This window comes from Amphiura filiformis, chromosome 13, assembly GCF_039555335.1.
Source record: "Amphiura filiformis chromosome 13, Afil_fr2py, whole genome shotgun sequence".
NCBI classification, from domain to species: Eukaryota; Metazoa; Echinodermata; class Ophiuroidea; order Amphilepidida; family Amphiuridae; genus Amphiura; species Amphiura filiformis.
In genome coordinates, this window is record NC_092640.1 from 53498753 (window position 1) to 53642931 (window position 144179).

The window sequence follows — 144179 nt, forward strand, 5'->3', positions numbered from 1 at the left end:
TCTAATGGGCTGTCCATTAATTATGAGCTGGGGGTAAATTTCCAAATGGTGTGCCAAAAATTGTTTGTGCCTCCCCCCACCTTGAAATCTTTGCCCTCCCCCCCATGTACATACTAAATATTTTGGTTCTCAATTTGCAAACCTTATTGGATTGGAAAGCAACATTTGCACAGTATTTTTGTGGGACCTGAGAGCTCACCAGACACCAAATACTTCTGATATCAAATAATTTTGATTTTTTGATACACATTTTATGACAAATTATTAAACTGGTATTTTTGAAATTTAACAGTCCTCGATAAATCTAATGATATGTATTTTTCTTAAAGTGTATGTAGCTGGGAGGTAAACCCAACCATCATTTGAAAATTTTGACCTTTCGTATTGAGGATATTAACTTTTTTTCCCAAATTGGGTAAAGATTCTTGTCATGTGGGGTACAAAGTGGACTGTTAAACTGCTGCTTCTGAAAGCCAATACAACACAATACTAAATACCCCGAGGCTAAATACATTGTTAAGCAGACAATCTGTAGTAAGGTAAATTGCCAGGTAAAAATAAACAAGATAAAGATTGGAATTCCCCGTTTATTTTTGCCCACTATAACAAACAATTTTTTCATAAAAATTATGAAATCAGACCATATAAACATATTAAAGATCTATGTTAGGGGCTAGCTGTGCAATAATTATTTGTTAAGGGGTTCAAAAATGGCTTGCTCCCCTCATGTTTTGCCAAAAAAACCTTGCCTCCCCCTTCTTTGCTGCCAAAATTTGCTTGCCCCCGCTCATGGCCTGTCAAACAATTTTCCCCCTCATTTTATTTGAACATGAATTTTTGGGAACCTAAATTGCAAACCTTTAATAAAATAGTCTAGATGTACAGGGTGGTCCAAAAACAACTTTACCCAATTTCAAAGTTTTATATCAAAGTCTGTTTCAAATTGTTGTTGCAAAATCTTAACGACCTTCTTTCTAAGAGTATTCGGCAAAAAATGAATGAAAAAGAATTTAAATTAGAAAATGTGGCGGCAGTTTTAAGTCAAAGGGTCAAAATCGAGTTTGTCCATGCATAAGCCTATGGCTGTTGTGTCACAGTACATTATACATCGAGTGGTTGCCCCTCCCCCCCCCCCCCCCACACACACAGACGTGATGGTATGCAGGCACGTTGCAATTTTTTACGGGGCGTAAAATATGTAGCAATTTACGTGGCTTGTTAATTAGCATGTTAGCGTGGTCATAATTGAGCTGGTTTCCCAGACATTTTTAGTTCATTTTTTTCAGCCTGTTTTTTGGGCCTTTTAACCCTATTCTATTACCACCACAAAAGTGATATATTTGAGTGGTGTGGAGGTATCATATCGTTATGAATTCGGCAGACAGCCGAATCCAGATTCGGCTTTTGGTAAATTCATTTTACACATGCATAACATTTGAATTAAAGAACACAGGATCAATGATGTACATAATAGAGGGCAGCATATCAATTTTTTAACGGAGATCAGATGATAACAGCATAATAAGTAATCAAAAGAGGGCGACATACAGGTTAGTTAACGGTGCATCGCAGTGCGGTCAACGGCGATAACCGTTAAAAAATCGATATGCTGCCCTCTATAGGTAAAGCATAGATCCCTTGTTCTCGAATTCAAAAATAATGCATGCGTAAAATGACGGCCGTCTGCCGAATTCATAACGATATTAACTACTGCGTTGCAGTGTTATCGGTTGGGTAAAAACCAATAAGTGGCATACCATTGGCAAGCTTGGACTTTAAGCTTTTAGAAAAACAAGTTTAATAATTATTATGTAGATTTTATGCAAATTAGCTCATGAATAATTAATGAGCTCATAGCCAAATATGATGAAAAAATTATTTTGATTTACATTTTTGAAGTGTATGAGTACATCAATGTGGCATTTTCATGTGGTTTTAAATACATTGCCGTGTTTCTACATAAAATAAACAGAAATCCGAGTTACTTTGGACTATATTAAAAAATTTTATGGACTTTTTTGGCCTATTTTTAGGGCACAATTTGGCCTAAAAATGGTTAAAATATGCAAGTTTCCAACATTTTAAACTATTTTATGTGTAAATGGTAGTTATATTAGGAAAAAAGGTTTTTTGTTGATAGAGAAGTGATAAATTATCAAGCCTGTTCAAAAGATAAGACCTTATTTGTGTAAATAATTTTTTTACATGCACATTAAGCCATTTCGTGCCATATGGCACGAAATTGATGTGGGGTAATAGAATAGGGTTAAGGCTGAATTCACATGCTTTTTCAGGCAGTTTTCAAAAAAGACATTCTCATGCCTGACTTTAAATACATATCATTAGATTTATAAAGTTAACTTCGAGGACTTAAATGTCAAAAATATCAATTTTAATAATTATATTTTAATAATTTGCCATAAAATCTGTATAAATAATTTCAAAAATTCAAAATTCCTTTGGCCTTCATGGACCAGATTGATTTATGGTTTAATCTGTTCGAATTCATGTGGTGAATTATGGTTCATAGGAAATACTTTAAGGGTTAGTGTTAGAAGGTCCTATTTGCAATAGTTGCCTTAGGCCTAAAAAAAAATTTGTTTGGTTGGCGTAACCCGACCGACCCTAGCTTTGGGGGGGGGGGGGGTTGCAACAACAACAAAAATTGGAAAGAAAAAAAGTTCCAAGGCCTTTATCAAATGCAATTTACAGCTTTAAAAGTAAAAAAAAAATCCGAACTACCAACCCTAATTTTTTTTTAATGTTATGCCAATCAAACAATTTTCTTTTTAAGGCATAATTTCTGCATTCTACAATATTGTACATATGACACATGACAGCTTTTGCAGATAGGGCCTTCTTGCACGAAGTCTTGTAAGGTGATGGTTGAAGTTATATTGGGTGGTATATGTTTGCATATACAGTAAACAAAAGAATTAAGGTACCAGGGGTCCATTTCACTAAACTTACGAAGCTTCGTAAGTCTCAAAATCGTTTGTAACTTACGATGAGTTGCTAAACGTACAAACGGTACCCTTCGTAGGTAATAGGGATTTACTACAGGGACCCTTCAGAAAGTCACGTCTAGTATTGGGTATTCATAACTTTACAAACAGTTACTTAAGTTACAAAGGGTTAAAAGTTTAGTGAAATGGACCCCAGTTATGTTCACCCCTGCAATATATCCTAAAGAAAAATATGTCCAAATTAAAACAAGCAGCCTATATCTGTACTCTTTAGCTCTGATATAAGACCTAATTTGTTGAAATTGGTTGAGAATTATAAAGAAATTGTGATCTAAAACCCAAGGAAGAAACAAAATCAAAAGTTGTACTTTTGTGTGCGAATCAATGAAAGCACAACATTAGTTTTAACATGCTAATCAATGGAAAACATAGACTTCTCCGTAGTCCACTTGCCAATTGTGCACTATCTGGCTATTACATTTAAGCTTAAAACTCTGATTTAATTAATGAGTGCACAATTGATAGATTTTCACAACCGATCTTTTCAGTCACCGTCGCCTCTGTTTGTTAGCTTCCCAAGTGGACTACTGACTTTGTTTTGAGAGTTAGGCCAATTTCTGGCCTAACTAAAATTGGGTCATGATGTAATGCATCTTTAAAAATGAATCTGGCTTGTGATTGGTCGCCCAGATCTCGTTATTGTTTAAATCCTCCCGACGCGTACGGGTACCATTATAACTATACATGGTACACAACTATCTAGGGAATGCGGCGCTTTTGTGCTGGTGGATGAACGATGCATCTAGCTAGCATTGTATTGTACCACCATGCTTAGTCTTGTGGTTAGATTTTATTGATAAACAAGTATGATTGACAGTGTGTGAGTCCCGGGTAAAGTTCTGCTTAAAAGTGAAAGTCCATAGTCGGTTTTTCGGATAATAAACTGGCAGATTCTAAAATTAGAATTGTTCAGTATTGAAGTGTCATTATAATTATGCCATTATGATATGTTGCATTCAATAATATAAGCCTAGGTCGGGCCTATACTTTACTTTTACTCTCACCAATATAATTATATAGCCTAAACTTTTTCATAACCATTTTATACTAGTATTTTGATGTACTAAATATCAGTATAATTTCGAGTACAACTGAATGCGTTCATCATGATTAATAACATTTTTATTTATCAAAAATCGACTATGACATAGTCTATGGAAAACATGGCGCTAGTTCCATGGCTAGTTCTGTTGTTCAAGAACGCTTTGTGTACAAATCAATAGGGCATGCAACAGAGCAAACTGCAACTTTTGAATTTGCATCTTCCTTGGGTTTTTGGATCGTTGTGTCTTTATTTCGTGAACAATTTCAACAAATGAGGTATTAAAATCGAGCGCAAAGATGCTGCTGGTTTCAATCATGACATATCTTTGTTTAGGATATACATTTGTACAGCGGGTGAACATAACTGGTACCTTAATTCTTTTTTTTTGAGTAGATCGCCCTGCACTACAAGCAGATTGCACTAAATACATGTGTATGTCAGCAAACATAGATTGAATACAATAGAGGCCGTCAGCGTAACGTCATATGCCGCCATCTTGTGGGTACACGCTGCGATGATCGTTCGATCTCCATGCGTGAACAGCAAAATCACTGCGTCGATGCGTGAAAACAGCTGCGTGGCTAGCTGCGCCCTGCGCACAGTGTCTGGCGCATGAACACACATATCATTTGTACCCACAAGATGGCGAAAGGCTGACAGCCTCTATACTGCTCTTTTCAAAGATAGTAATCTTACAGGTGCGAGTGATCAGCCTTTCTTTGACATCTATGATTTAATGCATAGGTACCGCGTGAACGTTGTAGTACAGGGCGATATAGTCAAAATTGTATTCCTCTATTGCTATGGTAGTTAATCCGATTAATTACGTCACTTCTACGGCGAATTGCTTTCTACCTGGGTTGTTCTCACAATGCTATCATGCATTTATCGTTTTTCTCTCTCCCGTTCTTTTTTTGCAATAGGTTGTAGAAGACCGCAGCATTGTTGGACTGTATCTCTTCAGTAGTGCATGACATATGGACAGGATCAAGTTACTTTCTAGTTAGCCATCATTCCAGTACATTTACTCAGAGCTGTCAACCTTTTGGAATTGCTTGGCGTGAGAAACTGTCAAAAGTGGCATGCCGGGACAAAATTAAGATATTTTCCCGAATACAGTTGTTCCGTTTTGACACATGATTAGGCCAAAAAATAAAGGTTTGTCTCAAAGCTCACGAGGGGTTTGAAAACAAATGTGACCGTACACCACGAATGAGCCCTAAATGTCCTCAATTGTATTCTGGTGCTACAGTGTAAAATGAGGCACAAGGTAGCACCAAATTGAAATATTTATGAATACGATCTTCATGCCCATTTTACACTGTAACTCAGAATACAATTGAGGACATTTACGGCTCATCCGTGGTGTACGGTCACAAATGTGAAATGCAATTTTTTTTTTATTCCCGACTTGGTATTTTAGGAAAAAAAATGATTTTTGCAGAATTTTTGAAATTTGAAAAAAAAAAATTGAAATAAAAAATTTCTGCAAAAAAATCTGCATTTCTTTTTTTTTTCAAATCAAGCAATTTTACAAATGCGGTGCGAGCTTGCTTGAGACAGGGCGCTCACGAATCTCAAAATTGGGACGGTAGTAGGGACAACAATTTTTACTACCTCAGTGATAAATAAAACTGGTCACAATGAATTGATTTACAAAATATTATAATTTTCAAGTTTCAAATGTGTCTGATACAAAAAGCTTAGTAAATAAACATACAAATGACATAAAAATATTAAAAGCATGTAATAAAAGTGAACAGATTTACAAGCAGGCTTATAAGTTAACTTAGTTTCTTTTAGTGTATGAGATGGTTGGGGTTGGACATGACATTGGTCTGCAGCCCCTAAAATGGCATACAATAAGTTAATATTTATTAAATGAGACCTAGCTGTGTCTCTATCACCTCATTTAACTATTCTGTGGTGCCTCAACCTCCCTCGGACATTGGAGTGAAAGATAACTGTTGTGGTGAATGGAAAAGTTAACAGAATTTGAAACAGCAGCCTCATATATCATCTTTCATTTAGAATATTGTCCAGTTTGATATTCTCTCAATTTCTGCTCAAGAAAATGTAAATCGATTATCTCAAACTGAAAAGAATGAAAAAAAAACATGCAATTTCCCTATAAACTCCAATGCAAAGCCCCTTGCTGTAAACCAAACGAGTAGTACGCTGTGGATTGGGCCAAAGAAAAAAAAAAGATGGTCCTTAAAAGGTTTTTTTCTTCTCCAAATGTGACCAGCATGTCAACATTCATGCAATCTTGATTTCTCATTTGGATCTACAACTTGCAAAGGACCGGAGGCACGATCCGACACTTCAATTCTTGTCAACAACAGTTTTTGTACGAACTTCTTTCTCAAATACACAGGTCAGATTTTAAGAAACAGAAAATAACTTTTTTTTTTGAGGATCTTCATGTTGGACAATTTTTTGCGATGGACTATAATACGCTTACGGGACCTTTGGACGCCCAACCGATCGATTTGAACGCACCATTGGCCTGGAGAGGAGGCATCTCTGTAGATGATAAATCAATATGACCTTCATCAAGTGAGGATCAGCCAAGCATGAAAAGTTTCTTGTTTAGCGTAACTAGCATATTATCTTATAAGTATTTTTATTGTATTTCTATAATCATAATACAAGCCTGCCTCAAGTGTAATGAGGTAGAGGATGATTTCTTTGATATTCTTCTTGATTTGATTAATATTATACCTATTTTTTTCTTTCAATACCTTTACATCATATGCCTTAAGGCCTAGTATAACTTGTATTAGTGAAAATATAGTCTAAAACAAAATGAGATTTCCCTCCACCTTTTCTTTTTCAAAGATAGTTTTCAAGCTGGAAATAATGTCACAGATATTTTTGTTGCCATGTTTAAAGATAAGAAATACTTGTGTGATGGTTGGTGAAGGCTCTGATATCAACTATTATGGCATGGGAAATATATCAATTGTGTGAAGAATACTTTGTGTGAACAAGTTAAATTTAATATAAGCCTACTATATGATTCTGATTTGTAATGCTTGTTGGGGAGTAAACAAAATATTCTGTTGGCGTGGCCTGAACTTAAGGTCTGTAGTGCAACTCTGTCTATTTATCCAGCGTTTAGAGAATGTGTACTCAACCGTTGCTGTCAAAAGACCTTTGATTCTGAATACTTGTCTGAGTGTGTAATGACATTGTACCATATATGCCTTCTGCGGATGCGATGGCATAGCATAATTCTCCACTGACGCATACAGAACATCATTAACAAACTTTAGTACTTCTCGGACCTAAAGATTATAAGAGATTATACACTTGGATGATGTTGTATTCATACTTGCATCTACCAGCATCTACTGCGACGTCGCCCGAAGCTAGCCTTTCGAATATGCCTCTCGTGTGGCGTGTGTAAATAAACAAATTAGTATGAAGCATGCACACAAGGTTAACATCGTCACACGTCTGCGCATGTTCGTAGGTGCTAGGCCAAGTATAAACTTTCATTTAACATTCTAACCAAGCACATGCACCTCAAGTCTAACCTTCTACCTCTCTTCCGGCAAACATAGTCCAAGGGTCCCTTAAACGTACTATAATTCAAGATTTTTGATGAAAATAGTGAAATAATTTCCTGGAAAAAATGTTTTTGGGTTGGTCGATCGGTCAAGGACAAGCAAACAATCATTCTTTTTTTGGCCTTATGGGATATCAGTGGTCAGTGCAGTAATTATGTGCTGGGAGGTAGAATCTGGGGAGGCAGTTTTTCCATGAGTAATTTGGCACTATTCAAAAAGTGTCTGGCTTAGAAAAATGGTTTGAACATGTGGTACCGGTACATAATGCACCAACTTGTTTTTCATATGTGACACAATCTGCTCCATGGGGGCCAAAGGAGGCATTTTTGAAAATTGAGTTACTATAATTATTACCTTTATAATACAAACATTAGGCTATCATACTGAAAACACCCAAGGTCCGTATGCACAAAACAAGTTGGACCAGGTCTAACTTTAGACCTGGTCAAACTTTAGAGATTAGTTCTGTGGAGAAGGAACTTTTTTGTATTTACATAATCTTATTCTAGATCCTGTTAAGGGCAAATATAGCTGCAGTTAAATTTTTGGACTTTACTCTTATGAAGGAGGAAAAGAAAAGATTAAAGGGATCCCTCCCTATGTCTAACCTCCATAGCCACACCAGGTCTAAAGTTAGGCCTGGTCTAACTTGTTTTGTGCATATGGGCCCAAAGGTCTAGCATACAATTTGGTTCTTGGTTTTGTGATTTTTATTTCCTTATGTATTTTATGATTTTTTTACTTCATATTTTTGCCTTTATCTCAATTTTAAATTTGCCACCTTTGGCTCCCATGGACCAGATCGTGTCACATACACCATTGACAAATTTTACCGTCCCTAAGGGCACATAATTATTGTACAGGTCCTTAAAATATACAAGTAATCAAAATATTCGATTCATTCCTATAATACTTCATTTACCAAATTGACTATCCATGTGACTAAAATGGAAGACCTGGTCCTTCTTTTAATTCTTTGGTGATGACACATCATTTTGCAAATTGATTCTTGATATTACTTGGTGCACAGACTCTCTACTACTGCATTAGGCCCCGGTGCTTAATCTCGCCGATTACCTCTGCGTTGTCTCGGAGCATTTCGACGGCTCTCCTGCGGCTTGCAGTTTCAAGCCGCAGCACGCCGATGAATTAATATAGTGTGGCCATATCCCTGGTTGTGAATTCGCGAGCCGTTATGGACATCGAGTTCGCAACATCTTGCCATCTTCTTGCTCTGCGGTTTGCCATTCATTACTCAAAACCTTTATATTAATGTTTATTGTAGTACTTACTTGAGTTTACTCACCGTGAGCAATTTGCGGATCAGTTGATATAATCCGGCAAAGAATCAACACACTCAAGGACACTAGTTTGTAAGGGTATTGTTGTCAAGTGTTATAAGCCGGTTGCGAGAAATGAAGGAGTTGGGCCGATCAAGCCGATGAACGGGTGACTGAACATGGCTTTTCATCGGGCAGACACGCATTTTGTTAGTGCATATCACAACAGTATTTTATTTCTCAGCATAGGCGCATCGGCGTGGGTCTGCGGCTTGGGTTCCGGGCACGCCACAGAGTTAATCGGCGAGATTAAGCACTCAGGCCTTATGATCAGTTTGTTATAGGTGAGAATTATTTGGTGTTTGTTACAGCTTATTGAGTCCAGCCTATCACGAGCTGATCAAAGTATACTGTCCTTAACTTCAAGCTCCAAGTTCAAAGATCATTTTGCAAATTGATTCTTGATATACTGCCCCACCTGATGCATAGACTCTCTACTACTACCATCCAACCAACTCATCTCTACTACAACTTTCTCATCAACAATTTTCACAAACAAAGTGCATTTGAATAATGGTTCTGAACCATCTTTAGATTCAATGGACTTCTTTTGCAAGCCTTCACCTGACTCTTGGTTGTCCGTAGCAGCTGCAGGCATATCCTTTGGATATTGTTCTGATTGGTTTTCCTCACAAGAGGTATCACCTTTGGCTTCAACTGAAGTACTTGGTAAGCAGCTGCCTATTTCAGGGTGTTCTTTGGTAGCGGAAGATAAAGGAAAATCATTTTGATTTTGTTCCAATCTGTTTATTCCAGAATTATCATCACTTTTAGTTTCAAATGGTGTAGTTTGTAAGTCTTCTCCAGTCATATGGTGGTCTTTGGTAATGGAAGATGAAGAAATGTCTTTTGGAGTTTGTTCTGATTTGATAAGCACTTCGGAATCACCAGGTTTAGATTGAGGCAAGTCTTTCACATCTTGTCCTGGTCTCATTTCTTGTGACATACTTTGCACTTTTGAAACACCATCCAAAACTGCTCTCTCTGACACAGCAGAAGTTGGTTCACTTCTGACATTCAAGTCAACCTCGCCTTCTGACATAGTAGATGATGTGGTGACCTGGCCCTTCAGTTGCGAGGTACTTTGTGCTGGGGAACCACTATCAGAAACTGCTCCTGCGGGCACAGCAGAACTTGGTGCATTTCTCACATTTGATTTGACCTTCCCTTCTGCCATAGTGGATGTTGTTGCTGTAGCTACCTGTTCCTTGTGCCGCTGCCTCCTCTTTCGTCTCTGATTGGCCCAAGTGTTTGTAACGGCTGTACACTCCAGCTTTATTGATTTCCTGGAGCTTGGCTGAACTGCAAATGATATCTGTGGAAATAAATGTAAAATGCAGATGACTAGTATCAATGACAGATATAAAATAGAATTGAAGAAAAAGACTTATTCGCCAGCGAAGTGTTACGTGTAATCCAATTATTTATCACCATGTCAACTAGATCACGCTTTTGAGTTCTACAGCACAATCGAAATGATCGCAACACAATGTCTATGCCCGGGAGTCTATGGCATGTACTATCAATTCCAACAAGAATTTGTCTTTAAAAAAGACAAGTTCACGGATCAGGTGTATAGTACATGTACTTTGAGCTACTTTGGTCTAACATATAATATTCATATCTAACCTACTCTGCACTTATTCGACAATAAATACCCGGTAAGTGATATGAGGCTTAATAATGATACCTGCGTCTTGACTCTGGAAAACGATATTTTTTAAAAACCTCATTTTGCATTTAGTTTTTTAAGCCCCCTCGGGAGCCACCTACAGGATCTCATTTTGCATTCAAGTTTTTATTGTGTTGCAAAGTAGCAAAACTTTCTTTATATGGCGCAATTTGTGCCTAAAAAAGGCTATCCCCTCTTACAACCTATCGACAGGTCTGATTTCTATAATGAGGTGTCACCGGGTTTGCAAGAGATAATAATACCAAATCTAAACACCATGAAATTCACCACATCACGACTAAGCTCACATTGGGCGCCCCATTCCTTTTTAAAGGAATTTTGATTAAGCTACCTATACAGGAAACAAATTTGGCTATATAAGTATACAAAGAAAATTGCAAGATGCCTTCATCACTAAAGTAAACACTGATTACACAGCCATTTGATCTTGCTAGCTTTTGTCACTGTCATTGTCCTGTTTTTATGAACTGAACACCAATATTATACAGGTTTATACACATGGGTTATCAGAGTCAATAAACATTCAATTAACTATAGATAATGGACTTAGTTTTGTGCAATGTAGTAATTTTCTGAAGTAAATCGCCTACTGCATAGTTTTCTATACAGATGATGTTTATTTTGTGATCAGGCCTGGCCATCACATGGTAACCAATCAGTTATGTGTATTGTCACCACGTGATGGCTATAAGCCAATTACAAACATGTTTATAAAAAAGGCTAAAAAATTCCTACATTTAACAGACTCTTCCTCGCCAAGGGCTAAATAGTAAGTTGTTAGTGGGGCAAGATTAGATAAAGGCATACAAATTTAGGTATGAGATATTAGGAATTATTTCCTAGTCTCTTTAACTACAAGGTTGGTGGGCTATATAGCTATTCAAGACACGGGGTATGTAAGGGATAAACTGTGCATATGAGATGTGGGTGCAAGTGGCATCATTTCACTGCCGTGAAAAAAGTGTGTGATCCAGTTACCAGGGAGTTACGTAACCACTTCGCTGACGAATTGTCTACATGTAGTTTGTCCTTGGTAAACAAAAAATGAATGGCCGGGTTAACAATAGATGGGTCAGAATTGGGGAATAATCAACAACTAACGGTACAGTTGATGCATCCATAGTGAAAAGATATTCAATAACTTGTTATAGAGGGCAGTGCGAATAAGATTCCCAGTTCGGTTATCATGCCATAAACATTTCATACCCTATAACTATTTCCCTGTAAATTATGTAACAACACTTTTTTTATATCATTAATGGCAAAGAAGAGAATGTCCCATGAGAACTACCTGCCGATTTGCCAAAAAGAAGTTTTCATTATCAATTGGACCAATCGGCAACATTATTAGAATAATTTCACCATGCAAAAAAATTGGGGTGAATTATTTGCAAAGCTCCATTCTGATTGGTGATTAACAGTGTTGGAATTAGTATGTATCGCATCGCATTTTGCGACTCATTTCTGTAGTATTGCTATTCAATTTGTATACTGTATCGCTAAAAATGCTACACAAAAATCGGCATGTCATGATGTAATTTTCTAGGTTCAAATTGCATGATAATGCACATCATTTTCGAAGCAACTGAACCCCTAAAATGCCGAATTATGGCCTAATTTACTTCAATATTTAATATAATGCACAGTAATACTGCTTTGTGAAGTGAAATTTTAACAAGAAACAAGGCCGTGAGATCGGGAAATCCCGGCGGTGGCCATGTTTATTTTGCCTGACAATAGAGGGCAGTATGTTATTATCATTGGCCAGCGGGGGCAGGCGGAAAATACCAGGCAATTTGATTGAAAAAATTGTTAAAAATTAAAAAAAAAAAAAAACAAAAACAAAAAAGAAAACAAACAAAGATTAGAAAGAGAAAAGAAAAGAAAAGAAAAAGAAAAAAAAGAAAAAAAAGAAAGAAAAAGAAAAAGAAAAAAGGAAAAGAAAAGAAAAAAAAAAGAAGAGAAGAGAAGAGAAAAGAAAAAGAAAAAAAAAAAGAAAAAGGAAGGGAAGGGAAGGGAAGAGAAGAGAAGAAGGAAAATATTGAATTTGCTTGACAATTATGAATAGTTGGGATCCACAAGAATTCTTTAGGACCCCCCCATTTTTGCATTTTTTACCTAGCGGTAACCCCTGATTTTGCTTTCTAAAAATGCTACACAAAATTGTGGAAATGCTACACAAAAAAATTTTGCATAGCATTTTTTGCTACACAAAAAATTTACACTAATTCCAACACTGGTGATTAAAGTGAAGATATCATGCAATTGAGCAATCAGAGGCAATGTTAGATCGGCAGGTAGTGCGCAGGGGGTTAAAATGGCCTCCAATTGGCAAAAATTTGATTTTACAGTTTGCTCATATCCGACCTGTTTTCACCGTTTTTATTTAAGCAGATATGTAGCACTTTATAGCCACCCCTGCCATTTCATTTCAACCCATCTTACCTGAAGGTCCTTCATCATCTGCTTGACAGCACCTGCCACTGCCTGTACTTTCTCTGTGTGACCTCTAGTGGTGTTAGATGAGGTGCTGCCTGATGTCGCTGCTTTCTCTACAAAGCAATCTGGTACAGGGATGACCAGTGGAGGGCGCTGTTTGAATTTTCTTCTCTTACTCGGAGGCTGTAATGTTAAATTAAAATAGTTGGTTTTACTATGGCATACAATGTCAAACATATTGTTATTATTTCTGCAGACAAATGAATCCACATTCCTCTTTTGGTTAATTCATGTTTAATTGTTACGCACAGATTATTTTTGAATTGGCAAACAAGGGGTCAAGGCTTAAGTTATAGTGGACAGCATATCAATTTTTTAATGGTGATCATCGTCTGTCAACCATACTGCGCTGCACCATTAGCTAACCCTATATGCCACCCTCTTTTGCATACTTACCACACTGGTCACCATTAAAAAAATTTATGTGCTGCCCTCTATTATTGAAAATGTTGTTGTTCGTTAATTCAAAGATAATTCATACATGTACATAACATGAATTTATCAAAGAAAATACGGATTCGGACATATGCCAAATTCATAACGATATGTGAACTCAACAAAATGAAAATATTCTATGGTCAAATGTGCTGTAAAATAACTTTGGAAAAGTTATTTTAGAGACAAATCAGGATCCTTTTAGGATTTTGATGTAAGGAGAGGAGGCACCAATCCGCAAGAGAAATTGATGGTGATGAGGGGGTATTTCAACTTGGGCACTTTTATGACCAGCCTCTAGAGGACAGCCAAATCATCTGATGACCAAACATACTAAGTGTCACCACTGAAGATGGAAGGCAGCAAAAAAGATTGACAAACTTGTCTAGACAAAACAGCGTGGTCAGTTTTTTAATATTTCTAAGAAAATCGTTAAAAAGCTAATCACTGGAATTAGTTTAATAATTTTGTAACTGTCACAAGAAAGTGGTTCATTTTGCCACTGGGTGTTTTTTTGTTAAAATGTAAAGTCTAATTCATAATGGTTATTGAAACTTCATCAATTGAGGGTGTAAAAGTCAAATTTGCGAAGTCAACTAAAATTTTCTACTTTTCTAATTTTCTATTTTCTAATTGGAGGTCGCAATGGGCTATTCAAGTTGAAATCATCACCCCCCCCCCTCCCGGAAAATATGACCATATATCACAAGGGTGTAGATTTCAAATGAAGCCACCCATTCTGGTAACCCCATTTGAAATCTACACTCCCTGTGTGAAATATTTAAGATTTTCTCTTAGTAAATGGGGTCTTTTTTAGTCTACAACTTACAGGCACTGTGATATCATCATGAAATGTCCAAGCAATTCCCCAGCGCATTGTTCTTCCTTGACAAAATTCTGTTGTTGTGAAGTTCCTGATCTGAAAACAAAAAGAGCATTACATAAACTAGACTTTAGAACAGCAAATTTTTGTGAATTTGTTGTAAAGTTTCTAATCTAATCACAAGTTTGAGGTTTTTTTTACATAGACCTATTGTGTGTAAGAAAACATTTTTTTGCAAATTTTTATGTAAAAGAATTTCAAAAACGAATGTCACAAACATACCTACACTTGCTATCAGGAAGTGCTGGCACTTGCTGACATGTGTGCCACTGTTTATTGTGTAAAATATATGTATGGGGCCAGGTCAGGATCACACTATTTGTATTTCTGAGGGCCTTTGACATAGCAATTGATTACATGAGGTATAGGTAACTGATCCTTGGACCCATCATCTCCAAATAAGGTCATACTTACAAAGTGTGTGTCGTGTGCAAACCTTTTATATGCATTATATTTCCAACTTGTTCAGTTTGTACAAGCATTCTGGTGTTAGCATGGCAAACCTAGTTTTGGTAGCAAGAGCAAAGGGCAGATTCACGTAAGTGAGCGTAAACTTACTTTGTGTGTCCTTAGTTCCTCTTTGAGTGGTCCTAGGCTTGATTTCTTGCCCAACATTGATGTGTACCACCTGTTGTAAAGATAAAAGAAGATGTACAATCAATAGTAAGACCAACTGATGCGGTACAATATTTCACAGCATTTCTTTAAGTAAGAGTGTAAAATTTCCTATAAAGTGATAGAAAAAACTCTGTTCTATCCCCCCCCCCCCCACACACACACATACCTTAATTCAAGTAAAGTCGACCAGTCAAGTGTTTTCAACTAATTTTATGCAAACCTCTGAAATTGCAATTTTTTTTTTTTTTGCTTCACTTGCAATTCTTTTCAGTCAAATCCACTTTTACAACTTTACTTTACACCCTGGATTTCTTGTAAGACCTGCAAAATCAGCCTATTTGAGAAACAATTCAGCCAATCAGACCCATGGGTTTGCTTATTTTTTAAATTGTTATTTATGTCAAACATAGCTAGGCATTAACAGTTGAAATCTGAGCTATAACAGTGACAAAACTTCGGGCCAGGCACAAGTGACCTGGTGAAGAGGGTTGCCGTAGATAGCTGGTTGGGGCATTTTTATAGGACAGACAAGTGTACACGTAGCTAACAATCGGGCTTATTACCCTGATTGGAACCGACTATAACAAGATTGAACAGATTCATCGGATCAGTAGAGTTAACTCAGCAGATAAGGTTCTTAGTATCTGATCCAGAATGTTCCCTTACTTGTGTACTTTTCAACAACACATGTTGTCTTTATCAACTTTCTTGATCCCTGAGTCAGGAACTCAAATCCTTTGAAGGAAAACAGACTAGCAACTCCAAGATCAATGCTGGAACTAATTCTAGCGTTGGTTGCCATTATAGCAGTCACTACCCATCAAGTGTTGATAAAGACAACAGGGGTTGTTGAAACGTACACAAGTGAACATTCTGGATTAGATACTAAGAACCTTATCTATTGGGGACTGTAAGGTCTTTTATCATGGGTCATCTGCCCCACCTTTTCAAGATGAGCCACAAGGAGAGCAGATTTTTAATTTTTTTGTTGGTCCTGTGCAGATTTGAACCCGGTACATCTCGCACCAAAGCCAAAGATCTTAACCAGTGTGTCACGCTGCTCCTGTTGATCTCAATGCCCCTGAAACATCACATAATGAAGTCCAGACACACACCTGTAAGTGAAAATTCATGTTAAATACACCTTGTATCATGAATCACACTTACACAACTTGTTCCCTGAGTTGACGACTTTCAGCGATCATCCTCTTGACAAAATCCACCTCGCCTCCTTCTTCGTAAATCATCTCAACCTCGCTGGCGGTGCTGACTGACTTTGGTTCCGGCCGACTCATAGAGCGCGATGACATGATCCCCTGCGCTTCCAGCATGTTGCCAAAGAATGGCGGGTTGCACATGGTAAAGTGGTACAAAGATTGTGGCACAGCTTTGAAAATCCCTTGTATGAGAGTGTCTTTGGGAGGTGCAAGAACTGAAAAAAAAAAAATGAAAATTATCATGAAACTTGTTAATGTCCTCTCATATCGAAACCTTTGGTGAACTAAGATTTTCCGAGCTTTTCACGCATGAACCTACTGTGGGAAACCCTGCCAAAAATCGGGTACTTTTTTACATCTCTTGCCACCATTATTTAATTGGATGAGATATAACTTGGATCCTTCATATAAATATAATAAATACTGAGGTAATTCGATTTTTTTTAAAATAAAAATCCTCTGAACTTGTTTACCATCGCGTGGGATGGGTTAAACTCTGTATTTTTGGTCAAAAATCGCCTTGATTTCTGCGTAAAATGCGATTTTTGCTGCAAACGAGCTGAAAACTGCGCTATTCTTTTCATTAACAGCGCCATCTGCAAAATCTGACGTCTTGTATCTCCTGTAGGGAATTCCCAGATAATATTAGAAATCTAGTGATGTAAAATTCATTCTGATTGGATAATATTTCGAGTCGCGTACGTGTAGCCAATGTAAAATGGTGAATCTCAAAATCCAATGAAATCTAGCGTTAGTTGGAAGACCAAAGAATTCACCCACAGCCACATCCGGGTATGTCTGTGCTAGTTGTTAACAAAGTCTGAAGATCTCGTCGCACTGTGTGTACAAAGTCAATACTGGCTACTTGTAAACAATGAGCGCTACGGAAGAGGCTATTGTACAAGTAGCGTGGGCAAGCTGTCTTGAAAACCTGTTGGCGTAAGCGTAAATTCTCTCAGTATTTGTGGCCAGATTGTAAGTAAGTTTTTAATATTTTCTATATTTTTTATTTATAATATTGTTAAACAACCTCTATAGAATAAAACTGTGTATTTATTTTTCAGTGAAACCCAATATAAAGTGCTTAAAATAACGGTAAATGTAATGCATGTGAAAATAATGAAATGGCAAAAACCACACGATACAGCTGGTTGCACTGCATCTTATCACTGGTTCATTCTAAATAGAAATCGGGGGTGAAGACTCTCACTCATGCACTCAGTCATGTCAGTTCTGTGATTATGATATACGTTTAGTCTGTACTTTAAGCTTAACCATTTAAACATGGTGTTTATATCATGTTTATACCAGTTGCGCCTTGCTTTGTTTAGATATTCATCATCATCACTCATATGTCATTCACCATGTTCACTGATGAAATTGTACATGAATGAAAATGTAGTAGTTCCAGCTCGACTCATCACAAATTTGTCAGTCTGAAATCATCAAAATTTAATAATGGACACTGTGTTTCAAAAAAGCTAAATAATGAAATTTGTACGCTTTAAATTTTGTCTGGGCTGCAAGCAACAACGTTGAGTATAATTACCGTATTTTACAAATGTTTTCAATTTTTACTTGTTTTTACAGAGATGAAGTTAAGACACAAGGAAACCGTAAACTATCGTCAGCTTAACAGTGGGCCGAAGTTACAAGTTTCGGGTCGCAAAGCAGGGTCAGAACGCTGGCCATCATCCAAATTATGGCGGTGTCACATTGTCGATGAAAGAGAAGATGAGGTCAAAGTAACTTGGGAGGGATGGCCAACATCATATGATCAGTGGATTCCTAAAGTAGACGCTGTTGATGTCTCCGATGCCACAGAGTCAACTGATGCATATGGGCATCTTAAATATCAAATCTATGTTCAGGTGAGTGAGAACATTATCTTGTAGGCCTAATTAAATTTGAAATTTTGTTTACTACTTTTGAAAAAAAAGAAAACTTGTTTAATACTGTACTGTTGTTGATAGGTACTGGTTGTGCTCTCTGGCCCTTACTCCAATTTAAATGTAAAATTCAGAAAGTGGTTCAATCAACTTTCCAATGGGAATAAATTCTTGCTCAATGTTCACTTTAGATAAAATGGTATACGGTATTGTACAAGTTAAACCCGATTAGAAAAGCATGCCAATTTTAAACAAATTGAATTGGCTTTCATTATTTTTATTTTAAATTCCAAGTTCTATTTTAAATTAAACAGTTATATTGCAGGCAATTGTTCTTCAAATTGGCACCATTTTCATTCAATATTTGAAATGATAAATCACATGTAGGCCTAAATTGATATTCATTTATGTTTTCAATTATTTTATTTTACAGATTCAAGAACATTTGAATATAGCTCGTTTCAGTGATTCTGAAGTGACGATAAGAATCCCCGTCCAAAAGGAAACCTACGAACGATTCATAAATGATTGTGGACTGAAGGAGAATACTGGAATTTGCAGGGTTGATGAAAGTGATCGCTTTGAACAAGTGCTGGGGAGAAATGGTGGCGGAGAATCTCAAATGAGGCAGGAGACTATGCTGAGGTCAATTTTGGGACTTTGACATTTTCTTTACAAGAACGTCGCCCTTTGGGAACATACAGAGTGGTAAACAACAAGTTGGAGAAGACTCTCATTCATCGCGGATATAACTTTGTGATAAAATTTGTAAAAGACTATGGTAACAGGTGTGATCTTGGTTTAATTTTGTAATGATTCAGTCAAGGACTCTACTTTCATTCACAATGGCAAGTATATCATCATATTTATTTGTGATTTTATCACTTTTTCTTGCCCTTTCCTTACTATTCTCAACTGTATTCAGTAAACCTACTACTACCGATGAGTGGCTGTTACCCTTAAATAAATATATGCTGCACCAGCTTGTCACTTCATCATGTCCCAATGAAAACATCAAGTTACTTGACAAATCTGTTAGTGATAGTGTCATCACAAAGATTCTTTCAGACAATCATATTTTAGAGAGTGATGTGAATGTTGACTCATTGTCAGCACAGGTTCTTAAATGTGTCCGAACCATGTTAGGTAAATTGAAGACAGCCACTAAACGCGGAGGCTATTATTCTAACAAAATGATCAACAGTTGGAAAGATTCAATATGTAACTTGAAATTAGGTGGTGGTAAGCGTAAACTTGAGGAAGAATTGAGTAGGGAAAAAAAGAGACGTAAAATATGTGAAGAAGAGATTACTGAACAGAAAAAAAAGATCAAAACTATTGAAAAGGAAAGAAGTCAAATGGTCAAAAAGCTTGTAAAAAAGACTAAGAAATCATCTCGAAAACAAGGATCAAAAGAAAATTTCTCCAAACGGTACATGAAGAAAATGAAAAAACACTTACTTGAGACCGCTACTGCAACTGTTGAATTACTTCGATCTCTTGGTATGAAAGTCACTACCTTAAGTGTATGTGACAAGTTTGGAAATACTGTTGACTTGAAATATGGAACTGAAATTAGGAAAGAATCTCGCAAACTTCCTGTGGATAAAGCCCTTTATCTTAAAGATACATTATGTATATCTGACCGTAATTACAGACGTCTTGCCAAAAACCTCAAACAGTTGCCAAGCTTAAAGAAACTAAAACTGCGTGCCAAAGAAATTGATGCCATGTTCCCTGTTCATGAATACACAGATATGATTGGAGCTTGGGAACCGCTGAATAAAAAAATTAGTTATGTCGTCAAACAGATGGCCAAAAAATATGCTGATGAGCCACTTCCAAACCAAATTGGCATCAAAATTAGTGGTGACGGAACACGCATTGGGAAGCGAATCCATTGTGTAAACATTACTTTTCGTGTCATATACGGTAAACACCTCGGTGATGAACATATTCTGGCCATGGTTAGAAAACCTGAAAAATACAAATTCCTTGAGCAAATTTTCAAACCCATTGTGAAAGATTTACCTGATTTTGTTTCTGTAGGTAATAAATCTGTTCAATTAGCATTTTATCTAGGTGCAGATATGAAATTTCTCAATGAAATGACAGGAATTGAAAGTGCGTGCAGCAGCAAGTATAGCTGTGTATGGTGCAAGTGTCCAAGCAATGAAAGGTATATTCATACCCGCAAGTGGTCTATGATCGATCCAAACTTTGGTGCTCGCAGTGTGGAGGAAATTTGCAAATTCTGTAAGCTACCAAAAGCCCGAAATATGAGCTGTGTTGCACCACCAATTCTTGGTTTCATTCCCGTTCATTGTATCATTCCGGACCCATTACATCTTTTTTTGAGGATATCTGATCAGTTAGTGTTACAATTAATTCAAATTTTAAGACACAAAGATAATATTGGAAAGATTTCAAAAACTGTGGACATTTCCAAATGTCAAAATATCGCTGCATTTGAGGAATTTGTACGGGATTTATCTATACCATGGTCATTTTATACATCGAAAGAGTCGGGTCAAATCCAGTTCCGTGATTTCACTGGACCAGAACACATCAAAGTTCAAAAATACATAAAACTAGATGATTTGATACCATGGCATCTAAAGCAAGAAGGCATCAAATGGCTTTGGGCAGAGTTCGGCAAAATAATGACCTTGATTAAAACAGAGGATGTGAATGCAAAGGAAATAGAGAGTCGTGCTCGTGAATGGGTTTCGAAGTATGCTCAGACCTTTCATGCCAAAGATGTGACACCGTATATGCACGTTTTTATGAATCATGTCAGTGAAGCTGTAGAACTTCATGGTCCTATTAATAACTTCAGTCAACAAGCAATGGAAAAATTAAATGACACAATAACTTCGCTCTTTTTCCGTTCTTCAAATCACAAAAATACAGAAGCTTTTGTGCAAGTTATGCAAAAGCAAAATAGAATTTCGTATCTGCATGAAACTTGTAAGGACGATTTGGCATACCAAGTACATTGTAAGAGATGTGGGCAGTTAGGTCATAACAGACGCACATGCCATTTGAAGTATTATCCGCTTAATCAAGTTGTCCACGAAGATAGTGAAGAAGTTAATTGAAATCGCTTGTTGGCTGAAGTTAAGTTTACAGATACATTTATTTTCATTTCACTGTTAGAACATGTATTTAAAGTTTGGAATGCAATTGCTAAAAGTTATTGCGTCACAAATTAATATTTTGTAAATTTTGATACGGTACATGCCAGTTGGTGCCACAAAGTTCAAGATTAATTTCTTGTTCCATTGAAACTGTTTTAAAAAGTGTTTACCACTGTGTACTACAGTATTCTGTATTCCGTCTCAAGTTGCAAAAAATTATTGTATCACAAATTGCTATTTTGTAAATTTTTATACGGTGCATGCCAGTTGGTGCCACAATGTTAAAGATTGATCTTGTTTCAATCAAACTGTTTACCACTATGTACATGTGTGTAATGTATTCTACCTCAAGTTTGGCAGCACATGATGTAACTTGAACTTAAGCTTACGTAGCTAATGTGAAGGCCTAAAAGTTGCACGCTGCTTTCAGTGTTACAGAATTATATGCCATAGATGTGAAAAGGGTTGCAAAACCTAAATGCTGCCTCATTTGAAAAGATGTTTTCTGATGTCACTACGTAAATCGAGGTGGGATATTGCAATCTGAGGTGCTCTTGGACTTTCTTAATGTGCAACTGGTTCACAAAACAATGTGTAACCTACTTTTTAGTTCAAGTGTGTGTAGTAAGTAACAAAGTATAGTTTTATAGTTAGAATTTTTTGTCAAGTGTTTTATTTTGCTAACATAATTTGTGTGCTATATTTTGTGTATTTATCAGGGAATGGTATTGATAACAATAAAAAGAAAACGGCAGAACAATTAACATATCTGTCAAATACTGGTACTTTAAATGTACAACTAAAATAGGTGTGCTTCTAATGCTCAATGTAATAATTGAAAAACAACATTGTGATGTTGGGCATTTTTAACACTTGATGTGCAACTTTAACTTATTCATATCCCCATCTGGTTAAAGTCAAGTGTGTGTGTTAATAATAATTGATATTGATAATCAATATATTGTTGATAAGTGTTTATTTTTGCCAATATAATTTGTGCTAACTCTTGTGTATTTATTTTATCACATGAATGATGCGATAGTATTTTACAATGAAAGACAGAAATGATGTCTGTCTGCAATAATTATTATTGTTCCTACCATTCACAGTTTGAAATATACATCTTTGTGATATGGACAGTCTTGAAACTTCACTTGCAACTGATTCACATAAACATTGCCAAAGTACAATTTGTAACTAAAGTGTTTTATATTAAAGCCATTTTAATTATATAGTTTTAAAATAAAACACTTGATTATAACTTTAAAACTCAAGTGTGTGTGTCATAATAATTGATACTTCAGAAATCAATATATTATTGACAAGTGTTTATTTTTGCCAATATAATATGTGCTAACTTTGTATTTATTTTATCACATGAATGATGTGATATGATATGATATGATATGATTTTATTAACCTGCACAACATCGCGGCCAAACGGCCGAATTGCATTATACAAGAGACAATAAACAAATATTATGAAAGAAATCAAATACACATAATTATAAAGCAAAAAAAAAAAAAACAACTTGGCATGGAAAAACAGCAGAGAGATGCAAAAGGGCACAATGGGAAGCCACCAGCACACAAGCTACTACTGCTTATTCAACAGATTAATGTAGTAGGGAATGGGGCTTTCAGCAAATCTGCTTGTGCGTGCACGCAATTTGGAGATATGGGTTGCATTTCTCAGCTGTCTTCCATGGACTTCACTTCTACTAGGAGGGAGCAACATGTTGGTACGCTCTGATTTAGCAAGCGATTGCACAAGCTGAAGCGAGTGTTGTTCCTTCCTGGCAGAGAGAGAGTCTAGCTTACATACACTAACTGCATTATCATACGAAATATAATTGACACCCAAAATGATTCTACACGCCCTTTTTTGGACTCGCTCAAGTGTATTTGATTGTTTCACAGTGAGCGATGAATGCCAAATGGCATCAGAGTATTCCAACAGGGGACGTATGTAACCAACGTAAACTGTGGACAGCTCCGAAACGTTGAAACCAAAACGTTTCAGAGAACGGAGCATGAAGAGGCGTTTGTTAGCACACTTGCACATGTGATCCACCTGGGCATCCCATTTAAGATCTTGCTGTATGAAGATGCCCAGGACTTTGGCAGATGAAACAAAAGAAAGCAATGAATGGCCTATCTTCAGAATGGGATGAGAAGGTGGGTTTCTCATGAAACATATTTGAATGGCTTGACATTTGTCAGGGTTGAGTTTCAGGTGGTTACTTACAGACCAGTCCAGGAAGTCATCAAGATCAGACTGAAGGTTGCCTTTCTCACTACACGCACGGTTCTCAACGAATGTGAGATCGTCGACATATTTCCAGTAGTGAGAACTGCAACCTTCAGCAGCGTCGTTGATGACAGCCTGGAAAATGATGGGACCAAGTTTGGTACCCTGCGGGACACCAGCACACAAGGGGGCATACTCAGATAAGGTTTGGTTATATCTCACACACTGAGTGCGATTATTGAGGAAACTGCAAACCCAAGGAACGATAGCCCCCCGGACCCCCAAAGCAATCAACTTGTGATCAAATGTGATAGTACATGTATTTTACTGCAATAAATGAAAATTAAAAGACAGAAATGATGTCTGTCTGCAATAGTTCCTACCATTCACAATTTGAAATATACATCTTTGTGATATTGGACAGTCTTGAAACTTCACTTGCAACTGATTCACAAAACATTGCCAAAGTACAATTTGTAACTCAAGTGTTTTATATTAAAACCATTTCAATTCTATAGTTTTAAAATAAAACACTTGATTATAACTGTAAAACTCGTGTGTGTGTTGTAACATAATGATATTTTTAATATTTATATTTTAATATTGTAGTTTAGCAACAATGTTGTTGATAAGTGTTTTATTTTTTGCTAAGTTATGCATATTTTGTCATGTGATGGGTATTTTACTACAATAAATAACAAGTTAACTAAATTTATGAATGGCTAACCTTATTCTTTCTGTGTGTATATTTATATTCAAATTAAAATCCGAACCCTAATAGTAAAAATAACCACATTATAATGCAGTGAAAGAACTCATTAAAACCCCTGCATAGCCAGTGCACATACCCTATTAGCAATAATGGACTGGTCCATTAGTCACACACACATTCAGAGTCTTTGCACACACAACTTCGTTGACTTTGTTTGCTGTGTTCATTGCAGCGTGACTTGTGCATTCTAGGCTATTTCAATGGGGCCCTTTTCACCAAAAAGGTTTCCATATGGTAGACATAGTCGAGTGGGCACAGTGAAACAGATCATATTAAAGTTGTGGGTTGAACACCAGTGGTACCATCATATTACATACAAACTTTATTAGATACACCATGTATCCAACCTGATCAAAAGGGCACTTTGCATAGAAATAACCTTAAATATTGAAGCCATATTCAACAACTCCTCCTCTACCTTTGTACAGGAGCCAACCGTTGTTAATCTGTGATAAATCCACACTTTTACTGTAGCGTATATGTGAACGCGAGCGAGACTACGCGTTATGCGAGAGCGCGTAAAATTTGTCATGCCTGGAACCTTTGTGCTTATGCAAGCTTATAAATTGAATTCAGTATTTTCAGATAGCGGCTAAATTTTGCCGTTTTATTCTGTAGTTTTATTGATGATATTAACAGAGAAATCATCGAAGTTTTTGTAAGGCTTAGTGACAATGATTAACTGACATTTCCTCGTGAAATAATCGTGAATTATACGATCTTTAGCTTCTTTTCTTTAGCTTCTTCTTCTTAGCCCTTGCGAAGTAAACTACACTGACGACGCGGAAGCATCGTTGTTATTCGGTGATGAACAACGGTGAAACATGATTGAATCCCTAAATGTACAATCTAATATTTATGAAATTGGTTATTTTTTGTAACTTTTTTTTTTGCTCTATTTGTACCGTTTATACATATCCCAACTTACACCTGAATGGATTCAGCCAAATTTGTTGTGTTTGTAGGTCAAAAGAGCAATTTCCGAAATGTCATAATTCAGATATTAAGTTCCACATAGCAGTCCATGTTTGAATGGCCAAAATAGCCAGTGATGTTTTTTTTTTTTTTTCATTTCACCTCATTATTTCGGCTAAAATACCGGTATTCATTTATACAATTTGGTGGAAAGAAACAATGGAGGTACATACAACATCCTTAAAGCCAAAATGTATGATTTCCGTCAAATTTGAATTTTATTACTCTTTACCCAAAATGCTGATTTTGTACAGACCATTCACCAACAGATTAAGTCCAGCATCATCTGTTCATGGGGGTAAATCATTCCATGAAGCACACACAGACACAAAAATGTTACACACTAGTGTGGGGTGAAAAACGTTTTTTTTCTCGGATCGACTTGGAACTCTCAGAGAATTTTACTGGGGTACATACTACTATTATGCTGAAATATCAGTAAGATCGTAGCATGTTTTACCCAGGCAGTAGATTTTCACAAAATACCCACATTTTTGATATTTCTTACTGTATAACTCTATATAGAGAAATCAGTAGAAACAATCTGGGAAAAGTAGGCATTCAGATGCCATCCTAACCAATATTAAACACTTTGGGTAGTTAGTTTAGACCCTCTAGAACATCACCAAATAGCAAGCAGTCTCCAATTGGTTACCATTATTTTTGCTTAAGACACCTATGTAAGTTAAATATTAATGCTATTTGAGGTGTTATATTAAGGGGTAGGGGTAGCATTATGGAGCATTTCCCCAGTTCTACTCAGTCAAATTTCCCAAATGTGGTATTGTTGCATAGATATGAACTGCAGCATTGCCAAAAATAAATGCTATATGATTTTCAGCTATCCATGTCTGGTCAAAAGGTCACACAGCCTTGAAAATTACTACAAATCGGGTGTCACATGACCCTTTAACCCCTGGTCAAGTCAGAGTTGCTCTAAAATCATATAGTGTTATACAGTAAGAAATAACAAATAAGTAGGGATTTTGTGAAAATCTACTGCCTGGGCGAAACATGCTCCGATCTTACTGATATTTTAGCACAATAGTAGTATGTACTCTAGTAAAATTCTCCGAGAGTTCCAAGTCGATCCGAGGAAAAAAGTGTTTTTCGTCACACCCTATTACACACCCATTGTGCACCTGTTACCACATATTTTTTGAAAGCAGTCTTGACATAGTTTGTGCGTGTACTCTAGAGTACCAGTGCAGAACCAATCAAGTGTACTGTACGTATGCTTCCAATGTGTGTACTCTAGAGTGCCCACAGAGGTAAATGCTCTGGGCAGCATGCAGTGTACCTCTGGAAACAATGTACCACTGGAGGAATCTGGTAGTTGTACCTTTTATTGCTTAGTAATTTAGTACTCATACTTTTATAACCATTTTCCATTGATATCTAATAAATAGATGGAAAGTTTTATCTTCAATTTAGAAGAACAGTGTGATGTCCACCATTAATGTTTTTGGCAGTCCTCAGTTTCCTCACTGTCACATACAGACAACATGCAATGTACTAAGGGTTCCAGAATTTAAATATTCAAGTGTTTTGTACACAGAATATTCCTAAGGCTGTGGAAAAGTAACTGTTTGGTCCAAGTCTGAGCTACTGTCGATCAGGGAGCCCTAACCAAACAATTACGTTTTCCGCAGCCAATACTTTGACTATAGAATTATCCATCACACATTACCTTTGATGTGGTTTTCTAGGTTATTTTTCTTCACATTATCACATGCATACTGCAATGCCAAATCATCTATTTCACTAGCAGCAAACTGCCATCCATTCATCTGACAACCCAGGAGGGGATAGATGCATGATGCACCACAACCTGTATAAGATAAAATAACAAAATGTATCATTATCACATGCATACTGTAATGCCAAATCATCTATTTCACTAGCAGCAAACTGCCATCCATTCATCTGACATCCCAGGAGGGGATAGATGCATGATGCACCACAACCTGTATAAGATAAAATATTACAAATGTATCATTATTAAGTAAATCCAATTCCAGTTTGTTCGGCTTATATGTATAATAGGGAAAAATGAGACTCATAACATCAGTGTATTGACATAGAATGACATGCATGCAGTTGGGTGCAGCACTTATACTAGTTGCACGTTACATAATACATCACTGGCACACACTTATGTGAATTTACGCGAGCGTGAGTTGGGACTTTACTGACACACAAAGCGACAAAAACCAAATAATTTTCGCCTATACAGGGATGCTGGCATGCATGAATGCAGTAGCCCTTGCAGAGAGAATTTTTTAACCTGTGTTTTTATTTAACAGTCCTAGCACTCCGTGTCAAACTAGCTTAGTTCGTTTGGATTGCGATCCAAGACGACCACAATCGCAAGCGCTGAATCACGGGAGCGGTAAACGCTGCACGATACTGGCGTCGCATAGAATGGATGGATGGCCCCCAGCTATAGCCGCCAGCGAGGTGTAGGAATGTGGCTAGTCGGATTCATCTACATGTATAGTGCCTCCAATATATTGGTTAATTACATGATATAATAATCTGGATTACCAATCGAAATAGAGCTTTTAGATCTCTTACAGCCTGTTTCTACTGAGCAAACGGTTGCGGGTGAATGCGAGTGAATTCGGGGTGATGCGAGGGAATACGCGGTAACGGCCCCAGCAGAAACAGTACAGGTGAAGGTGAATGCGCGGTGATGCGAGTGAATGCACGGTGATGCGAGTGAATCCGTCAACCACCTTTTGAGGTAACAGCCCCAGCAGAAACAGTACAGGTGAAGGTGAATGCGCGGTGATGCGAGTGAATCCGTCAACCACCTTTTGAGGTGGTTAATAGCGGGGAATACAAGGTAACGTTTGCAGTGGAAACAGATCGGGTGACGATTTGCGAGTGATACCGGAAGTCTCATAAGCGAAAGGTCATACCAAATCGAACACTTCTTAGAGGCTGTTAGTTTGGCTGTTAGTACAGGCATGGCATGTTTCCCTTTTGACCAACCTACAGTGGGAATTTCAATTGAATGAACACAGCTACAAACAGCTGTATGCGATCTGACCGTGATCATATCTGTGCGTATTTCAAAATACAACACAATCGCATGACCTTGCAAAATACTGACCAATCACAAGCGAGTTGACAACATAGTCAGATTCACTTCCGCATCATGTACACGTGAGCGTTCATCACACAGTGTACGCAGACGATCGCCACGCTGTTGTGCAGCTGTGTTCATTCAATTGAAATTCCCACTGTAGACAAACTACCAGATAAACAAACCTACCTATATATCGATGCCACAGATATCTGCATTGTGGGCACTCTGTTGGAGTAGATCCTCAATCCAGTGAATATAATTGAGTCCCACTGTAGATAAACTAACAGATAAACAAACCTACCTATACCTATATCAATGCCACAGATATCTGCATTGTGGCCACTCTGTTGGAGTAGATCCTCAATCCAGTGAATATAATTGAGTCCAACCTAGATAAACAAACAAATACTCAAACCTACCTATATCGATGCCATATATATCTGCATCCTCAATCCAGTGAATATAATTGAGTCCAACCTAGATAAACAAACAAATAAACAAACCTACCTATATCGATGCCATAAATATCTGCATTGTGGCCACTCTGTTGGAGTAGATCCTCAATCCAGTGAATATAATTGAGTCTCAGCGGTATCGTAGGGATGAGTCTATCCAACGGTAGCTCTATACTCAGTCCAAAGTCTTCCTTTAGAAGTGTGCAGGTGAGTGCCCTATATCAAATCAAATCAAAATTAAAATCAAATCAGATTAGTAGATCAGGTGTTTAGATCAATTGATTTGAAGCAAAGCATGGTACTGATTTAGACCCAGTCCACACTAGTATATTTTCGTCATTGTGTCGTAATTACACGATTATGATAAATGAATGATCAGCACCTCATCATAATCGTGTCATAAAAAATTCTGGATATACACACGCCACAGCAATTACGAAGTCCATTGAGTAAATATAAATATGACGATGGACACAGGCAATATTAATCAGCAATTATGACATGATCATCCTACAAACCGGCCCAATGATGGAAATTTTCATCATTCGCAAATGATGACACAACATTGAGCTGACACATGGTACTAATTTTTAATACGATTATGACATGATCGTAATCGACGGACTCGTGTGGACCGGGTCTAAGCAAGAACAATATGAGGAGGACATCTAATTTGTTATAAAAATTTTTGATGGCTAGTTAGAGATGGCACCATAAACTACAGACTATCCACCAAGTGGCATCGTGCAGCATTATACAAATACAACATGTTTTGAGGGGAAGTAGCCAAAACTACTGGTCCAGAGGTGTTGGATGATTTGACTACTTCCCAACTGAACAGTTTTGAATACTTCCCTGAAATGGAACATGTTGTATTTGTTTTACTATACCTCATAAATATTTTCAATATCACGGTAAAAACGTAAACAGTCCAGGGGTAGCGCTTGGTTGCTTTTTGGGGTCCCGGACCCACCAAAATAGAGTTCGGACCCTGCAGACCCCCAGTTTTTCAATCTAGTGCTATTGCAGACATACTATTTATCATAGACATACCACCTAGACCTATGACTGCCCATCCCTTACCACAGCGGGAGGTGAAGCCCGTATCCAAGGTGATATTGACAGATTGACGGGGTTACTAGGCGCGGAGAAATATCACATACATTCTGACGCGCTCCTTTACGTGGTTCCCGCGCCGTTATCGCCCGCGTCAAATGCAACATGTTCCGTAGACGCGAACATATATGCTTGCTTGCGTCCGGGTATGCGTCCTTGTCAAAGTCGTTGCTAAGCAGTGTCGGCTTCACTACGCGAACCAAAGTCATTGGTCTAGGTACTTGTTTGTCTGGGCTATTTATGCTGCATTTGTGCAAGAGTTTAGCTTCAATGCTTCACAATATTTTTAGGTTCACCTGTCGACGTAGCAAAAACATTCCAGATGAGTGTGAAATAGTATAGTGTTGAAGTTAAACTCTTCAGTCAATTCCCAGCTTACCTCAATGATTCTGGGTCGTGGAAATCCAGTGAAGCATTGCCGGCAAGATTGATGCTCAGATGTCGGGCAAACTCAGGGTACTTCTCTGCTAGTTTGGTAAATTCTGGTTTGTTGTCTTTGTATCGATTCCTGGGATGCATAAACTGATTGAGAGCCATGGTCCAGCTACACGCCACGTCATCTGTCAATCAACACCTCTAAAACCAAACCACATTGGAGAAAAAAAGACATTAAAGAGGCGTTGTCCGATTTTTTATATTCTATTATCTATCTTACATTGAGGCCTACCATTTTGTATCGACTTGTTTAATAGTTTTGAGTCGCATAATGGGCCGAAGGACATCTGACTAAGGCTACTGACAATAGCCCCGATTATAGTCCAGTCATAGTGGGTTTTGACTCGCCACTAATTGCAACAGAATTTTTGTCACTGCTATGAATGTCAGAGATGTCCCCTGAACAGCATACAAAAAGTATACTAAAATATACTTGGTGGAAATGTAGTTTTTGGCGGAAAAGGTCATACAGGGTTAAATTTTAAAATTGCTCCAATCATTTTAAAAATTATACCAAATTATTCCTCTAGTCATAAGGATTCAGAAAAAATATAGTTTGCCGTTTCTGTGATGTACAGTTTTTGAGTTATAACCGAAAAGGTCAAAGTTCAAATGTCGGGTTCAACAGAGGTAAAAAAACTAAAAATTGTCTGATTTTAACCAAAATGGTCTCAAATTGTTCGACTTGCAAACATAATTCATTTAAAGAATATTTGCACTCTTTAGGTTGTTTAATTACATGCGTAACATCGAAAACTAGGTCGGTGTCAATAGAGTTCAATGGTCAATGACCTCTTTTACCCTGCTACCTTGGTAACGAAACATCCAAGATATGGCAAACTATTCTTATTTTGGAGTGTTTTTAAAGGATGAACACGTTGAGACCATTTTAAGGAGATCAGAGCATTTTTTCTAAGTTGACCCACGTGGAGCCCAAAATTTGACCTTTGACCTTTTTGCTTATAACTTGAGACTGGCATTACAGATATGACAAACTATAGGCCTACTTTTTTTGAATCCTTAAGACTAGAGGAATGCTTTGCAGATATGACAAACTATAGGCCTACTTTTTTTGAATCCTTAAGACTAGAGGAATGCTTTGATATAGTTTTTATAAAGATTAAAGCAATTTTGAAATTTGACCCCTGTATGACCTTTTCCCGCCAAAAACTACCTTTCCACCAAGTATATTTTAGTATATTTTTGGTATGATGGTCAGGGGACATCTCTAAAATGTATAAAAGTGGAAAAAAATTTGTTGCAATTAGTGGTGAGTAACACCACTAATTTGTTTTATAGATTGACTGGACTATTAGGCCGGTGACTGACCTCACTGTTAGACTACCTCCACGATTGGCCATAGATACACTGCGCTATATAATTCCGCACATATAAATCAGAATTATTGTCAGTTTTTGACTCAAGACGCAAGCTTCTTTCTCAAGACGCAAGCTAACGACTATCATATCTGTTCAAAATATATATTCAAGTGCAAGGAACCATATCTGGTTTCTTTTAGGCCAAGGAAAGTCAATTTTGAGTTTCCCGTCACCCGCCCTCACTTCATTTTCTGACCCTCACTTGAATTCATTATTGTGATTTTCCAAAAAATACCAATGAAAACTGGTTTACCGTAATTATGAATATCCCTTTATTTTCAAAATCAAAATCAAAACATACATTTTGCTGTCAACCTTGCAGACTCTTTGTAATATACTTTTGAATCTCATTTGGGCTAAACATCCATCTTCAACATGTTAGGATAGGATAGGATAGGATAGGATAGGAAGCTTTATTTCACCACGGAGGCCCAAATCAACAGAGTTGTTCTTCCTTGGGGCCGTGGACATAACACAACATACAAAATATATTAAACAAAGTACAAATAAATTATGATTAACATTGATCATAAACTTGATAGATTTACACAAAAGTTTTAAAAATATACACTTTTAGCATTATTTTTGAAAATATGCAAGATGCTAGATTTTTGAATAGTTTCATCTAAATTGTTCCAGATGATTGCACCTCTATATGTTAAACTACGCTTCTTATGTTCTTACGCTTCTTAATCTAATGTTCAAGTGAGTGAGCGGCAAATAACAACACATTTTAAATGCATGTTGGTCATATAATGAAAGGCAGACAAATAATGAATAATGAAAAAGTCACCTCACTTGTTTTCAGAAATTATGTGACGGAAACTCAAAATTGACTGTTAGGGGCCTTACAATGTATAATGAAATCATTTACGGAGATATTCATCATTTTCTATAACCGGTAGCAAAGTCAGATTTTCGTCTCATATCAAACTCGTGCATAGTACATTCACGTGAATCGATCCCGGGTATTGATTTTAGTATCTCTGCTGACAAAGTAATTATTAGCCAGGCGATGTCGGTGACTATAAATCAGTGGCACGAAAGTTCTGAATCGACAAACAAAAGTCAGTAGTCATGGACATGGTACTCAATGGTAGTATTAGTTGATCATGTTGACTATCCTGTACTTTTATTTTTTCTACGTAAAAATGTGTATTGTTTTGACTGACTAACAAATATGTTAACTAAGGTTTGTCTTTTATGTCTATTATTTATACATGGACTATAATGGTTTGTACAAATATCGGCTGCAATGGTGCCGAATTCTGCAGATTTTCGATGACATATCGTGAATTTTTGTTTCTTATTTCCTTCAAAATTTGTACATTTGATTGCAATCGAAAATGACACAAAGAAGTATATCGATCAGAACTATGGAATAACATAATAAAATCAACGTTAAATTTGATTAATACAAAATAGGAAAGACCTACACTTACCGCTAAAAACACATGTAATTCGCGATTTGTTGACGTTTTGATAATTTCCGGTGAACTGACTTCTGGGAAAATGTTATGCGCAAAGTTATTTTGCGCAGTTATGTGCAGATGCATTGTGGGTAATATTTCAACGTGTTGGAAGTCTAGAAATGTCAGATATTTTCCTCGTCATACGGAAGTGATTTTATGAACAAGGCTTTATTTATTCTTCAAATGTAATTTACGATTGGTATTTTTGATTTTTCCTCGGTAAGTATTCCAAAGCTCAATACCCAGACTTGTTTACAAGCGGTATTAATCGAGGTTTATTTTGTCGCCCGTGTAAAAAATGGAATGCAAAACTACTCGCCCACTTCAAAGTAGACGCCATATTGGGCGACTACGGAGACGTCGGGTGATTTTTCATGTACTTTACTACTTTTGACAATTTCCTAACACAATGAAAGCAGAATTTATTTACCGTTTCTTTCGATGTGTTGCAGTGAATTAATTAAAACGCTTGAATTCGAATAGTTGTTCTGTTGACAATAAAGAACAGAATAAGTACGATGCCGGGTAGCCAAAGTTTTTCCATTTTCATGTTTTACCGGCCGGCTGTGTCATGTGTGTTAAGTTGACTTAGACAGTTGTGCATGATGTTAAAATGAAATGCAGCCACCTGATTGATAATGCATGAATGGCAAAGTTGTTCTTTTACCAAACAAGTCTACCTAAACTCAAACCAGTCCAGCTAGAGCCAAAATATTAAGTTATTTGTGCAAATCGGCGCTTACGGCGCAAACACGGCTTAGGCTCCTTTTAGTACAAGCTCAACATGCTCAACTTATACGATGACGATGTCCTCATGCACAAACTGATACTATACTAAAATGCAGAAAACCTTAGACGAGCGCGTATTGTAAGGATACATCGCGTATATACTGCGTTGAATGCACTTGTCTCTGATTGGCTGCTAAGGCGATATATTGTTGCTGAGTGGAAATTTATGAATGAACTGTGCGCCGTACGCGTTGTTAGCGCCGAATTTGCAACATCACGGTAGTCGCGCTCGTAAAAGGTTTGCTGCATTTTAGTATATCTGTCCATCGTATAAGACTGTTACCGTACGGCAATGTGGTGAAGGAATATTACACACTCAAGAATATATCTAGGCTCCATCATTTTTTTATTATGATCCCTCCCAGTCTCCCGAAACATCAAAAATTCAAAACATCAAAAGCGTTGGCCGTTGCACTTATACTTACTTAAGACTGTCCTTTTTCACATAACGCAGACAAAGTACAAATGTAGGGCCAACTTGCCTAAATGGTCAAATTTTGGCAAGAAAAGCTCTGTGTAATCCTATGCAAGTCCCATATGATGATCACATCGTTATCGGTGATCGAGGTTTTTTTTTCCTGAAGTTTGGTTGGTACCCACCAGCAGCGTCATGCATGTGACGTGACACAGCTAAAATAATCGACCGGGAATCGGGGATCGTTAAAACGTCAACAAATTTCAAAACACAGAAAGCAGTAAACTTAATGGCGAGCGGTCCGAATTTTGAGCCACAAGTTTACGTGGTGAACTAGGCTCCTTTAGAGAATCACACAGTCATTGCTAGGACGGTATACATAGACTCGCTTGCCAGTCCTATATACGCCGTACCTATGTATATATTGAGGACTGGCTTACGCCATTTTGGATGTCAATGGGAAATACACACTTAACGATTTGCGCCGGTTAGAAACTTGAAAAAAAATCTTTAAAATTTCATCAATGTATATAAAAGTGGTACCAACCGTATTGTGCTTGCTAATTTAAGACTCGGTTGAAACAAAATTAAGGATCGAAAGCATTTTAGTGTCCAAAAGGCAAAATTATCGTCAAAGTTCTGCGAAATCGGCGCCCTTGCGAAGGGTTCAGAATTGAATCGGGAACGAAAATATCCGATCTTTGCGATCAAAAACACAAAATTACAACTTTAAACATACTATTGGCAAAAGACATTATTACCAAACAATATAGAATAGAAAATTTGACATCATTTTCTCAAAATATTGAAAAAATTTGCTCACTAGACATCGAAAAAGTACGCAATCCAATTCCCGTTCAAACGCGTGGGAAACTGAAAGTGCATAATCGTGACTAGGTATACATGTATACCGCCGTTCTTCGGAACGGCGGTATACTAGAGCATGGCAATAATTCTTCAGCGAATCGTGTTGTCGGTTTTCACTCATTGTTCACAATGTGACATGCACAACAAATACAGCCCCCGAAATGGTCTACTTTTAGCAAGCCTTAACTCCGAAACAGTTTAGTCAAGTTAAAATGCGATCCCCAACCCTTTGCTTACCTTTGGGCCGAATTTGCTGTAATCTCCGCTAGCTCCGTGTTGAAAAATGTCCGGTACTTGCCCGGTACAAACATAGAAATGGCCACACCGCTTCAGTCCTGGCAATGAATATTTCTTGCGTAAATCCAATGGTTCCAACGTGGGCATCACGATGATAGTCTCCTACACAACCAGATTGTGTCGACCTGACGATCGTCGATCCTAATCGCTAAAGTGAGGACAGCGTGAGCTCTTACCTGCGTAAGAGTCTGTTCGACAAAGGCGATTGTGAATAAGGATGATTGACAGCGCCGTATATTGGGCGGAGCCATTATGCCCATATTAGGTGCATATATTACGGCCAGCGTTCGAAATAGTGGTTATCCGGTTGTCCAAATTAAAGGTCCGTAACCCGATCGACAGCATCATCCCCGATTTTTTCATTGTTGATGAGGTTTTGGTATCACATAATAGATACTATTTTTCTCATTACTATCCTGAAATTTGACGCTCCAAGTCGATGTATTTCGAGAAATCATGAATCACAGCGGTTTTTACAGGTATACCAGTTTGTAAACAATGGTAAATACTTTGGATTTCTGGGAGGGAATTATGAACGAAATATCAGTCACCGCAACAGCTACTTTGGTTTCGCGTCATACACATGCTGTGAAAAAAGCGAACCACACTAACTGCTGAGGAGCAAGGGTAGCGCTAGGTCCAAAAGCTCAGGGGTCCCTTGGGACCCCGAGCTAACAGAAAATGCAAAATGGGGGTCCCTAAAGAAATATCGGGGTCCCAACTATTGTCTAGCCAATTCAATCTATTTGTGTGATAACATACTATTTTTTTTTTTTTTTTGGGAGCAGGGGTTTATTAAATATTATTATATTTTTTTGTTTCTTCTTTCATTCTTTTTCTTTCTTTACTTTCTTTTCTTTTTCTTTCTTTTCTTTTCTTTCTTTTTTTTTCTTTTTTTTTTTCTTTCTTTTCTTTTTTCTTTCTTTCTTTTTTCTCTTTCTTTCTTTCTTTTTTTTTTTCTTTTTTCTTTCTTTCTTTTTTTTTTCTTTTCTTTTTTTTTTTTTAATTTTCTTTTTTATTTCAATCAAATTAGTATAATGACCTAATATTTCCCGCCCGCCACTGCCTGCCCAATAATACTTTTTTAATACTGCCCTCTATTGTCGGTATTTGCCAGTAAACAATGGCAGCCATAGCCAGAGATCTCGCCAGATTTTCGATATCACAGCTGTTTTGCTGTCAAAATTTTCACTCCCAAAGCAGTATTGCTGTGCATAATATTAATTATTGAAGTAAATTAGGCCATAATTTGGTATTTCAGGTGTTCAGTTGCTTCGAAAATGATGTGCATAATGCAAGTTGAGGAAACTTTTGAGCCTAGTTTTATGAAACCTGGATATAGAAAACAACATGTGGAATTTTTTATTGCGTCTGACGGGACGCAATAACTCACTGCTTTTGCAATATTCATGCGTGAGATTCGGGTTTTGGTGGGTCCGGGACGCAAAAACGCAGCCTAGCGCGACCCTTGCTGAGGAGACGGTGCACCGTATATAGTTATGAGAACGGCAATAGCTATCGTGGTGTTCTAAATAGCTCAATTGACTAACGCGTTCGTTTTTTACCCGAGAGGTACCCGGTTCAAAACCCGGTATCGGAAGGTTTTATTCCTCTCCATTTTACCCAAACTTTTTTTGTATTCATTTGAAATGTACATATTGCAAGGGAAATATATTTTGTTTCCTTTTTTTTTTTTTTTTTTTATATTTAATCTTGCAAAAAAACCATTTCTCCGTTTAATACTGGCCGGGCATTGTATTCAGCATGTCAAAATTCGTCATTGTTTTTGTTTTTTTTTTTTTTTTTTTTGTTTTTTTATTTGTTCGGGTTGTGACAACCCTGGATAACCCAAGAAAGCCTCTATTGAAGCTTATTTCCATTGGGGTCCATTTGAACACCGGGACGGGTTGGGAACAGTCAGGGGTTAACACCCTACTCTTTTCGAAACTGGCTGCGAGATACCTGTACAGGTATGGCTCTCTGCACACGGGACCGACGGCTTAACGTCCCCTCCGAAGGACGAAGTACTTTCATGATTCATTTACCCAATTCTAAATGAACCATGGGGGAGAGCGGAAGTCTAAACTTAATCTACAGATGTTGCCAATTAATTTCAGACTTTTTTTTTTTTTTTTTTTCCAAGTCAATATCCCAGCAAATCGCCACCGCCGAATCGAACCGGGACCTCATGCACTAAAGGCAAGTACCCTAACCATTGCGCCACGCTCTCCCATTGCCTGCCCAGAATGCAATTCACGATACCAAGGTATTGGATTGCAAATTTGGCTATTTATTCACATTTACGCTGAAAATGCTCTCGTTTTTCACAAAGCAGCATAAAGGAGGCGATATTTGATATTATTATGTAATTTTAAAGACCATCCATATCCAAAACCAATAGGGTTACCCCCCTTTAACCAAAACAAGCGTCGGACAACCTAAATGAGGCCACCGGTTGTTCGGTTGACAACCAAAAATCTACACACAATTTCTCTATTTTAATATGTACATAATTTTTACACAGGCGACAAAAGATGGTGGCTATGATGATGATGATCAATTTCTCATTTATATTGTTGTTTTATGCAAGCAATCACAGCCCCGAAAACTTGTAGGCCCTACTTTCGTATGCATTGCGACATGATGGGGAAACCCCAGCTGATGATTCCATGACCTTCATGAAGTTGCCACACAAATTTATCGCATACCTAGTGTCAGTAGTGTGTATGCATCAGGCTTCCCGTTAGTGTGCGTCATTGCGTCCAGACGCGTATTTTACAAATTTGGACGCAAGTTCACATGGCTAATCAAGTATTTTGCGTCCATGTCACATGCATGTGGACGCAGACAAAACTTCAAAATTTTATCATTAATTGGTGATAAAAATAAGAAATTTTTATTCTTTTATATTTTTAAGATAATAAAAGCCCCAAAATTTTGACCCACCTGCTGAGAATTGAAGTAAATTCTGCAATATTTGTAAATGCAACGTCAGGAAATCGTGCACTTTTTGCATGCTTTCCAAACGATCCCTGTTTGATGGCTGGGGAAGTCCCGATTGATTTGTTTACATGCAAGCACGTGCCGCTAACGTGCTGTTAATGTTTATTTAATTATTTATCACAACCTGACAATATTCAATTTTTAAGTTTATTTTCTCATAAATAATCTAGGTTTCCTTTATTAGTATTATTGTTACGATGAATAAAAGCAATTTTAAAGACAAAATCCAAATGATAACCCTTTTTCGTATTATTTGTGGAAGCGTGTTTTAGTTTTTGTAGCATCAACAACGCGTTAATTTTAAAAAGAAATGCGGAAGTGAAAGTACGAACAAAAATTGCTCAAGATTGACAGACTTTGCTCATGTTTTTGACCACGTTTCGGACCAAAACTGACACAGAAATGAGAAAAATTATCATAGCGAATGGAGATGGAATATCACAGCGAAAATGCACCTTTATTTTTTTGTAACAATCAACATTTGATGAGGTGTAGACCCGGGGTACGTGTGTATCGTCATAATCGTGAATTTCAGATGGACGCACAAAAATCTGTCTGGACGCAAGTTTTTGCAACCTCGTCAGCAAACTTGCGTCATTACGGACGCACATTTTTAAAACCTTAACAGGAACCCTGGTATGCATACATGCACCTTGTCGTATTCTGGTCTCGGATAGATTAACTGCGTCATTGGGATGAGGCTAACCAGAACACGTGGAGTGAAAATTTCCTTCAGCAGTCGCATTCACAAAAATGACAGAATACAAAGTTTCAAGTTCTTTTGTAAATAGCGATATGTGGAAGTCATGGAACTCTGTAATTTTAACGATGTACTGTCCTGGCACATGGCGTGCACGTGCAGTTGATGTTGTATTATTATCACAAGCTGAAAATATTATTTATTTTTACATTTCAAGTAATTTTTATCAAAAATAATATTAATGTACGATTAATTATATTAATTTTACGATGAAAAAAACCAATTTTTAAAAATAAAATCAAACCATTCAAGTGTTTCATTGCTTTTGCATCCGCTATAATTAGCACATTTTTAGCATTTACTATACGTTAATTTTGCAAAAACAAAAACATGACGAGTGATGATTTCACAAGGAGATCGAACGAAATGTCTGACTTTGTAGCGTAATTTGTTTGAAAAATCACGGACAACTGAAATATTTGGCGGACAACCAAAAACTGTTACCTGGTTGTCCGGTGGACAACCACTTTTTTTTTTCTTAATTACGGCGGACAGGTTTCGCTGTCCACTGACCCTGACTGTTCGTCACGTAGACAGGCCGTGACCTGGGTACATGTGGTCGCATGTCACAAATAGGTCACCCATCATTTTACATCATGTTACACAAAAGATGACCAATTCATGACATATGACCATGTACAAAGCAGGGGATGCGACTGCGAGCCGCCATTTTGACATGTGGTATCTACTCTTCAGAAAAATTACTTTTGTTGACGTTTTATATCAAACAATTTTCGATAACGGATTTCTACTAGGATTTCAATTTTTTATTAATGAAGGTACATGTAGTTTTGAGGAATAACACGGGATGTTTTGAGTTTTATTACAACTGGTGGTGTAGGAAGGTGAGTGAATTCGTGAATGAGGCCGGGAATGAGGTTTTGTTGTTTCAACGATCCGATAGTAGGATACGAAACGTAGGCTAAAAATGTCTAACTACGTCATTCATTCGCCATGTTGACGTGAAAACATTAGCTGCTGCGAGGTCAGTGTCATTGAATTCGTTACCTAAATTCCTTTCAGGATATTCTGATTTCACTTATAAATTTATAATGTGTACGAATGTGCTCCATACAAACTCAAAAGTATGAATGCAAGGTGTTACTGCTGACAATAGAAACATTGTTGCAAAGTCATTAAAAACAGGTATGTGCTACAGACGTTCTTTCCCCGAAACGTGATACAGGCCAGTAACGCAGTCTGAGTCATTGCTAGGCAAGGCCAAGCAGGTCAAGGCTCGGTCATGCAGGACGCGATCGTGTTATTCTATGAAAATACGCTGGCGCAGAAGGTACATCCTCTCATGATCGAGAAATTGCTATTTTGGCTATAAAAGCTATAATCAAATTAAGTAATTCTTGGCCAAACTGGAACATGCGCGCCGTTGCGTCCATGTAGTGTACTAAGCGTGTATGGCATGCAGTGTAAGGCGCGTGTATACAAGTAGGCCTACTTTCTTCTGTACCACGCTATATTCGGCGATTCATGTGTATTTATCGCGGAGCCGGAGCCACTAGCGTTCACAGTGTTCCAGTTTGGCCAAGAATTACTTAATTTGATTATAGCTCTCGGTCAAATTCAAGTCACCTTGTCCTTGGACCAAGCGTTGCAATTCATGAATTAGAAAACTGTGTAGGCCTACTGAATTTCACGAACATAAATTATCTGATTGTATTCAAATAACTGAATAAGGTAGATTCCAAATAGGCAGATCGTAATTAAAACAGCACCGCTTAAGGGCGCTCATTAATTTAAAATGACTTCAATCTTCATCAAAATAAGGGGGGCATGCAAATCAATCGATCTCCCATGCTCCTGACCTGATTGGCAAAAAGTGGTGACTTGTCAATGTCATTGTTTTGGTTGCAATAAACCCTTTCACAATTCCAGATCATGGTGCATCATGGGTAATAATTGCCGATAAAATTGGAGATAAACACGATGTCGATGAGGCTACTGTACATGAATGCATGGGTTGAACTTTGACGTTTCCATGAAAATGTTTTGTACTGGAATTTCGTCGAATTTTGGTCTTCATTTCTTTATACAATATTTGTATTTCACAGGAAATATATTTCACAGGAAATATTAACATAATATGTAGGAATGAATAAAAAATATAAATACAAAAATATGTTTTTGAAGGAAGTGCAAATATCGGCAAATATTACCCATGATGCATCATGAATCATGATTCTGGAATTGCAAAAGGGCTTATTTTAAAATAAATAAATACATTTTTTTAAATAGATTTGGGCCAGATAATTCTAAGCAATGGTAACTGTTGTGTGTGCCATTCTCAGGCATGTGATTTTTTCGCGGCAATCCACGGATTTGAGACCAAAATCCGACCCCCCTGAGATCAATGTAAATCCGTTGAGACATTTGGGGGGGGGGGGCCCCCCTCTAAGCTCCTGAATATTGGCAAAGAGCATCTCTCTCTTTTTTAACGAACTTTTTGTTTCGGCCGTGTGCGCCGTGGTTGCCAAGTCGTCGTAAGGCAAATACCTGCTGAAAAAAACATGCAAAAATTCGCCCAATGTGTTTTATCACAAATAATTATTGACTGTAAAGCTTAAGCTTTCATACAATCGCAGGTTACACTCAATCATTATGATCACACGTGTCGTTTCCTCCAGCTTCCTCGCCCGCAAGCGAAATCACAACGGAGTTGCCAGATCTTCTGCCGCACAAGCGCAGCAAATGCGCTGCAGGCTGCACACAACAAAGTTCATCGGGGCATGTTTCCTTGCTGACGAAAGCGCCCAACACGTGTCTCCTTAGCGGGGTTGGCAAATATGTTTTTCGATCGTTCTGCAACAGGTAGAGATCCTGTGACATCCTGCAATTTGTTTATCGGAGATTTATTTTACGTATTTTTGCGTGACTTTTTTTTCTTCCGTGTTTTTTCAGCATTAAAAAAAATGCTGGAAAATAAAAACGCTGACATTTTCATGCCTGAATGTATTCTAATAACGAACCTGGAACGAATGGAAATTGAAGCTGTATTATCATTCTAATAACAGGTAAAAGTTTGACTGTATCACTGCACCTCCCAGGTGTTTGTTTCTGTTTATTTACATACTCATATTTCACTGAATGAATCATGAAATAAATAAATATAAATAAATGAATGAATCATGAAATAAAGAAAGAAAGAAGAAATAATGGTGGATGGATGGATGAACGAATAAATATATGAAATAAATAAATCATGGCCTCGGTGCCCCTAAAATGTTAAATAGCCTAGGCCAAGTTGGCCTGCCCTAAAAATAACGAAATTTGCTTTGGCCTTGGTGCCCTGGCATGATGGCCTCGGTGCCCCCTAAAATGTTAAATAGCCAAGGCCAAGTTGGCCTGCCCTAAAAATAACGAAATTCGAGGCTTGCTGTGTGGGGACATGATATCTTGTGGATCCAAGGGAAGAATTGCTTTAACGGACCATCTAGAAACCCTCTGTAATAAGCAGTGTTGTAGTCAAGACCTCTATGTCCGAGACCGAGACCAAGACCTGCCCGTCCGAGATCGAGACCGAGACCAAACCTTCCGAGACCAAGACCACCCCTTCCGAGACCGAGACCTCTAAGTTCCGAGACCAAGACCGAGACCCGAGACCTTGGTTTAATCCCCTGGGATACTCAAGTTTGGTTTGGGTAGGGGTGTGCCGCTGAGAATTTAAAAGGGAACCCATCATTGTACCAACTGTTCAAGAAATTTGGACCTGCAGTTAAAGGCCCATTCAGTGATTTGCTCATCCGGACGATCGTAAAAATCATCAAAATTCAGATTTTGGTACCTTTGTAATTGGCATAGATGTGCTAACATAGCCTGCTAGTGGTTCGGTCGAAAGCCGTGTATTTTAGACAAAATAAAGCATTTGCATGATTCTGGACTTTTGATACTGACAGTACAAAAAGTCCGACTCGAGATCGAAAGAAGCTCACTCTCCACGCACCAACACGCGTTGCGTATTGTTTCTACTACTTATTACATCAGTAGCTACTATTTTAAACAAAATACACAATTTTAACTGTTTTTCATATTTGAATTGACCGTTAGTTTGCCTCGGTGACCTTTAATTGCTTATTTTGTTTTCTACTACAAAAATTAAGCGTCTGTTTTAAATCAATTTAGACTCTACTTCCCCGTGTTAGAAACACTGGACTAGGAAGTTTTTCAGTCGATTGGTGGCGCACTGTATGAAAATCTCGATTTTCTCGAGTCGATCTGAGTTGAAGTAGAAAACCTTTCTAAAACTTCTGTTTTTGACTAATTTGTCGATGTATTCAGGGAAAAGTGGTTTAATGAAATTCTGTAGACTTATTTCTTTATTTCTAAGCAACTCTGACAAATTTCCATTTTTTTAAATGTTCCTGTGAAATCACTGAAAGGGCCTTTAACACTTTTGTCTTAATTTTTGCAATTTTTTCTCCAAATTTTGGGAAAATTTCAAAAATGTTGGCGATAATGGAGGCAAAATTAGGCTAGTGTGTGAAGGGCTGGAAACAACAGTGCTTGCGAAGCGTGCAAAATTAAGCAATTTTACCATATTTGGGCCAAAAACACACTTGTTTTTCGTGCTGAAAAGAAGATGCACACTGCACAGGGCAACTATTTGTTCATCTATTTTGCTTTTGTGGAGAATGTTCCCCTTGCAAAAGTTAAGTGGGATCCTCACTTCCACCACCTGCCCACCTATGTTTAATCATGAACTGAAATTGGAAGCTCACATCCGAACAAGCTCACTTACTTATGATTCATTTATAACTTTTATAACCTTATAAAATGATTTCTGTATCTTTATTCTTAACAATTTCTTCAACATTCATTGAAATTTAGGGTAAGGAATAAATAATGAACAAAAACAGAAAATCATATCTTTTTCTTCAGGTCTCGACAGGTCTCGAAAAAAAAAAACGTTCGAGACCGAGACTTTTGAGGTCCGAGACCGAGACTTTTGAGTTCCGAGACCGAGACCTTGACATCCGAGACCCAGACACTACAAAAAAGGTCTCGAGATGGTCTCGAGACCGAGACCTGGTCTCGAGACCTACAACACTGGTAATAAGTAATAAGTGAGGTTAAGCATTTGATTGTCACTCACATTGTACTAAAAAGTGGTATTTTTTCATTCAAATTAAACATTTTGTCTTCATTTATGTGTCTTTTTTTCCTGTAAAATTGCTCTCCTGAGAGGGCCTCAATGGGGTTTTTACAGTGTAGAAGCCCTCTGGCTTTGGGGGCTCCGCCCCTCAATCCCGCCGGGGCTTCGCCCCTGGACCCCCGGCAGTGAGGGGCTAGAGCTTTACTCGCTACGCTTGTTCCGCTTCGCAAGTTTCCTCCATTCTGGGAATTCCCTAATCACATGCCTGCATTCTGCATGTGGGCGAAGCTCATTACTATGCAAATTTCAAAGTGCACATGCCCAGACTGCCGATCGAAAATTATGGAAATCTTTTCCTTTAGACCACCCTCGCTATATAGGGACAAAATTATTACTTTTACATCAAGGTTTACTTTTGCATCAAGGTTAATCAGTTGCCAAACACTTTGAAGTCAAGGTTTAATTAGTGTTTTGGAAGGAGGGCAGGACTTCGATAAATGAAGAAAATTATGGGGTAAAAAACAAGGTTAAAACAACTTTTTGAGAGAGAACTAGTGAAAACGGCTTTTTTGCTAGGAAGGTTTTGTCTCAAAAAAAACAATTTAAGAATTATCGGAAAAGCAAGAAACATACCTTCATAAAATCAGCATCACTTCGGTCACATAAAAAGATGATCAGATCAGTGGAAAGAGCTGTGGCAAAGAATTTGTGAAATGAAGTAATTTTGTAAATAAAAATACATCACGTTTCTCAAGAAATTTGCCATCTTGAATCAATGCAGAATTGCGTCACAACGCGCTTAGAAGTGTTTGATATGGTCAATTCCAAGCAACCTCGCCCAAAATTGTGATTTTGGTCTCATATTGTAGCTAAAAAGTTATATTTTCTGAAAACGTACTTTTTTAGGAGGAAATGGTGTTAATTGTTAGAAAAACATTCTAATTTGCATAAATTTGCATATTCTTTACTGGTAAAAGCAGCAAAACTAAAAACACAGCAACTGCTCTGTACTGTAAAATTTTGGAAACAAATTATAATATATGCATGTGAATATAAAAAAAAAAATGTATACACAATTTTGGGTTAAAACTTTCTGAACCCCGTGCATCATTCCGCAACACCATAATTAAGGATTCATGGATTGCAAGGATTTTTCTTTAAATTTACGATAAAATAAAACCGGTTCATGATTATTTCTTGATAGATGGTGATAGTTGTTATGTTACATCCTATGGCTAACACCCAGTGCTAAATTTCACTTCCAAGAAATTTAGACTAGCAGAATGTTGACTTAATTTTAGTTTCAAAATGTGACCATGCAACACAAGTTATCGGATTAAAGCGCACATGCCACTTGACGCGCACGCACAGAGGCGCGTAGGCCAAGTTGCGTGCCAGATACCAGTGGACGCAATATACCGGAAAAAATTTTTTAAGAAAAGAAAAGCAGATGAGGTTACGGGTAGGCCAACAGGGCTGGGTTATGGTTTAAGGTACGGGATGGGATTAAGGCATTACGCAGACTACAAGAACAAAAATTAAATAAATAACATGGAAACGGGAAATCACAAGCTAAGCACAAAAAATTTTTTTAATCGGAACAAAATAATAGAAAAAGAAAAAATGAAGCAGAAAGGGAAATGTAAGAAATAATGGGAACGTGGTAAAATAAATAAATAAATAAATAACATGGAAACGGGAAATACAAACATTGAAAACGAATTATGCAGAAGAAAAAAGAAAGAAAGAAGCTTTGAAAAAATTAAGAAGGGACATGACATATTTAGATAAATAAAACCTTTTTTTCAATGAACCTACCTGTTCAGAAATTCATCCTGATTTATTGAACGCTCCCATTTACTCGGGGGCCAGTGTGAAGCAAAAGCTTGCACAGGTTTTGTAATTTGTGGCTACGAGTACAGATTTTTCAAAACAAAAGACATCAAACAAATTTGATTTTTTGCACTCAAAAATATGACACGTTTTTGGGGGACAACCAAAATGTTTTGAGGACAAGCCGGATTTATGCTTTAGTTATCCTCGGGACAACGGCCGATAACATCTATATTTTCGGACAGTGGACAGACACTGCTGGTCATGATCATGTGACATGTATGGACTTGGTCACTGATGCTTTTTCGACCTGTGTTACCCTATGGTATATTATTTAAAATGTAAATCATGTTTGTAAAAAGGTACATTTATGTAAAGGTAAGTTGGCTGTAGAGACACTGGGCACAGCATATATGAAGGGTGGTGCCGGCCAGCTCCTCTCCCATCGCCGCCTAAACTTCAAGACTGATGACATTTCAACAGAGCATTTTATTTTCATATTATTGGGTCATGTGTAGGGTTGTCTACGTTTATACGTTTCAACCGCCATCGAGTATGCTAGAAATGATTTCCAGCAAAATTCGAGGGGGTGACCTGCCAAGATTTTCAGCAAATTGGTTGATTTGGCATGAAATGACTCAAATGGAAGTTGTGGTCCTGTCAAAGTTTTTTGTAAAATCTATGGACTATTGAATCATTCGTTAATTTGTTGTTCTTTCTGTTTCTGTTACTTCACAGGCTGGGATTGAGAGCTAGTATGTCCTGAACAGAGAGAAAGAGAGCTTTCTATTGCAGCTTGATGACTTCATCATTTCTCATGGAATATTCTCCTTGAACAACCAGAACTTGAAACAGAACAAGATACGTTGATATCTTGCAATACGTGCCAAATTAATACTACAAAGTGGATGGTGTTCCGTTAAAAGGAGCATCAGAACTTCCACCACTTCTATTTTGATATCTTCCTGCAGAGGGGATTGTTATACAACTGCATCATGGTACTGTCACAGAGGCAAAGAGATGAATTGTAAGTACAAAATATTACCCCAGTAGAACAGAATGATTTTGGCCCCTGCCAGTGGTGTAGCTACATGTAGGGGTTGTGGGTGCACCCAGGGCAAAGATACAAAATGGGGGCGCTCCAAACGAAAATGCCCCCCTTGCTACGCCACTGGCCCTGTTCTACAATTGCGTGCCAAGCGCTGAAAAAAAATTAATTTACATATTTTATAGCTCAGGGGTGTTGAAATTGCAGGGGCCAGGGCCTAGATTTTGTGCCAGTTGGCGAGAATCAATAACCATCCGAGTCGCTTCACTTTTTCTGCATGAAAGAAATTGATTCTCGCAACAAATGTTACGAGAATCGATTCAGTGATTCTCAACGAATCTGCAGGGGTTGAGTTAGCAAACCAAATCATTTGGGGGGAGTTAAACCCCCTAACAATCTACAGCTGACTGACCATCTACAGTTGAAACTTCGCAGCGAAGAACAAATTTTTGTCTTTGTAGAGTTGTTGGATGCTATTTCAGGCATGCATGCATGCTGGTATCAAAATAGACGGAAAAATAATGAGCAATTTTTACAAGAAAGTAGCACCTGAACTTGAAGGAAACCGTTTTGAGGCTTGTGGCTCAAAATAAATGGCAAATGGGTACTTAGTCCTGGAATCCTGAAATTAGCCCCCGAATATTCTTTTTTCTTTTTAATATAAATATGATAAAGTAGCCCTGGAAATTCAATTATGATTTGGTCCTGCATGCATGTATGTATGTACATGTAGGCCCTACCTGTGCACATAACAACGGAATCTAAACAAAGTGCTGGGCCAGGCAATTTGAAGTAAACACAACAAATGCTTCTTTGAGCTGCCACCAGATTAGATCATCAATGTAGCACTTGATGACCTCAACATGTTTATAAAACTACCATACTTGAAAAGAAACAACAGGGTTTCAAATCCGACGCGAACCGGCTCGCGTGAAGGTTCTCGCCGGGTTGCAACTGGGCGAACCAAAATTGGTTCGCGCACAAGCTTGAAGTCTAAGATCACATTTTGTGTTATTTTTACCTTTTTTACTACAACGGAAATGTGATTTAATAATCTCATTAATCCATGAATATAATTCTGAAATGTTGGGGGAAAAAGGCAAAGTTTTCATCATTTTAGCTGTCGATTACTTTATATTGCACGATCACGTGCAGAGCGTGAAAGTTTACGCCCTGGCCTGTGTTTACAACCCACCATCCCATAATAATAGATATGACCTCGCTAGTAATAAAAGCGTCTATGTCATTGGTCTTCATCTCGCGTATTTCCACCAATCACGGCAACTCTTTCTTACCAAAGAGTCGGGTCATATGAATAATTAATCATGACATGAATAATTAATTGTTAAATGGCATCATCAATTTAAAGCTTATTATATAATTATTACACGCATGTGCTCACCTTAATAACATCATTAGTGCATTAAAAAAATATATAATTCTGAAATGTTTGGGGGAAAAGGCAAAGATTTCATCATTTTAGCTGTCAATTTATTGTACAATCACGAACAGAAAGCACAGTGAGCATGAAATCCATGACCCATGTAATTTTAGTGTTTACAAACGATCACCCCCGTAATAATAGCCGTGACCTCGCTAGTAATGAAAGTCTCCGTCATTGGTTTGTATCATTTTCACCTTGCCTATTTCCACCAATCACGGCATCTCTTTCTTACGAAAGTGTCTGGTAAACATGAATAATTAATCGTAACATGAATAATTAATCGGCAAATGACGTTGTCATTTTATTACACACGTGCTCACCCTTTACCCGATGTACAAAATAATACGTGGAATAAATTTAATTGAATTTGCATTTCATTTGAAAAGATATGGTTTAAAATTGCGAATCATATAACAGTACATACAAAAGCTATTTTAAGCAATTTTCAGCGAACATTTAAGGAAATTTGTAATAAATTTAGGTATGAATAAATCAAGTGAAATTAGGGGTATTGCGGTATATGGTATATTTTCATGTTTTGACATCTCTTCATCGCGTAGCTAGCAGTAGGAGATTGGGTCATCCGCGGCCTCAAATTCTCCAAAAATAGAACTCATACGGGTGTAAAACCTTTTAAACTGCACTATATTTAATACATGAATGTTATGTTGAGCTTGCTGTGTACAGTGTAGTCAGTATTTCGGTAAACTAAAATTACTTTCAGGATTCAAAGTTGAAACAACTTGGTTTTGTTATTAATAATGTTATAGTAAGTTGCATACAAATTCCCACCTATTTATAGGGTATTATGATTTTACAAGTTTTTTTTTCTCAATATTTTGCGGGAATCGAAAGCCTGGTTCTGATGAGAACCAAAGGTTCTCGCAAAAGCCATTTGCGAGAACCTAAACTGGTTCCCGCAATTGATTGCGAATTTGAACCCCTGAACAAGCTTGAGGTCTGACAAGCCTGACCTCAATTTACTAAATGGGATTATGTAACAATACTGTGCCAATGTTTTGACTGTTTTCCTGAAGCTAGTGAAGTTTGTACACAGAGTGACCTGAGAGTGTGTGTGCCTGCAGTGTAGTTATATTGATTGGGGAAGAACACTTATGTATGACATCAATGGGTTGTGCACTCCCAGGCTTTGTTCTGGAACAATAGAATTTGTATTGTGGAATGCCAATCATGTTATGATCTAGGAAAAATTATTGGGTCAAGGATTTGAAGGAAGGCAAGATGTAAAATAATTTGATATTTACTACTAATCAGCTGAAAACAAAAACAATGTGTGATATTACTTGCACACACAACTTTAGTTTATTTGGTTTTATGGGGAAACCTGTTAACTTTAAATTTGTAAGGCAACACTGTATGAGATTTTGACCCAATTGTGTCATGATACATAAAGCGTGTATTGAAAATATTCCTACAACAGTAAAATGTGGCATGTACACTATGACAGCCATGTATAGCTAAAATAATATTTTCTCGATCAATAGGCACGCAATGACAATTGGGTCGGCGTGCAACGCCTACCAACGCTTTTGGGTAGGGCTGCATTTCCTGTGCCTCTGTGCGTGCACGATCGATCGCGCTTATCGTGTCATTCCACTAAACTTGCGACGTTATGCAGTGCACTGCACGCAGTAGGGGAGATTGGGGTTAGTTGGAACGCGGGGTAAGTTGAAACATTGTATTTTTTTCTGACACAAAAAATTAATTTGGTAAAATACTGACACCTAGTAATAGGTATTAGTAAGGGTCATCCACCAAATTAGCAACAGCACTGATGCCCCACCAGTATTGGCTTGGGAAAGGAATATCTGTTTTTTGACTTACTGACTAATTTTTATAACAAAAAGAAAAAATGCGTTATCTCCATGTTGTTTGAAGATTCAGGGGATTATTTTTGAGTATCATAAGCACTAGTAGTAAATCCCAGAATAATGTTAAATAAAAGTTTCATTGTATTTCTTATTTTGTGTAATGAACTTTGAAATGTAAAAAATAGGCATCGGGGTTAGTTGAAACTTTTGAGGTGGGGTTAGTTGAAACATGAAAATTGCATAGAAAAATATGGTTAAAAATTTGACTTTTTAAAAATTTGTAACATGTAATTGTAAACCATTTCTTCAATATTGCTTTTTTATGGTTAAAAAGCAATAATACAAGCAAAAAGAGCACACAGAAAGTACATTTTATAATATTTTAGGCTTCTCATATTTTGGTCCATGGTGACACTCGTCACCTTGTGTCCAAAGTATTGACCCGCACTCCCACATATTTATTTATTCATTTTTTCACACTGATTGTATGTTAAAGGGTGCCTTCAAGGGAAGTATAACCCTAACAACACAATAATAATTATTTTGCAATTTTTACAAGCCGTGTTTCAACTAACCCCACCCTATGTTTCAACTTATCCCAGGGGTGGGGTTAGTTGAAACACTTTTTTTCAAATTTTCAAATTGGATTATATGAATAATCATAAGCAGGTCCAATAAAGTTTAAGGCTGTATTTGTAGCATGTATGTATGTGTTTATACTGATATGGTTAGTGTTTCTTGAAAGTAATCGGTTTGCGTTAAAAAGACGATTTTGTGAAAAATGTTTCAACTAACCCCAATCTCCCCTACATTCATACTCTCATGATCGAGAAACTATTATTTTAGCTATAGTGCGTGTCATCACATAATTTATGTAACAATGTAGTCGTGATCATAGTGCAAACCAGAACTAAAATTTTGATACCGGTACTGATTTTAGGGTCAATACTGGTCCAAGCTCAGCGGATTGGAGAAGAGTCTTTGTTGCACTGAGTGCTTGCCATGTGCACATAAACACAGTTTACTATCTCGTGCAGTCATGCTGGAATTAGTGTTTAAAGAAAGACATCTTTTATGAAACTGACTGTATCATATGTGCTGGGATATCTTTGTTGTTACCCAGTGTCTGACCCTTCCTCTGTGGTTACAGAAGACAAATTGTGATGAATCACCCAATGTACAAATTTAATACCTGCCACAGTATGACCAGGCACTCATCATAATTGAAATACATTTTGTACATGTCTGTGCATTTTTTTTTAAATGACCACCATTCTATGAACAGGCACTCCCCATAATTAATTAAAAAGGTGCATTTTTCAAAAATAATAAGGAAAGCACTTCCTTTCCTAAATTAATTTGATCTACTTAATCGTATTTAGTTATTTACTAGATTTTGCAGTTTAAATGAAAATTAGGTATTCCCTGGTATTTCCATATGTATATTTTATGGGTTTTGAATAATTATTAAATGTCTGTCATAATTTATTGTAAACACACATGGTTGAAGTCGTGCTCGAAATATTTTGACTTCAGTGCTACACTACATTGAACTGACATCTGATTCTGTGAAAAGTAGTCAGCTGGTAGCTTTTGAAAGCTACCAAAATTTTCATAAAAAGCTATTTTATGAAATTTTGGGAAATACATTTTTGGTTAGGGTTCCACTACCGACCGACCCAAGGACACAATACTTTTGAGGTCTATCAACGTCTCGGGGCGAAAAAACAAAGTTGTTTGAGATGTTACAAAAATCTACTAATTTTCACGTCCGCATGCAAAAATAAATGCAATTTCACAGTGAGATCGACTTCTGCTCTGCATCGTCGGAAAGTGGACTACTGCTGCCATTATCTCACAAGAATATAAAATGTGGAATTTGATTCGAAACTACATCAAACTCATTTTGCTTGATCACATCATTTTAAATGTAAACACTCCAAAAATGGAAGTTGCAACCAGTGTTGTGCCTGATGATGATGAATGGCACTTCTATTGATCACAGGGAAACAAATAATATAAAATCTTTTATGTCGTAAGCCGTGTTCGACGGGCTTAGGGGTAAGTTCGTGTTAAGCTAACACGAAGCTACCTCTGAGGTAGCCGTGTTAGCGACCGCCTGAACAAGTATCGTGTTAACTACCTCGAAGCTTAACACGGAAGATTTACCACAGAGAAATCTCTGTGGTAGCGCACAAGATTCTGGGGTAAGCTTGACCTTATGGATACAAACACTTACAATTTCGCAGTATTTTAAACTTCTTTAGCATAAATTCACAATAATTTATCTCCGTTTCTCACCGAGAATGAACATGATGAAAGAAGCACCAAACAAACGAAAAAAGAAAAAAAACCCTAACAAAACAAAACATTAAACTGGTCAAAAGAAGAAACGGAAGAGCTGATATTAGTGTCTTGAAAGATAATGAAATTGAGTGGAGAAGAAAATAACAGCTAAAAAACATGTGTAGGACATAATTGCCCTGAAACTAAGAGACATCGGCTTCCACAGTGTACTTGCAGTATAGCAAACGGCCCTAAAACTTCCAGGAAATTCCTATATTTACCACGAAGTAAAGACCGAGCGGTGCAGCTAACACGGAGTGCTTAGAGTTAAAGACCACGAGGAAGGACCGTGTGGACAAGTATCCGTGTTAAGTCATGACCTTGCACTACCCCCGTATACGGTAACACGGAGGTAAGCTCCCGTGTGATCATGCCTTTTCTAGTGTATGGAAGCAGTAGTGTCAAGTTGTCTATTCAGCAGCATGCATAATAAATACCTTGTTCATTCATTCATTGATCATTCCTACATGTGCAAGGAAATAGGTTAGGCTTTGACATAAAGAAGATATATTACCCTTCCCAGAATCCATTGCAACATAATATATCACCTTATTTCATCAAATGACACCACCATAACTTTGTACAGATTCCTTTTTGTTTTCATTTTGAGAATAGACTGGTTTAAGGGGGTACTACACCCCTGGCCAATTTTGTGCTTATTTTTGCATTTTTCTCAAAAATGATAGCGCATTGGTGACAAGTACCGTAAGATATGTATATTATAGGGGCAAGGACTACAACTACTGTACTGAAAATTCAGCAAATCAAGGCAAGTAGTTATTGATTTATTGATCAAATATTGGTTTTCCCTCATTTTTGACTGTAACTCCACAACTGTTGTCTGTGCTGAAATAAAAATTTCCAGTACAGTAGTTGTAGTCCTTGCCCCTATAATATACATATCTTACTTGTCCCCAATGCGCTATAATTAGGGGGGTCACATCATTATTTTATCTACAATATAAATGTTTGGCATTAAGTTTTTCAGAAGCATCTTGCAAAAAGATGAAGATAGCAATTTAAATGGTTCAAATTGGATAAAGCGTTTTCGAGTTACGCCAATTTAAAATTTCCGAAAAATCGCTGTTTTTCAGCATGATTTGGATAAAAACGCATGTTTTCGACAATATGGCATGTTTGAAGACTAAAAAAATCAAAATTATATGCTTCCTATGTCTGATTTTCACTTTAAGTTGCTGTATAACTGAGTCTTTCAACATAGATGTCAAGAGGTACATCATTTGCTTCAGTTTTTGAAAAAGATTACTCCAAATATGGACTAAAACACCAAAATCAAGGATCGTCGCACTCTCATTTTAACCCCTTGCAGAATAAAATTGCAGGTTTACGACAATTTCAGATTAAAAATATGAATTGTGAATGGCTGCATTTACACTAAGCCAACTCTAACCCTTGGGTTGAAACACAAAAACAACAACAAAAGCTTCATGTGCATCAAAATATTGTGAGAAATTGCCTCCAAAGTGGGAAAAATCTAGAAAATCAAGGAAATTGCCGCTCAATGTAAAAAAGTGCTACAGAATGAAACAGCAAGTTACGGACACCCTCGGAATAAAAATATCAACTTTGTACATCCATATTCAAGGTAAAACAACTCTAGGACTTCAAGTTGGACCACTGCAGTAGATAAAAACAACAAGTTGGTCATAATATGTTGATAACTACACTCCAGAAATGGAAAAATATGAAAACTTCACAAGTAAGGTCAACAATTTCTATATGGGAAAATACACAGGAAAATGGCCAAAAAACAAATGTTTCAATATATTGCCATTTTTGAACCCAACATCCTAGAAATTTCTTGTTTACGCTAAAAGAAAGATATTTTTGTGGAGATTCAGGAAAAAGGAGTCTCAATTTGATTGCACATGTGGCACACAGTAGGGTAACTCATCATCTACAGTCATCATATCAAAATTTCACCCTTGGACGGCGTTTCCTATGGGAAAATACACACGTTTCGGGCAAAAAAAACATCAAATTTTCAAATTTATTGTAGAAAAAACAAGTTGTGCTAAAATAAAGATACATTTCTCATGGTTCAGAAAAGTAACTTTAAAATTCACTACATCGTTGGCACCGGGTCGAAAAACTCACTTTCTAAAGGCAATTTCTTAATTTCTTCTGCGGATCCAGACACTGGTCTTTGCTGATAAATAATCGGGTGCTTTCACAGAGCCGCCGTGTAAAATTCAAAAGGTCAATAGACCTAAAAATATTTTTTTGTAACTACACATATACTAAATAAATATTTCAAAATGTTTAGGTCTGTATGAAGAAAACAATTTGATATTTTTTATGCTCAAAACATGCCATTGTTCATTTATGGGTCGTATGCAGACACCTAATGAGCAAATGTGTGACCCCCCTACTATAATTTTTGAGAAAAATGCAAAAATAGGCACATAATTGGCCAGGGGTATAGTACCCCCTTAACATTTGTCCATAGTTAAGAACAATTTTGCAACATCCGGATGTGCTCTGTTCATTGAGGTTCATTTCTTAACTGTCGCTCCATGTCGCACTAGATAGCAAATCGGTACAGGAAATTAAAATTAGAGAAGTGCATTATGGGAAGGGTAGGATATCTTCTCTGGCTTTGACAGTTGCAGGGAATTATTTTCCACATGAGTGATTCACATGCAGGTGCACCACCAAGCTTCATTGGAAACAAAAACATATCTAGAGCAGAGAATTCATGCTTTGCACATCATTCAAATTTTATAGCTTGCGGCTCTCTTAATATCTTGAATGTAGAACATTATTCTCATCGTTTCCTAAAATTAGAATAATCCATTCCCTGAAAAAAAGAAGCAACTATAATTAAAGACAGAGATAAAAAGAATTTATCGCGTCTGATGTCACTGTCAATTACGATCCTTGATTGGTTTACACAGGTTAATCAGCGCGTAAAAGGAAGACCAATCTATCTGGTGCTGATCGGAGAAAAGGAATAGCAGCAAATGGCGAAAAATTATGTACTTTTACAAGGCAAAAAGCCGCTTTTCTAGGCATTGAGGACATGGTGCCTTCGGTTACGAAAGTTTCTATAAAGAGTGACCTAACTTTTGAGATGGTTTGCATGTCGAAAGGTGCAAAATTAACAATAAGGTGCCCGGTTATAAATCCGCGTTTAGCAAGTCATCATCACGACACTTGTAAACAAACCATGCTCGAGTTTGATTGACAGATGATGTCAGACACGATAAATTCCCTTTATCTTTGTCTTTCATTATAATCTGTTTATTGACTTGGCATCTGGAGGGACAGAAAATGTAGCCCAGCGAATCTGTGTCATGAAGAAGAGCAGGATGTCTGAAAAGTACCCAACTAATTTGAAGAGAAAAACTATTTGTTTTTAAATGTAGATCTTTTATTTACCGGTACTTCATTTTATTTATTTTTTTATTTTTCAATTTATTTGATTAAAAAAAATATGTTTTTATTTTTAAGTTGTCTATGTACTGCGAAAGACAAAAGAACAAAATTCTAGATAATTTGATTAATTTAAGCCAAAGAAATATTAAGAGAACTCTGTTTGAGAAACCACTCAACTAATTGATTTAGAGAAGACTGCTGCGGGACTCGGTTTCCCATGACTCATGGGGGATAACTATTTGGCTAGTTAGCATTTGGCTAGTTAAATTCAAAATCAATAGAGGGCGTCCTATTTTGGCTAGTTAAATGTTGGTCACCCAGGCTAGTTAAAATTTTGTCGCTTAGGCTAGTTAAAATTTTGTCGCTTAGGCTAGTTAAAATTTTGTCGCTTAGGCTAGTTAAAATGTTGTCGCTTAGGCTAGTTAAAATTTTGTCCCCAGGCTAGTTAAAATTTTGTCCCCAGGCTAGTTAAAATTTTGTCCCTTAGGCTAGTTAAAATTTTGTCCCCAGGCTAGTTAAAATTTTGTCCCCTAGGCTAGTTAAAATTTTGTCCCTTAGGCTAGTTAAATGTTGGTCGCCCAGGCTAGTTAAACTTTTGTCCTTAGGCTAGTTAAATGTTGGTCAGCTAAGCTAGTTAAATTTTGGTCTCTCAAGCTAGTTAAATGTTGGCTCCTTGGGCTAGTTAATTGGTGGCCCTCATTTTTTCTTTCTGGTTCCCTTACTTTCCTAATATCAATGAAACAATAAAACAAATGCAACAGTAATACAAACGTACACCTTTGACATGATTTGAGCATTAGGGGGGCCTATAATAATGTAAAGAAGATTAGAACTTATAGTTTATATTATGTCTTTGTTTTAATTATAAATGTACCAAATACTGTGAATATTTAATGTGACATTTATATAAATAGAGTTTAGGAGAAGTGACCTTCCTCTGTCCGAGTGGTTTACCTCACAGGGTCATGGGGCGTCTGGGCCTCCTTGTTTTGGTGGCTGACCACATGATAGTTATCCCCACATGATTGATGGGGAATACCCCTTGATTTGAGATGATGGGGACACAATTTTAACTAGCCTAAGGGGAAAATTGTAACTAGCCTAGGGGACAAAATTTTAACTAGCCTAAGGGAAAAATTTTAACTAGCCTAGGGGACAAAATTTTAACTAGCCTAAGGGAAATTTTTTAACTAGCCTAGGGGACAAAATTTTAACTAGCCTAAGGGAAAATTTTTAACTAGCCTAGGGGACAAAATTTTAACTAGCCTAAGGGAAAAAATTTAACTAGCCTAAGCGAAAATTTTAACTAGCCTAGGGGACAAAATTTTAACTAGCCTAAGGGAAAATTTTAACTAGCCTAGGGGACAAAATTTTAACTAGCCTAAGGGAAAAATTTTAACTAGCCTAGGGGACAAAATTTTAACTAGCCTAAGGGACAAAATTTTAACTAGCCTGGGCGACCAACATTTAACTACAAGATATTTTTACAAGATACAAGATATTTTATTTTCCCATAATTCACATGAAATCACACAAGTATATATTTCAAAAAACAAAGGCAATATCAAACAAACGAATTATGGAGGGCAGTGTCCGAAATAAGGAAAATATGGAGGTTGTCCCGAGGACAACTTTAAGTATAAATTCTGCTTGTCCTCAAAACATTTTGGTTGTCCCCAAAATGTGCCATATTTAAGAGGTAATATATAGTGGTTGTCCAGAGGATAAGTACATATCTCAATTTGGTTGTCCCCAGTGATTTTTGGACAAGAGGACAAGAGGATAAGTGTTTATTTCGAACACTGATGGAGGGGATGACCAGAAGGCCAGTAAGGCCAGAGGAAGTCACCCCCCTTAACAAAGAAATGTTACCATCAAAAGAAGTAAAAACAAAACAAAGCATAACAAACAAACGAGAAACACAATGCTCAAGAATTAATCATATTTTGAGATCAAGTCACGCTTATATATCTTACGGAAATGTTTCAATGAATTTGCCGTTTTTATTGAATTTGGCAAAGAATTCCATAATATTGGACCAGCAGTACGAATGGCATGGTCAGTAAATGTTTTGTTGTTCTTCATTAAATTGAATTTATCTGCGTTTCTCGTTTGGTAATTATGAATATTGGAACGTAGTGTAAAGAAGCCATCAAATACGCCCGGTAATTCATTATTACTGTACTTGTACATAAATACCCCCAATTCAAGTTTGTAGGTGTCTGCAAGAGTTAAAATATTGTATTTGGCAAATAAGGGAGCAGTGTGGCTTCTATAATGACTATTTGCTATTGTCCTCACAGCCCATTTCTGTAATTTCATAATTTTATCCAAGTATGTTTTACACGTATCACCCCAAATCAATATTCCGTAATTTAAATAAGGTAAAACAAGAGTACAATATAGAGAATACAGGATACGATCAGGTACATAAAATTTAAGTTTGTTCATAACTCCAATATTTCATGAGATGGTTTTTTGCTATACAGTTTATATGGTATTTCCACGTCAAACATTCATCAATAATCACACCCAGGAATTTTGTATTAGTAACCTGCTCCAGAACTGACTCATCTAAAATGATCTCAGGAGATACATCACACACAGTTGAGTTTATTTTTGATGTCATATGTGGTGTACCCAAAACCATGTAATTTGTTTTACTTGCATTTACCGATAGTTTGTTCGACTTGAACCAATTACTAATTTCTTTCAATTCATTATTAATTAATTGATATTTACTTTCAATATCTTTATGTGAGTACAGAATAGTAGTGTCATCTGCGAATAATATAAAGTCTAATACATCTGATGTGTTGATAATATCGTTTACATAGAGAATGAATAATAAGGGACCCAGTATAGAACCTTGAGGTACACCACAAATAATATCTTTAAGTTCTGATTCACAAGAGTTGTAATGTACATATTGTTTTCTGTTGCTTAAATAATTAGTGAACCACTGAAGTATGCGATACCACGAAAACCATAGTGTTCCAATTTATGAATTAATATGATATTGCCGCTAGTGTCAAAGGCTTTGGAAAGGTCTAAGAAAATTCCAATTGTGGTTTAGGTTCTTTCAACGGCATAGTTAACTTTGTCAACTAGTTGAGTTATGGCCATGTATGTAGAATGGTTGTTTCGAAAACCAAACTGCTTATCATTTAGTATTTTATTACTATCTATATACGCAATACATCTGTTAAACACTAGTCTTTCAAGTATCTTCAAAAACAAGGTAGTACCGAAATTGGGCGATAATTAGAAAATACTTCAGAATCTTCTTTTTTATAGATTGGTATTACCTTTGCTATTTTTACTTTTTGTGGCACAACACCGGTTGAAATGGAGAGATTAAAGATTGAGGCAAGCGGCTGAACAATTTCCTTTGCAACTCTTTTTATAATAAAATTTCCAATATTATCATGACCAGCACTTTTATTTTGATTAAATTTATCAATAATTTTAATGATTTCCATTTCAACAACTGGCTTCATATACATACTGCTAGATGCTGGATTTTTTAGGTAATCAAAATAATCTTTACCTGATTTGTGAATTTGTGATGCTAGATTAGGACCTACATGTACAAAGAAATCGTTAAAAGGTTGGAAATATCATGGGGATTGGTAATAGTATTGCCGTTGTCACTTCTAAATTTCTTTTGAGCTTGTCTTGTTTTACCACGGCCAATGATATTATTGATTGTTTTCCATGTTTGTTTCATATTATTTTTGGAACGCTCAAACTTGGTAAAATAATATTTCCTCTTAGATTTGCGTATCAAAGCATGAAGTTTATTTCTATATATTTTAAATTTGTGAAGGCGTTCAGCACTTGGGTTTTGCAAATGCTGTTTATATAAAGTATTTTTAATGTTTATACTCTTTAGTAACCCTTTGGTTATCCACGGCGATTTCGGATCCCTTTTCCTTTTATTTGAACATTTCTTTAATGGAATACATTCATCATATATTTTATTAAATATACTGATAAACTTATTGTAGTCATCATCTGCATTTATATTATCTAGGTATTCTTCCCATTTGACATCAGCTAATCTTTTCTTTAACATGTAAATATTTTCGTTACTATGAACCCTTTTATGTGTCACCGTTGGACTTGGAATGTCAGTTACATCTAAATTTGTTGACAAGATTGTTGGAAAGTGGTCACTCACATCTGTAACTATGATAGCAGACTGAATTACAGCTTCGTTATTCGTTAATATATTATCAATTAGTGTAGCGGTAGTTTCAGTAATTCTAGTCGGTTTGTATATAGTTGGCATTAATGAATAGGAATAAATTAGGTCTAAATAATCATGGTATGCTTTATGTTCCTCAACTTTTAATAGATCTATATTAAAATCGCCTAAAACATAGGTAAGCTTTTTTTCAGCATTAATAGTCTTTAAAATAGGATCTATTCCTGTTATGAAATCATTAATAGATGTATGGGCTCTGTATACAGTACCAACAATGATATTTCGTTTATTTACATTTTCAATTTCTATAAAGCATGACTCAAAGTTTGGGGTTGATTTACTTAAGTCTTTGCGTACCTGGTATTTAAGTTTGTCCGAAATATACATGCCTACTCCCCCTTTCTGTCTTCCAACTCTGTGGACACATTCAAAGTTAAACTTCAAAGTTAAACTAGCCAAAATAGGACGCCCTCTGTTGATTTTGAATTTAACTAGCCAAATGCTAACTAGCCAAATAACAAATCCAGACTCATGGGGGCGAAGGAGTTCCCCAATTGTACAAAATATCCTCAAAATATTGGTCAATGGCTAATATGAAAATGAATCTGAAAACCCTCAAAATTAAGGGCTGCTTCATTATACCAGTTTGTGGAAAATAATAACAAAGTTTATGAATCAGTGACTGATCAAAGAAGCCCGATCCCTAAATATTGATACGGTAGCTGGCAAGGGGATTTTAAGAGTAAGGGGGCTATACATTATTGCAGCCATCTAGTACTAAATGAGCACTACTATTACCAGACAAAACATGAAATCTTCAACATCAAACTACTGTGTACCCAACACTTGGCACTAGGCTTGTCATTCAAATTCAGTCTGAAAACTACAATGTTGTCATACATTTTCAGTCAGATTTACCAGGTCAAATCACCAAAAAATTTTTAAAGGATTAGTTCCTATACATTATATGGGAAATTGGGAATGGAAAGTACTGAAAATCGCGAGTGTCAGTGTCGCCCAATGTTTTTCTTTTCATTAGTTTCCATGGTAAGTTGGTAACTACATGTAATGAGCCTTTTTTACCAATTTAAAAGTCACCCACTTAGGCTACCAAATTGTAGGTTTAGTTAGTAACTCTGATCTACAAACACACATCTCTCCCAATAGAGAGAACACTCATTAGGCCTAGTTATTACATGTCGTAAACTCCGTATTCATACCATATGTATTAAAATTATTATGACTAATAATAGCAAATATTGCCACTGGGTGATTAGCATTATTAGAAGAAACTATTGATTGGGTACTGTATAAACTCTGAATGAACCATCAATTTCTCACTAATATTACGGCATGGCAGACACATGCATGCATGTAATGACAAATCTGGCACTTGGAACTGTACATGGCGAGGACTGCGTATGGTCAAGCGGAGGTCGAATCTAGAGCAAATATTATGATTTCATATTAAATTTGGATTGATTTTCCGTCATATCTAATTGTCAGAAGATTGTGAAATATGGTTATTAAAATGTAAATTAAATTTCTTATTATGGATTTTTAAAGCAGCGTGTTACGTGTCATAATTTTGTATGATTTCTGAATCTGAGACAGTATATTTCTTCCTGGGAAATCAAAATACAGATCTTTTTTGTTCATGGTGGTTTTTTTTTTTTTTTTTTTTTTTTTGTGGTTTTTTTGTTTTGTTTTTGTTTTTGTTTGTTTTTTGTGTGGTTTTTTTGTCTAAATAATAATTTGTTCTGTACTTGGTTTAGCATGATGCATCTCCTTGACATGCCTCGCAGCCTCACATAGTCTTGCACACAATGATATAGAATTTTCAAAACATGCATTGTAATTCTAAAATAAATCATGGCATTCAAACCAAGTCCCAATTCCATTAGAAGAATCAATGCGAGAATTGATTCTCAGTTTCTTGCCCAGCTTCAATGAAGCCTCATTAAAGGCCCTTTCAGTGATTTCACAGGAACATTAAAAAAAAAAATGGAAATTTGTCAGAGTTGCTTAGAAATAAAGAATAAGTCTACAGAATTTCATTAAACCACTTTTCCCCTGAATACATCGACAAATTAGTCAAAAAACAGAAGTTTTAGAAAGGTTTTCTACTTCAACTCAGATCGACTCGAGAAAATCGAGACTCGAGAAACAATACGCAACGCGTGTTGGTACGTGGAGAGTGAGCTTCTTTCGATCTCGAGTCGGACTTTTTGTACTGTCAGTATCAAAAGTCCAGAATCATGCAAATGCTTTATTTTGTCTAAAATACACGGCTTTCGAACGAACCACTAGCAGGCTATGTTAGCACATCTATGCCAATTACAAAGGTACCAAAATCTGAATTTTGATGATTTTTACGATCGTCCGGATGAGCAAATCACTGAATGGGCCTTTAAATTTGTTTTGATTTCCTTTAGTGTTCACATTATGATTTACAAATTTTATAGTGTCTGACATCATTTGATTTTAACTTGAGTTTGAAATAATGTTCATCTTTTTGTTCTTTGTTTTTACAGGAATAAAGCTATAGCAGATTACCTGCGATCAAATGGCTATGAAAATGCACTTGCAGAATTTCACAAGGAAGCAGATCTGGTACGTATAAAAAGAATTGGTTGAATTCTTCCCCAAGATCCTTGACTGGCTTGACTGCTTTAACATGTAGGACAGGTACCTTGGTCTGGACCGGACATAGCACTATGGACCACAATGGCCTCATCCCAATGCCATAGTTCAATAACCTCAAATAAACAATCATAGAGCAAAATTTGACCTCAAGTTGCAGATTATGAGTTTTTGTACCCATATTTTCTAAGGTTTTTCAATGAATGTGCAAATGTTGGGGTTAAAGGCCGTTAAAGAACTGTGGCCTGATAGAAGAGCATGTTGTGGATCCTAGTGTAAAAATGAAAATTTTTAGAAGAGCACAGACGACATCATATCTACATCATATGCAAAGTTTTGAGGGAAAAGGGTCATAGATTTTGATTTGATGGCCATTAATCTATGTGATGTAGTCATTCGGAAGGCTTGCCCATTATGCTGATAAAACCTCAATTTTAAGTACAAAAAGGGCAAAGAAATTTCCAAAGAAAAGTCTCAACATAATAATGAAGCCTATACAATCTTGGAAATACATGCAAGTCTTGGAACGCTTGCGTGTTGTAAAGAATGGTAAACTATGACCCCCTCTCCCCCGTGCACGGCAGTGCTGAAAATGCCAATGTCTTCAGCGGTTTACCATTGTGTTCCAACATTGATTGATGGGCTAAGGAGGGGTAAATCATTGTAGATGCATTGCAGAGTGTCAAGCCTCCTCCGATCTTGTCTTCCCTTTGGGTGATATTCAACCTTTGTCCCAAATGCAAGGACAGGGAGATCATCAGACAAATTTTCATGGGCTCTTAAGGGCTGGGGTATGAACGTTTGGACAGTATTTATTTTGGGACATCAGAGCACATCAGACATATCGAATTGCATTCTGAATACGAAGAATGTCATTCTGATATCAAATAATTTTGATTTTTGAAATTAGCAATTTAATACACATTTTATGGCAAATCATTAAAATTGATATTTTTGATATTTAGCAGTACTTGAAGTAAACTTTATAAATCTGATGATTTATACTTAAAGTGTATGTAGGTGGGATGAAAAGCCGACGATCAATTGAAAATTTTGACCTTTAGATTGAAGATATGGATTTTTTTCCCAAAACACCAAAAAAAATTAGGTCTTTTTGGGGAAAAATCCATATCTTCAATATGAAAGGTCAAAATGTGCAATTGACCGTCGGCTTTTCCTCCCTGCTACATACACTTTAAGAATATATCATTAGATTTATATAATTTACTTCGAGGACTGTTATATATCAAAAATTTGAAAATATCAAATTTTTATAATTTGTCATAAAATTAGTATTTTATTGTGATTTTCAAAAAATGAAAATTATTTGATATCAGAAAGACATGCTTCGTATTCAGAATGCAATTCGATAGGTCCGAGGTGCTTTCATGTCCCACAAAAAATACTGTCGAAACGCAATAAACGCTCATTTTAGATCCCTTAATTGGGCTACAAAGTCATGGGGGTGGCAACCCTGATTTGATGTAATTTTCTCTGTGTTGTAACAAATTGCGGGATTTTGATCTAGTAGTGGTAAACCTTTCCTTGCCCAATTGAACATTGTAAGAGGATTAGCTCATTACGGGTTGTTTTACAATCAGGGTACACAGATTGTCTCACTGGGGGTGAAAAATGAAGTGTCTAGTTTTTCCTCAATTTATTTGTTTTTGTGTTGTAGATGGGTCAAATAGGAAATCTGTAAAATTTTTAGGCGTCAAGTGTTCAGAGTTTCAAGTTATGCCAGAAACATGTTTTTGATACACATGTTTCTGCATACCTAATTTTTCGGAGAGGACACATTTTGACGGAAACCTGACGTCCAACTTTCAAACATGTGATACATGGAAACTAAGTGTAAGTGGACTAAGTGTTTATTATGAGTTTGTAGGATATCTATAAGTGTTTTTCAAGAAAATATAATTTTAGTCTTGGGTCAATTTTAACTATGGATTACGAGCTTGTATTCGGAGAGGACATTTTTTGACGGAATTTTCAACATAAATTTGAAGAAATGGTACAATTAATGAAACAGTCGCAATCTTATGTGGTTCTCAATTTTGAACAATCATGTTTCAAACATTACTTCTGAACTGACAAAATATGTTTTTATGTTATTGCTGGCAGTGATATATCATTTGCAAAGTTCACAAAGGTCAAATGAGACGGCTATTTTGTCCCAAAATCATACAGAAATGTATATTTTCATCATTTGCTAAGCATTTCAAACAGTTTCTTTGTGGCTGTAGGTGGAACTAATAGGGGCCAACAATTAGGCATGGCAACTTTTAATCATAAGTTAATCTAATATTTGAAACAGGGCACAATATGGTGCTCAGCCCAAATGTACCCTGATTGTAAAACAACCCTTACAAGAACTGTCACAAAGTCAGCAACTGGGGCTAAATTTTCCTATTCATTCACAGAAAATGGAATGGCTCACAATTTGAAATTGAAAAGGATCATTTAAGGTTATTAATTATTTTAAACTGTTGTGATTTGGTAGTTCACAGCATCTTACAAATGGTAGTGAGCTTTGGCAAAAATTGCACTGCTCAATTTATAGCGAGCGTGTAGAAGAATTAAAATATCACAGATATACTTTTATAGGTGCAGTGGTTCTTGAGTTGCGTTGTGAAGAGGGCTGAAACAACAACACTTTCATAAAACGTACATAACTAATTAACAACAATAAATTAAGCAAGTTTGCAGAGTATACGATTTGTAGAATGAACTTTTGCAAAACATCAAGGTTGCTTCGACCAAAAATACCTCGTCTACCCTTAATTCGGTAATTTCAGTAGAACTATAATCTTGTTTTCCTTATTTTTCTGATTTCAACTCTTGAAAAAACACAAATTTAGACTATATAATGTTGGATTTTTTGTGTCTTAAAAAATCCAGCTACAAGACAAATTCTTCTCAAAATCTGATTTGTTGAAATGTAGGCCACACATATTTCTCACTGAAAGGTTTGTTTTTTTTAACTTCTGCAAGTTATGTACCAAAAAATATTTTTAAGTCCTTTGTGATATTTCCTGAAAGTGAAATGTACAGGTCTCCAACCTCCCCCCCATCCCCACCCCCACAAACTCCTACCTTGCATTTTAATAGCTAGATTTATTGTATTTTGCATCCCAAAATAGACAAATAAAATCTGGTTAGCTCACAACTGAGAAGGCTACATTGTGAGCACAACTTCTCTTCAATGTCCGATTTCATTCCAATTTCCATGATGATTCTTATTGAAAGAGAACTCATAAAAAATTGAAAGATACAAAAATCTAATTTTGTTGGGAGATAAATTTAAAACATCCACTTCTAAGATCTTATTGTGACCTTTCTGTGTTTGCACTTTGAGTAATTTGAATAAATACTGGAGGAATTATGTTGACTCAAGGATGATAATCAAATCAGATGTAAGTATTGGCAAGATGGGTTTGTGGGTCAACAACAATCCCAGAATGCATTGCCAGTTTAAAAATCCAGCCTGTCTTATATGTGCAGAACAGGCCAAGGTCATAATCAAGCAGCAAGGTAAATTGGGTTTTCAGGTTTGTCATCTGAGCAGAAATTGTTGATCTTTTATGCTTGGAATAATACTGAAGCACAAGTCAATTTATTTTATAAAGAACCCTTACATTTGTACAGGGCTAATTTTCCTTTTAAAAATCAAGTATTTGCAAGGCTGAAAATGTCGCTATTATTATGTGCATCTACGGTACTTCAACACTAACCTTGACTACTCCTTTTCCAGGGTTTATGGTCACTGCAACAGGAAAGTGGAAATTATTGTGACACATGAATTCAATGAACAAATTTGATTTACTTTTATTATTACCGTATTCGTCTGAGTATAGTCCCACCCCCCGCCCCATTTTTCGAAAAATTTCAGAAATTAAAAAAAAAATTAAAAAATTAAAGATATTTTGTATTTTTAATATGAAAATTGATCATTTGTATTCATGTCATACTCTATTAATGATTAGGGTGGTTCTTATTTTACAAAAGTCTGAAATACCCTGCTCCTAACCCTTAGAATGGTTCAGTTGGATGAAAAACTTATCCTGTAAAATTTTCAGAAATATTGAACAATATTTACTGGTAGCTCAAGAGCCTCCAATATGGTCGTGACTATCCGGAACATTGGTCGTCGGACATTTTGGAGCATTTTTAGGGGGGTATATCTTCAAAATAGAGTGTCTCTTGATACTCAATCCTTGTAATTACAGTAACAGTAACTAGTTTAATATATATATAACAAAAAGTTTCATGTATTTACTTCCATTGTTGTTTTAAGCTCAACCAGATATGGCATTTCGTGCCGTGAATACTCCTAAATACTGGTCGTCAGCCATTTTTGAGCAATTGTAAGGGGTCTAATTTCAAAATAGAGTACCTCCTGATACTCAATCTTTGTAATTACATTAACAGTAACTAGTTTAACAGATATATAACAAAAGATCAGGGGTAGCACTAGGTTTTAAAACCAGGGTTCTCAGAACCCTGAACCCCTGAAAGTGTTAAAATATGCGCTCAAATCCTAAAATGAGGGGTTCTCTAGTCAAGTATTGAATGCCTGTTTCAACTGAGACGAATAGGTATATTCGCTCAGCGCTTCAATATATATCAGTATCAGATTTTGTGATTTTGGTTATGATGTGTAAATAGTTAAGGCCTGGCAAAAACGCGATCTCCCTTTCACGCCGTGATTCTCGCTATTAACCAACTATCTGGCTTTTAAAGAAAGTTCCCACGCAGTGTACTTGCTATATAAGTGTTGCTTTATGCCATAAAAGTTCGCGAATTCCATAAAATGCAGTTCAACTTGCAAAGTGCAGAATTCAACAGCATTGCAAGTCACATGTCACGAGTGAAAAAAGCCATGATTTACTCAATAAAAATGACATTTCATTGCAAATGAGTTCAAGTTTAGGCCAAATATCATGATATTTATTGAATTACTGGAGTATTTTGACTATAAAACATAATTCAAGGGCAAATTTTGTCATCACTTTTTTCTTCTGGCCTCGTAAATTTCACATGGGCATATCTCTACACACCACCCTTGAAGCATTTCTTACAGATACCTAGAATTAGAAATTACCAACTCAAGTACGTGTCATCATTCAGTACTGCAATAAAACTCATCAGTGATTCTAGACAATATCACAATCTGTGTTAAATTACGCTGGCGGTGTGTATTTTATTTTTATTTTTAAATTATGTTACAATGCTACGGCGACTTCACATCAACATTTATGTTATTGCATTTTATGTTACATAATTTCTGGACAGGTCGTAAATATTGGAGATCGAAGCTTTTATTTTTCTTTCACATGTTTTCATTTTTCTGCGCGCATGAAAACCCCCGAACTGGTATGCAAAAATGAATAGATGCGCTCAAACTTAAAAAAATGCGCGTGGCGCGCAAGAACGCAACTTAGCGCGACCCCTGCAAAAGATGTCTTGTATTCACTTCCATTGCTGTTTTGAACTTAACCAAATATGGTAGTTTCACTAGTTTGTGCCGAAGTACTCCTAAATATCGGTCGTCAGCCATTTTCAAGCAAAGGGGTCTATTTTCAAAATAGAGTGTCTCTTGATACTCATATCTTTGCAATTACATTAACAGTAACAAGTTTAACATATAATATAACAAAAGGTGTCTTGTATTTACTTCCATTGATGTTTTAACTGAACCTGATATGGCACGAAGTGCCACACAAAAATACCGGTCATCATCAGCCATTTTCGAGCAATTGTAAGGTGGTCTAATTTCAAAATAGAGAATCTCTAATTGACATTCAATCTTTGTAAAATGTAATTGCATTTCAGTAACTAGTTTTTACAGATATAACAAAAGATGTCTTGTATTCACTTCTATTGTTGTTTTGAACTCAACCAAATATGGTAGTTTGCGCAATGAGTACTCATAAATACCGGTCGTCAACCATTTTCAAGCAATTATAATTAAGAGGGTCTACTGATACTCAAGTTAAAACTTGGCAGATGGGGGGATGTTGCCTTCTAGACAATTGCATGGCTGTCTTGATAAGACCAGGTCCTTTAAGCAACTGGAGGTCATTACGTGGAGCACAGGCTGGCGTTAGCAGTGCAATGAATAAAGGCCTACAGCCACAGAAAATATACAAAATTCCTGAATGTCTTTCTATCTCTGGTTGAGATTTTAAAAAAACAACAATGGAAGTGAATACAGGACATCTTTAGTTATAAATGTGTTAAACTAGTTACTGTTAATGCAAATACAACGATTGAGTATCAAGAGACACTCTATTTTGAAAATATACCGCCCTAAAATTGCTCAAAAATTGCTGACGACCGGTATTTAGGAGTACTCACAGCATAGTACATACTACCATATTTGGATGAGTTGAAGACAACAATGCAAGTGAAAACAAGATATCTTTATAATGTATGTTAAACTAGTTGCTGTTAATGTCACTACAAAGACTGAGTATCAAGAGACACTCTGTTTTGAAAATAGACCCCTTTATAATTGCTCCAAAATGGCTGACAACTGGCCATATTTAGGCATACTCGCCGCCGCAAACTACCATATATCTGATTGAGAATAAAACAACAAAGGAAGTGAATACAATACATCTTTTGTTATATAAATGTTAAACCAGTTGTTGTTAATGCAATTACAAAGATAAAGTATCAAAAGACACTCTATTTTGAAAATAGACCCACTTATAAGTGCATGCTCATAATGGCTGACGACCGGTATTTAGAACTACTCACGCACAAACTACCATATTTGGTTGAGTTTAAAACAGCAATGGAAGTGAATACAAGACATCTTTTGTTATATATCTATTAAACTAGTTACTGTTAATGTAATTACAAAGATTGAGTATTAAGAGACACTCTATTTTGAAATTAGAACCATTTACAATTGCTCAAAAATGGCTGACGACCAGTATCTGGAGTATTCGCGGCACAAAGTGCCATATCTGGTTGAGCTTAAAACAACAATGGAAGTAAATACATGAAACTTTTTGTTATATATATATTAAACTAGTTACTGTTAATGTAATTACAAAGATTGAGTATCAAGAGACACTCTATTTTGAAAATATACCCCTAAAAATGCTCCAAAATGTCCGACGACCAATGTTCCGAATAGTCACGACCATATTGGAGGCTCTTGAGCTACCAGTAAATATTGTTCAATATTTCTGAAAATTTTACAGGATAGGGTTTTCAACCAACTGAACCATTCTAGGGGTTAGGAGCATGGTATTTCAGACTTATAAGAACCACCCTATTAATGATTCAAAATGCATTCAAATTCAATGCATTTTGAAATCATTAATAGAGTATGACATGAATAGAAATTATCAATTTTCATATTAAAAATACAACATCTTTTTTTTTTTTTTAATTCGAGTATAATCCCACCCCCCAATTGTGAAAAATTTTCACCTAAAAAAGCGGGTGGGACTATAATCGGACCAATACGATAATATTATTATTTAATCCAGTTTTGATGACCAGTGTGAACATTTGAATGCAATGAAATATTGATTAGTTTTACCACCAATTGACACCTAAATTTGTTTACTATTGGGAGTGGGTGTGTGTTTTGTAATTAGCCTACTGTTAGTATGCAGTGAGGTGAGGGGAAAAAAACTTATGCATGTTTGCAAAATAAAATTTAAAAAATCAGATTTTTAAAGTTTTCAGGGATTTTTTTTTACATGGTTTAAACCTCTAATAGAAAAAAAAATGAAATAGAAAATATCAACTGACCGACTTACTTAGCAAGGCCATCTGCCCATAGAACAGCATGTTTTTTGTATGTTTTTTCCCCCAGTGGCCTGAACATTATTAATTTATTTATATACAGCCAATAATAGTGTTCAACTTCTTTTGTATTTTATTGTTTAATGACCATAAGACTGGAACTGTAAGTCTAGTGAATGTGATGAAAATGTCATCAAAACAAAGCTCTAAACATGACCAGTACAAACTGAATTTTGATTTTTTTTTTCCCCACGACAAATGACTCATTTTGCTCAAGATCGCAAAATATGAAAGAATTACAAGGCATTTTGGGAAGACTACAAATAAGATGCAAACACTCGAAAACCATATTATGGGTCAAGACCAACACTGAATGAAGGCCAATAATGAGGTTTAGTCACAAGCTTGTCTGGTTTATACTTCACAACTTGCAATTTTGTGAGGATTCTATTTGATAGAAAATTTCTCGCATTTTGCCTACAAGTAGTGAGAAATTTCAATTTAAGAAATTAAATTTTTACAATTTCTATTTGCTATCAGTGTCTTTTTCTCTTCCTTTTTAATTCAATTTTATTACAATTGATCAACATGGTTTTGGAAATTACTGCAAGGCTATTTTGTATTAGGTCAAAATATGTAACAAGATTTGACTGAAAGCTAAAAAGGAATTAATTTATTTGGTTAATAAATCACAAATTAAAATCAAGAAACTGCTCCTTGTCTTGTGTACGAACTATGATATTAAGATATTAAGAACATGATTTTGGAAGTTACTGCAAGACTAAATGTTTTGAGGTTTGTCAAAATAGGAAACAAGGTTTGACTGAAAACTTAAAGGAATTAATTTGGTTAATAAAGTCACAAATTAAAATCAAGAAACTGCACCTTGATTTTGGAAGTTACTGCAAGACTAAATGTTTTGAGGTCTGTCAAGTCAAAATATGAAACAAGGTTTGACTGAAAACTTAATAGGAATTAATTAATATGGTATAAATAAGCCACAAATTAAAAATCAAGAAACTGCAAACTTAAACAAAAACAAAGATATGGTTGGTTTGAACATTCCAAAAATAATAAATGCTATTGAATATCTGCAGGTCCTTTCATACACATGTAAACTCATGAATGCTAAAATAGAAAATTGTTTCTATGGAAAGAAGAGCCCGCTTAGTACATGTATGCACAAGGAACGTTGATAATATTGCTTCTGCCGTTACGCAAATCAAATTCATTCATGTTTTGCCATTCAGGTGTTGTGCAATCTTCGATGGGTGGGGAATCTGTTGCGTTGTGCCTCAAACATCTCCACACTGATACAATCATCTAGAGGTACGAGTTCGCTTGTAAACACTGATTTGTAGCAGTCTGCGAACTGTGCCAAGGGGATTGCAACTAGTGCATGCAAAGTGATGATTATTTTTACGGAACGTAATTTTACAAATTTTTAAGCTGATGTTGTGGCTGTGAAAATAAAGTTGTGCGAAAATATTGTCCTTTGTTACGACAAATGTGAACTTACCAACCAACAAATTTAAAGATTGGATATTGTGAATGGCGAAAAATACAACCGTCGAAAATGAGAACCACAAAAATGTGCGTTTAGGCGAGGAGTGGGAGAGTGAGAAAATGTATGCGTAATGGCAGGTGCTATTTTCACTCATGACCATTTGTTGAGCGCTGGGTGCATACATGTGACGAGCGAGATGATGGCCTCATGACGTCTTGAATTTTAAATCTTTTCTTCGAAGTAACATTCACTGCATTGGGAATGAGGAGATCATGAGCATACTGCATTGACTGGTTGGCTGGCTCGTCTACTGAGGCATTATAGGTTGATGTATACGTGTTTGTGTGATCCTCAAGAAGTGTTTATAAAATAACTATGTGCCAGACTATGTACAAAAGATGTACGTAATTTACATTGAATGTCAAGATATTTTACAAGTATTAACCTACATGTATTTTGACAGTTCCAAAGCAAGATGATTCTGTGGAACTGGAAAAAAAATGTCTGTAAACATTTGAAGGGAACTGCGTTGAAAAATGTGTCCACAGTCTTAAATTTTCATTTATAAATTTCCAGCATGCCAGAAATATTCTGATGTTTTTATATCAATGTGTATGATGATTGTAAGAAACCTAAATAAATATGTTTATTTTAAAGAAAAAAGCTAACATTCATATATATTCAATTTTAAAAATCAAATTAAAAGTTAACTTTCCAGTGACCTGCATATTTTAAAGCCACAACTAGTGCACAATATTTTGGAACTTAAATTTAGAATTCTTTGGCCAGATGGGTCTAAATTCAATATGAAAAGAGTTTCTTCAATCTTCAAACATGATCACATTTTCAATTTAAAGTAAATGATTAAAACTTAGATTTTTAAAGTTTTAAAAATTAACATATGATAATCAGGCATGCTATAAACATCTAGTAAAATTAGTATTTACTAGCAGGATACCCGCGCTTCGCGCGGGTCCCCGCTAGATGAGTAAATGGGAGCGTTCACTATAACAGGAAGAATTACTGAACATGTAGAATCATCCTAAAGATACATTTTATTTATATAAATCTGTCTCTTCTTACATTTCCTTTTTTCCTTTCTTTTCAGTTTCTTCTACATGGGGCTATTTTGTTCTCATTTTTAAAAAAATTGCTGCTTAGCTTGTGATTTTCCGTTTCCATGTTATTTATTTATTTAAACCCGTTCCCATTTTTTTTCTAAATCTGTCATTTGTTACATTTCCCTTTTAGCTTCATTTTTTATTTGCTGCTTGTATATTTAATTCTGTTATCATTATTATAGCTTCTTTTTTTCTTACGTTTCCTGATTAGTTTCTTTCCTACTTTGTTTCGTTCCCGTTTCATTTAGTTAATTTAACCCGTTGGCCTAATTACTCGTACCTCGTTTGTCATTTTAATTTCATTTTTCTTTATAGTAGGTCTACCGCTTCATTTTGTTTATACAACACACATATTTTTCCCGTATACGTCCTCTCATAGCGTGTATGCGGACGTGTTCATCTTTATCATAATCCCGTGACCCGTCCATGTACCTTTTTATCCTTTTGATGCGCAGGCTGGCAACTGATATTCATAACAAAAAACCTGTTTTTACCCATATTTTCACTGTTTTTGCAGCCAATTCTTGACCGATTTCAACCAAATAAAGTCCAGGCAATTTCCCGTATATTCCTCGATCTCCCGTATGAATTTGGCGACATTTGGATCGAAACTGACGGAGCCTTTTACATTACATATGCCACATACATACAACATTCCCCTATTTATAGTAAGATTATGGTAGACATTATTGAAATAAAATTCAATATTTGAGGTCATGTTCGGATGCTTTGGTGTCAGGAGATATATCACTGGCCAGCCATTATTTTGCGGACTATTTAACACCTGGTAATAAAGGGGAACTACCACTGTGGAAACACTAGGATCTCTAACATGACAATCTCTAGGACACAGTTCCTTAACCCCAATATGCTTCTACACTTAAACAGTGACCTTTGCATGTGTTGGGTACAAAAACTCATCCACTACAACTGAGGTCAAAATTTGAGCTTTGCTTGTTTGATGGACATCATTGAGCTATGCCATTGGGGATGAGGTCATTAATGGCTTGTGAATGGCTGTGTTGGATGACAAGATAATGAGTCATGGCTAAGACAGAATCCCATTTAACTTGGGGATCATATTTCACTGACGGATGGCTGGCCGGAGCAAATAGGATGATGGTTGCTGGCTTGTGTTGGTTTTAATTAGCTTGCCAATTTCTAGTGACTCAGTTCAGTAACCTAGAATGAAATAATCATGAATGTCACTCAAAATATGACCTCAAGTTGCAGAATATGAGTTTTTAAAAGTATAAAAAAACCATTCAAAGGTCATTCTATTATATGATAGACAGATGATGTCCAATCTTATCCTACCTTTGTTTGAAGGAGATCTGGTGCTGAAAAGGTTGTAAAAAGGCCCCCCTTAATTTTAAATGAATACCATAAGGATTCACAATAGCGTGCATGGGCCCCTTTATTTTGGGGTAATTTTGTTTTTGTGTACAAATTGAGAGCTCCCTTCTAAAAATCCCAACAAGAATTGAGGTTCTGTCAACTTCTGTGCCCTTATTTAATTTGCTGATGGGATTTTTATGGGAAGGCACTTTTAATTTGTTCCTAAAAATTCTAGTTATTTCAAGGGAGCCCATAGGCAAATCTTATGGATACAGTATACCAGGGGTCTTTCATATTTCTTGAGATAGAATTAAGGGGGTATTACACCCCTATGGTAAATTTGTGACTATTTTTGCATTTTTCTCAAAAATAATAACATAATGGTAACAAAAGTAAATGTATATTATTGGGGCAAGGAATCCAATTATTACACTGAAATTTCAGTGACTCAAGACAAGCGGTTCAGTATGTATGATAGAAAATGAGGTACATTCTAGCGGTACCTTGTGTCTTGGGTCACTGAAATTTCAGTGTAATAAATGGACTCTTTGCCCCTATAATATACATAACTTTTGTTACCACTGTGTTATTAGTTTTTGAGAAAAATGCACAACTAGACACAAATTTATCGAGGGGTGTAGTACTTCTTAAGTTCTTATGATTCTTTATGCCTTGGGTGATGGGTGCCCTGGACATAAGGAATTGAGTGCAAATCCAATGGGGGGGGCTTATTCTGAAAAGATGGTCATAACCTTTCAATTTTCTTCTTAGTTGATATTTCTGAAAAGAAAATAGTTTAGTTAGTATTTTACCGATGTACCAACCATTTTTAAGCCACTTCAGGAAAAAATGTTACCCTACATTTTTTTGGAATCCTTGACGGATATCTGAAAGCCGAAATGAACCTAAATTCAATGCCAATCTTGCAACTAAAAAGATGAAAAATTTAAGTGATAATGGATGCACTTCAACATATGAACACATGGTGCATATGGTGAGTGGTATATTTATACCACATGATGATAGGATGCTGATTTTGTGTGGTGTTCATTTCATTGAAAGCATCAGCGATGACATCATTTTCTACTTAAAATACTGTCATGATTACAGGATCATGAATGAATTTGCAATTGCTTCAATATTATATTACTCATTAGTTTGAAGATGGTGTTTCATGCTAATTATCTATGACATGAAGGATCTATTTGAATCAAAGAGGTAGAGAGCCAAAGAAAACTGACTATGCCATTTTTGTGCGTTGTTCATGGAGGCCACTTAACCCTAACCGTACTAAACACAAAAAGTCCAGTTCACAAAGCATAGGCACAGGCGGGTATCCCATGTGATGCGATTGCATCATCTTGCGAACAGTCATATGGTCGCGGAATGCTTGGCTGGGCAAGCTACACCCCTGTGCGTGTGTCTGGCACCTGAGGGGTCGGTGGTTCAAAACTGCACCCTAGAAAAAAAGTTTTCTCTTCCTTTTCTTTCTTTCTTTCTTTCTTCCTCCTTTCCTTCCCCCTCGTCAAAATGCTACTAAATACCTTATGATTCCTTGGAAGTCTCTACCACTCCTCATTGGCATGGGTGATGCTGTTAATGTCACATGCATAGATATTTTCTCATTTTACTTATCGTAACGAGGGAAAACCGATATCTAGCAATTGATTTATAATTGTTTTGTTTTTATTCTTTTGCACAACAGGGAGGCGACGTAGAAAAGAAATATAATGGTCTATTAGAAAAGAAATGGACATCTGTCATCAGATTACAGAAAAAGGTCATGGACCTTGAATCAAAACTCAATGAAGCAGAACGAGAATTTCACAGCGGCGGTCCGACGCGGGATAAACGATCGCCGACGGAATGGATACCGAGGCCGCCGGAGAGGTATAGTCTACAAGGGCATCGGAGTCCAATCACCAGGGTAGTTCTGCATCCTGTTTACAGTGTAGTCGTGTCATCTTCAGAGGATGCTACAATTAAGGTATGGATCAATTAATTGATTATTGATAATATGACAATTTCGTCGTTGGGCAGGAAAAACCTGTGGCCCCTGAACATGTTTAAAACAAAACTGCCAACCAGTTACATAGGACATATGATTTAAGCACGTTCAGGGGCCAATGACACATATGAGGTTTTTCCTGCCCAACGACGATTTATTGATTATTGATTAGAATTTGAAGACTTGGAGGCCTGGGGAGAGCTCTCGTAACAATATCCTAGGATATCTTAGTGGTGTGTATAGATCATAGACTAAAGAGATGCAGACAATCTTCAAACAGCCAAAGTCCCTGTGCTTTGTATGCAGGGAATTCTCACATATTCATGAGGGCCATCACGCCAGTGTCACACACCTTCGCATTATGTCTTTGCGTTTAAGCGAAAGAAAACATGAAAGACCATAAATATACACTGTATGTGTATAGTTTCATACGTTGTTGTGTGCTTCATGGAACGATTGGTCCTCTTTAACGAATGATACTGAAACGGGCTACAAATGTATTTGCCACAGAGAACCAGGACTCGACCGCCATCTTGATACAGGCATGGAGCAAAAATTGGGGGTATTCGGTTTCCCTCGGAATGCGCTCGAGGCATTCGTAGTCATGCAAACGCGACATGGATGATGGGCGCATTTGAGAGACGCACTTGATGCGACCTGCACGCGAGTACCAAGATGCTTCAGATGAAACGCAGAATTGTTTTCGTTCGTCTCCGCACACCGTTGGGCAAGGACCCGAATACCCCCAATTTTCTCCCCATAGCTGACGGCGCGATTGTACATGCCGGTATAGGGAGTCCCGGTTCTCCTTCTCTAATTCTGTGGTATTTGTACAGTAGATACCCTGCATCTCTTTAGTTAATATGTGCGTACAAACCTCTGTGTACACCGTTGTGAACAACTATACCTTCTAGTACAGATGAGTGGGCCAAGGCCACTTGACAGATTGGGGATACATCATGAGATTGAGACAGCTACTGAGGTGTCACAGATTTGTATGGATTTAAAGAGCATCTGATACTCCATGGTTAGTGTCTAGCTAACCACATCTCCTGGTGGTCAGTCGGCGGTCATAGCCCGATGGTTTTTCCCCCCCGACAGCAAAGCTGCTCAGTACAGGGAGTTTGATATAGTATACATGTGTAAAATATATCTTAGTGTAGGGTCATTCCATGCCAACTGACCAAGGGGTGTACACAATACCTCTGTTAGGGTATTGTTTGTTACGAGAATTTCACTCCTGGAATTTCTAGTATAATTCTCTTTCTAAAATTTCAGACTCCCTAAATTTAGGTCAGTTTATACGGCTTCATCACTTGTCACCCAAGCAATCAATTAATCTAGAACATCAATCAATGTTAAAACAATTTTAAACATAACATTTTGTTTGTAAGCGTCACATTTGGATAATGCAAGGACAGCTTCACAAAAGAAGAAGGTATCTATACTATTAAAGAGGAACTTGCCGATAATCGATACTTTGAAGAGGAACTGATCGATTCATCGGTATCATCTCGGAGATTATAGATAAATTATAAATTAATAAATAGATAAATAAATAAGTTCTAGCATTTCCAGATGAATGGTAAATGCATAGATAGATAGATAAATTAATAAATACAAATAATTATTTGGATTTATTCGGTAGATCAACCAATGGTGGCCCGCTTATTTACGGTCCGTTGCTGCGTTGCTATACGCGGATTACGCACAGGTCGTGGCAACTTCCCGACGCTAATGGTAACAAAACTTCCAGTTTCATCTAAGACGGAAAATATCACATCTCTTAGACGGAACTAACAAATTAATGGCTGAGACAAAGGTGGTTTTAAGTTACGTATTTTGAAAATAAATGGTTCAAGTGATCTAATAATTTTGAAAGTGATATTAGTTTATCCGTTCGTGGTGACTTTCGACGGAGAGTGGGCATTATGCGGCATGGTAACCGCAACGGCTATAATAATAAATCAACTGCATTCGTTTATGCAAATTATGACTTTCGAAACTTCTTTTGTGATGACTTTCCGAAGATTTTAAATTCAAGGTAGGCCAAGGCATATATACGGTATTGGACAGTAATTTGAGTTTATTCGCTTGTCATGTTGTGATGAATTTCGATGGGGAGTGTGGGTCATTATTAGCAGATTATAGCATGGTATAAAACCGCAACCGCTAAATATCCGTGGCGTAGATTTCTTTTTTGACATTAGGGAGGGATGAAAACATTTCTTGAAGTAGGCATATAGTGAATCCGGCATCTTTTGGCAACATTAACAGTGGCGTAGATTTCTCTTGACATGGCATGGGGGATGGGTCCGTTTAAATCAATTTCTTGCAATAGGCCTACAGTGAAGCCAGCATCTTGGCGACAGAATAATTTATGGCAAGCTAATTAGGCCTACTGGTGAATTATATTGTGCAAAAGTGGAACAAATTAGCATCGAAGGCATAAAAATTGGCACTTTTAGTTTGGCCAAAAATGAGGTTAATTTTGTCAGAAACCCACATCTATTATACATGTGTGAACTTGGGGTGATTATACGGACCATTGACCTTATCAAAACATTGGTGGGGGGGTTATACCCACCCCAACACCGAATTTACGCTATGTAACTCAACCTTCTTGAAACCCAATGTTGCTATAGGCCTACTTGATGAAACAGAAACACATAATTATAAAAAAAGAACCCACATACATGCGTCAACATGGAGGTGATTCAGTAGATCATGCCCCTTATCGAAATATTGAGGAATTTATTACTCATCCCGGGATTTATGCCTATGTAAAGAAAGAAGAAGGAAGGAAGGAAAAAAGGAAGGAAAGAGGGAAGGAAAGATGGAAAGAAAGAGGGAAAGAACGAAAGAAAGAAAGAAAGAAAGAAAGAAAGAAAGAAAGAAAGAAAGAAAGAAAGAAAGAAAGAAAGAAAGAAAGAGAGAGAGAGAGAAGAAAGAGAAGAAGAGAGAGAGAAGAGAGAGAGAGAGAGAGAGAGAGAGAAAAAAGAAAGAAAGAAAGAAAAAGAAACAACGGGAAAGCAAGAAAGAGAAAGGAGAGAGAAACGAAAACAAAGAAGAAATAGACAGACAGAAAGAAAGAAGAGAGAGAGAGAGAGAAAGAAAGTGAACAAGCAAGAAACAGAAAGAGAAATGGAACGCAGGAAAGAGAGAAACTGAAAGAAAAAGGGAAAGACAAAGAAAAAATAAGTAAAATGGGGAAGGAAAGAGGGAAAGAAAGAAAGAAAGAAAGAAAGAAAGAAAGAAAGAAAGAAAGAAAGAAAGAAAGAAAGAAAGAAAGAGGGAAAGAAAGAAAGAAAGAAAGAAAGAAAGGGAAGAAAGAAAGAAAGAAAGAAAGAAAGAAAGAAAGAAAGAAAGAAAGAAAGAAAGAAAGAAAGAAAGAAAGAAAGAAAGAAAGAAAGAAAGAAAGAAAGAAAGAAAGAAAGAAAGAAAGAAAGAAAGAAAGAAAGAAAGAAAGAAAGAAAGAAAGAAAGAGAAGAGAGAGAGAGAGAGAGAGAGAGAGAGAGAGAGAGAGAGAGAGAGAGAGAGAGAGAGAGAGAGAGAGAGAGAGAGAGAGAGAGAGAGAGAGAGAGAGAGAGAGAGAGAGAGAGAGAGAGAGAGAGAGAGAGAGAGAGAGAGAGAGAGAGAGAGAGAGAGAGAGAGAGGGAGGGAGGGAGGGAGGAGGAGGGAGGGAGGGAGGGAAAGCAAGAAAGAAAGGGAGGGAAAGCAAGAAAGAAAGGGAGGGAAAGCAAGAAAGAAAGGGAGGGAAAGCAAGAAAGAAAGGGAGGGAAAGCAAGAAAGAAAGAACGGGAAAGAAAGAACGGGAAAGTAAGAAGCAAGAAAGAAAGGGAGGGAAAGCAAGAAAGAAAGGGAGGGAAAGCAAGAAAGAAAGCAAAGCAAGAAAGAAAGAACGGGAAAGCAAGAAAGAAAGAACGGGAAAGCAAGAAAGAAAGAACGGGAAAGAAAGAACGTCGTTTGCAAAGTAGAGGCAACAAATGGTAGGCCTACCACATCACTAACCCCGTAATAATTGAGCTGTTAAAAGCGATACCAATTGACATGATTACCATTTCCATCGTTTATACTAACCGATCCCGTTTACTAACCGCTCCCATTTACTCATCTAGCGGGGGCCCGCGCGAAGCGCGGGTACCCGCTAGTAGTTTATTATTATGTGGCACTTGAGAGGGAAAATGATACTTGTGGAAGAACAAACTTGTTAATACATTCATGGTAGCACCCATGCTAATACCACAGGTGGGGAGAGAGAGCCAAATAAATTACAGCATCTGGTTCACATGTGGCCTCTGTCAATAGGACTTGAACCCATGACTACAAGCTTCTAAGTCTGTACAACTGCCCATCTTGCCCCATGATACATTACATTTTAAACATTTAACATGTCATGATTGAGAGCAAGAACAGTACCAAATTGAACCAAAATAACCTCAACATTTTTGGTTACAAAAGATACTTTAGTATGTCCAGGAGTGAATACTATAAACCAAAGTTTGTTGATGGAGCAAGTTTCTTATATCAACAGTAGTTATGCTCTGTTAGTATAAACTTGTAAAATGACACCAATCCATGCTTACTTCAAAATCTTAATTGTCACTTTTTTTACCCTCCCCAGGTTTGGGACTATGAAACAGGAGATTATGAAAGGTCGCTAAAAGGTCACACAGATGCCGTGCAAGATGTAGCATTCGATCACACAGGAAAAGTTCTAGGTAAGATTGGTAGGGAGTTAAAAACTCTTGACTGCTCAGTGCCAGAAGTGGGTAAGTGCAATGTGTAGATGAGTACAATATACTGTGTGTAAATTGCCAGATGTTCGCAGGGCAGCTATTGCACTTACCCACTTCTGGCACTGAGCAGTCAAATATAACTGGAGAATGGAGATTGAACGATTTTTGGAGAAGCAGTCATCAATTATTGGTATTATTCATGAGTCATTGATTGTGAGATGGTTCTTCTGACCACACAGTGGGAAGGTCCAGCTCCACAGCCAACATCAGAAGGTACATGTACAACTCGAGAATCAAATTTGAAGTCAAAAAGAATGAAACATTTTTGGGAAACAATTATTTTGGTTGTACTCAGTCTTTGTTAAAAAACTGAAGTCAAGAAAGTTGTAGCCATCTGATTATACATGTTCTCAGACCATCACATGGCAGCTATTGCAAGACGTGACATTCTTGCCTTTGCTCTCACTTGATGAATATTATGTTGTGAAACCTAAGACAGAGTGTAATTATAATGCAACATACTACATTAAGGGCTAACATGTCCGGGTTTGTCTAGACGGTTTTGGCCTTCATGTCATCAATCAGAGATCTGGATTCTGAGCAACATGATACTTACAAGGTGTGACCAGAATTTGGGTGTTTTTTTGTGAGCGTTAAAATGCACACTTCAAAATCTGTAATGATACTAGAAACGTTTTGCGTATATTTGTACAATTTTCTCTCTAAAATTTGGCAATAGGCAGCGTGGTTCAGAACCTGGATCCTCTCTGGGATGTAGCAGACTCCAGCCATTTGCTTTTGATCCACTATGATGCTAGCATACCTGGATAATTAATACGAGTTATACAATTCTGTATGCAGGAACATAGCCCTTTGTAGGTAACAGCGGTCTTTAACACATTGTATTTGCAATATCTCCATAATTGCCTTCAAGCGAGTGTGACTTTTAAAAATGGCTCTGAATTAGATTTGTTGAACCACTGTCTGGACAAGACACAAGAAAGAATTAATAGCAAAATTGGAATTGGAATTAAGAAAACAAGACATGCCTGGGTCCCAGTCTTACCAATTAGGTATTTCAGTATGCAAGTAGAGTAGTAGTCACGAACAACCACAGGAAATTTAATGCGGTTCAGCTGCAACATGTTCTGCTTACAGAGTTTGTCTGATGAGTGTGGTTAGGCTGTGCTGGAAATAGCTGCTCTGTGGACTGTATCCAGTGCTAGGGTCATTTTTGCAGTGATTTTTGGCAGCAAGAAATGAAGCATCCGTATTATCCAAAATCTTCCTAAATATGATACTTATCTAGTTTGTGTTTCAAACTTGAAACTTTTCAGCAATTTTGCAGATTTAGCTTTCTTTTGGGGGGGCATAAACATTTTCAGTTTTTTTTTCACTGTAGGTCAGTTTCAGGTCTGGTGTTTGCACCAAAACATCAAATTTATACAAATTAGTAACATTGCTTTGAATATAAGATTGTGAGATATACATTATACTAGGCTCGGGGTCATTAAAAAAAAACATGCACAGACTTTCAAGTTGCGCCAATTTAAATTATTATAAAACTGAAATCAGCGATTACAGTCATATCACTGCTACTCTACTCAATTATCACATCTCATAAATAATGTGCCAAATTAACCATGCAACTCCTCTTCTGGCTGAATACAAGGTGAGAGTGTGTGGGGGATACACAGTCATACAGATTCTAACCCTAAACTTGGCACTAATCCTAACACAAACCCTAACTGAGATGCGCAAAAGGTTGGAGTCATTTAAAAATATATATCACACATCCACCAAAAATAAAATATGCGCAGACTTTTTAGTAATAGTAGATTATTAGTCGAGCAGGACCAATTTCAGCAATGTATAAAAATGAAATGAGGTGAGGATTAAGTACTACTCCACTCAATTACCACATCTCATGTGCCAAATCAACCAAGCAACTCATCTGCTGGCTAAATACACAGAGAGTGTTTTAGATCCAAATTCCCATTTTAAAACGCTAAATGAGGCTATCAATTCGTAATGATACACAGCCAGCTATGTGGAGCCAGTTGCATTTACAACTATTTTGCACTGATAGGCAATAGTGTCTGTACCTTCTCCGAAGCATTAATAATGTCACTCCATGTATTAATTACGCGTAGATCGACACCGCTGTATTATCTGCCTGTGTACCTAAACACAGTATTATTTCATGCTGATGGTCGGCGATCACCACCGAGCAAATATAGGGGAACCTGGGAGACCTTCCTAACTTACCAAATCACCAAACTAAAGCTGTAAAATTAGGCAAAAAAAAAATTGTTTGTTTGTCCACGTCCGACCGACCGTGTTCTTTTTTTTTTTAAATTTGCGTTGAATGTGCTAGTAAAACAGTGGTTAGTATAAATTTAAAGAAAGAAAATGTAAAGAAAATGAACAGTATAACATGCAGAACCATCTCAAGAGTTAAACCAGTAAAGTGCTGTGTGTTTTGATTTATTTACCGGTCTTCAAATTGTCAGTTTCAAGTGCAATATCTGTGTAAAAAAAAAATCCGACCTACCGACCCAACTGTTTCATAAGCCTCTATGGACAAACAAACAATTTTTTTGGGGCCTTATGGTGCAAATGAGATATATCTATAGGGATAACATTAATTGTACCTACATGGTTAACTGGATATTCCAGTTGGAATCCTTACACCCTCAGTTTGGAAGATGTGTCCTATTCTTAATCTCCCACACAGGGGATGTAGATTTAGAATTGAGTCACAATCAGGTAACCCCATGTGAAATTCATACTCCCTTTGTGGGAGATTAATGTCATGATTTTCATAGGGTGTGTAATAGATTTCAGCTGGAATAACCCAGTGTATTACATCAACATTTTGTATGGCAGTATTATATGTGATTTATAAACATTATTTGAGTCATCCAACCAGGCTTCACTTTTGAGAGGGGGACTTGGGCTGGGGGACACTCGCTGTGAATGTTATACAATTTGTATTTATGACCTTTCAATGGTATGAAAACGTGTCTACAGGGATTTACATCCTTGCAATCATGATTAATGTCACTTCATGTATAAATAATGCTAACTAGATTGATAGTCTAATGGCATATGTGGTGCCATCGTGCAAAATGAGTCTGACATCAACCAGATTAATTGGTGTCTGATCTTGCGTTGATAAATTACTCATTTTATGCTACATTTTGCACAGGTAACCTTCAGAATTGCATCATTTGTTTTAAAATGAGATGAATATTTTATGTGTTTCTTGAATTAATAACTGAGAAGAACGGAAAGGGAATTGAACAACTGTTTCATCAGTGTCTTAAAATTGAGTTTTGCGACACGGCAAACTTTGTTGCTTGCCTGACAGGCAAGGGAGCATTAACCACTGGGGGAGGGCCGGGAGGCTCACAGGGATCTTTTTTGGTCCTGATTGAGAGGGTAAAAAAACCTGGTTACACTTTTGGACATCAGTGACTTTTACATATTGCAACCAATCAGTTTAATTCTGCTCGAAAGATGCCTCGACTCATTTGTCTATCTTTTCTGATAAATTGAAAATGAAGTTCAGCAATTAAAAGGAAAAAAAATACATTTTCTGTAATTACTTCTGTCAAGCTAATATAATGTTTGTTTGTGGCTTGTTGGTCAAAAGCAGCTTTGAAGCAATTACGACCCCTGAGGTCACTATTCAAATGCAAAGTAGGGCTGGTTAATAAGATTTTACACTTAATTAACAGTAACACGTTAATTGGTTAAAAACACAGAGTGACAATGTATAAACAGCAATGCAAAACTGACCTTGGTCTGCTTGCCATGCATTCAATGTAGGTCAAGTGTAAGTAAACAAAGATTATAGCCATGTTCAGACGGGCTTAGAGGTAAATTTGTGTTAAGCTAACACTAAGCTACTTCTGAGGTAGCTTGTGTTAGCGCCAGTCTGAACAAGTATCATGTTTAAACTAACACGAAGCTTAACACGGAAGATTTACCACAGAAACCGAGCCATGCATCTAACACTGAGTGCTTCAGTGAGGAAGGACCGTGTGGACAAGTATCTGTGTTAAGTTTCCGTGTTAAGTTAATATCACCTTGCACTACCTCCGTATTACGGTAACACGGAGGTAAGCTCCCCGTGTGATCATGCCTAATGAGGATGAAATTTGTAAATTCAGTCATTCTATTGAAATGGATTGCATTTGATTCATTTTAATCTTTACACATGTACATACATGCACTTAGTCAAATTTTGACCCAATGTAAATAAACGAGGCTGTTTTAAAATGGGAATTTGGATCTAAAACACTCTCCGTGTATTTAGCCAGCAGATAAAGTATCAAAATTTTACAACATGCTGCCGATGACAATATGTTGAAATCAAGTCTTTTCAGAATTTGCTGGGATACAATAATGTGGGAATTTTAACAAATCATTCTGAAGCAAAATATATTTTAGAAGCACAGTGTGAATAACATTGTCCCATCGCATTATCGGCAACTACCGGTACATAGGTTGGATGTGATGGAAATACCTGCAAACGTTCACCACTCGAACCTTTAACAACAGAACACTGTATAGCAGAAATTTTCGTGAGGTTTTTACTTTTGCGGTTAATTTCAGAATGCAAGGTGCTCAGTATAAACACACTAATTGTGACCAAACCTTAACCCTAACCGCCTAAGGGCTTTTTGGCGACGGGAAGGGAAATAAGGAAATAATAAAGAGAGAAAAGAAGGAAAGAAGTTGTTTGCTCTGGGTGGGATTCGAACCCGAGACCCCTCGCATGCCAAGCACTCGGTCGGCGACACTTTGCCACAGGTCTTGGGCTTCGCTGGCCAGCGAAACCGTGCCTATATATTAGGCACCGGAGTTTTGCGCGGTTCGCGCAAAAGCGCACATTTTCGCGCATTTGGGTGTCCAAAGCGCATTTTGGGTTCCATCGAGAATGTTCACGATTTTGACCCATCGATAAGCTTAAAGTTAAAACTTACGATTTTATGCCCCAAATCGGCAGCATTTACAAGAAAATTCACGCAATATTGGTTCTAACTTCACTTTTGTACATCAAAATACAAATAACGATCATTAAACCAAGCATAATGTGGGGAATTTGCCCTTGCTTTCGACATTTCGATCGACGATTTGTGATGGTCGCCATCTTTATTTTTCATTTTTTCCAGAAACTGGAAATGAACCGGAAGTCGTTCGTAATTGATTGACAGGCCATGGTTTTTCTCGTGTTTTGCATTGATAACATGGGATCACGATTTTAAGCGCATTTTGACCTATTTTTTGGCGCATTTTCACGCATTTTGAAAAGTGGCCAGCGCATTTTGCCGTTTTAAATCGCGCGAAACTCCGGTGCCTACTATATATCACTTAGGGCGATTGCGTCATCACACCACGTGGGATGCATGCACGAACACCGTATATATCAAGTAGTATTTTGTAGTATTCAGGAGGGTTAGGGTTAACAAGTTCTAGACATGGTGTGTGGATGCAGCGAGCTTTGGAGATAAATGGTTTTCAATAAAATGAGGGAATCTGTATCACTCGTGTTCTGTCACATTTATTGTATTCATTGAAACTGATAAGTCTTGTTGAAATGGGAAACTTATAATGGAGATATAAAGGATGTGAAATATCCTCGGTTTAGAGCACATCAATTTCTTGAAAGGATTTTAGATTATTTAATTTATACCAGGCCCATACGCATGGGGGTGTGATGGTTTTTTACCCTTTTTTTTTTTTGGACAAAAAAGGTCCAAATTTTGGGAAGAAAGTCCACTTTTCACAAAATTGCTTCCCCTTAGGAAAAAGTCCACTTTTTCAAAATCAGCACCCCAAATGAAATCCTGCGTATAACGGGCCTGATTTATACATTCATGCTGCCATACCATCACATGATCAATCAAAAGTGAAACACTTGGGGAAAATGAAACGTACAAATGATCTGTGAAAAGGATGTTTTGTTTAAAGTGATCAATCAAAAGTGAAACAGGATTTTTAAAGAAAATTAAAAAAGCAATTAAACAAGATGGCTTAGCTTATGATGGTCATAGTATTAAAATGAAGTGACATTAACTACCGAATACTGACAATGAATTGCTTTCCTTGTCCCCGCCGGCAATGTTTCCAATCAAATGTGATCTGATTGAATAACATGAGTTTGATGACATTAAAAGTGATTTATAAGATGAATACAAACAGAAGATGTATCATTTTGGTTTTTATGTTGCTCTTACGACGCTCTTATGTACTATGGCCGCTCCTTCCTACCTGAGTGGCTACAGAAGAGGTAAAATTTGCTGCCCCCTTCATCAACAGCCCGAAAAGGTTGACCAAACTGGTTTTTTAATGATTTGAAAAAGTGAAAAGAGCAAAAACAAAAATGGATTAGGCATTAGCGACCTAAATCTAAAAATTTCATATAGTCCAATTTTCTAAACTTTTTTCATCATTTTTACTTTTAATTAGCGGCCTTTGTGTTCCCTTCAAAAGTGTTGCACTGCGCCATCAAACGCTTTGGCGCATAATCGGCCAATCACATTATCAGTCTGATATTATGATTGTCACTTCTGTGTTGATGCTGTCCACATTCTCAAACTGTGTACAAGTGCCGTTCTTCTTTGCCAGAGACGGTAGCTATATAATTGAGATTGTAATGATGGCGTCACAAGTGTTCACAGGTGTAGTGCTGATAATGTGAGATTTGGAAATGTTATTGGCTTACAATATTGAAATAGGTTACTGCCCAACTTGTATAGTAATGTCTAATATCTGGAAATGTGTGGGTTAATTTGAAATGAAATTATAAATAAGCAGCAGAAAATGTTCCTTTTGAAAATGTGACATTTAGAAACATTGGCTTTCCATTGAAGTTGTCGGCTGGGCTGATGTGAGTGAAAATGAAATATGGATCAATTTTAAATATTTAATAAATGAGTACTGGTGGTATGTTTATATATTGTAACTTCATTTTAAACAAGAAATTGAGTTTGATAAAGTGAGATAGACCTCATCAAAAACAGGAGCTGAAAACAAAATTTACAATGAACAATGGGGAAAACACTTGGGTAACAAAGGACCATAGGTCTAATTATGAATGAATGAATTAACTCCCATATATCTATATTCAGGCATGTGATTTTTCCGCGGATTCGCGGAAATCCGCGGATTTGAGACCAATGTAAATCCGTTGAGACATTTTGGGGGGTAGGGCCCCCCTCTAAGCTCCTGAACATTGGCAAAGAGCATCTCTCTCTTTTTTAACGAACTTCTTGTTTCGGCCGTGGTTGCCAAGTCGTAAGGCAAATACCTGCTGAAAAAAACACGCAAAAATTCGCCCAATGTGTTTTTCCTGCGAACATGAATAGAAAAACTGCCGATTATTCATGAATTACTATTTTAAAAGTCGCCCAAAGATGGTTTTATAGCTCGTATGGCAACATCGAAAAAAAAACCCGCTATTGTAATTTTACTAACGATTTCTATGATTGGTCCATTTTGACGTCACGTGCCGATATAAACCAATCACTGATAAGCTTGCATTCTATCACATCGACATATGTCGGCCATCTTTAATTTTGACAACTGATGGGGATTTGTTTATCGGTATCGAACCAAAATCAAGATGAAAACGCTTCAGAAAATGACGCGAACGTCGGCGTAGTTGATAAAGATCTGAAAAACAAGTTCGCTGGAGCTGGCTGGATCACGAAGTGAAAGTAATACATGTTAAAGATGGTCGCGAATTGAGCTGTACGGTGGAGGAAAATGGTATCAAAAAAATTGCTGTCGCCGGTAAAGCTTATTGCTCACTGTGTGGGGACATGATATCTTATGGATCCAAGAGAAGAATTGCTTTAACGGACCATATTACCAAATCTACAAAACATCGAGAAAAGTACTTGGCACAAGTAACGACTCGTGAGACCAATTTTCCCCTCTGTAATAGTGTCTCCTAAAGTGTAATTTGTAGAAACCCTCTGTAATAAGTGAGGTTTAAGTATTTGATTTTCACTCACATTGTACTAAAAAGTGGTATTTTTTCATTCAAATTAAACATTTTGTCTTCATTTATGTGTCTTTTTTTTCCTGTAAAATTGCTCTTCTGAGAGGGCCTCAATAGGGTTTTTACAGTGTAGAAGCCCTCGACCCCGCCGGGGCTTCGCCCTGGCACCCCACCAGGGCCCTTAAGCGGGCCCCTGGACCCCCGGCCGTGAGGGGCGAGAGTTTCACTCGCTAGTTTCCTCCATTCTGGGAATTCCATAATCACATGCCTGTATATTTTAAAAATAAATTATTGAAAAATGTTTTATCCTTTCCTTTACTTCAGCATAAATTTTTACTAAAATTTGTTGACAGTTTGTGCAGGTGGTAGTATCAAAAACAATTCGAATTTGTTGAAATTTATACTGACAAGTGGTGTAATATCATGTAGTACATGTACAAATGTATACTGCACACTGGTGTACCTCAGTCCTTGTCAGAATACTAAATTAATATCCTGTAGCTAACATGTACATGAGGTGTTTTTGGTTTGGTGCACAATGATGGGTTTGCGAGTAAACACAATTAGACAAGGTGTTTATCACACATTCCTGACCTGAACCATGTTAACACCAAACCAAATCCACCGTAAAATGCTTGTCACTGCTGTTAGTAACGGCCATCTTGGTTTGTTGTGTTGGATGATAACTCTTTCCATGCGGGAGTCGACTGCAGGTGACAAGTTACAAACTTCTTTTAAATTTTGGAATTATAAATTGACATGACCATATTTGGAATCAGCATGACAAATGCATTAAAATGAGTACAAACAAGCCTAGTATTGGTTCAGTGGTTCTTAAGGTATAGCTTGATATTTTGACAAATATCTCAAAATTTATACTTTTTTTGTTGACACCTATGGCCAGCACGCTGAGCATTCATTAAGGTTGGGAGTTCTCTACTGGATCATTTAAAAAAATATAATAATTATCTAATAAATAATTTCCTCTGTGAAAAGAAAAATAAAGAAAGTTTTAACTATAAATGAATGAAATTACTAACATGTCTGATTTAACAAAATTAGTGAATTAAATTGCCAGTTTTGTTTGTTTACAAATTAGCACTAAATTCTCGTACAACATGTTCAATTTTAAAGCAGGAGTCTTTTCACAAGCATTCTACACGCATATGATGCTGCAAACTACGTACCACGAGCAAAAATAAACCATTCATGCTGCAAAATGTTGTTACAAAGCAGTCGGTCACCAATGTCGGCATTTCTGCGAAGTATGCACACAAATTTGACACAACTCTTGACACTTACACTTATGTCCGAAAATTAAAAATAGCAACTGTATAAAGTGCATGTAGGTCACACTTGCAGTTATATGGTACCCTAGTTGTGTGTAATGAAGTGTCCACTGTCAGTGAGTTCAGGTAATTTTATCCTTAAGTGTGAGAATCAACAGCTGTGTTTGACCCAGCAGAAAGATCCAGTGAATGAATGACCATAGACTTTAATGAATGACCCACATAATCAAGCTTGCAATGTCCATTTACATGTGTGTAGGGGTGGAGGTGTGCACCAGGGGGGTGAGTGTAAATGTGCACACTTATTAAGGGGAGGCAGGAGCATGCTTAAGAAGGGGTCGGGAGCATGCATTAGGGGGTTGAGGGAGCATGCATATAAAGGGAGCCGAGGGAGCATGCGTATTTAGCGGTCTGTGCCTGGGAGCATAAAACAGAAATGTTTGCATTGCACACAAATATTGAAAACACATAAAGCTGGCATACAAGAGTAACGTATGGGTTCTATAAGGCAAATAAAAAAAATAAACATGTTTAGCGTTCCAGTTTTTGAAAAATATGGACTTGAGGGGCTTTTTTTTTCAACTTAAATGCATAAAATTACTGATCCATGCAGATGCTAAACTATAATTTTTTATGGCCATTTTTCCCTTGTACCCTGTTTGAAACATTTTCTGCGAAAACATGCATTGCACAGTATTTGCAAAATGAGACAACAAATGATTTGACATTCATAGCACACATTTTGGTTCTAAATGAACATTGACACTGTCACATTGTCACCAGCATAATAATTAGGTGTTGAATATCATCATATAATGGGGAAGTCGAGTATTTATAATTTGCATCATAACAGTTTGGCTCTGTGCCATTCCCTGTTGTATGTAGTCAGACAAGTAGGACCTTTTTTTTAGTCAGACCATCACTGAGACTCTGATTGCTCTAGAAAGATTAACCATGAAAGTCTACTAACTGCGCCGCCTGATCTGAATTAATTTGGTTTTCGTTCTAGTGTGTGCTGGGTGATCTACAGAAAAAGGGCAAAAAATAGTTGGACTAGTTGTATATTGCACAGATCACTTTACATATTGGTTACCAATTAGTGCGACAGATTGCAGAATTCCTTGAAATTTTAAAAATAAGTTTCTAGTAAAATTATTTCTAGCTTGCGGTTTCCTGAGCGTGCCATATTCGGGTATGGGGTATTGAAATTTTATTGAAAAACAGTTGGGCAATACCATTTTTATGGAGATGGTAAGGAGTTCTAAATGTGCAGACTATACAGAATGATATATAGAACAAACTGAAAGTCACAATTATTTACTTGATAAAAAGGTACTTGGTAAAAACATACGTAAATGTTATCGAGAAATATGACATGTCAAACAAAAGCCCCCCAGCCATAGACCAGCTTTTTACGGATTATGATCTCACAGATCTTAAAATATGTCAAAGTAGAGTTAACATACAAAAATCTACAAAAGGCATGGATTTATTTTACAAGCCTACAAAGCCCTGCATGTATTTATTTGGTGGGAAAAAACAATTACTGTGTAGAGGGGTATTTTAATTACTTTTTAAAACCGTTTTTGTGTTTTTATAGGTCAATAATTTTGCGGGCTTTTAAATTAGCCATTTCGAAATGAACGGCAAAAGTCAGAATTTCCCAGTAAAAAAGGCACAATGATTTATAGTGCGCTACGTACGCACAGGCACAAAGCCTAGACGTTGATCCACAAGCCTCAGCGCACTTTACAGGTTGTCGCTGACCACTACGGCCTCACATCATTCCATAAACAATTTAACAACAATTCAGGGACTTTGCTGCTTCAAGACGCACACTCTAGATATTCCACAAATAACCTTCGCAGCCAGGATCAGCTCCCCGAGTTTCGTACGAGTTGCAACGAGGCAATTAGCAGCAAGTTCAAGCAAGTTCAATTTCAAGCTAACTCAATAGGCACCGCCAGGGTTCGAACCCGCAATCTCTCGCACCATAGTCGAACGCCTTATTGATTGAGATAACTTGCCTGCTAAAAGTATGTACCGTATTGTTTGTAATAAACGCCCCCGGGGCGTTGCATTTTTCCAAAAGGGGGGTGTTTATTGGAAGTGAATTGTCAGTGAAAAAAGCTTAAAAATCTTGTCCAATTTCCCGATGGTGCTCCTATTAAAAGGAGGGATTTACACTATACATGATGGCGGCGCCCACGGAAAATGATATTTTCGTGGGGAATACAACAAAATTACACCTGTAAGTGCATGGAATTAGTGAAATTCTACCATAATTAGGCAATGAAATGGATGGGAGTTGAGTCATAATAGGTTTTGTCCATTCAATTTAGCGATCGTGACTGACACAATTTTTCACAGAAACATTGGAGGGGGGCGTTTATTAGAGGGGGAGCGTTTATTACAAACAATACGGTATAGATTCATCTCACGAATCAAGAGCATTTTACTGTTTTTGTATTTAAAATCATTTTAGTTACATTGCCAGGTAAGAATGTAAATATTTCACTCATGTGTATTTATTGCTATTTTGTTACTTCCTCAACATTTAATATTATTTTGATGTTTTTATCTTTTTCTATGTGCAGCTTCGTGTTCAGCAGACATGACAATAAAGCTATGGGACTTCACATCCTACGAATGTGTAAAGACAATGCACGGTCATGATCATAATGTATCGTCAATTAGCTTCATGCCCTCGGGCGATTTTGTAGTGTCTAGTTCAAGAGATAAGACCATTAAAATGTGGGAAGTAGCAACAGGGTAAGTGATAATAATATTTGTTTGTCTGTCTTTGTGGGTGTCTGTCGGGGTGTCTGTCTGTCTTTGACACCAAATAACATAAATGGCCAAAGATTGTAGCAGATGTTTGAAGCTTGTGGTCCTCTGCATCACACCTGAATGATGATGCGAGTGCACCAATACTGTATTTCAATGTTTAACCCTAACCCGACTGAGTCTCACTGGAGCTCACTATGGAAAACTACTTGCATCATCTTCCTCCATCTGCTACGATCTTGGGCCTTTTATGTAGTTTGGTGTCGCAGCAGCATTCCATCAATACCGTATTTCCTCAAATAGTCGCCCCTTCAAATAAACGCCCCACCACTTTTTTCAACCAAGATGTTTCAAAATGCCGATATTTCCATGCTATCTTGTGTATTTAAGCTTACCAAGTTGCACACATGGTCGATAATATTAATAGCGTCAATAATCGGCGAAAATCTGGTCGGAAACCCAAAAGTGAACCAGAAGTCTGTGTTTCTAAATTCATAGTTCGTCATTTCAGCGTGAGTTTTAAGCTTACCTAATGATTTTAACAGGAATTATCATTCTAAAAATGACCTCAAAAATGGTATCTCACTCCCAATAAGTGCTGAATGTAATGTTAACATAGTGTGCGTTGTCACCGGCTTCCTGGTACCATATGACATATATCCTTTTACAGGCCCTTTGTCCAAAGCACATCACCCAGGGAATTAAAGTTGCCAGACCCTTACTCGGAGAGTGAGAGGGACTGTGTCCGTCAGGTTGTAGATTTGGGATCCTGTCCACACGCTTGATGTTCAGCATTAATATTCACTGACTGTGACCTTTTCTCAATGTGTTCCTTTTGTTTATCTTCTTTTCAACAGCTATTGTGTAAAGACATTTGCCGGACACAGGGAATGGGTACGCATGGTGAAAGTCAACCCGGACGGCTCACTACTGGCAAGCGCTTCCAATGATCAGGTAGGTTAAACAAGACTGCTACTCTTGGAATGATGTTAGGTAGCTAGCTGCAGTAAGTGTAAGGAATTTGCACATGATTAAAATCAATCATGAGTATTTGGTTGCTTCTAATTGTACTGAATAACAACTTCGTTGCACTAATTAAATAATCTAGTTTGTGGCCAAGCCTTGAAATAAGTGGGCGCGGGGAGCAAATTTGCTCTTGTAAAGCCACCAATTGCTCCTGGTCCTTGTAAAATTCACAGTGAACCAGGAGCAATGTTCAAAAACAAATTGCTCCTGGTTCCAGTCTGCTTATTTCAAGGCTTGCTTGTGGCCTGTTGATAAAGCCACTGCACGGGGTACCACACCATGATGTAAGCCAATCTGGTCTGGGACTGGTTCACTTATTATGATTGCGATGCATTCAAATAGCGGAAATTTGGTGAAAATCCATTCTCTCAAAGATTCTCGTCAACAAAATTGCAAGAATCTAAATGGATTCTCGCAAATATTTCAGTTAATCATACAAAGTTATATGGCGAGAAACCAAGGATTCTTGCGAAATGCCACTGGGAGAATCCAAAAGGATTCTCGTACTTGGTTGCGAGTTTCTGACCCTGGGCGAGGTTACTGCAGTGTAATTGGTTAGTGCCAGGGAGAGTCACATCCAGCCCACTGGACCAGTGCTAATCTGATTTAGTTCTGTGCATCCAGCAAGATCCCATTAAGCTTATACAGGGTGTATCAAAATGATTGGTACCGGGCTATGTGACATTTTCAAAAATATATCAAAAATATAAAATTGCTAATTAATATAGTTTTTGTAGTATAAATAGAAAGGGGTATATGTTAACTTATTGATCTAATAATCTGGAGATGATAGGTTGATGCATCTGAGAGCTATTGTCATTTAAACGAAGATCGACATAATCATGGTTTTACTTACACAACACAAGATGAATCGGTTCACTGTTTGAACTATTTATTGCATACTTGCTCTTCAATATCTCACCTCAGTCTACATAACAAAACAATTGCTTTACACATGCTTTTAGAAAGAAAGATCCCGAAGTCCCTGCCTTACCACCCTGGCAGTGTGAGGTGAAGCCCTATCTTGAATGAACTTAACACCTGGGATGAATCCGTTCTGCAACGGGCCATATCAAATTGTGAAACAACAGTTATAGCATGTTTGCATGAGATACTCCTTGCGCTTGGAAACCGTCTTCGAAATCTTCTCTGCACTTCTCCATAGCTTCGCATTAACCAGCGATTCTTTACTATGAATGGACGCTGAAGTGTGGAATACTGTGGAATACTTTTACCAGGTCTAACCTAACCTACACTGCCAACAGTCTATAGCCATTCTGCCACACCATCTACTTAATAGTAATCTCAATACTACAATATAAATTACCGCACTGGAAGGTGTTGATACACAAACCTATTTCACTTATTATTCAAGTCAATAATATTACTCTCAACCAATAAATATTGATTAGAACATTTATATCATTATGAATGAAGAAATAGGCAAGGAAAAATTAAACATTTCCATGATTTTCAACATATCATTCTCACAAGGTATTTGTAGTAAAATAGAGCTTTGAAAACGTTGCGCTACTGATCCAGCGTTACGATGAAAACACCTACTTTCCTTTAGAATCATGTAACTTCTGAACAGAATATGCTATCTTTATGATCTAAAATTCTAAGAGAAGATAAAACTACTATAATTACAAATATGTAAACGATTTACCCCAAACTGGTACAAAAAATAGTAAAAGAAATCGGTAAAAAATGAAAAGTCGTCGGTACCAATCATTTTGATACACCCTGTATTCCATAATTTTTGGGCGTGAAATGGATGCTACAGGAAAGCAGCCAGGATTCACTAACACCACATGAGTTCCTAGACAAGAGTTCCTAGGAACTCAATGAGTGGGGTTTGGTAGTAGACCTGGCTACAGCTAAGTGCTTGTGACATTACAAAGTGCTCATTACATTTCTCATTGCAATGTAGCCATTTTAAAGAGACTTTTTATTTAGTTCATTTAGTGGCAGAAAGGTTGCAGAGATTTGATGTGGGAAAAGGAGTACCATTAGCTGTGTGCAAGGGGTTAATGTTGCTAATTGGAAGTGGGACATGATCTAATCCACTAAGACTAAGTCAGAAATTTTAAAAATCAAATTATTACCATTAGACTTAGTAAAAATAAAAATTTGTTTTCAGTAACATGCTCTGAAAAAATTGGGACAGAAGGTAGGAAAAAAATTATTTAATGGAAAAATTTTATTTGCACAACTGATTTTAAAAAGTCGGAGAGGGGGAGAATAAAAATGATTTCCAACAACTTTGTATCAGAATATCAACACGGACGACTATTGAACAATTCTATTTTTTCCCCAAACGGCATAAAATTGTTTTTGCGGCACCAAGAAATAATGTTGGCCGATACCGATCTGTGAATCGGAGATCGGTGCCGATATGGACTGCATCGGCCTTGAATCTGAATCGGCAGATGAGCTATCAGCTGCCGATCTAGCTTACCGATCTCTGAACTTGACAGTAATAAAAGTACACAACAATTCTTTAAGCTTACCATTACTTTCTTATGTAACATTACTACTATTTAATGCCAATATATTTCCTCTTCACACGGACGATTTCATCTCTTAATCTCCGAACACGTGAATTCTTTCTGTAAACAACTCTGCACAACCAATCAGGATGGGAATTCCGCGGTATTCCCCAATACGTCATATGCATAAATGATTATAATATCGATGGAGCTGATTTAGCTGCAGGGTCATCGAATCAATTCGCACAGTGATTCGCCTAACTTATACACACGCAAATCAAAGTTGATTCAGCGGAGAAGAAAGAAGAATAAAACAATCAAGAGAAATGCAAGAAACATAAAAGAAGAAAGGAAAAAAAAAAAAAACATAAAAGAAAGAAAAGAAAAAGAAAGAAAGAAAGAAACCAAGAGAAAGGAAATACCGTAATTAGTACTGAATTGCCCAATATAATGAATATACCTACCCCCTCCAGTAACATACGGGGAATTCCATTAGCTCTGCTCAGTTATGACTTTAAAAAGTCATAACTGAGCATGCGCGATCATTTATTTATAAATAGACGGTCGACAAATTGTCAATATTAAAACTAGTGGCATAGAACTACGAAACCGTACGATGGTACATCATTTAATGGATTAATGATTAAACTTCCGACAATCGGAGGCACTGAGTGAGTAACGCTGGGACTTGGGGTGTAAAATGGTATTTTATTTGGGTTGATACTGACATGAAAAACCTCTAAAAACGGTCATCATATTACATAGTTACAGGTTTGGGGAATTAAGCTTTGACCGTTAACATTACTGGGGCCGGACTTGAATGAACTTGTACTGGTTGTAAAATAACATTTAAGGAATCTGGATCGGATCGGCCCGATCTGCTAATTTTCAGATCGGAGATCGGCAGATCCGATCTTGGGTTGGATCGGCCAACACTACCAAAAAACAAGGACAGGTGGGTTACCGGAAACGTGAATTTATTTTATTTTGGCCTTACTAATTTATTCAGTACCTAAGCCAGTAAGCCTACTGATGTTGAAATCCGTAAGTCCCTGGTATACTTGGTTGCAAAGTTATACACTTCGTATTTGTCCATGTTTTAATGGATTGTGTTGCATACCAGCAAAATTATTTAGATTACAGTTTCAACTTTTGAACATCATTTGAATTATCCATTAAAAACTGCATGTATTTGTTGAAACTGTATTACAAAATCACATTTTCAGACACATATTGGACTCAATATGATTGATCGCCAGATCTGTCAATTGCAACATAGTTTTCTAATATTTTAATCATGGTAAAATGAGTAAATGGATTATTCTAGTTGACATCCATGAGGGATGTAAGTTTGTAGGATTAATCCTGAATGTAGGCCTTTTTGTGTCCAAATTTCCGCACTTTTATTTATTATCAGCCCATTTTGGGCCTTTTAGCCCAAATTCATGCGCTTTTTCAGGATTTTTCCCGATTTGTAGGATTTTTTCTTCAGTCCTACTTACATCCCTGATCCATACACCCTCTATGGAAGACATGACCTTAATCTCTCAAACAGGGTGTATAGGTATCAAATGGAACCACCCATTCGGGCAACTCTATTTGAAATTCACACTCCCTGTGTGGAATTGATTAAAGTCATATCTTCCATATGGGGTGTATGGATTTCAACTGATAATTACAGATTTAACACTCATTTCATTAGATAGTACCAGTGTAACATTTGACAGCAGTGTGATTCATTACTGAAATTAATTTCCTCGTTGTGGATATTGTGTAGAGTGAAAGACAAACCGGTGGATGACAGAATTAATTCCCAGAAACGTGTAATACTATCCATGACAGAGACTGATGATTAATATTTGATTTTAAGTGACATTTTGGTTGTTTTACTTTTGCATAATTGCATAGTTTGAAACCCTCTTTTTCACTTTAAAAGTGAAGAACAACAAGACGTTCAGAACGCAAGTGTTGCTTTCGTTATTTCCTGGTATTCTTCTAAAGAATCCTTAAAAGATGCACATAGCCATTTATACACTATGAAAAGCAGATCATTATATTGCCCTTATGCTGGTTTCATACTTTTCGCCTGCTTGCTGCTGATCGGCGTGACACTTCATCATGCGGCATGACTCTGAAAGCCACTCTTGCCGCTCAGCACCGCTCCTAAATCGTATTTTATTCACATAAAGAGCGGCACTGCTCCGAGTTGATTTGAATTCAACTCCCAGCATTGCTGCCACAGCGGCAAAGGGGTGGAGTGATCTTGCGGGTCAGTGATCTCGTAGTAGTGTTTCCAATCACCATCAGTGGCATTGATGGGGGTAACCCTGTCTCACTCAAAATACTTGTAACTTTGTCCTTGCTCAAGGAATCTTAGTAGTGTTGTACATCTAAAAAGATCAATTTTAGTTGCATCATACATACAACCTGTAAATCTACATAAAAATTCAATTGTTCCTTCTGTGTCTAATTATATAATTCATGCAATCTGTACTCGATTATTTTTTACTGTAGACTGTACGTGTCTGGGTGGTCGCTACTAAAGAGTGCAAGCTAGAGCTACGAGAACACGACCATGTAGTAGAATGTATAAACTGGGCACCAGAGAATGCGCACACCACTATCAATGAAGCAATTGGTGCTGAGGTAAGTTGGACTCATTCATTGGAAGGGGGCAAGTTATAGACCTGCATTTTGTGTCACTTAAATAGGACCAAGTTTTTTGCAAACTTGCCATGATGAGATTGAAAAGGTGGTCAAGCTTTCATCAGGCATGACTCTGACTCTTCAGGACTGAAAATAAGAAACTTCGTCCATGGTTGTTGTAACAGCTCTTGAAAAGAAATGTGTAAAATGGCAATTTATATAAAACACATATTCAGAGAAAACTTGCTTATTAATGTTATAGTCTTGCGGCAGAAATATGTACATTATTTCTTGCTAGTCGTGAAGAAGTCACAGTCACACCTGACGAAAGCTTGACCATCTTTTTCAATCTGTCGGCGCTACAATCGCAACCTTGTTGCTTGAAATAAATGTAGTTGATCTCTAGCCCAAACTAATTGTTAGAACCACAACCTTTACCTTCACCCTAACACTAATGCTAACTTGTAAACTTGCTTACTTTTGGAGAGAAGACCACTTTCAAAGAACCCTGGCAAAAATCATTTCAGTGACAGAATGGAGCCTGTTTCTGCGCATAAAACATGATCCAACCTAAGGCACCATGTGAAGTTTGGTCCTATAGCGCAGTCGGTGCGCCGATTGGTGTGATGACCCTCAAACATTTGCGTAGTGCTACAGACCTGCCAACTGTCCCTCATTTGGGGTTTACCAAAGTGAAAATGAGGGACAGTACTGTTTTCTGAACATTTCAGTGATGGCAAATTTAAATGTAAGAACAGCAGAAAATGATGAAAATGTCACTTTAAAATTTGCTATAGCATTCTTTTTAGTCTATTATGATAAATTCAGACCTGCAAAAGCTTCTCTGAATCCTGAAAGTATTGCACACCCCAAGTCTTTGAATTTGTCTGTTGGCAGGTCTGGACTGCTATCCTTTTTTTTGTAAATAAAAAACGATAACACTTCGCAAATGTTCATTATTAAGCTTGATATTCCAGAGTATAATAGAAAAGGCCGCCAGTATCTATCGGGGCAACAATAACGCTGTAGGACCAAATTAAATATGCGTAAATTGAAGAAGGTCATGACCACAAAATTAAATTCACTTGTTCGTTTGTAACTAACCTTGTAGTTCATACTTACTAATCATATTTAAATTTAAGTTAAACTAACATTTGTAAGTAAACAGTGGTATGTGGCTTTGTTACAACAGGACTGTGACATATCCTCGTTTGCAAAGATTTCTGCATTTTAATTCTGCTGTCAGCTCGCAATTTTTACATTGTTCGGCCGGTGCTCCTCAGTAAAAGGACGACAGCATTACAGTCACATATCGTGATCGCAAGCCTAGACTATAGTGAATGTTCACATTTTGTGAGCGAGGCCACTCACATCCCTGTTACAACCAAGTCTTTCCGTTTTTTTAAATTGCGTTTTGCGTAAAAACTGTAGTGTAAACTTGTTAATAATTGTATTTCTTTGTTACTAATCTGTGTACTGTATACATAACCCACACTTTCTCAGCTAACTATAGTGGATGGACCTAACAAGACAAAGGTATTATGTGAATTGGTGACCAGTTGGTAGTAGGGATTTAAATGCACAATAACCCGCATTGCCAAGACTTCTCATCGGTTGACCAAAAGTGTCAAATTGTGTTGGGCATTCTGTGTTGATCATGCACAACCACTGATACCAAGGGGACAGGGTTGTAGCTACTCACAGTATTACGCTTTTTTTTTCATCATAAGAAGACAAAAAAAAAAACATTTTAGGGGGATGATACCCTTAAGCGGGCCCCTGGTCCCCCGGCCGTAAGCGCAAGAGCTACACGTGCTACATGCGCTCTGCTTCACAATAATTTGCCACCTGGCATAGAAATTGGCCTAGCTACAACCCTGCAAGGGGATACCTGATGTAGTGAATGAAGCACTTTAAATGAAAAGGGGGTTTTACTTGTGTTCAAAACCATACATGTTTTCAAAACCAATCATGTTCTATATGATAGAAAATATTGTGATGAAGGTAACAAAGTTAGAGACAGAAAAGGATTGGCAATGCTAGTTTTATTAGGGAATTTGTGCACTGTAAACATTGTACAAATTATAACACATTAGATTCAGGGATGCACACTGTTTTAAGGGGATCTGCATGAAATAGTTTTCAAATTAAAGTATGATCAAGTATTTTGGTAAGTATCACACTACCTCCACAGTCTTGTGTACGATTTACAGAGATACAAAGGTGATAAATAATAGTATGCTTATTCGCTGTCGTAGTGCATATGTGACACAATCTGGTCCATGGGGGCCAAAGGAGGCATTTTTGAAAATTGAGTTACTGCAATTATTACATTATACATATAATAGGCTATCATTTGCTGAAAACACCAAAGGCCTAGCATACTTGGTTCTAAAGTGGATGTCTATTTTCTTATGTATTTTATTGTTTTTGAACTCCATATTTTTACCTTTATCTCAGTTTCAAATTTGCCGCCTTTGGCCCCCATGGACCAGATCGTGTCACATATTAGAATATGACCGTTGCTAGGTCAACTGGCTCACGCTTTCTTTGTTATGAACCACTGATCGAAATGATCACAACACAAAGCTTATAGCATATCAAAACCAATGGTTACTAACATGCACTATGGCAGCAAATATTCTGTGAAGTTAAAAAGCCAGAAATAAATTTTACAACATGTGATAAATGATCGTAATTTACTGAATGTACATAAGTATAGGTTAATAAGTCAATACTAAACTGAAGTATACATCAAGGGCTCAGTGCAAGACTATCAACTTAGACTGACTAAAAAGACTTTATTTGCATCTGACGTTACTGTCAATCAAACTCCCCACGACCCTTGATTTGTTAGTAGTGCGTAACAGGAAGATTGATTCATCTGGTGCCTTCATCAGAGAAAAGGAATCGCAGAAAATGGTGAAAGATTATGGTACTTTTACAAGGCAAAAAGCAACTTTCTAAGCATGTTGACATGGTGCCTTCAGGAAAAAAAGTTTCCCATTACGAAGACTTAACTTTGAGACAGTTTGTATGTTTGAAGGTGCAAAATTAACCATAAGGCTTGCTGTTTTACCGCTGCGTTCAGAAACTCAATCATCCCCACGTTTGTAAACAAACCATGCCCGAGTTTGATTGACAGATGATGTCAGAGTAGAGAAGTCTTTATGATTATAATGTTATTCATAAGCACTATTGCATTAATACACTGGGAGGTAATGGAGATGTTACGCTGAGCCCTCAACATGCTAAGTACAATAATACAATTATGTTTGTCTTGTTATAACGTGGGCTCAAAACATGCTGAACTCATTTGAAGCAAAACAATTTGTTTATGATTTTTTAAAACTTGTGGCACAATGTGCATAAAATGCAAACAAATCACCCAAATTATGCTTGTGAAAATCTGTTAAAAATCAGTGCTTGTTGCTTTATATAAATTAGTACCCCAAGCAAAAAATCCTTGCAAGAGTAATCACTATCAAAAATCAGTCTCACTCTGAAGGACACAGTTCATGTACCTGCATTTACTTTTAACTGATGTCATATGTTTCAAATGTTTATGAGGTTGTTCCATGTGTGTACATACATTATAGTGCTTCAGAACTGTGTGCTGGAAGCTTGAGCTGTGTGCAGTTCAATTAATTCTGTTAAGGAGAATACACGAGGAACTGTTGATTCTTGAAAAATAATCAACGAGCGGAGCGAGTTGATTATTTTCAAGAATCAACAGTTTCGAGTGTATTCTCTGACTTAAACCATTGCTTTATACTAACAATAATATTCTCTAAAGCTGTGAATTCGTAAGTTACTTGTAATAATAAATGGAGAAAGCAAACATTACATTGTTCCACATTTGTAATTTCTTTATCTGTTGATTCGTATTATTGATATATTTACATTTACAAGGTATCTCACGCACGCAAGACTGGACACACCTGTAATTTCTATATCTGTAGATTCGTACATAATTATAATGTCCTTCAAGTGATTAGACAATCAATAGCCATGCACTTCTGATGCGTTTAATAGGTCTCTATTTTGCATAACAAGGACAATTGCCATAATAGTCACAGGTTCATATCAAATGGTCAATAACAAATCATTGCAGCGTTGCACCTGAGGCTGAAGTGAAGGTAGCTGGACCTGTGTTGCGTTATGTATATTACTACACACAATTTTATTGGAGATCTTCATGATGATTTGTTTTATTTGCCATATATACGGAAATTATCGAAAATACTCAGAAGTAGGCCTAAGGATACTAAGCAATGAAACTCTTCTCCGTGTATCGAGTGTTCGGTTTAGGAACAACCATGCAATTATGGAAATTATTTGTTATCTTCGTTGAAATGCATCCCGTAATCATAAATTTGGATAATTGCAATTATTCGATGGAATCATTCAAAGGATATATTGTTGATTCACGGGATTTGTTTTGAAGATGTCTTTCGAAAAGGGAAAAGGACCTAAAACATGATTCTATATTAGTCGAACAAAGGTAAGCATGTGTCCCATTTTAAATGTGTAAACAGAGGAAGAATCCGTTTTATTTGGTTGGTCTGAACCATAATACCTACATTTCCCTGAACTTAAGCGGCAAAAAACAAACAAACAAACAAATAAAAAAGAAACCACAACAAAACTTCGACGCGGAAAAAAGCCCCGACCTCAACTTCCAGCCCCCCCCCCCCCCACCCCTGGAAGTCAAATGGAGTGTCCCTAACATTATAATAATTATGCGGCCTTTATTATTACTGTACCACACAACTAGGTATAGTCAAAAGCAGTATAAAGACTAGAAACACTACTAGAATAAACATAAAATAAGTTCACATGAAATACCTGAACGAACAGTAAAAGCTGCATTAAGGGATCTAGAATGAGCGTTTATGGCGTTTCGACAGTATTTTTTGTGGGACATGAGAGCACCTCAGACGTATCGAATTGCATTCTGAATACAAAGCATGTCTTTCTGATATCAAATAATTTTCATTTTTGAAATTCACGATATAATACAAATTTTATGACAAATTTTGATATAATACAGTCCTCGAAATAAATTTTATAAATCTAATGATGTATTCTTAAACTGTATGTAGCTGGGAGGAAAAGCCGACGATCAATTGAAAATTTTGACCTTTTATATTGAAGATATGGATTTGTTTCCCAAAAAGACCTATTTTTGTTTGGTGTTTTGGGGAAAAAAATCCATATCTTCAATTTGAAAAAGGTCAAAATTTTCAATTGATCGTCGGCTTTTCATCCCACCTACATACACTTTTAAGTATAAATCATCAGATTTATAAAGTTTACTTCAAGTACTGTTAAATATCAAAAATATCAATTTTTAATGATTTGCCATAAAATGTGTATTACATTGCTAATTTCAAAAACTCAAAATTATTTGATATCAGAAGGACATTCTTCGTATTCAGAATGCAATTCGATATGTCTGATGTGCTCTAATGTCCCACAATAAATACTGTCCAAACGTTCATACCCCTTCCCTTAATGTGAGCACACACAATTTGTAAAATATCTTATCTTTAGCACCCATAATAGCAATAAAAATATCATAGTTATGCCTATACCCTACTTAAGTTTGTGGTATTCTAAATAGACTTAATATCAGACAGAAAAACCTGTCTCAGAGTATCCTAAGCTTTACATTTCATAATAAAATGATACTCATCATATTATTAAAATATGTAATTATAATAAATATTTATAATATTTAATCATAATATTTAATTATCGGATAGGCCTACTGGCTACTGATCGATATAGGTAAATATTCAAGCATGCAAAAATACCACCAGATGAAACAAAATGTAGTTTGTACACGAAAGACAAATAAAAATTAAACAGAAAATAGATCTACGGTGGCTAATATCATTAATAAACATGCACAAAACAAACAAATAAATAAATGCATTGATACAGAATGTATTATGTAGCAAAGTTTCCTAAATAAAAAATACGTAAGCGACTGAAATTTAAAAAAATAAAATAAAATAACGGAAAAGAAAAAAAGACGACAAAAGATAAAATATTTTTAGTTAAAAATAAGTTGAAAAAGAAAAACATAGGTCTATGCAAATCTTGGCGGAATAATATATTTATGACACAAATGAAAGTGTAATGGCCGAATTACACTCAAAATGCACAATTTGCGTTATTATTTTACATACAAATACAATGTTGTAGGCCTATACAATTATAAAAGCTCGGTAGGCCTATTATATAATTTTGGAAAAACGTAAGTTCAGCGCATGTACAAATAAAGTATTGTATTCATTGTATTTTTTAGTGTAAAATGGTTTCATAATTTTTGAATGTCGTTCATTTTATTTTATTTGTTCATGATATTATGATAATGTCCCTTTTCCTATCACTTAATTTAGAAACAGCCGTAATTCTATTCAATAAACTGTAGATTACATGTTTTGTACGAATCCACACTTCTCTGTACGAATCCACACTTAACTGTAGATTCGTGCAGAAAAGTGTTGATTCGTAGAAAATAATCTACAGTTTATTGAATAGACTGATGTCACAGCAATGGTTTAATATATGGTGAATACATTGTTTGGTTTCTGCTATGGCCTTTTGAGTTTTGGTTGGGAACAAAGTGACGTATACATGTCCTCGTGATCTTGGTGCACTTGGAGCAAATTCCTTTTATTGGTTGCAATTTGTAAACATATTGATTTGGAAAGTCGGCCATCTTGTGTTTGTATGTTATGTTGCGGTTACTTTTATTACAGCAGATCAGTGGGCGCACACCTGTGTAACGTAATCAACATTCCAAGTACAGAATGCACTGATATAGTGACAATGAAGGAAGGGATCATAACATTAACAAAAGAAAAGTTGTTTTGGTGACCAAAAAAAACCCTGTTCTGACACATTTGTCAAGTAGGGTCAGTCGATCAGGATTTTTTTTATGGAAGAGGCTAAATGACTCTAAAAAATCACTGAAAGCTGAAAAAGATCTGAAATATTTTGCAGACATTTTGGAGAAAAAACTTCAGTAAAAATGAATCCACTTTATGGCTAAAAAATGACTTTAATTTCACACAGCTACAAAAATTAAAAAATCACCAAAATGCAAAATCTGGGTCAGTCAAGGCCATAGCCATTAATCATGATGTTTTTTTCATCGCCTTATGTGATTGAGAAGACAAAATTTTCATAGTGAAGCCAGTTTATTGATGAGCTAAATCCATGTAAAGCAACATTCATTGATGTATCAGAGTATGTTGGTTATGTAACATGGTATATTGTATTATAGTTCACAGTAATGCACCTTTGTCTTTCTTTGCTCCCTTAATTTCATTATGGTTCACTTAAATCCACAAGTTACTTTGTTTGCAGGTGAATCAGTTCTGCTCAGTCAGTTTACACAAGCTGGTCTTGTATCACACCATGACTCTGTATAGGCTGAGCTTTTATAGTTCAACATCCTGCGGGCAACTTTTCATTGCGACAGACCTGGTTGCTAATTCTCCATCAGCGTCTGCTGCAGTGGTTTAAATGTGCTTCCGCTGCAGAAAACATTGCTAAAGGTCCGTTCATACTACGCCGCAATTGCTTTGCGTTGCGTTGCCGCACTGTATCATACTGCAAAATACTGCATTGCGGTATGTGATGATTTGCATTGCTGTACTGGAAGCGCCTGGGAAGAAATGAAAATGTGGTATCCGTCACAACAGAAAATAATCGCCTGCAAAATTGTCGGACTATATAATATCTCGGCCATGGTGGTGGGTCCCTTCCCACTAGCAGTTTGATTATTTTTGTCTGTGTGAAATGCATTCATATCTTTGTGTATTTGTTTGATAATAAATGTTGTTAATTGTTTTTCTGTCATATATAGATAAAGAAAGGTCAACGTTCTGGGCCATTTTTGATATCCGGATCACGAGACAAGACTATCAAAATGTGGGACGTTAGTGCAGGAGTATGCATAATGACATTGGTGAGTAGCAAAATATTTCAACAAGCCTGCTGATTGTAAAACTTTGGAATAATAAATCGCGGCACCCCAATTGGGGTTGAACAGAATTTTTACATTACTTCATCAGCAGTATAATATCAAATGATATTCAGCATGCAGCAAGTTGTATTGTATTCTCTCGGAAAGTCTGAGAGCTCTTGATTTCCACAGATATTGTTGAATTCTTCCAACTGTCCATGGTTGTCATCATTTAAACTTTTTAAGAAGTCATTTTTTTTCAAGCAAAATCAGCACTGGTGTTTTGTAGCATTCTTTTGAGTATGAATCTGGTTACAGATCGATAGTCCGAAGGGTCATTAGTCCGAAAACCCAGTAACTTGGTCATAAATTTAGCCCTAACCTTTACCCAAAACATCCTAATCCATAAACCTAAGCCCTAAATATAACTGATTCTGTTGCTAACTCTGAACCTAACCCTAGCCTCAGTGGCAGCTGAAGCATTTCACTTGGACATTTGGGCACAAAATGAGCTCAAAACTCATTTAAGGGCCACCTTAAAATTGTTTTACGACAATACCTCTGTTATAATTTTTCTCTCACCTTTTTTTCTCCTTCTCAGGTTGGTCACGATAACTGGGTACGAGGCGTTCAATTTCATCCTGGCGGCAAGTTTATAGTCAGCGCATCGGACGACAAGACACTGAGAATATGGGACTACAAGAACAAGCGATGCCAGAAAACACTAGCAGCTCATGATCATTTTGTCACGTCATTCGGTAAGTTGGTCGATAATGTCTTGTATTGCAAACTATATAATGCCAGGAACTGGTGGGTAGGTGAAAAAGTAGGGAAACCATACACTGCAGGTCTTATCAACTAATTTTACTGTAGAACACACAGTATGTGTGCAAATTCGTGGACAGCAATATTTGAAACAATTGGCAGAACTGCACCACGCTTTTGGTTAATAATAATCGAGTAGTCTGTGTGTTAACACTATTATGCTGTGTACGCTATATGTATGCAAAGGGTTTGTCCCATGATGGCCACACAAAGACCTACAATAACTATAATAGATAGTAGAATTTTAAGGTGGTACTACACCCCTTGGTATATTTGTGACTATTTTTGCATTTTTCTCAAAAAAGAATAACATACTGGTAACAAAGGTTATGTATATTATAGGGGCAAGGAATCCAGTTACTACACTGGAATTTCAGTGACTCAAGACAAGCGGTACGTACAAATGTAATTTATGATAAGAAAAGAGGTACCGCTAGAATGTACCTCATTTCTTAACATATATAATGAACCACATGTCTTGAATCACTGAAATTTCAGTGAAGTAATTCGATTCCTTGCCCCTATAATATACATAACTTTTGTTATCAGTGTGTAGTTATTTTTGAGAAAAATGCAAATTAGTCACAAAATTTATCAGGGGGTGTAGTACCACTTTAAGGTAAAGTTTGACCATTACAGCTGCAACAGTGGTTCTTTGATCATGCAATCCTCCTCAGCAGATCAATATTGGGGTTTTAAAATGGAATAGTTCAATGCTGTTGTCAAGGAATTGAGTTACTACCAGTACAATTATAAGGGGGTACTACACCCCTGGCCAATTTTGTGCCTATTTTGGAGACAAGTAAGTTATGTATATTATAGGGGCAAAGACTACAACTACTGTAGTGAAAATTCAGCAACTCAAAGCAAGTACTTATTGATTTATTGATCAAATATTGGTTTTCCCTCATTTTTGACTGTAACTCCACAACTGTTGTCTGCGGAAACAAAATTTCCAGTGCAGTAGTTGTAGTCCTTGACCCTACAATATTCATATCTTACTTGTCCCCAATGCGCTATAATTTTCAAGAAAAATGCAAAAATAGGCACAAAATTGGGCAGGGGTGTAGTACCCCCTTAATATCTTCAACACCCTTAAGCATAGTTTGACATAGTTTCAATTTTCGAGCGATTCAGTGTTCACAACATTTTCTGTTATTGTTTATTTTGTACAGATTTCCACAGATCAGCACCATTTGTCATCACAGGCAGCGTGGATCTAAATGTTAAAGTCTGGGAGTGCCGTTGACCCCCTCGCCTTCGACACGACCCACCAAATGGCCCCAAGCCGACCACCTTGTTGGACAAAATGCAGAAATCAACAACAAAACGTTTAACGCAAACTCGTAAATCTTGACGCCAAAATATACGGCACGCTTCCGCTTGATAACAATGTGCCCACGTACGGTGAAACTATTTGCAAAGAAAACCGGTCGATGTATTTGCCATTTTAGGACAATTATATATGAAAATCAACAAGTTTTAACTTTAAACTGTCCACAATGTTTTGCTGTATACAAAATAACTGATATTTTTTTGCAAACAAAACATGTAAGAATTATTGTAAGAGTCAATGTATATGTATAATGTGTATTATTAATATTATTATCCGAAAGATGACTGACTTTTTTCAATGACTGAAAAAAGAAATATAACTATGTTATGAAATGCAGTGTGGTACGTCTTGTAGACAACGTACCGCAACTGCACACGGATGCGGCCCCAGGTCAGACCGCAACGGGCACAGGGCCTAGTGCAGAGCGTCCCTGACACATAGCGGGCAGTTCATGTATACATGTATAATAAAATAAGAAATATCATTATCACAATATCATATTCATATTTCACAGATTGTAATGTGACACACGTGCAAATCCATTTAACAAAAAAAAATGATGTAAAGTTACTATTTGCTGCAGTTCTTGATTGTCTTGATAACCGTCGCATAACAAGATTGCTGTACATAATATATGCCACCCCCTACGCCAGCCAGAGTATAGCCCCCGTGAAAATGCCCAGTCTCTGGCTTGGTATCAATCTTATTTATTATCACTATCTACAGAACCACATGATATTTTTATTCACTCCAAAGTCACTGCAGTCATATTTGGTGAAGTTGAAAGTCATAGTTCAAAGGTCGTATGCATATACTTGGATATACAGAATTTACTCTTACTAAGCAAAACACTTGATTTGTAAATTTTGAACAAAGTTTTCTTAATTTGTAATCAGAAAAAATGACGAAGTGCACTTTTTTTTGTAAGCTGAAGACGTTTATCCCAATGAGCACTACTGGCCAAATGCTCTGCCTTAAAAAAGTATTTTGATTGGTTACAAAAAGGGGTATATAATTTATTGAGCCAATAGGAGATATGGTAAGAATGGTCAGTAGGGCTGAATGGGATTAAGCTTAAAATTGCCAAGAGATCTAAAAGCTGTATTTTGATTGGTTATTCAGATGATTTTATGATGTAATTAACCATTCAAGGCCTCTGTATGAAAGGCAGGATCAATGAATGGCTTTTATGTTATGAGCCAAAATGATCTCATCTTCGGTGGCAAAGTTCACAACCGCCATTCAATAAGCATAGCTCAAGAGTTGACCTCAAGTTGTGGAGTATGAATTTTTGTACCCAATAGACCCAAAGGTCATTCTATGCATGTAGAACCCTACTGGTGTTATAAGTACTGTGGACTGCACATATGTAGAGAAGGAGAACAGGGAATCCCTATACCGTCATGTACAATAGCACTGTCCGCTATGGGGAGAACATTGGGGATATTTGGTCCTAGTCTACCGTGCGTGGAGACAAATGACACACTTCTGTGTCTCATCTGAAGCATCTTGGTATCGTGTCAAGTGTTGTCTCTTAAATGCACTCATCATCCAAGTCACGCTTGCATGACAACGATTGCCTCAAGCGCATTCCGAGGGAAACCAATTCTTGCTCCATGCTTGCATGAAGATGGTGGTCAAGTCCTGGTTCTCCTTCTGTGGTGTTCTGACAAATGAACATGTTTGAGACTACATACATCATTATTGTCTTGAAATGAGTACCACAATTCAAAGGTTTTTCAATTTCACGCCAGTTTCTGTAACAACAGTTATACATAATGCATGTATATTTTCTCTGCCAAAGATCTACTAGTCTTTTCAATAAATGTTGTCAAAGTTTCCAAATCCCAAATCTTCTAGAAATAGCCTCATTCTATACTACTTATCGGCGCTATAAATCGGCTTGCAAAGAAACAATTACAACAGTAACATCTCTCTCGGGTTTGGAATACCAAATTTTTAAGGTTGACATCAAGAATGTAAATTATGTTGATTTATGCAATTAAGGAAATAGAATTCATTCTCTTTGTAAAAACTTTTCTTTTATTTCATTAAACCTCCACTTGTAAGACATGACCTAATGTCGAATGTAAGCAAAAGAGGCTGGACCAGAGAGTCTTAACTCTATTATGTTTGCGCTTTGCTCATGAAAGTCAAAGTATTGTACCTCAGGATTATTTCACAATGCATGTGACAAACAGGTGATTTAATGTACATGCTCATGATGCTGCTTGTTTGCATTATGTAAATCAGTGGCGTAACTAGGGTTGGTAGCGCCCGGGGCAAGAAATAAAATTGGCGCCCCTACCCCCCCCCCCACCCACCCGAGAATATCTTAGACCAGGGCAGTGACGTAGCTAGGGGTTGTGGCTAAGGATACATACAGGGCTAAGGATACATAATGGTGCCCCCCCCCCCTTTCTTGGAACAATCCGTGTGCAAAATTTTGGACAGATGATTAATTTTGGTTACATTAGAAGTTGAATATCGGTCTTAAAATGTTCTTTCAATTGATTTTGTGCTGAAATGCGCGTGAAAATTTTGACTTTCAGGGCTTGGAGGGGCACAGAATCAATGCTGAATTGGGTCAATTTGGCGCCTCCTAAGGATGGGGCACGTTGCCCCCCCCCCCTAGTTACGCCACTGATGTAAATGCATTGTAGTGATAATGCTCATTCAGTGGCACGTTAATGCTTAAAGTTAAAGACACCCAATTTTGATATCATCGTTGATAAATGCCGGAGGTACACTATTTTGGCTCCTATGCATGACAATCCAGTATGATTAGATTACCATTGTGTAATACATGAAGCCATCTCGTCATGTGAGTGCTAGAAGTTGTATAGCTACATTTTGTCATTCAAAAATGTTGCACTGATCAGGTCTTGAGTCTGAGGGTATAGGGATTGAGATGTTTCCAGAGCAACTTGAATCACCTGGCGAAGAATCACAAACCGATGCCCTTATGAAATAAACAATTTTATCAGGTTTTTTGATTACTCTGCAAATGCAATTTCAAAATTAACATGAGGCAGCCATTACCCAAGACTTTCTTGCACTTGCGACGATTTTGAGTCCGGACTCCCTTGTCCAACCTCTTTGTAAACATATCTGTAGTATATAAGACACTAGGCTTTTTTATGCATACACCAGTTTCACCTTGTATCTAACATGCAAGCTTGTAATGGTTTTTGTCCAATACGCCCCTCCTTGCACCTAAACCTTAACCAATTTAAAAGTGATCCGAGATTGCGCTTTGATCAAAAGTGAAAATAACTTGCCTTTTATAATATTCCAGAACTACATTGTATTGTAAAAATTACATTTCTTGCTGTGTGGTATTTAAAAAAAACATAAGTAATCGGTGATCCACCCTAGTATATTAACCATCGTCATAAACTTAAAATAATTGGCTATTCCAGTTGAGATCCATCCACCCCATATGGAAGACTTGACCTTAATCTCCCAGACTCCCACACAGGGGTGTAGATTTCAAATAGAGTCCGCCCATTCAGGTAACCCCATTTGAAATTCACAGTCCCTGTGTGGGCGATTAAGGTAATTTCTTCCATAGGGGGTGTATGGATTTCAACTGGAATTGCACAGTATGGCAGCATTTGGAGTATGTGTAAATTATACATACCAAATCTGGGGCAGAATTCACAAAGACTTTGTAACACATTTTGAGCACTGAAGTCATTGCAAGTCCTTTGTGCTGGATTGGGACTTAAGCACCATGTTTATAGACCACTTGACATCATTGTTTATCAACAAAGGTGAGGGACTGGTCTATCGATATGCTTGAACGAACACGCTAAACTTTTCAATGGCTTTCTTGTACTATATGAAATGTGGTCGGCGATTTAAAATGCACGTGGCCCTGAGCAAACTACGATGCGTACGCACACTGCAGGGCAAAGGAACAATGGACATTTTGTAGCGTACCCTGAAACTGCATAGTGGTATCGATTTTTATAGCACTAAGTAAATGTACATTGTTATAAGCACAATCTAATGTTTCACATCTGCAGGGTATGATAGGAATAGCCATCGGTAGTTATTGGAGCCACCTTGGTCTGGTGCGGACATTTTATAAATGAATTTAGAAGAGCAGCAACGACACCACTTGCATTACATTCCAGATGTTAAATCTACATCATATGCAAAATTTGAGGAAAAATGAATGAGTCCGTTTTATTTTAGGGCCATTTGTCTATAACTGGTCTTTACATGTAGCCCTATGGAGAGAGATTTTGAAAAAACAGACTCGTGCGAATTTTCTAAAATTTTCAGAGTATGTAGTATGAGCATGTAGAAATATAATCAAGTGTTTACCCTACCTGCTCTGCTCCGAAAAAATGAAAAGTCCTAAACCTCAATGATAATGAAACCTAGGTGCGAGCACTGACAGCCCTGTAGGGTCAAGGTAAATGTGATACCTTATTTGGTAAACACACATGCAAACCATAAATAGGTGATGGAGATAGTACAGCAGACACTCTCCATTAAGAAGAGTCAGTGATGGGCTGTTCTAGTGGAAAGTGACTCAATTTGAAATCTACACTCCCTGTGTGGGATATTAAGGACATGTCTTCCATAGGGGGTGTATGGATTTCAACTGGAAGAGCCCGATATTACTCCCACCACTTTTGTGTGATAGTGATTGATAGCTCTTGCACTCTACAGCCCTCCTGAATTAAAAATGAAAGCGCCTCGGGTGGCGCATCGGAGAGAACCATTTCGTTTCATTTCATACAAGATACATCAGTTCTTGTGATAAACAAAAATGGTTGGCCAAGACTCTCACAAATGGAATGAAATGCAAAGATATTTGAGGAATTGCTCATGAATGTTGGAATTTTGGAAGGGGAGTGCATGCAGTGTGTTGGAAGTCCTTGTGAAAGCGCCCTCATTGGTTTAAGAACCAGCATCCGTTTTTTAGCTGTATTGTATCTTTCACGTAATGCCAATTGTAATATTGTGAAGCAAATTAACTTGTGTCCATGTATATAAGATATATTTTTTTTCATAGGCAGGCGTAAAATACATAAATAAATAATTGAAAATTTTGTAGATGTTTGGGATCGATGATGATGAATTAAAGATATGCATGTTGTTTGTCAGTAGCTATATGGTTGCAATCATTCAAGGTGCGTTGGGATGACTTGGAAAAATATGTGTCAAAAGAAGCCCTACTAAAGTGTACTGTATAAGGCCTTTTAAACATGTTATACCCCGGGAACTGATAAAATTCTGTGACCGTTCCACTCAGGAGCAGAGGTCACTATGTTTTAGCAGTTTTTGGAGCAGAGTGTTTTTTAGGAATTACCCTGGTCAACTTGTAGATCAGTTATGTCAAGTATTTTGTGATACAGGGACTACACACTTATCCACTTTTCAGGAAATTCCCTGTTTTTTGGAAAATTTTGTTTGGATAACACAGGTTTGAGTGGTCCAAAGGAAAGTTGATCATAGAAATGAGTCCTCATGGCTAGGTTTCAACTCTGGGGTAGCGCTAATTTGTGCCATGGGGTCATAGGTGCTCTTTTAGCTTTGGGTGCACAAAATTACCATTTAGAGGTTGCTAAAGGGTCTTTTGAACCCCTTATTTCGATTGTTTTGGATCCATAATTTCAGAAAATGTGAAATTTTTGACCCCTTGTTTGAAAACGCTAACCCTGTTTCAACTCATCCCATAACTTCAATTCCCATAAGACCATCTGTTCAAACTTAGTTGCGGTCTGTGCTTGATTGACTATGCACAAAAGCTGTCATTCAGTGGTACTTTGCCAAAATTTGACAACTTTATGGGTACACTTTATCAACCTAACAGTATAAAACATGAGTATTTATTGGAAAGATAATTAAACCCTGATATGTTTTTTGAAACCTCGATACTCAGCTTAATTTGATCACCTGTACGAGCTTTAACCACAAGGAATCGGAGTCTATGTTGAATTGATAATCGTTTATGGTCACATGACATCATGTTTATATGTCATAACATGTCACATGACATGGCATTTATGATGTCATGTGACGAGATGGATCGGTACAACAGTGCTAGTTCACGATGTCTGTTATTCCTTGGAGTACCGAGGTGGCAGTGGATTTGCGAGTATCCTATACAGCCAACATGCTCATGAAGTATTTAGTTAGCTGTGTTTAGAGGGTTTGATGATCGGTCCAATATGTTACATAATAACTTTCTCCAATGTATCATTGCCATATTTACTCAAAAATTGCACTAAGGGCTTGAAATTTGACAGGCAGGCTATAAATTGCTCCCCTGACAATGTTAAGGAAGGAATCCCAGGAGAGCTGTTACAGATATTGTAAGCACATCAAGGAGAGCTATGTACTGCACACCTGATGGGAGGTTCACTACAAATTATGGATTGCTTGTAAGCAACGAATGTAGTAGTAAAGGAGCTGTGAATTGCACTCCTGAGGAGCTTGAGTAGAACCTTGTAGGTGGGCTATGAATTGCTCTCCTGAAATGTCAAGCCCTGTACTCCTGTCACATACTAGGGATGGGTGGGCAGAAGCAAAATCATTAATCTACTCGACAGCTTGGAGCAACCATTATTATTAAATAAAGAAAAGAAGTTATTTCTCAAGTATATGTCAAATTAGAGGAACGGGCATGTTAAGTTCCTCTTGGATCCCCTGTCTGTAAGGAGAATGGTCGCGTTACCATCTCATGGAGCGGATAGTTGCATTTCTGCATTTTAAAAAACATGTCTCTACATTTTGTAAAAAGTATAGTATATAGGGGTTATCCATCACAATGCTGAATAATTGTAGATATTTATCTTATGCGATGCACTGTGGTTGTATCGCAAGCTATTTTCGGCTTGTCATGTACAGAAAAAATTGCAACATTTTTTTTTTGAAAGCAGTCAATCGTCAGCAGCCAGTGGTTTGTAGTTGTATGATAATACTATGTATAGATATGAATGCAAAAGAAAATCTGACCCAACGTGAGTAAACGAGGCTGAATGTGGCTATTCGCCAGCGAAGTGATTATGTAACTCCCTGGTAACTGGATCACGCACCTTTTGAAATTGATAGTATAATGCCATTGACTCGTGTGTTACGATCATTTTGATCATGATCGTGGTGTAGAACTCAAAAGCGTGATCCAGTTGACATGGTGATAATCGGATTACACGTAACACTTAGCTGGCGAATAATAAGTGGTAATGAACATGTATTAAGAATTTGCTGGTTAACAAATCTGTCCTTTTTCTGCATATGTGGCCGATTTATGGATACACAAATCTTTTTTTGGGGGGTCAAGTAGGCAAACTTCTGGATGCACACCATATTTCAGGATATAAGAACTCCTCTATCAACTTCTGCATCGGAATAGTGCAGCCAGTTATTGAATACCCGATAAGAAACCAATTTATGGCTGCACAGTAGCCACATACGCAGCAAATTTTCTAGGAACTTGATGGCCAGTTTGTGGGTGTAGTGTGCACAATGAGAAGCTGTTTCTCTTATGATATGGTTTGATTACAGATTATTGAATATTATAAAGCCTAAACATGTACCCTTTATTTCATTGGCATAAGTTTCCAAAATATAGATTACATGACTGTAGTCAACCTGTTAATTCTATCTCACAGTATTTAAATATTTTTGCCACAAATTGAACCCAGGACCTCTGGTTTGCGAACCCTTGGTCTTAACTATGTGGGCATGGGAGTTTCACACAGACAGACTTAAAATCGGATATCTAAGTAATCCTTTAAAAAGTCTTACTACTTTACTTATTGCAAGATTTGCCCATATTAGCAAGGGCTTTTTGTAAGCCTCATTTACTCATGTTGGGTCACAAATATAAAGTCAGTGTTTTGCCGACAACTCGTATAATACACATATTAGAATATTTGCACATTTGGGCAATTTACTGTTGCGTCGACAACAACGATCAGATAGGCTTTTATGAAATTTATCCTGGGTTTCTGTAAACCAAGGTTGTGATTATCTTCTTACACGTGTCCATATCACTGTCAAAATGCTTCAGCATATTTTTGGTGAACATTCACATTAAATGCAGGGGACAAATCTCCTTGACTGCCTTACACTGCATCAATTGTTGCACTTAGTGATAACTTGTACATGTTACATGTAACAACAGTGAATTCATGTTGACATGGTGTGATCTTGTCAACACCTGCATTGGGCAGCCGCTACTAGAAGGAGAGATAGCAGTATATCATCACTACCACAAAGATGCAAAATCGATTAGCAAATCGGTCACATCAGTGATTTTTCTTAAGAATTTTCACAGTTGATTTGGTGGTGAGAGTGAAATCACAATCTTGTAATCGTTGAAAATGTTACTTTTATTTATATGTAGATTAGCGATATTTATTCCCAAATTGGTATTTGTGGCAACTTATGTGGCCAGTTACAAGGGATAAGATTTCAAACCATAAGTATGATTTCTCATCCCCCTTTCCCATCCCCTCCCCTCACTCTTCTACTCTTCCCTACTGATTCCAATTGAAATCTATTATACATCCCCTATGGAAGACATGATCTTAATCTCCAGCAAAGGGGGTGTGAATTTCAAATGAGGTTACCTGAATGGGCGACTCCATTTGAAATCTACACTCCCTGTGTGGAAGGTTAAATCATGTCTTCCATAAGGGGTGTATGGATTTCAATTGGAATAACCGATTATCATGGAGGTATAATGATGTCAGTTGTGAAGTCGCTTATCAGATCTTAGCCATCTACTTGTATCTTAAACTTGGTATTACAAACATTTGCAACATAATGATTATAGTAAATGCCTAAATATATCCTAGTCAAATTATCTCTAAGGCTTAAATTAAATCATACCATTAATCAATGTCATTATAATCTTATTATAACCCACATGTACAGTCTCCATATTCTTTGAACATGACTGAATACCTCTCAACCCCATGAGAACTACCTTGCCGATTGGCCAAAAAGAAGTTTTCATTATCAGTTTGACCAATAAGCAACATTGTTAGAATAATTTCACCATGGAAAAAAAATGGGGGAAATTATTTGCAAAACTCCATTCTGATTGGTGATTAAAATGGGGATATCATGTAATTGTCCAATCAGAGGCAATGTTAGATCGGCAGGTAGTGCTCCGGCGGTTAACATGCATTGTTTATAGACATTTTCCCATGGGTTCACCTACCTTACTCTCATGTCCATGCTTCAACATGATGCATATAATCCGTTGTTTGAACACGGATGTGAGAACATTAGTCATTACCGGTGCAAATAGTACGTACTGAAATGGTGCATCATACGAGATATTGGGAAATGGTCGATTTGATTGGACAAAAAGTAGATGTGAACATTATGTTGATTGTTTTATAATATTGGATAACAATAATCGGTTTTTGTTGTGATGGAAACACACAAGAACAGTAGATTATGGGCAGTTTGCGATAAATCCAGTTGTGGTATCAGGAATTTTTTCGGGGGTGGGAGAAAATTTACCCCAAATATTGTGATTTTCAATTTTTTTTTGTTATGACTGGCAGTTTGGGGCAACTAGGGGAGATTAAATGCCCCCTGTGATGGCGCCACTGGATATATCGGGCAACCAATTATCCATCTCATGCTATCAAATATTATGATACGATTTTCCAGAAATATTTCTTGTATTAAAAAGCCTATCTGATGGTGGTTGTTGAATTTGGGATAGATATTTCAGCGTAAACTGTGTGAACACTATTCATTCATGCATCATTCATTAAGCACACACTCATCATCAAATATACTGTAGCCATAAATAGACTTATTAAATCCAAAGCTGCTGTGACTGATTATACTGTAATACAATGTGTCCAATTTGTGTAGTAAAAAAAAAAAAAATATGTATGGCGTCTTGTGTGATTTCTTCTTGTGATTTTCACATTATTTTATTCCAAGACTCTGCTATATTTTCTTCGTATTGTGTTTTGTACCTCACATAGAGCCCTGTACCAAAATAATCCAATTCCCAAGTTTTGAGGTAAATTGAACTAGCCGTTTTGATATTGGAAATAAAAACATGTTTCACACCGGCCCATAGAATCGGCATAGAATGGTATGCGTGGTATACCACAATTGGAGATGAGGCTATTGCGGACTCGACCCAAATCAATTTGATTGAATAATATCAAAGACCTTAAGGGCTGGGGTATGAACGTTTGGACAGTATTTATTTTGGGACATTAGAGCACATCAGACATATCAATTGCATTCTGAATACGAAGAATGTCATTCTGATATCAAATAATTTTGATTTTTTGAAATTAGCAATTTGATGATACACATTTTATGGCAAATCATTAAAATTGATATTTTTGATATTTAACAGTACTTGAAGTAAACTTTATAAATCTGATGATTTATACTTAAAGTGTATGTAGGTGGGATGAAAAGCCGACGATCAATTGAAAATTTTGACCTTTCGTATTGAAGATATGGATTTTTTCCCAAAACACCAAAACAAATTAGGTCTTTTTGCGAAAAAAATCCATATCTTCAATATGAAAGGTCAAAATTTTCAATTGACCGTCGGCTTTTCCTCCCTGCTACATACACTTTAAGAATATATCATTAGATTTATATAATTTACTTCGAGGACTGTTATATATCAAAATTTGAAAAATATCAAATTTTTATAATTTGTCATAAAATTTGTATTATATTGTGATTTAAAAAAAATTAAAATTATTTGATATCAGAAAGACATGCTTCGTATTCAGAATGCAATTCGATAGGTCTGAGGTGCTCTCATGTCCCACAAAAAATACTGTCGAAACGCAATAAACGCTCATTTTGGATCCCTTAAATACAAGAGTGGATACAAACTCTGCCATTGTGTACTCTACACACGAACACCAACAGTGATTTTATTGTCCAGCCGTCAATAAAATCAAACTAGATTAGATAACTATATTAAAAATAAATATTATTTTGTATTCAACTCTGCATCTAGGGTCCCCAGATCAAATTGATCATGTATGGGCCGCATATCACTTTTTCCTTCATCATCTAAACGGGATATATTTTAGGCCAACAATTTTACCGAGATTATGAGAAAAATATGAGCCTTTATGATGCAAAAATCTCCATTTTGATAGGAAAAAGTGTGGTGATGAGGCTGTCTTTAATACCCATTCCCTATTATCAATAATATGTGATTTCCACACTGATCACATTTTGTTCCTTTTAATTTCAAGCCAACAAATGAGGTAAAACAAAGAATAATGTAGCTGGGATGAATAAATAAGGCAAATAGCGATATACACACAGTTTATATGCCAGTGATTCAATGATGCATACACGAGATGTGTCAGCCATCACTCGATTGGTGAACTCGAAATAAAACCAGAGATTTCTGGGTTCATAAAAACTTTTAATTAAAGCACTTCAGGCTTAAGTCTTTCACATGGTATTTTAGTACACCATTGGGCATTACATTCATGCAAAAAGTAGAAATTTGAGGGCCTTGCTGTGGTGCAAATCACACATGGCTCTAAAGTGGCATTTATGATTCTCCTCTTTAAGGGGGTACTACACCCCTGCCCAATTTTGTGTGTATTTTTGCATTTTTCTCAAAAATTATAGCGCATTGGTGACAAGTAAGATATGTATATTATAGGGGCAAGAACTACGACTACTGCACTGGAAATTTCAGCACAGACAACAGTTGCTGTCACCAATGCGCTATAATTTTTAAGAAAAATGCAAAAATAGGCACAAAACTGGCCAGGCGTGTAGTACCCCCTTAAGCTTACTAGTATTCAGTTGATTCGGATTTCTGGCATTAAATTTGTGAGTTTCCCCCCATTGTTGGCTTTTTTTTTAAATCAATTTATTTGATTGAAATCTATTTTTTTTATACCAAGAACTGCTTTATCCCATGATAAAGAGACCAGTGGAATGCTAGACATATGCACAATCCTATCAGGTATTTACAAAATATCAAAACGTGTTTTCAGATGTGCAAATTTCAAAGAAAAAAATTGGTAAAATCATGGGGGAAAACCTGTTGAATTCTGCACCTTGACAATTATTTTTTGCAAAAGATAAAATGGCCCCATAGACATGATAGAGGTATTTAATTGTATCCAAAAGGTGTAGAAGCATTACAAATTAAGTAAAACAGTCAAATCAAGATAGAAATTTTAAAACTTTAAATTTATCAAAAATGGTAAAAATTTGATTTAAATCAGTGATTTTAAAAAAATCATTTGATTTAAATCATGATTTAAATCGCGCCAACCCTGGCCATAGGCCATTGTGTTGCTCTGTCCGTCAACAGACAGAAAATATAAATTGAATGTCTTTTATCAAATGCCAAATCTGCAAGAAAGGTCATGCTCACAAACCATGGTTTATTGAGATGGATGCAAGTTAATCACAACATTTTTTTGTGACCTATGGTAATTTGTCCTTTGACCTCTTGAAAGTCAAGTTGGCATAAAATACTTTTGGTGATTTTGGCTCATAATGGACCGTTTTTCATAATTCTTGGCAATTTCACTTCATATTACTGATATACAAGGCTTCGTTATGCATGATAGCCATTTACACCCATTTGTCAATTTTACTGGGAATTTTGCTAAATTTTACTGGGAAACTTTCCCGGGGGGGTTCTTCGAAAAAAAATTTACGGGGATGTGCCACGCAGACTTTCGGATGCTGACTTTCTCTATACCTACTTTTTGCTGATTTTGCCACCCATCAGTATACCAATTTTCCACAAAAAACACCCAAAAAGCACCCAAATTTGGCCTAATTGGGCGCTTTTAGGGGCACTTTTGCCCACGTGCGCCCAATTGGGCGCATTGGTCTCCACTGAAAACCCACCCATTGATATACCAAAATTGCTGAAAAGGTACCCCAAAACCGTGGCACATCCCCGTATACCTCCAACTAGGGAGAACTCCTCCGGGGAAACTTTGCTCATGCTAGTTAAAGACCCATTCAGTGATACCAGCGAAAGTGTAAAAAACATAAAATTGTTCATAAATTGCTTAAAAGTGAAGGATAAGTCATTTAAATTGTCATTTGGTATTTTTGAAATGAAAAATTGGGCAAAAACGAAAAAACAACAGTATTGACAGTTGAAGCCCTGTTCAAATACATGTAGCTAATTTAGATAGGCCTACTGTCAGTATCTAAATTATAGATCCATATAAATTCCTTATTTTTGTCTTAAATACACGCTTTCGTCTGAACCACTAATGGGCTATGTTAATACATTTATGAAAACGACAAAGGTATACCAAAATCTGAATTTTGATCAGTGATTTTTACGATCGTCCGGATCAGCAAATCACTGAATGGACCTTTAGGGTAGACTAGGTATTGTTTTTCGAAGCAGCCAAAAAAATTTCATTATCTAAATCAATATATTATTGAAAAATAACACTTTGATGTTTTGCAAAAATTCATTCTACAAATCATATAAACTCCTTAACAAAAGTTTGGAAAGTTTTTTCAAGCATCTGTATCTCCAATTATTTGGGACATATTCATATCGTGTTGCATATCACTGGATAGCTACAATACTCCCCTTTACAATGACACCCCATTTGAAATAATAAAAATTTTCACGGCTGAGTAGGCCTACATGCCTTGTGATTGTAGTGGGGTCTCAAAATGAATTTGCCAAATTGACCATTATTCTGTGCAGCAAGCTGCAATCCCATAACTTCACAATCTGGGACCTAATGCAATCCTCCAAGATGACACCGCTCGCCCCACATAGCCACGGTAGTCAACGACTACCTACAGAATATGGGAGTAGAGTCAAAATGGTCGGCCTGCCATCAGGCCAGACCCGGGGGCCAGACCTCAACCCGATTGAACACTTGTGGGACCAGCTTGATCGTGCTGTGCGTGCCAAAGAAGCCCATACACACTTAAAACTACGGGGTCAAAAAATGACCCAAACGGGGTCATTTTTGACCCCAGCATAGTTATCAACTAAACACCATACCACTAACAGGGTCATTTTGACCCCATTGGTCGGGGTCATTGCAATGACTACGTATTTGGGTCAAATAGTAACCCCATTGGGGTCAAAATATTACCACATTTCGGGGTCAAATGAAATGACCCCTTCAAAAGGGTTGCCTTATTGGGTTACTTAATGACCTCATTTCGGGGTCAAATGAAATGACCCATTTGAAAGGGTTGTTTTATAGGGTTACTCAATAACCACATTTAGGGGTTGTTTTGATTTTTTAGTAGGCCTATGGTCATGCTGGTCCCACCAGGACATAAGTGTGTTTCTGCACAGAGAAAGCATTACATAAACAGCAAACTGCAAAATGCATCTGTGTATCACACTCACACACAGTCAGTCATCGCCTATGACAGTTCACGTATTATAAGCTTACATGATATAAGCTTATAACAACTGCAGCCAAGACACCAGCCACGACAGCATGAAATTGGAATGAATCTGCGTGCATAGACAAGGGTCTATGCATCCTTGCAGTCTCACTTTTCAGCTAACTTTTCATATTCCATCATGCAGACAAGCACACGACAATCCGCTGAGCTGCACAATCAGAACAAATATGGCGCTGATGTGACCACGTGAGCCGATGCACACCGTGTGTGCAAATAGTTCCGAAATGCAAGTCATTATAAAGTTGACAAATTGGGTAACTTCGGTCAAAAAATTTGTTTTATTTATTAATCAACAAACATTAATTGCAGCTCATGTTTAAACTCATTTATGAATTGAGATTTTCAAAGCGGAAGATTGAAACTGATATCAATGCGCGACGGTATCGGCAAAATGACCACTAAGCAGGGACAGACTTAGGTTGCAGTTTTCTACTGGCCCTCCGGGCCAGTGAAACGGCAAATCTACTGGCCCTGCAATAAATTTACTGGCCCAACTTTTTCAATATGTTCTACTGCATAAAGCGCAGAAGCAAGTTCCCATGCCCGTAACCAGCAGGCACTGAGGTGGTGAACACCCCCTCGCCAAATGCCAAAAAAAGTCCCCTATTTTGACCCAAAAAGTCCCATTCACGAGCGTAGCAAGCGAAAAAGTAGTCTAGGTTTTCAGTCCTTGTCGATCAAAAAAGGTCCAAATTTTGAACGAAAGTCCACTTTTTAAAAATCCTGGTTACGGACCTGAACGTTCCAATGCGACTTTTAAAGTTAGAGACTATCAGAACCAAACTTGACACGTGTTACTTGTGTGTTAACATTATTTTATTCTGTGCCACCATGGACCCTAAAATTCTTTTTCCAGGATCTATGGTGCCACTTTAATTCAAGCAAACCTGAACATTTTTAATTGTTTTGTACTGAGCGTACTCAATATAGAGAGACTAGTCACTAACCCAATTTCAGTCAGTAGTCCTTCCTTAATTAATAAATCTATAGTTTCAAAAGTTCACAAAAGAAAAGGTTCAAGTATGCGGTATTTGCGATATCGCTATCATCATCAGATAGAGCATGAAAGAGCTTGGAAATAGTATAGGCCTACAATCGCCGTAAAAAGCGGCCGTATATTTCCAACTTGCTTGCAACGCAAGGATAAGAATAAATGGACAAAAATATAAATTACACACAGGTGACAAGTGGAGCAGAAACTGTGTCCAACTGATTATATCTTGCCTCATATGAGTTATATCAGGATCAAAAATCTAGTGGCCCGCCGGGCCAGTATTGTTGGAAGTTTACTGGCCCGAGGCAAAATCAACTGGCCCCGGGCCACCGGGCCACTGCTTAAATCCGTCCCTGCCACTAAGTTTTTGACCACGTTCGTCGTGGCTAAAATGACCTCGTGAATGTGGTCAAATTAAAACAGTACAACCCCCTTGAAGGGTCAAAACAACCCCAAACGTGGTCAATTCAAAATGACCACGGAAAATATAACCCCGTAGTTTTTAGTGTGTAGGCAACCACATTGAATGACCTGCGACGAATCCCTGTGGAAGAATGGAATTCCATCCCACAGTAACCTGTAACCAGGTCGGTGAGCAGCATGAGGAGAAGGTGCCTGACTATTGTGGCTGCTTGTGGTTTTTCCACCCGCTATTGAGGTTAGTGGCTAGCTTTGTTTGAGCACAGAATAATGGTCAATTTGGCAAATTCATTTTGAGACCCCAGAACATTCACAAGGCGTGTACTCAGCCGTGAAAAATGTTGTTGTTTCAAATGGGGTGTCATTGTAAAGGAGAGTATTGTAGCTATCCAGTGATATGCAACACGATATGAATATGTCACAAATAATTGGAGATACAGATGCTTGAAAAAACTTTCCAAACTTTCGTTGAGGAAACTTGCTTGATTTATTTTTGTTAATGAGTTATGTGCGTTTTACAAAAGTAGGCCCTATTGTTGTTTCAGCCCTCTTTAGTTTCAGTATAACTCAAGATTCACAGGATCTACAAAAGTATATCTGTGTTATTTTAATTCTTCTACACACTCGCTATGAAATGATCATGCAATTTTTGCCAAAGCTCACTACCATTCACAAGATGCTGTGAACTACCAAATCGCAACAGTTTAAAACAGTTACTAACCTTAAAATGACATTTTAGGTAAAAAATGAGAAAAATCCCTCAATAGGGTAACTTGGCCCTGTTTTTATTGCCCTGTACTTGGAACTGATGGGTGGAGAAAGATAACAGTGGCGTAGCCAGTGGGGGTGCCCCCGTCATGGCCGTCGGTTCATGTAAGGCCGTCGATGGCGTTGGTTAAAAAAAATCGGGTTAACAATAGACTATTTTTTACCCATGGTAACAGAAAAAAGGGGAGAATTGTAAATAAAATGATGAAAAATTGTGAACTATAAGCCTACATGAATTTTTTTTGTTTTTATGTTAGTACATTCTATTTTCCTTTTTTTTTTTTTTTTTTTTTTTTTTTTTTTTTCTTCACTTTTTAAACCATGCAAAAAAATTTGGGTCAACAGATCACAACTTCCCGTCGGCAAAAAATATTTCCGTCGGTAAATGTACAAGTTGTGCCCCCTCGGTTCCAAAATCCTGGCTACGCCACTGAAAGACACATCGAGATAACCATCAGTCCCCTTCTTTAAGTCAACTACATGACTACAACATTACAGAAAAGATTCTCTTCTGAACATTTTGATTATGATTTGTCCATTAGAAACACTGTCCAACAACGCGGAAATTGGAATGGTTTTTAACAAAATTTGAGCAAGTTTGACATTTAAACGCTGTGTGAAGTTCGACAGTGATAAGGCAATTTCTGGTTTTAAAAAAATTGGCAAAACTTTGCTAAAATTCAATTTTGAAGCTAACAATAATGTTAAATTCGTTCAAAATTCGCAAAGAGGGTCATTGGGTGTAAGCTGATGAAAAGGGGGTCATTAGGTGTAAGGTGGGGAAAAAAGGAAGCAGATTTGCCTCAAAAAGGGGGTCTACCGACAGGCATGACGCGCACCAATATATGGGACACGATAACGTAAATTACTGTCAAGAGCTTGCTGGCCCGGTTTTGACATGGGCTTTGAATTCAACTTAGCAATAAAATCATGAATTTTGGAAAAAAATCTTGTACGACGTGACGGAATAATAGGTTCGTTTGTCAGCTTAAAACATGTCTAACCTTGATGCTAAAGTTTAATTTGATAAACTAATAATGTTGATCTTAAACTATATAGTTAGCTTAATGTTAATTTTACTAAAAGAGCGCCATAATTGGATTTGTCCCCCCTTAAAAAATTGTTTGATTGGCGTAATAGTAGAACAAAAAATAGGGTAGGTCAGTCGGCAATTTTTTTATTTCAATTTTTTTACACACATAGGCCTATTAAGCTGTAATTTGCCTTTTTTTAATATTTATTTTATTTATTTATTTATTTTTTTTTTTTTTGGCAAAAAAATAACTTGAAACAAGTCTAGGGTCGGGCCTATTTTTACATTGTTTTAGGGTCAGTCGGGTTACGCCAATAAACATTTTTTTAGGCCTAATAATAAAATAACATATAACGAGTAGGCCCTATATGATTTTGATTAATCAGTTGATTGATGTTAATTAAATGCCGAATGTCGATCGAGTGACAGGTGTTATTCACCTGCAGTGCACAATTACTCGCATTCCAATCACCGTATCACTCTGAAGTGGTGCATTCATGTTATTTCGCGTAAGAAAAAAGTGCTCCATGAAAAAGTTTAATATTTGATAAGGATCAAACTATAATAGGCCCTGCATACATAATTATTCAAACGGGTACAGTGACTTGTACAAGGGCCTTTCTTTAACACTTTTCTTCGTTTTACGTTACTTTTTCGATGCGCGTATGGATTGCGAGCAGGACACAAGTGATGCGGCCCATGTTTTGCAATTATTTTCATATTATTTTCGCTGCGTCGTCGTCTGCAATAGCCGCTTGGTAAAATGTCTGATAATTTCTGGCAGCATTATCTGTTACTAAATTTACACATTCTTCAATTAACCGGCCGAATAACATGAATAAGGATGTCTTGCAATACAACCTGAGCAATGAGCTAGCTGAGAATGGTAAGTTTTTGTGTTAATTGATTTTATAAAACGGGGGCAAAGATTTCATTTTGACATTCGGGGGATGGTGGTCGGTGTAGACTTGTATGCCATGCCGTAGCGTAGGGCCGCGAAACCAGCTTCGGCAAGTTTCGAATGCACTTCCAAAGCTTATATAAAAAGAAACGCTTTGTCAGGAAATAAATGGTTCAATTTTCACATAAAAAGAATGTTTATGCTTATTTTTTTAATTGCCCGTATACATACTGATGCGCATAGAAATTGAGCAATGCAGGCCTTTAATAGAAAGATACTGAACGAAAAAGTTGCCTACTCCGTGAATTCGTATTCGTAATAGGCCGTAGATTTCATGTGCAATAGACATACAATAAATACAGAGAACAACTCATTTTTTGCATCTGGCAAGGCAAATCCTATATACACAAATGTCAGAGGCTCCGGAAGATTTTAAATAGGTGGGGGGGGTAATGGCCCCGGCCCAAGCTATTGGGTGAGGGGTGGTAGGTCTACTTTACCATAGCCACCAAAAATTTTTTTTTTTACACTTGCGCTGGGATCACTGAGTGGGTCTTTAATTGTGGTTAAAACAAAATTTCCGTGTGGAAAAAATGACAAATAAATTAGTGTATCTCCTATAATTCTAAAAATGTCTGCTCCCGACTCAAAATAATATTATTGATATCATACTCTTTGTATGACATAGGCCTAGTTCTTTTGCGATAATATTAGCGAAATCGTTTCGGTAACGTTTATGAGAATGGCCACAATAAAGCTTGAATCATAACGACATGCTTGACGCACATTTGTCATCTCGCGTTTAACATTTTCAAAAACATTCTGAAAATTTAGACGCTTAGCTATAGCTGCTGTTTTTATCTTGTTAGACTAGTACAGCCCAATCCATCTTTGATATAAAATTGGATGGTTTGAATCCAATACACAAATTTATTGGTCGAGCTATGAGTTTTAAAATATTGACTCGACTACGTCTCGTCGAATATTTTGAAACTCATAGCTAGACCAATTAATTTGTAGTATAGTGAGAAAAAAACCATTAAATTTTATCATTATTATGTTTTCAGAATCTTTTCTTGGTCAAAACATGACTTTTGGTAAAAACATGACTTTTGGTAAAAATGTGATTTTTGTGATTTTTGGTCAAAAATGTGATTGTCAAAAATGTAATTTTGGTCAAAAATGAGCAAGTCAAAAATGAGTTTTGGTCAAAAAATTGTAGAAGACAAAATTTTGGGGGGAAAAGTGAGCCTATCCAACACAGTCCAAGTTTTGAGTCCAAGTGTTGATTATATTGGACTCTTCAACTCTGTACAAAGTATAGGAAAGAAGATTATGAGAACATAATAATAATTAAACCTGGATGTTTTTAATTATCGTTTGTCAGTAAAAATATTGACTCCGGAAGTTGTCCTGATCATCATTATTTATTGTAGTTAGGCCCTAAATATTGATTGTAAACAACTTTCCTTGTTGACATTATTTAGATAGGCCCTATATACAGAAATGATTTCTACTTGGTGATACAGATAATATTTTTATTGCATATGTATAATCCAGTCTTTATTACTAGTTTAAAGGATTATTTCGTGATCCTTGCATCCTCTTTTTATGAAATTTTTCAGTAGATATCCACGAAAAAAGCTTATTCCCAAAATTTCAGTTCAATGATTCCGATTTTGCGTCTGCGAGTTATGCATGATTATGTGTATTACACTGACTGCTCATGCATAGACAATGTGTTCTGGTATACCAGAACGAAATTCAAATTTTCACGATATCTTTGCTAAACGAATTAATCTGCAAGATATTTTTTGTACATAAACATTATGTAGCCAGAGGTTTCCAGTGACATAAAAATCTCAACTTTTTTTTATAGAAAAGTGGGGAGGGGGGATGATGATGTGGATCACTAAATGCCCTTGAGTTTTAAATCTTTAAATGTTTAATAATTTGTCAAATGTGTATTTAATTGAAATAATGGAGGAATTTCCTGTTCAAAATGTGTCTTAAATTTGTTTAATATTAGAGGTCTCAAGAGGCCTATAATAAATGCCGGCACAGCACAGAAATTAGAGAACCCAAAAGTACTGATTTTGAATCATTTTGATCATTTTGGAAAATCAAGTTACCCTATGTGCAAAATACGCAATCAATTTCTTAGGTGGTATTTCTAAATACTGACTAAACATGCTTTCTTTGGATATAACTTTCCCTTTTCTACGATAAATGGCTCCAAAGTTATAACAAATTGAAAACTGTGTTGTTGTTTTTTATCAATTTGACTGTAAAAACGTGTGTGTTTTCTATGGGGAATATCTCTTTGGCATGCTGCTTTTGACCATGTTGACATGTTGAATGGCATTTTTGCCATTTCGTCCATTTTCCTGGTCTGTTATTTCAGAAATTGCATGATATATCATGCCTGTTATTATTTTAATGGCTACAGTAGAATTATACTGAATTTGGATCTTTGAAACTCGTATTTAAGTTTTTATTCTATATCAAAGTTGCCAGTTCGTTAAATTTGGATGTTTTTCACAAATTTTGGTGGAAAATCTGCATTTTCGGGAACCTTAAATCTGTATTAATAATTCAGAACGCTTTGGTCGATGCTCACCATATAAATGGCTATGAGTTTTTATTTGTAAGCTCTTTCAAAAAAGCTTTAAACCGAGAAGATATAGCATTGATTACAAAATAGTGTGACCCCCATAGTTTAACATTTTTGGAAATATATGGCTTGTTGGTATTTTGGCTCGTATCATGGTATTTTGTTGAAACAGTTTGAATCTGTTTTGACATTTTTTGATCCCAAGTTTTATTTGCTTTAGCTTGAAAATATTTCTTTTTTCATTTTAATTTTATATTACTTTTTTATTAATAAAAGTATATGACCTTGATGCACTGTATTGGATGCCCGCGGGATTGGATGCCCAATAATATGCAGCATCGGAAACTAATGTTGTTTTTCCAGCACCTTGATGCAAATATTGCAGCATCAGACACTTATTGTTTTTCTAGCACCAGGGTCCGCATTTTAAAAGCAATTTTATTTGTGAACAAAAATATTCACTAAATTTGGGAGCTAATGCTTATGAACATGATGAATGATACAAAATTACTACACATTCCAAAATTGTGTAGCATTTTGCTACTGCTGCGCACTTATTGCAGACACTGTCTATAGCACTTGTTAATTGGCATGCTGCTTTTTGACTGTCCTTAATTTTTGCTATTTTGTCCACTTTCCTGGTCTTTTATTTCAGAAATTGCATGATATGCCATGCCTATTATTATCTTAATGCTGTGATATTAATGGATTGTATTTTATCCGCAAAAATTTTAGTTTAGTCAAAACTTATCCTACCGTATATCCTACATTATGCGACCTAGGAAATCAATTTCTTACAAGCAATTTCTAGATATTGAATACCATTGCTTTCCTATGATAACTTTCTCTTTTCTATATACGATAAATGACTCCAAAGTTATAACAAATTGAAAATTGTGCTTTTTTTTCGATTTCCCTATAAAAACGTGTGTATTTTCCAAGGGGGAATCCTACCAAAATGGAAATATTCATTTTGATAATTTGGAAAATCAAGTTACCCACAGTGTGCAAAATATGCAATCAATTTCTTGGTGGTATTCCTAGATATTGAATAAACATGCCATTGGCTTAGGAAGAACCACCGTGCGGGGTGCCCGAGGGGATTTCCCCCCTGGGATTCAGAAAATTTGGCAAAATATAGGTCACAAACACCCAGGGGGGGGGGGGCTGAAAGGTATTATGGAGGGCGGGTTAGTGTAGTGGTCTTCTCACTCGCTTCTCACCACTGTGGCCCGAGTTCAATGCCCCGCGGTGCCACATTAGTAACAGTAACTAATGTTATTTTTCCATCCTCTGGATGTCCAATAATGAACAGTACCAGAAACTAATGTTGTTTTTCCATCCTCTGGATGTCCAATAATGAACAGTACCAGAAACTAATGTTGTTATTCCATCCTCTGGATGTCCAATAATGAACAGTACCAGAAACTAATGTTGTTTTTCCATCCTCTGGATGTCCAATAATGAAAAGTACCAGAAACTAATGTTGTTTTTCCATCCTCTGGGTGTCCAATAATGAACAGTACCAGAAACTAATGTTGTTATTCCATCCTCTGGATGTCCAATAATGAACAGTACCAGAAACTAATGTTGTTTTTCCATCCTCTGGATGTCCAATAATGAAAAGTACCAGAAACTAATGTTGTTATTCCATCCTCTGGATATCCAATAATGAAAAGTACCAGAAACTAATGTTGTTTTTCCATCCTCTGGATGTCCAATAATGAACAGTACCAGAAACTAATGTTGTTTTTCCATCCTCTGGATGTCCAATAATGAACAGTACCAGAAACTAATGTTGTTTTTCCATCCTTTGGATGTCCAATAATGAACAGTACCAGAAACTAATGTTATTTTTCCATCCTTTGGATGTCCAATAATGAACAGTACCAGAAACTAATGTTGTTTTTCCATCCTCTGGATGTCCAATAATGAACAGTACCAGAAACTAATGTTGTTTTTCCATCCTCTGGATGTCCAATAATGAACAGTACCAGAAACTAATGTTGTTTTTCCATCCTTTGGATGTCCAATAATGAACAGTACCAGAAACTAATGTTATTTTTCCATCCTTTGGATGTCCAATAATGAACAGTACCAGAAACTAATGTTGTTTTTCCATCCTCTGGATGTCCAATAATGAACAGTACCAGAAACTAATGTTGTTTTTCCATCCTCTGGATGTCCAATAATGAACAGTACCAGAAACTAATGTTGTTTTTCCATCCTTTGGATGTCCAATAATGAACAGTACCAGAAACTAATGTTATTTTTCCATCCTCTGGATGTCCAATAATGAACAGTACCAGAAACTGTTGTTTTTCCATCCTTTGGATGTCCAATAATGAACAGTACCAGAAACTAATGTTGTTTTTCCATCTTCTGGATGTCCAATAATGAACAGTACCAGAAACTAATGTTGTTTTTCCATCCTTTGGATGTCCAATAATGAACAGTACCAGAAACTAATGTTGTTTTTCCATCCTCTGGATGTCCAATAATGAACAGTACCAGAAACTAATGTTGTTTTTCCATCCTCTGGATGTCCAATAATGAAAAGTACCAGAAACTAATGTTGTTTTTCCATCCTCTGGATGTCCAATAATGAACAGTACCAGAAACTAATGTTGTTTTTCCATCCTTTGGATGTCCAATAATGAACAGTACCAGAAACTAATGTTGTTTTTCCATCCTCTGGATGTCCAATAATGAACAGTACCAGAAACTAATGTTGTTATTCCATCCTCTGGATGTCCAATAATGAACAGTACCAGAAACTAATGTTGTTTTTCCATTCTCTGGATGTCCAATAATGAACAGTACCAGAAACTAATGTTATTTTTCCATCCTTTGGATGTCCAATAATGAACAGTACCAGAAACTAATGTTGTTTTTCCATCCTCTGGATGTCCAATAATGAACAGTACCAGAAACTAATGTTGTTTTTCCATCCTCTGGATGTCCAATAATGAACAGTACCAGAAACTAATGTTGTTTTTCCATCCTTTGGATGTCCAATAATGAACAGTACCAGAAACTAATGTTATTTTTCCATCCTCTGGATGTCCAATAATGAACAGTACCAGAAACTGTTGTTTTTCCATCCTTTGGATGTCCAATAATGAACAGTACCAGAAACTAATGTTGTTTTTCCATCCTCTGGATGTCCAATAATGAACAGTACCAGAAACTAATGTTGTTTTTCCATCCTTTGGATGTCCAATAATGAACAGTACCAGAAACTAATGTTGTTTTTCCATCCTCTGGATGTCCAATAATGAACAGTACCAGAAACTAATGTTGTTTTTCCATCCTCTGGATGTCCAATAATGAAAAGTACCAGAAACTAATGTTGTTTTTCCATCCTCTGGATGTCCAATAATGAACAGTACCAGAAACTAATGTTGTTATTCCATCCTCTGGATGTCCAATAATGAACAGTACCAGAAACTAATGTTGTTTTTCCATTCTCTGGATGTCCAATAATGAACAGTACCAGAAACTAATGTTGTTTTTCCATCCTCTGGATGTCCAATAATGAAAAGTACCAGAAACTAATGTTGTTTTTCCATCCTCTGGATGTCCAATAATGAACAGTACCAGAAACTAATGTTGTTTTTCCATCCTCTGGATGTCCAATAATGAACAGTACCAGAAACTAATGTTGTTTTTCCATCCTCTGGATGTCCAATAATGAACAGTACCAGAAACTAATGTTGTTTTTCCATCCTTTGGATGTCCAATAATGAACAGTACCAGAAACTAATGTTGTTTTTCCATCCTCTGGATGTCCAATAATGAACAGTACCAGAAACTAATGTTGTTTTTCCATCCTCTGGATGTCCAATAATGAACAGTACCAGAAACTAATGTTGTTTTTCCATCCTCTGGATGTCCAATAATGAACAGTACCAGAAACTAATGTTGTTTTTCCATCCTTTGGATGTCCAATAATGAACAGTACCAGAAACTAATGTTGTTTTTCCATCCTCTGGATGTCCAATAATGAACAGTACCAGAAACTAATGTTGTTTTGCCATCCTCTGGATGTCCAATAATGAAAAGTACCAGAAACTAATGTTGTTATTCCATCCTCTGGATGTCCAATAATGAACAGTACCAGAAACTAATGTTGTTTTTCCATTCTCTGGATGTCCAATAATGAACAGTACCAGAAACTAATGTTGTTTTGCCATCCTCTGGATGTCCAATAATGAAAAGTACCAGAAACTAATGTTGTTATTCCATCCTCTGGATGTCCAATAATGAACAGTACCAGAAACTAATGTTGTTTTTCCATTCTCTGGATGTCCAATAATGAACAGTACCAGAAACTAATGTTGTTTTTCCATCCTCTGGATGTCCAATAATGAAAAGTACCAGAAACTAATGTTGTTTTTCCATCCTCTGGATGTCCAATAATGAACAGTACCAGAAACTAATGTTGTTTTTCCATCCTCTGGATGTCCAATAATGAACAGTACCAGAAACTAATGTTGTTATTCCATCCTCTGGATATCCAATAATGAACAGTACCAGAAACTAATGTTGTTTTTCCATCCTCTGGATGTCCAATAATGAAAAGTACCAGAATCTAATGTTGTTATTCCATCCTCTGGATATCCAATAATGAACAGTACCAGAAACTAATGTTGTTTTTCCATCCTCTGGATGTCCAATAATGAACAGTACCAGAAACTAATGTTATTTTTCCATCCTCTGGATATCCAATAATGAACAGTACCAGAAACTAATGTTGTTATTCCATCCTTTGGATGTCCAATAATGAAAAGTACCAGAAACTGATGTTGTTTTTGCATCCTCTGGATGTCCAATAATGAACAGTACCAGAAACTAATGTTGTTTTTGCATCCTTTGGATGTCCAATAATGAACAGTACCAGAAACTAATGTTGTTTTTCCATCCTTTGGATGTCCAATAATGAACAGTACCAGAAACTAATGTTATTTTTCCATCCTCTGGATATCCAATAATGAACAGTACCAGAAACTAATGTTGTTTTTCCATCCTTTGGATGTCCAATAATGAACAGTACCAGAAACTAATGTTGTTTTTCCATCCTTTGATGTCCAATAATGAACAGTACCAGAAACTAATGTTGTTTTTCCATCCTCTGGATGTCCAATAATGAACAGTACCAGAAACTAATGTTGTTTTTCCATCCTCTGGATGTCCAATAATGAAAAGTACCAGAAACTAATGTTGTTATTCCATCCTCTGGATGTCCAATAATGAACAGTACCAGAAACTAATGTTGTTATTCCATCCTCTGGATGTCCAATAATGAACAGTACCAGAAACTAATGTTGTTTTTCCATCCTCTGGATGTCCAATAATGAAAAGTACCAGAAACTAATGTTGTTTTTCCATCCTCTGGATGTCCAATAATGAACAGTACCAGAAACTAATGTTGTTTTTCCATCCTCTGGATGTCCAATAATGAACAGTACCAGAAACTAATGTTGTTTTTCCATCCTTTGGATGTCCAATAATGAACAGTACCAGAAACTAATGTTATTTTTCCATCCTTTGGATGTCCAATAATGAACAGTACCAGAAACTAATGTTGTTTTTCCATCCTCTGGATGTCCAATAATGAAAAGTACCAGAATCTAATGTTGTTATTCCATCCTCTGGATATCCAATAATGAACAGTACCAGAAACTAATGTTGTTTTTCCATCCTCTGGAATAATGAACAGTACCAGAAACTAATGTTGTTTTTCCATCCTTTGGATGTCCAATAATGAACAGTACCAGAAACTAATGTTGTTTTCCATCCTTTGGATGTCCAATAATGAACAGTACCAGAAACTAATGTTGTTTTTCCATCCTTTGGATGTCCAATAATGAACAGTACCAGAAACTAATGTTATTTTTCCATCCTCTGGATGTCCAATAATGAACAGTACCAGAAACTAATGTTGTTTTTCCATCCTCTGGATGTCCAATAATGAACAGTACCAGAAACTAATGTTGTTTTTCCATCCTTTGGATGTCCAATAATGAACAGTACCAGAAACTAATGTTGTTTTTGCATCCTTTGGATGTCCAATAATGAACAGTACCAGAAACTAATGTTGTTTTTCCATCCTCTGGATGTCCAATAATGAACAGTACCAGAAACTAATGTTGTTTTTCCATCCTCTGGATGTCCAATAATGAACAGTACCAGAAACTAATGTTGTTTTTCCATCCTTTGGATATCCAATAATGAACAGTACCAGAAACTAATTTTGTTTTTCCATCCTTTGGATGTCCAATAATGAACAGTACCAGAAGCTAATGTTGTTTTTCCATCCTCTGGATGTCCAATAATGAACAGTACCAGAAACTAATGTTGTTTTTCCATCCTTTGGATATCCAATAATGAACAGTACCAGAAACTAATGTTGTTTTTCCATCCTTTGGATGTCCCATCAGTACCAGAAACTAATGTTGTTTTTCCATCCTTTGGATGTCCAATAATGAACAGTACCAGACACTTATGCTGTTTGTCCATCCCCTGGATGTCCACTTAATATGCAGCATCAGAAACTAATGTTGTTTTTTCAGCACCTGGATCTGAAATTAATGTTGCTTTTCCAGCACCCAATAATATGTAGGCCCCCTACGTAGCATCAGAAACTAATGTTGAGTAAGTTCGGAGAATTCAAAACAAGACCAGACTGATAAATCAAGACTATATAGCAATAGCTATTTTAACGGACCGAACCTCTAGAAGGTGCAAGGGTCTGGTTTATATTTCGGAGTCAAATTTTGGACATGCAGTTATGGTGAAAATGACGGGCACTTGTAATATCCTACTCTCTAAATTCCTAAGATTTAAAAATAAGTCTAAGAGACTTGTTAGAATGACAAAACCTTTCAGAGACTTAAAATTCAAATCTTTATTAGAGTAAAATTTAAATCCATTAGATTTGAATTTTAAGTCTTTTCAAGGTTTTGTCCTTCTAACAAGTCCCTGGAATTTAGAGAGTAGCTAAGACGTAAGACCCTGCTGGAGCTGCAGTGCATTCACTCGGATAAAACAGCATTTGTATCTTGTGGTGATAATAATGGATTCGCAGCAACGTTGTGTTTAGAATTAGAATGTATCCTATAATTCTGAAAATGTCCTGACCCAAATGATATATGTCTAATTGATATCATACTAGCTTATATTATAATTCGTCAGGTAGGCATTGCAGTAACATTAGAGAAAACCTTTAGGTATAAAGTATTAATAGTTTGAGAATGGGCACGTTTATAAGCAGTAACATTCGTGAAATTGTTTCGGTAATGTGTTTGAGAATCGGCACGTTTTTAATCTGAAGTCGTAATGACATGCTTGATGCACTTTTGTCACCACGCGTAAACATTTTCAAAAACATTCCTACACATTTAGACGTCTTAGCCGCTGCTCTTGTTCGGCCAGTACAGCCCAATCCATCTTTACGCAAATTCTGCTCTTAAGCGTTGCATAGGGGGTGAGACGGTTTGAGTACTGGTGTCTGACATGAGAATGTGCGGCTGAGAAAATACCAACAAACATTGCAATCATGAACACTGGTTTGATGTCCGTAGTCGTCATCAAACAATTAGGGTTAACATGAGAGGGTCCAGTCGCAAACAAGCTGCATGAGCTATACTTTGATCTCATTTCTGCTGTTACGTGGCTGTGTTCCGTTGACAAATCGGCGGACGTACCTTGTGCATCAGATGCAACATGAAGTAACACCAACAAAGGCATGTCGTTAAAGCAATACCTAATGTGCGATTTTCATAAAGAATTGGGTTTTTATATTTTGTTTTCCACAAAATCTTAGTTTTTGTGTCCGTTTTAATTGCGAGCTGAATTAATGAGGTAAAACAAAGAAAACGTTATTTCATTAATCGGCAATGCGTGTATTAGCTCGCCGACCGTTTAAGACGTATAACTATTTTAAAAACGAATAACGATATACAGTATAATGTACGCACAGTTTATACGTCAATGATTCACGCATGCACGAGACATTTCACAGCCATTGATTGATCGGTGAACAGTGACTAATTTTGCATTTTTCTCAAAAAATAACTACACACTGGTAACAAAAGTTATGTATATTATAGGGGCAAGGCATCCAATTACTTCACTGAAATTTCAGTGATTCAAGACAAGTGGTTCATTTATACAATAATTATGTTTAAAATGGGGTACATTCTAGCGGTATCTCTTTTCTTATCATATAAATAACGATAATTTTATTTTTTGAGAAAAATGTAAAAATAGTCACAAATATATCAAAGGGTGTATTAGATATGATATATGATTGACAGAGATTGGTAAATTAATATTATTAAATAATTCATTCATTCCTTGCTTTCTTAATAAATATATTAATTAATTTTAATTAAATAATTATATACTTAATCAAGAAAGATTGGAATGCATAAACAAATAATAAATTTATTATTATTTATTTATTATTTATTCTTCATTCCATTCCTTTTTCTCCTTTCTTTTACTATTAATCATTTTAACTCTGTGCGTTAAATATATAGTGTGTAATTGATTTAATCTTTCTTCATTAACTAAATATATAATTGTTGATGAATTAATGAACATAATTGCTTATTTAATACTGAATTCATTCATTCATTCATTCATTCATTGTTTTATTTATATCGTAGATATGATACATTCACTCTGTAGCCAGTAGAGTACCCCGAAACCAACTGTCAAAATACTAAGCCTGAGATAGCTACTCAGTCAGAAGTTTCGAAATGTACATTCTTATATACATGATTTAAAGTGTTAATCACACAATTCTACCAACAAATACTTTTAACCCCATGAGAACTACCTGCTGATTGGCCAAAATTAATATTGTGTCCAATTTTGAACCAATCAAGGAGGGTATTGATAAGATTATCTGCAAATGCAAGTTTGACCATAAGTAGTTTAAAGCCCAGTCATAATTGGCAATTGAAATGAGCATTTCAATTTATCAACCAATCAGAAATGCTGTTAAAGGACTAGTGGTATCCAGAGGGTTAAAACATATTGTTACCAATATATTTTGTGTGAACAAATTGAAGAAAAACTAACAAGTTGCCGATTTCTCCGAGTCAAGTGAGCACCGAAAATAGAGCCATAAGTTTTCCGTGTTTTGCTTTTAAAATTCCGTTTTGTCAATATGTCACTCTCCGTGTTTCCGTTTTCTTGTGGTTCTCCGTGTTTTGTCCGTTTTACAATGTTTTGTCCGTTTTACAAGAAGTTTACAAACTTGACCGCACTTTTTACACGTTTATTTTATTGAAAAGAACAACAGACACACTTTTTTATTTGTTTTCTTTGTATTTTATATGAAATCCTGTTTTCCGTTTTCTACGATTCCGTGAAATTCGTCCGTATCACGGAAAACTTATGGCTCTAACCAAAGTCTAAGTGCATAACTACTACACACAGCCCAACATTAAGTCATTATTTTGAGATTATTCGCTTGTCACTCACATGATCATATTTAGATATTCATGATATTTTAAGTATAAAGAAAAAGATAAAAACACATTGATCTTTGTCATGTGCAATTCTAAAGATCAATCGCTAATTTCAAATTACTCGCTGTAGAGAACCATGCGGTCATATCACACGTTCTTATTTATATGGTCGAATCCAATCAAAAGTGTCCACGGGCCAAAAATAAAAGTCCAAAATAAAAATGTCTCCACAATTTTTTCCTTTTGCCCATTGATTGAAGGCATGTTGGCCTTATAGGAACCAAAAGTGCCATTACTAATCTTGAAAAATAAATCCAGGACGTGTGATAGTAAATGTGACATCATAACCCAATGTTACCTACGAATACCACTAGGATGCTTTCACTATCGCAATACGAATCAACCTTAAACAAATGGATTGTTCCCATTAATGTTTTTTCATGCAAAGTAGACCACAAGGTGTCAGGAAAATGCTAGCTCAACCAGAAAATATTTGTTTTCATTTTTATAACGCGATCAATATGATCTTATTCAATTTATGCTAGTTTATTTTCGAAGTTTCTGTATTTTATTTATCAAAAGGGTATGAGTCCATTTACATATAGTATAAGAAAGAGTGGGATATCTGTTTTCAGGAATATTAGGAACTATACGCATACACCTAACGCTTTATAAAATGATAGGTGAAGAAACCCGCATATTCGTAGGTAACATGATCGATTTAACAATATCTATATTGAGTTTAGAGGTTCAGATTTTGCTATTATGTTAATGAATGAATAAAATGGTAGTTTTTAGATCTGTTTCAGATGGTATGTCCAAATGAATAAATGTTATAGCTTAGATCAAAATTTTTTTGATGCTTTTAGCAAGATTTTGAACACTTCATTTTGATATACAAGTAGTTAAACAGCAAATTTACATAATAAATAATTGTTGAATGAATCCGTATATGGGTAATAATATTGTCCGGGGGTACCGCTTAAAGTTTTTGACAATTCATTTCCATTGGTAGGGACGCTTCATTACACATGTGATGTATTATGCCGTATTCGTAAGTAACATTTCAGTATTTGTAGGTAAGAATTAGACTTTTGGTGGATATCGTAATCAAATCTTCATTTTATAGAGCACTTTGAATGAATTATTTTCTTTAGCTTTATGTGAGTTTATTGATACTAGAGACCCTATCATGTATTGATAATGTCGGTTCACAGCGGTTGAATGAGGACTGAAGTAAGAAACAAAGGAACTAAAGTGACTTTAATTTGCTTAATTGTACACAAATCGCTTAAAACCGTTATTACAAACTTGTGAAGTCCATCTTGGAGTCAGTTACGTCTTGAGGCCTTTCGTATGAGGGCAACTACAATTAGCTTTATATACCAGGGTCCATCACTGTGTTGTCTAGATCATGAGACAATGAGAACAGTCGTTTTTTCCATGGTATTCGTAGGTAACCTAGCGAAAACGTCAAAAGTTACCTTCGAATAAATCAATTTGGACACAAATTACTCAGAAACCAGAAGGTCGGTAAACGTTTAAAATGAAGCACATATGACAGCTGACAAATCCAAGTATTTACCCCCTTCTAATCTTCCTCGAATCTGTTTTTTCTTTCAAATGAGCAGACCGTCGTCTATTTCAGTACATATTTTTAACAATTAAGCTGTATTCAGTTTTGCATGGCAGGCATGTATGTGAATTGGCAACTTTCATTGACATATAATTTGATAGCGAACGTACGGACCTTCTTTATGTACCGATATGGGCATTGGCATGAATGGTGGTGTTTCACAATAGGGTCATGATGTCAAATTGTATTTGTAGGCAACATTCGGCTATCAAAGTCTACGAATACTTATTTATTTTGTTAATATCTCAGAAATTGTTAAATACAGGCTATTGAAACTTGAAACTTGATAGTATTAAAGAGTATATTACCCTGCACCTATTGCTTAAATATAATTTACTATTCTCTCAGTTTGTGGAAATGACAGAGCTTTTTTAAAAGCTCTGTCATTCGGAGGTAATGCATATTTTTTACCAAACCTACCTTTGTGCCATTTAGAATTTCTGGCAGCTAAACACACTATTAAAGATGTCTAAATGCAATGCAATTTCAGTATTGGACATATCAAAGCTTGTATCAATCGCGCATTATTAGTGATTTATCTAGTGCTATGAAAAATTGTATTCGTAGGTAATGTAAAAAAATACCACTCAAAAAATTATCACAAAAAATTTATAATTATGTACAAATATGTGAAAAATTGAACAGGCAATCTTTGAATACACACCTTTCAGGAAATCAATTTAGATTCAATCCAATGACTGCTTTTCATAACTGATGTAGATGTTTTTAAAGATACCTTAAGAAATATTTTGAAAAAATGGGTCAAAATAGCATGTTTTTGGGTCTCTGTGTCCAAGTTTTTCACAAAAGGGGGTCTTATTATATATGGCGCGAAGCGTATGATCAAGGCGAATAAACACAATACAAAAACGAAAGCCAATTGTGTAATACTTTAAAGTTATGGCCCTGAACATGCCGTGAACACTTTTCGTTGGATTCGACCATATAATTATGTAAGTAAATAATTTATTAATTAAGTAATAATTAATTAATTTATATTTTTCTTAATTAATTTACCTATTCATTGATTTATTCGATCTTACTTCTCTTTCTGAATTATATAATTAATTCATAAATTAAGTACTTATAACATTAATTTATTTATTTATTCTTTATCAAATTGATTAATAATTAATGATTCTTTTTCCAACTCCACTGCATGTCTTGCAATTAGACAAGTCTTCAAAAAAGTTACGAAATACAAACAAGCAATATAACGTTCTGCATCCGGTTTTCAGACGTTTCTCCCATACGCAAGACAATCATTCTGCAAATTAAAAGACACTAGTTGTGCCTCCATGCTTGCTACACCGTATGTAAGACCGTCTCCATTTGAATACCTTTTAAGTGAGTATGTATCTTAAAGTCCCATTCAGTGATCCCAGCGAAAATATAAAACAATTATGTATAAATCCCTTAAAAGTGAAGGATAAGTCGTTAAAATTGTCATATAGGTAACCGTATTTCTGAAATGAAAAATTTAGGTAAGGAAACAGCATTATTGACAAAGTTCAAGCCCCATTGAAATACATGTAGCTAATTTATATACTTGTCAGTATATAAATTACAGATTCATGTAAAATGTCTTATTTTGTCTTTCATACACGGCTTTTAGCTGGACTACTAGCAGGATATGTTAGCACATCTATGACAATGACCAAGGTATCAAAATCTGAATTTTGATGATTTTTACGATCATCCGGATGAGCAAATCACTGAATGG

General features: G+C 36.6%; 3 protein-coding genes across 3 annotated transcripts; 2 read left to right on the plus strand and 1 right to left on the minus strand.

Annotated features, from left to right (window-relative positions):
* Positions 1 to 5719: 5719 nt before the first annotated feature.
* Positions 5720 to 33352, minus strand: LOC140168518 (RNA N(6)-adenosine-methyltransferase mettl16-like). The gene is made up of 9 exons (XM_072191921.1): positions 33280 to 33352; positions 30403 to 30599; positions 28960 to 29123; positions 27049 to 27189; positions 16282 to 16546; positions 15055 to 15124; positions 14443 to 14532; positions 13125 to 13301; positions 5720 to 10301 (listed from the first exon to the last, which is right to left on the minus strand). Exons 2-9 carry the CDS (start codon positions 30558 to 30560, stop codon positions 9369 to 9371), a joined length of 1998 nt encoding a protein of 665 aa, XP_072048022.1. The 5' UTR covers positions 30561 to 30599; positions 33280 to 33352; the 3' UTR covers positions 5720 to 9368.
* Positions 17152 to 18884, plus strand: LOC140168738 (uncharacterized). Its single transcript, XM_072192148.1, has 3 exons — positions 17152 to 17310; positions 17922 to 18202; positions 18654 to 18884. The coding sequence occupies exons 2-3, from the start codon at positions 17924 to 17926 to the stop codon at positions 18882 to 18884; spliced, it is 510 nt and encodes a 169-aa protein (XP_072048249.1). The 5' UTR covers positions 17152 to 17310; positions 17922 to 17923.
* Positions 33353 to 33400: 48 nt separating the features above from the next.
* Positions 33401 to 120061, plus strand: LOC140168523 (lissencephaly-1 homolog). Its single transcript, XM_072191924.1, has 11 exons — positions 33401 to 33528; positions 47116 to 47404; positions 63191 to 63269; positions 76741 to 77022; positions 81668 to 81764; positions 93686 to 93860; positions 94733 to 94829; positions 99908 to 100039; positions 107925 to 108026; positions 108625 to 108781; positions 110024 to 120061. The coding sequence occupies exons 2-11, from the start codon at positions 47373 to 47375 to the stop codon at positions 110095 to 110097; spliced, it is 1227 nt and encodes a 408-aa protein (XP_072048025.1). The 5' UTR covers positions 33401 to 33528; positions 47116 to 47372; the 3' UTR covers positions 110098 to 120061.
* Positions 120062 to 144179: the final 24118 nt, after the last annotated feature.

Coding starts and splice junctions, on each gene's coding strand:
- LOC140168523 (XM_072191924.1), top strand. CDS start 47,373: ATGGTACTGTCACAGAGGCAAAGAGATGAATT. Junction 94,830..99,907: donor CAAGCGCTTCCAATGATCAG/GTAGGTTAAACA, acceptor TTTTTACTGTAG/ACTGTACGTGTCTGGGTGGT. Junction 100,040..107,924: donor ATGAAGCAATTGGTGCTGAG/GTAAGTTGGACT, acceptor TGTCATATATAG/ATAAAGAAAGGTCAACGTTC.
- LOC140168738 (XM_072192148.1), top strand. CDS start 17,924: ATGAAGTTAAGACACAAGGAAACCGTAAACTATCGTCAGCTTAACAGT. Junction 18,203..18,653: donor AATATCAAATCTATGTTCAG/GTGAGTGAGAAC, acceptor TTTATTTTACAG/ATTCAAGAACATTTGAATAT.
- LOC140168518 (XM_072191921.1), bottom strand. CDS start 30,560: ATGGCTCTCAATCAGTTTATGCATCCCAGGAATCGATACAAAGACAAC. Junction 16,547..27,048: donor CCTAGAAAACCACATCAAAG/GTAATGTGTGAT, acceptor TTTTTTTTTCAG/TTCTTGCACCTCCCAAAGAC. Junction 13,302..14,442: donor ATGATGATATCACAGTGCCT/GTAAGTTGTAGA, acceptor TTAACATTACAG/CCTCCGAGTAAGAGAAGAAA.